Source organism: Rhinolophus sinicus, chromosome 8 (assembly GCF_057876585.1).
Source record: "Rhinolophus sinicus isolate RSI-liver-muscle chromosome 8, RSI-T2T, whole genome shotgun sequence".
Lineage (NCBI taxonomy): Eukaryota > Metazoa > Chordata > Mammalia > Chiroptera > Rhinolophidae > Rhinolophus > Rhinolophus sinicus.
The window spans coordinates 40,356,434-40,482,020 of record NC_142508.1 but is presented as its reverse complement, the minus strand read 5'-3'; the positions used below and the strand labels follow the sequence as shown (position 1 = coordinate 40,482,020).

The 125,587-nt window shown below is 46.3% G+C and overlaps 4 protein-coding genes across 5 annotated transcripts; 1 reads left to right on the top strand and 3 right to left on the bottom strand.

Moving 5' to 3' along the window:
• Positions 1-12,089: 12,089 nt before the first annotated feature.
• On the bottom strand, positions 12,090-36,422 carry NOVA2 (NOVA alternative splicing regulator 2). The gene is made up of 4 exons (XM_074314115.2): positions 35,666-36,422; positions 26,793-26,936; positions 21,536-21,702; positions 12,090-13,526 (listed from the first exon to the last, which is right to left on the bottom strand). The coding sequence occupies exons 1-4, from the start codon at positions 35,940-35,942 to the stop codon at positions 12,444-12,446; spliced, it is 1,671 nt and encodes a 556-aa protein (XP_074170216.1). The 5' UTR covers positions 35,943-36,422; the 3' UTR covers positions 12,090-12,443.
• A 12,792-nt stretch (positions 36,423-49,214) lies between these two features.
• Positions 49,215-71,425, top strand: CCDC61 (coiled-coil domain containing 61). Of its 2 annotated transcripts, none has more exons than XM_019754905.3 (14): positions 49,215-49,303; positions 56,067-56,225; positions 56,442-56,524; positions 59,301-59,458; positions 60,528-60,689; positions 68,192-68,402; positions 68,496-68,578; positions 69,266-69,435; positions 69,544-69,619; positions 69,854-69,999; positions 70,085-70,163; positions 70,328-70,385; positions 70,886-70,964; positions 71,104-71,425. In XM_019754905.3, the coding sequence occupies exons 2-14, from the start codon at positions 56,078-56,080 to the stop codon at positions 71,199-71,201; spliced, it is 1,551 nt and encodes a 516-aa protein (XP_019610464.1). In that variant the 5' UTR covers positions 49,215-49,303; positions 56,067-56,077; the 3' UTR covers positions 71,202-71,425. The 2 variants fall into 2 exon arrangements, with proteins under 2 accessions (XP_019610464.1, XP_019610465.1); XM_019754906.3 differs by lacking the exon at positions 49,215-49,303 and adding an exon at positions 52,793-52,927.
• Positions 71,426-71,945: 520 nt separating this feature from the next.
• PGLYRP1 (peptidoglycan recognition protein 1) lies at positions 71,946-75,849 on the bottom strand. Its single transcript, XM_019754800.3, has 3 exons — positions 75,472-75,849; positions 72,728-72,849; positions 71,946-72,193 (listed from the first exon to the last, which is right to left on the bottom strand). Exons 1-3 carry the CDS (start codon positions 75,750-75,752, stop codon positions 72,015-72,017), a joined length of 582 nt encoding a protein of 193 aa, XP_019610359.2. The 5' UTR covers positions 75,753-75,849; the 3' UTR covers positions 71,946-72,014.
• A 15,118-nt stretch (positions 75,850-90,967) lies between these two features.
• Positions 90,968-93,474, bottom strand: IGFL4 (IGF like family member 4). The gene is made up of 4 exons (XM_019754801.3): positions 93,456-93,474; positions 92,619-92,669; positions 92,250-92,509; positions 90,968-92,087 (listed from the first exon to the last, which is right to left on the bottom strand). The coding sequence occupies exons 1-4, from the start codon at positions 93,472-93,474 to the stop codon at positions 92,001-92,003; spliced, it is 417 nt and encodes a 138-aa protein (XP_019610360.2). The 3' UTR covers positions 90,968-92,000.
• Positions 93,475-125,587: the final 32,113 nt, after the last annotated feature.

Below are 125,587 nucleotides of genomic sequence, written 5' to 3'. Positions count from 1 at the left end.
GTCCTCCTTCTCTCTAGGTCTCTGTCCTTTAGTTTTTGAGTTCTCCCCTCATTCTCTCTGATCATTTCTGTCTCCAAATTTCTCTTTCTTAACCTTTCTCTGTCTTTTCTCTGGACTTTTGATCACGCCCCCTTCGCAGCTCTCCAACCCCAGGGCTAAAGATTGTCAATCCATATTTCTCATCAATTCCAGGGCTGTTAGTCACATTCTCCTCACCCCACAGCTCCATTCTCACCACTGGGAAGGGCCATATGACTAGTGTTTGTGAAAGGAAGATTGGCAGAGACGACCTGTGTCATTTCTGGGCTGACAGAAAAAAGTTAGAAAGGCTTCTCCTTTTCCTTCCCTTTCCTTGTGGTGACGGTGGAGCCAAAATATGGATATGTCTTGCTTTAGACCGACATTGCACTATTATCTTAAGCCACTGAGACGTCAGGGTTTATTTGTTCCAGCAGCTACTGTTATCTTACTAATACCACACCTAACCTACATTCCCTTACAGAAAGCTGACAAGACACCAACACTAAAATTCCTGAACCTTCAACTTACATCCATCTCCAACCTGCATTAGTCCTAACTAAACCAGAACCTTAACCCAATCCACATTCTGCCAAAAGCTGGGTCAACACTTAAAGGTAATCCTACTCTGATCCTCGTCTTAACTCTACCTTTGGCCTAATCTGACTCTGACCTCAGCTATATCCTTATTTCTATCATAAATCCAACTCTGGCTTTGTCCTGAACCCCAACACTGTCCTTAACCCTAAACCTATGTCTTGTTGTTAGCCATGATTCTAATATTGGCCTAATCTATCTCTGATGACTCTGGCCCTTAACTATAAACTGATGATCATGGTATATTCCAATCTTAAACCTTAATCTTGGTCCTGACCAGAGATTCACATTGACCTTGATCCCAGCGATAACCCCAGTCCAATTCTAGAACCAAATCCAGACCCGATGTTAGCCTTAATCCTGGTCTTGACAGTGACTCTAGCTAGAACCAGTCTTAGCCCGATGCTTAATCATTACCTTTATGCTGCATACTTAACCCTAACCCTAACCATGATCATAACCCAAACACCAATGTTAGTTGTCATCTTTACCTGAATTTTAACCCTTTCTTCAACCCTAAATCAAACTCCATTGTTACTGATTGCTACTGATATTTAATCTTAGCCCTAGCCTGATTCTTAATTCCTAATCCTAACTGGAATCAAACTCCAGTCCTAAGAGCTGTGTGTGACTTGACATCATCCCTGACTCTTCTTTTTCTTTCATGCCTCACATCTAGTCTTCCAGCAAATGTTGTCAGTGCTAGCTTCAAATTCTATCAGTGTCCAACCCCATTCTTCTCTACCTCCGTGGCTACCATCTGGCCCAGCCACCATAATCTTCTTCCTGAACTTCTGCAATCACCCTCTCACTGGGCTCGTTTATTCCCCTCTCCTAACCCCATACCCTACAGACTTTCCTTCATCCTCTGCTCAGAACCCTCCCATGGCCTCCATCTCACTAGGAATAAAAGTCAAAATCCTACACTGGCCCCCAAGACCCTGAATACTATAGCCCCCTGTCTCCTCTCTGACTTTATTTCTTCCCAGCCTCCCTTTGTTCACTGTGCTCCAGCCACTCTTCTTTGTTATTCCACACATACTCCAGGCACATCCCACCCCAGGGCCTTTGCACTGGCTGTTCTCTGCCTGGAATGCTCTTTTCCCAGATATCTGCATGCTCACTCCCACCTCTTTGAGGTCTTGACTCACATGTCATGTTTTCAGTAAAGCCTTTCCATTCACCTTATTGAAAATTGTAATTCCCCTCCCTTCCAGTACTATTTCCCTTCTCTGTCTCATTTTTCTTCATGACATGTATTATCATCTAGTATACTGTATAATTTACTTATTTATTTTGTTTAGTGTCTGTTTCCCTCAGTAGAGTGTAAGCTCTCCAGGATAGGGAAATTTGTTCTCTCTTGTTCTTCTGTGTCTCGAGTAGTGCCTGGCACATACTAGATGCTTAATAAGTATTTTTGGAATGACCACGTACTTCCTGAGAACAACACAACTCCATTTCCCTGCAGCCCTACATTCTTTAGGTAAGGGGAAAAACAGTGAATGAGGGGAGGGGGTTGAGGTAGCCCCAGCTTCCAGGAGAGCAGGTTGAGCCGTCAAGTACATCTGTTCAGCAGAGGGCCTGCCTCTGTCCCCAAACCCGTGGCCACTCCAGCTCGGGCTAGGAACTCACCAATCTCGGTTCACATTGCCTACCTTCAGGGACTGGATTTTCCTACCTGTAGGGATAGCAGCTGAGAAATGCTGAAGCCTGGGTCCTCTTCCTAGCTTGTCAGTGGTACCAGGGGCACCCATATCTTTCCTTTCTTACAGCTCTAAGCCTCTGGTTCAGCTGACAGTAGGATGAGGGCCAATATTGACTAGAACTGGGAATAGGGGTGAGGGTGAGACAGGGAGATAAGGGGCTCGGCACTTATCACACAACCAGGAATGAAGAAAGAGGACGGAGAAAGCCATAGAGATGGAAGGACTGAAAACGAGACCGTGAAAACGAGACCATGAAAACAAGGCAAAAAACATAGAGACAGAGACAAACAGAATGAACCTGAGAAACACATGCACATAAAAACAGAGATGGATAGAAAGTGTGTGCAATAGTGGGGATAAAACGGGCCCTCGTAACATCTGTTCCACTTCGCGTCTATTTCACTCTCCTACTGCACTGACTGCAGAAGACGGCAAGCTAAAAACTACATTTCCCAGAATTCCTTGTGGTTGAGGGGTCCAGACAAGGTTTAGGTTTCACCAATCAGATGCCTTCGCGGGAAGCTTGAATTTCTAATCAAGGCAAGTGGGGGAAAGAGGCAGCCACAAGGCCTCCGCCCTGCCACCATAGACCCTAGCAAGCCGGTGTGGTCGTGGAGCCAGCGGCCGGCTTCTGATCGCGCAGGGGAGCAGCAGTTTCTGGGCGGTGGATTTGGGGGTGCCCTGGATGCTCAGCCTAGAGTCTGTGTCTTCTGACAGGCTCTGTGCCTCTCAATAAATCCCTTTCTGCTTTCGCTGGGGGGAGTGGATTCTATTTACTGCCATTGAGGAATAATGAATACACAGACATGGAGAAAGGGATACAGAAGAGGGCACATACAAGGAACGTGATTCAGAGGCACACAGACCCCATCCCCTAGCAGAGAAACGGAGAGACAGAGCCCTGCAGGGCTACCATGGGATGAAATTACAGAAAAAGAAAAAATGATAAAAAAAATATTAAACAATGGAAGGAAAAATATGTGGTGAGACAGACACCCAGAGAAATACTGAAGGTAAACTGAGGCCGAGAGGCAAGGGTGGAGGCCAGAACCAATGACAGGGACCTTCCCAGTGTGCTGGAGTGGCCATGTTGGAAGAAGGACCCTTAAAGTCTAGACTCCAGAAGGCATAGCAGTTGGAGGCAGGATGGAGGGTAAGTCGGAGAGGTCCCTGACTTGCTGTAACCACCAAGACCCAGCCTGCTGTTGGAGCATTCTTCTAGCAGACTGTGTCTTTTCCCCAATGCCAATTCCCAGCGCCAAGCTTCAACAACCCTGAATGAGGAGTGGGGTAATGTCTGGGAATGCATTTGCCATCTCTCTGTCACTTACCCCACAGGCCTTGCAGCCCAAAAAAACCCCACCTGTCACTTGATGGCTGGGGAAGGGGTGAGAACAGTGACTCAACCACTTTTGACGCCTGAGGCAAATTCCTGAGGGTAGTTAGACTGAGGAACTAAGAGGAGTGGAGGGAACAGAGAGGGGCTCCAAGAGAGGGAGACAAAAAGAGTAGGACTTTAGGGACAGAGAGCTAGGGAGAATAAGGCAGAGAGAGGAGGAGACTTGGGCCATGAGCTAGGTATGTCTCATTTAGGATTCCAGATAGTGGACTCTGATGACCTGGCTCCTCTAACAAGTTCTCCGGGCTTTATTGTTGCCCCTCAGATCTTTGTTTTCCTCCATCTTGGGTTGCCAGATAAAACACAGGCTGTCCAGTTAAGTTTAAATTTTGTATAATATTTAAGTATGGCCCCAGTATTACATGGGGCATATTTATACTTAAGTATTATTATTTTTTAAATCAGAAATTCAAATCTCACTGGGTATACTGTATTCTTATTTGCTAAATCTGGCAACCCCATGTCCATCTGTGTCCTTTTTCTGCCTCATTTCGTTTCCTGTTTGTGCTTGTCTTTCCCTCTCTGCCAGTCCACCTCTACCCTCTGTTCTCTCTTAATGACCTCACTCTGATGTGCAATGGCCTCTCAGAGCCCCCCACACCCCCACCTAGGCCCCCTCCTACCTCCTTCCTCCCAGCCCAGCCCTGTCTCTAGGGCCATCTTTCTCCTCCAGGCATCTCTTCTGTCTTCTTTCTTCATCTCTCTTCTCATTGGAGCCACACACCCTTGCAATTCTGCATACCCCCACCCCCACGCCCAAAACCAGAGGAGGAGGTTTTGAGGGAGTTAGGAATCCCCCATTACTCACCTGCATTGTGACCTCATCTCCTTTCCTTTCCATCTCCTGGGCCAGAGTGATCATGAGAGTTTCCCAAAATCACAAAGAATAGAGACTAAACTCCACCCTCCAAGTTCCCAGCTTCCTGGTGGAAAATGCCTTTAATTTTCCTGAAATTGGCCTGGCTTGGCGATATTTCTGAATACTGGGCAATACTTGCGGGTCACAAGCCAGGACCAGAGGTGCCTGCGGTGCAAGGGATGGTAGATTTTTGAGCATCTACTATGTGCTAAGAGTTGGGGATATGGCTCGAGGGCTGTAAACACAAGACCGGTGACATGTCATGGCTGCCATGTCCCCAGGCCTGAGAACATAGTAGGTGCCTGATAAATGTCTATTGAATGAATGAATGAATGAGTGAATGAATGAAAAAAACACACCCCAAGCAGTTTAGGACTCCTCTCCATGTCTGTCTTCTGCTCTTCATCCCCCATCACTACCTCTTACTTTGTCCTAGCCTCAGTCTCCTTTTTCTTCCCGTGCCTCTTGGCTTCTGTCCTCTACATTTATGTTATTTTCAGCAGGAGGGGCCTCTCCAGTGATCACCATGTGCTGAGCATCTCCTGTGTCAGGTACTGAGGGGGGTGATTCGCTTGTGGAATCCTTCTGGAATATTCCAGAAGGTAAGTACAGCTGTGTTGGGTGTTTTCCAGATGTGCAGATTGAGACCCAGAAAGAACCGAGGTGCTCTGGTCACACCAGAACCAGAGCATCTGGCCTTACCCTAAACTTGTCTCTTTTGTCTCCATCTCAAACTCTATCCTTCCTCCTGCTGGCCAAATCACCTGCCAAGCCCCATCTCTGACACCTCCAAATTGGAAGGATATTAGTATTAAACAGTTACCACAGGGGTTGCAAACTCAAATGTGCCCAGGGGCCAGGCATTTACAATGTGCCTGCCATGGATGATGGGCAGGGACTGCCCCACTCATCCAATTGAGGCCAGGTGGCAGGCAGTTGCTACCCAGAGATGTCACATCCGATTTCTCAAGAAGGGCTCCAAAAGCTACATTTTCAGAAGTCTCCCAAAGTTTAAACCCTGGCCCCAAATTCACACAAAACACTGTTTAGGCCAAACGAGATTATGTGTACATCAAACATGCCTGCTGGCCGATGGTTTGCAACCTCTGAATTATTTTTAGTGCCACGTGCCAGGTTCCATGCTAAGGAAGAATTTCCAGATTCTAGTAGAATAGGCAGAGATATTTGGGTCTGTGTTAATTGCTTTATCTCCAGCACCTAGAACAGTGCCTTATCCATAGTAGGTTCTCGCTCTCTCTCTACCCCCCTCTCTGTCTCTGTGTCTCTCTCTATATATGAATAGTGTTTTGAATCATAGTATAAACCATAAAAATAACATTAAAAACATCTCCATTTTACAGATGGGCGGTGCAGAGGGACAAAGCCCCAGGGTTACATAGCAGCACTGGGTTCTGAGCCTGGATCTCACTTGACTCCAACACTTGAACCATAGGCTATCGTGCCTCTACTTGGGGTTGTGCATTGCAATGCTGTGTATGAGGATGTGGGTCTGGAAGTGTCCGTGGGACTGTGGTGCCAGGATGTGCCATGGTGGTGGTGGTGTCCATCCTCCTGATTAAACATTGAGGCCCTGGAAGCTAAACTTGCAGTACGTGCTCACCTCAGACACACTTGCTCTGGGTGCTCACCCAGTCCAGAGAGAACAATCTGCCCCTCCCCTCCTTCCCTCTCCTGGGCCCATCCTCATGGGTCCCCCCACCCTCCTCCCCTAGATGCCCAGAGCCCTGGGGGAAAGAATTTAGGATGAGGGTGGAGGTGTGGGGAGGAAGGAGAGGGAAGGGGATGGGTTAAGAAGGAGTGTGTGATGTCAAGCAAAAAAGACAACATTAGACACAGATGCTGAGATGGCGTTTATCGCGGCAAAAAAAGGTGAAGTCGCCGAGGGAGAAGGGATGGGGAAAGGGGGTGTGGTGGGGGCCGGGGTGGGGGCCATGGAAGCTAATACATGGTGCACTAGGTCACACACGGACACTGGGGGTGGGTGGGTGGGCGTGGCCCAGGCATGGCAATGAGGGGAAGGGGAGAGGAGAGGGCAGTGGGCCCCAGTCAGGAGCTTCTGGAGGTGGTGGGGAGGTGGGCGGCGTCTCTGGTTGCAGAGGATGGAAGGAATCAGTTAGAAGGGGTTGAATGGAGGCACTGGAGGCATGGCCACATGGCAGATGGTCTGGCCCAAGAAATGGAATGTGGGAATGGGGTAGCGGGCAGGGGGCCAGCCCTAGGCTTGGGCTTTTAAGGATTGGGGATGCCCAAGGGACCGTAAAGGTCCTCCAGTCCCCCCCATTTTCCAATGAAGAGAACAAGCCTGGGAGAGGCTAGCTTAAGGTCCTAATAAGGATGTAGCAATCAGTTCTCCAGCCCTACCCCCACCCCATTCTTCTCCTACCCTGTCTGTCCCAAACAGAAAGGGAAAGAGACTCGAACTCTTCTGATGCCACCATTATCGCTCTGAGACTCCTCAGGGAACCTGGAGGAGGAACCCATTTCATAGATGGGACTACTGAGTCATCCTGTCAGACAACACCTTCCCACACCTCCCACCTCCCTGCCAGGGCATCCCTGCACCCCATCCCTCTAGGAGTAATACTGATAATCCTGAAATCCTTCGCATTGGGGGTAGGTGAGGGAACGGGCCTTGGGATTCTTCCAAGTCACACCAGGATGTGGGCCATGCCTCCAGGGGCCTGAGATGCCAACACAAAGAAAAAAAATGACTCCCCACGTCCCCTGGCTCAAACCCAGTACAAAAGTGACTATTTACAATGAAGGGGTGGAGTGGGGGGGGCACAGAAAGGAGTGGGGCCAGAGTGAGCTCCACTTGGGGAAGGCCACGCCCCTGGCCCCACCTTTGAAAGGGACAAAGCCAGACAGCGTTATTTATAAAGGGTCTCTATCCCCAGGGCGGGGAGGACCTTGGGTGAGGGATGGGGGTGGGGCATGGGATGGGGTGCGGGTGGGGAGGCATGGGCAGTGGGAGGTGATGGAGGAAAGGTAGCTACTGCCCCTCGCCTCCCCCCTCCCCCCCCACCGGACACACAGTTTTCCGTGGGATGAACACAGAAAGGGTTAATCAAAAAGTTCGATGAGCGAGTCTGACTGTCGAGTGGGGCGGGCTGGAGCAATGAGGCCGCAGGTCCCGGTGGCCAGTGGTGATGAAGTCACTTAGAAGATGAGAGGTTGGTGGTTTTGGGGGAGGGGGAGGGGGGAAGAGGGGTGGGAAGGGGTATTAGGCGGTCCCCCCCAATTATCTCCGGGAGACAAGAGTATCCTGGACTGGCTGAGAAGGGGTTAAAAACCAGCAGCCTTCACCACCCCCACAGAGACTTTCCCCACCTTTCACCTTTCCACCCAGCAACCCCCAACGCGACTGGCGGAGGGCACAGAGACGGACCTTATACACACCAGAGGCTGCACCACAGAGAGAAGCCCCGTCCACCGTGGCGTCCAGAAAGCTGAAAGCTGACTGCGGTGGAGAGGGATTGCGATAGCAGAGCTGGGTGTTGCGACTCCACGAGAGTCGTAGGCCAGTGTCCCAGGCCCCCAGTGCCCTAACTTGGGCATCGTGATCCCGTTCTCCCCATCGTGACATCCAGTTCAGGCTTTCACGACAGCCGGCCTCGGGGTTTGTTCGGCGGGGCAAGTATGTGGAGAACAGCGAAGGCCTGCCTGGTTTGTCGCGATAGGTGTGCACCCAACCAGCAGTCTGGATGCCCAAATTGCCACCCTCATCACCACTCTTGGTTAACATTTTTTTCTCCGCCGCGCCCCCCTCGGTCTTTCACAACCTCTAGTCCTGGTCTTGAAACAGCAATAATCCAAGCAGGGGAATCCTCGCTTTCCAAACAGTAGGCCACCAATCAAAAACAGAAGGAGGGTCTGGGATGGAGGACTAAGCAGGAGAAACAGATCAAGGGCATATTGAGAGGTTTGGGGGTTAAGGGGAGAAGAAATACCACTTAGAGAAAAGTGATACCCTATTGTTCCAAGTATAGGTCCTCAACTGTCCATAAGTTGACGCTTAACAAATTCCAATTGGGATACATGTGGATGGCCTTCGTCTTTTCATCCCTAATAATTATTGCAGTGAGCCCCCCCTTGCCCATGTAGAGATGGCTGGGACAGGGCAGAAGAAGGTGGCTGGGGCAGGTTGGCTCAGAGCCCCCCCCAGATGGGGGATGAAGGAAGTGAATTTGGCACATTGAACCCCTTCTTCTCATAAGTGCTTTGAGGTCCTCTCCAATCCAGCTGGCACAATCCTTTGGGCAAGCAGAGGAGGGGATGAGCTTGTCTCCCCACCCCCAAATTTCTACAGATTTGCCAGAAGGAGGCAAGTAGGGTTCTCCCGGCTGGTGGAATTTGGGGGATCCAAAAGGTTGGGGTTAGCTGAAGGGGAGGTTTTTTTTTTTAATGTCTTTTTATTTTCTTATAAAGATTCTAAGAAAAACTTGGGTTGGGAGGGGTGAGGAAGGGGGACCCAATTTAGCTAAGTGTCCACAGACTTTTTCAATGCCTCTTAGGGGCCGCCTCAAAGAGAGATGGTCCCGTTTCCTCCCCCCATCCAAGGTTCCCTTTCCCCAGTGCGGCTCAGTTCCAAGGAAGTTTGGCACTTTTTTTTTAATCAATGGGGAAGTAGGGGGGAGGAGTTGAGAGGGGGAAGACAGACACAGACAAAGATAGAGACAGGACAGATGACAATGGGAGCCACGGAGAGAAAGTAGAAAGCCACAGGGAGCCAGAGAGAAAGAGAAAGAAAGGGAAATGCTGGGAGAAAGGACTGGGAGCTGTAGGGCAAATGGGAAGGAACAGGGAGACAATTCAATGCAGCAAACACTTATTAAGCACCTACTGGGTGCTGAAGAGCAGGGTCCATGGAGGCCACTCAGAGTCTCTGAGACCTGACTGGCTAACAGGAAGAGGGAAAAAGAGGCAATGGGTTTTTCAATGATCCCCATCCCTGACCCCCTATCTGCGTCCCTTCTGGACAAACTGCAGCACAAAAGATTGAGGTCAGATTGCAGAAGGGATTTTCAAAGGATGGGGAAGATGGTAGTGAGTTTCCCAGGGTAAAATAGGGAAAGGTGGGTGGTTCTGCACTCACCAGTGTGGTGAGTGAACTAGCTCACTGAGCTAGCAAACTACCTTTCAGATAGCCCTGGCTGGCGGGGCAGGGGGTCCCCGAGACATGTGAATAGGGAAGGGGTTGTCACACAGATACCTCAAGGGAACACTTTTCTGGAGGCCCAGCCTCCAGAGTTGTGTCTGTGTGAAAGGAGTACTGCAGTCCAATGAACAGGTCTACAGAAAGCATCTGACAAGCAGAGGGCAGCTGATGCAAATGATATGCAAATGAACACTTTCAAATCCCACCTCCCCACTCCCAGACCTTACTTTATTAATCCTTGGCTCCTTCCCCTCCTGGTGGGGATCTGGGGAGGGCGCTGTAGGGGGTATATTCCAGCAAGATACTGCAATACCCATGTGTGGGAAGAGATTCTGTGAAATACTGTAAGGTCTTTTGAGAGGTGGAAGAGGGCAGTGGCCCACAGGGCCACCTCCGCCTCCAGCCCCAGGAATCCCCAACTGTAGAAGATATGTACAAAGTTACATCAAGAATTGTTTTGGCACTCAGATCTCCATCTGGGTTCAGGCTGGAGATTAGGGGTGGGCAGGGCAGCAGCGATAGGAGGTGGGGGATGGGGAATTGGGGCCTGCCCTCCTCCCACCCCGGAGATGAAGAGGGCATGGAAAGTTACCCTAGTGCCCAAGCTACAGCCTCCCATCGGGGGGGAAGGGCTGGGGTGGGAAAGTCAGTGCAAGGTACCTTGAAGGCTATTGCTTTCTAGGGATTTTCACATTTTGATTGGGGGGTGGCTCTCTAGTGGAGCAGCAAGGGTCTCCCAGGCTTCAGGAGTGGCAATTGTCTCTGGCTTTTCTTCCCTCTTTTTTTTTTAGAGAGAGAGAGAGATGAGGAGGCCAGATTCCCCCAAAGCCATGAGAAGAGAAGGGTCTGGAAGACCTAGGAGGGGACAAATGGGGGAGAGGTTGGGCATGGGATGCCGCTCCCCCAGAGATGCTGATGATGGAACCAGGGCACTGGGGGCCCTGCTTTGGGTTGGAGGTGGTCTCCAAGGGGGAGGGGGAGATGAATGGGGGTAAAAGCAGGTCTCAGCTATCCTAAGTCCATAGGGTGGTCAGGCCCTGAAATCTCAGCCTGCCAACAAGGTCTTTAAGCTGACCACAGGTGAAATGCTCAAGGAGCCACTCCCAGACCAACTCTCAGGGCTGCCTGGTTTGCCAGACTCCATCAGAACATTCTAGCTCCTCAGAGCCCATAGTGAGAGCACCAAACATTCTGACCCATCAGAAACCACCAGAGTGCTCCAGCTCGCCGGAAACCACAAGCCAATCTAATCCATTAGACCACACAAAGCATTCTGGCCAAGGGACCCTCACTGAACTCGACACTGGGCCACCCTGGCCTGACAGAGCCACGACACATTTGGCTCACCAGACTCAATGAAACAAAGCCACGCAGACACAAGCATGCACACAAAAGGCGGAGGTGGGAATGGGGGTCTTTAACAGTAGTTTTCACTAGCTCCATCTCCCACCCCTCCCTGCCAGGTGAGTTCACAGACTTGGCGTTTTGGATGGAGATGACCCTGACAATATTGGGTCTTTTTCCTTATAGTCTTTCAGATTAGATCCAAGTCCCACCCTTTATTCTCCTAAGAACACCCTTAGGTCAAGACCCACCAAAGAGGGCTATGGGTGGAGAAGGAGGGTCAATAATTGGCCATGGCCCAATACAGGAAGTGCATGCTTCATCTCAACCACATCACAAGAAGTACCCTGGAGACACCATAGGAGGTACACGCCCCCATGACATCACTGAAGTAACCTTCAAAGAAGGCTCATTGAGACATCATAGGAAGGACCTCTCTCTCCTATCATCATAGGAAGTACCTCTGGGGAACTACTTCCTGTGATATCATAAGGAGTGCCGGAAGCACCCCAGAAAGTACTTAACTCAATGACATCACAACAGGGACCTTCATTCCCATTACTTTAGGAAAAGCCATAGGAGATGCCACAGGCAGTTGCTCCAGCCTTTCTCAAGAGTTTTGTTCATGAGACTGGCTCATTTCCACCAGCATCGCACTCCCTCCCCCCACCCCCCCATACAATCTGACAACAAAAGAGTTAAAAGTCCCACCTAGAAGGGGTAACTCCAGTAGGGGCAGAGTAGCTGAGAAAATCTGGGAACTCTGGGGTCCCTGCTCAAAATGCCCCATTTCAGCTCAGACGCCTCTGCTACCTCTACTCCCATCACTTCCCTCCATCTGGAACTGAAGCAGGAGAGGTGGGGTGTTGTTTTGGGGAGGCCCCTCATTCTAGGTGACCCAGAGGCTCCCTCCCCTCCTCCCATATGGAAACAAAAACTTATAAAGGGGAAAAAAAATCCTTACCGGAAAAAAAAAAAGGAGGGAAAGAAAGAGAAAATAACGCTTTGTTTTCTATTAAAATCAACAAAATGCAATATATACAGATATCACACAGACCTGGGCCCTGGGAGAGGAGAGTCAGGCCCAGTCAAGCATAGGGAGGAAGGAAGGAGGGGTCAGTTCAGGGCTGGGGAGGGAGCTTCTGGGCCCCATCCCCAGCCATCACTCAATCCTGCCTATGACTACCAGAAGGGAGGGGGGTGCAGTCAGACCTACCCCAGCCCCAATCCCATGAGGAGCAGGACTACACCGAGCTGAGGTCAAGAGTTTGGGGGGGAGGAGGAGAGGAGGAAGAGGAGAAGGAGGGACAGGGAGAAGGGTGGGAGCACACACCACAGGCCTCATCCCACTTTCTGGGGGTTTGAGGCCCTCACCCCCTGCTCGTAGGTGACCCGCTGGCTGATGAGGTATTGAGCGGCTTGCGTGGCCGCGGGGCTGCCTGTGATGGTGACCCGCCGGTTCCGCGTGCCTGGCAGGAACTCGCCCTTCTTGGAGATCTGGATACGGGCACCTGTCAGCTCCTGGTACTCCACCAACGTCTTGCCCCCCTTGCCCAGGATGGCTCCCACCAGGTTCTCAGGCACCGCAATCTCCACCAGCTCCTTGGCACTCTCGGCTGCCAACTTCTCCGCGGTCAGGAAGCCCCCAGCCGCTCCTGCCGCGGCTGCAGCGGCCACAAGTGGGCCACCTCCTCCACCTGCCCCACCACCCGCCCCGGCCCCAAGGTAGCCGTTGGCGGCTGCGGCCAATGCAAAGGACCCCAGGGCTCCGGGTGGCGGGGGTGGAGGTGGGGCGGCCCCTCCGGCTGGCCCGGCCCCTGCCTCACCCGCGTAGGATGCCAGGAGGTTGGCAGCGGCAGCAGCGGCAGGGTTGGCACCAGCCGCCACGGCGGCCAGGACCCCGGAAGCTGCCGCCGAGTTGAGGCCCAGGCCGAGGGAGTTGGTGTTGTAGCCGTAACTGGCCAGCGTGTTTAGCGCCGTGCTGATGGCCAGCAGGTCGGTGCCCGAGAAAGCAGGCAGGGCGGCAGGAAAGGCGCCCACGCCTGCCAACCCCGCGGGGCCCAGCAGGCCGGAGGCGGCAGCGGCCGAAGCAGCGGCCGCCGCAGGCAACACATCAGCGGGGCTGGCGTACGGCGAGCCGGTGGGGTTGGAGTTGGCCACGGGGCCAGCCACGTTGGCGTAGCTGATGTTCAGGCAGCTGCTGCTCTGGGGGTCTTCCTGTACCTTCTGCACGATGGCGCTCACGGCCTTGTGCACCTGCTCGGGTTCTCCGCTGACTGTCACAACGCGCTCCTGCAGGTTGATGCCCTCTGGCTTCTGGGACAGCTGCACCCAGGCACCTGACTGTTCCATCACGGCTTTCACTGTTGCGCCCCCCTTCCCGATGATCAGGCCTGCCGTGCTGTTGGGGACGATCAGCTTGGCCTGTGGGGGGGGAGGGCGAAAGGGAGGATCTTTAGGGTGGTAATGGGAGCAAGCGGTAACATTACGGTCAATCCCCACCCTTGCTCTCAAGTGTCCCAAATCAGGCCCAGCTTGCCCTCTTGATATGCACCAGTATGGTCCTACTGGTTGTTAAAAATACTGAAATACTTCCATATTGGTTGGTAGAAAACGATCTAGTACTCCAAGTCCCCTCAGTAGCCTCTCAGCCAACCTGTACCATGGCCCTGGGTCCCCTGGGACCTCCCTTCCACCTGGGACCTGAAAAGGCTGAATGGCTGACGCAATGGGGGCCCTCCAGGACTCTGCTCCAAGCTTGCATTGGAGCCCGTGCCCTTCTATATCAATGAAGGCTCCTGAGTTCCAGCCCCAGAAAAGGCACCATTAGTCTCACTTTACAGATGAGCCACTTGAGGCCTAAGAGGTGAAGGGACTTGCCCCAAGGTCACCCTGCCAGTGAAGGAGCTGAAATTCAGCCTCATGGATCTTGCCCCATTGTGCTTCCCACCCTAGGACATGGTGAACGCACTTAACCTTCTTCTTGTTGTTATGGGTCGAATTGTTGGCCCCTCCCCCAATTCATATATTGAAGTCCTAACCTTCTCAGAATATGATGGTATTGGAGATAGGCTCTATAAAGAGGCAATTAAGGTCAAATGAGGTTATTAGGGTGGGTCCTAATCCAATAGGACTGGTGTCCTTATAAGAAGAGATTAGGACACAGACCCCTGCAGAGGGAAGACCAGGTGAAGGCACAGGAAGACGGCCGTCTACAAGCCAAGGAGAGAGACCTCGGAAGAAACCAACCCTTCCAGACACCTTCATCTAGGACTTCTAACCTCCAGAACTGTAAGAAAATGAATTTCTGTTGGTTAAGCCACCTACTTTGTGGTACTTTGTTATGGCAGCCCTAGCGATCTAATACAGTTGTCTTATCTGTAAAATGAAGATCACACAACTTTACATCTGAGAAGGCAGGGAGAAAATTGGTCACTTAAAATGGTGGTCCCTCCTTCTCAGTGGCAGACCAGCCCATCCTTTGCATCCACAAAACTGATGAATGTTAATTCCAGTGGGGATATTTCAAAATTAAACGTCTTCTTTTAAATCTCCAAGAGCATTTCCACACAAAAATTCCTCCTTCTCAATCCTTCCCACATCCCCCCAGACTTGTGTATTCCAGCCCCTAAGCTATCACCGCCGCCTCTCCTCTCCACCCCCAAGCCAGACTCTGAGGGAGTTTGGGAAATTTGTGGGAGCGGTTTTGGTTGTCACAATGATTAGGGGCAAATGTGGGCATTCAGGGAGCAGGGCCACAGATGTTTGCACCCCATCATGTTAGAGTCAGTTCCTCACAATGAAGAACCATCCCAGGTCCTCTATGATTTTTGAATGTCCCCTTGGACATCCGTGTTGGTGAAAAGTCTGTTTATAAATCTCTGATACATATATGATACATATAAATACCAAGTTTTTTTTTTTGCACAGTTTTAAGATCTACTGAAATTTCAAGGAATGCTACTCTCAGTCAGTCAAGGGAAGGTTGTACTTTGTTTTGTTCTGAACTTGACCAAGAGTCTTTCATCCTTTTGGAAAACCATGACATCAGCAGTAATGCCACTTTTATCACTTCAGTCTCCAATAGTACACTCTGTATCACTGAGTTTGTCACTATCTCCCTCACTTAGGCTATATTAGGTGTGGGCAGCTATTTCATTATTTCTTCTACTGTGGTGCTGGCTGAGCATTTACATATTAAAATTCATCTTATTTTATAACAAATCACCTTCCTTTCATTTCTCCTTTGTTTAAAAAACGTCTTATGGGATACAGAAAATGTACATCCGTACAATGGATTTGGCAATCAACTTAAACGGATGAACTTCTGATCCACGCTAGAGCACGGATGAACCTAGAAAACATTATGCTGTGTGAACAAAGCCAGCGCCAAAGACCACATTTTGTATGATTCCATGTATATGAATGTTCGGAACAGGCAAACCTGTAGAGACAGAAAGTAGCTTCGTGGTGGCTTAGTGCTGGGAGGGTGGTGAACTGGGGGTACTGAAGGGTGATAGCTAAGGGGATCCAGATGTCTTCTGGAGGAAATGAAATGTTCAAAAATTGACTGTGGTGATAGATGCACCACTCGGAATAGAATAAAACCATTGAATTGCGCTTTAAACGGGTGAATTCTATGTATGTGAATTGTATCTCAAAACTGTCAAAAATCTTATGGATCTAGATATGTTTTATATCTCTATCTTATAAATAATTTCAGAGAGTACATGGGCCTGGGAAAATATTTCTAGGAGAAAGAGGACATTGACTGACAAGGCTGAGAGCCGCTCGCTGATCGACAGACTCTGCTGCCTGTTGATCTCTGACTTCGACACGTCCGTGCTGTTCCTCCAACGTGCCAAGTTCCCACCAGGCTCAGGGCCTTTGCATCTGCTGCTCCCTCACTTGGAACGCTCTTTCCCAGACAAGGAGGCTCACCCCTCCCTTCATCCAGGTCTTTGCACAATTACACCTTCTTCAGAGAGGTCTTCCCTGACCACCCAACTATCAAAGCCCATTTATGTGCCTGTTTTATGTCCTCAGTGTGGACACCTCCAGAATCATATCCAACTGCTAACCTCACAGCTCTAGTATGATGTTGAATGGACACCTCAAACTTAAGAAGTCCAAAATGGAAGCCATCTTTCTCCTCAAACATGTTTCTGCCACGGTCTTCCTCATTTCAGTACATGGAAAATGCATCCTTCCACTTCTCAGGCCCAAGACTCAGGCGTCTTCTTTTTCCCTCACACTCAACATCCAATCAGCAATGCTGTTGGCTCTTCCTTCGGAAATACATCCTAGACTATTCTAGATCAAGAGACACTAATCAGGGACAACAACCAAATACAATGCATGAACACCGACTGAATCTTGGATAGAAAAATATGTAGTCTATAGATAGAAAAGTTTGGGGCAATTTGAATATAGACTTTTGTTAAATAATAGTATGGCATTAGTATTAATTTTGGTAGGTATGATAATAGTAATATAATAACATAGGAGACTGGCCTTGGTCTTGGGAGATGTATGCTGAAGTATTTAGGGGTGAAGAGTCATGAGGCCTACAACTTATTTTCAAATGGATCAGCAACAAACAAACAAAAAGCAACGTGTGTGTGTGGATATAAAGCAAATGTTAACAATCAGTGAGCCTAAGTGCAGTGTGTAGGGGGTTCATTGTACTATTCTTTGAACATTTTCAAAATAAGAAGTTAGGAAAAAAAAATATACCGGGGGTGCCAAAAAAATGTATACAAGTGGACACTTTGGTCAATATGGCTCAAGCAGTAGTTCGCCGTAATCAGAAGTGTCTGGACGCTGATGGGAACCACTTTGAGCACCTCTTGTAATTGCAGAAGTCAAACGTGACTTGTATTCATCTTCTGTTATCAATATGAACTGAGTATTACAATTTTAATACAGTTTTCCTTTCTTAAAATGTGTATACATTTATTTTAGCACCCTCTGTATATGCACTAATACTCCATTTTCCCTCGTCTCTGCTTGATTTTTCTTCATGGCGCTTTCACTCTCTGACATCCTATACATTTTACTTATTTACTTATTTTCTGTTTCTGATAGATAGAAGATTTACTATCTTCTGTTTCTGTTGAGAGAATTTAAGATGCACAAGGGTAGAGATTTTGTTTGTCCTGTTTACTCCAGGATTCTCAGAGGGATGCCTGGTACACACTCAGCAAAGGGTAGGTGAATGAATGGGTGGATGAAAGAATGAATGACGATATGCCCACAGGACCACGGAGGAATAGGACTGGGTGGAGGCAGCCAGATTTATTTTACCTGGTGGTCTGTATGGCAGGATGCTGTGCATTTGGGTAGCCAAACTCAGCCTTATCTGAGTTTTCTAGATTAACTGGACATTCTGATTTGTCAAATGTAAAGCATCCTAGTTTTTAAATGTTGGCAACCTCTTCAAAATGTCTAAGGACAAAAAGCAAGTGCTTTCATCTCTCTGTGCAAACACATCCCTGAAAAGCTGCCTTGGACTCTAGAGATACCTGCTCAGGTTCAAATCCTGACTCCACCACTGATGCTGAACAAGAGATTTAATTTGAGTCAGTTTTCTCATCTGTAAAATGGGGATATTCATACTTCCTCCAGAGGATTATTATGAGGCCCAACTGAGATTGTACATGAAATGAAGAGCTCAAAATTCAAGCACAGCCACCATTAACCAGAACTGAGTAGGAAGGCTCTTCAGGTGACTCGCAGAGCTTACCACTGCCAGGTTATAACTGGCTACCTCCCCTCAGTCATGTTTCTGTTTGGCTCCCGTGGGCATGTCATCATCCATTCATTCAAACAAGCAACATTGGCTGAGCTCAGACTATATGTCAGTCACAGAGTACCATGTGAGCGTCCAATTAATATGTGCTTATAGTAGGTACTCAAGAAATGGTTGTCATTGTTACCTCATGGGCAGATCTGGATTTAAATCCCACATCTGTTACAATCACTGGAAAATGTCTGGCAGTTTTTTGAAAAGTTAAAGATTTATTCTGTGACCCAGCAATTCCACCTCTAGGTATATACTCAAGAGAACTGAAAACATATGTCCACACATATGTTCTTTAGCAGCATTATTCATAATAGCTAAAAAGTAGAAACAACCCAAATTTCTATCAATTGATGAATAGGCAAAATGTGACATATCCATACAATGAAATATTATTTGGCCATAACAAGGAATGAAGTTTTGATATGTGCTATAATATGGATGAATCTTGAAAACAGTATGCTAAGGGAAAGAAGCCAGACACAAAAGTCCACATAAATATCATTCAATGTATATATAATATCCAGAATAGGCAAATCCATAGACAACAAGAATAATTAGTGGTGGGAAGGGGCCGGGAGGGGGACCAAGGGGAATGGAGAGTGATTGTTAAGGGGTATGGGTCTTCTTTTTGGGGTGGTGAAAATGTTCTGGAATGAGACAGTGGTGATCAATGCATAACTCTGTGAATATACTAAAACCAATGAATTATATATACTTTAACATGGTGAACTTGACAGCATGTGAATTATATCTCAATATAGCTGTTATTTTAAAAAGTCATAAGAAAATAGAAGTCTGACAAGTCAAGGGAATAGAACAGAAGAATGGACAAAATCAGATCTAGGAGCAAAGAGGTATTTAGTATGTGATACAGCATTTCAGAGCAATGGGGGAAGGATGGGACCTTGTCATCCAAGAAACTCTGACCGCCAAGAAATGGTAAAAGCAGGTGCCCTCACCTCTCTGTGCTACACTTTCCTCATCTCCAACATTGACATCTGTACAGCTACTCCATACAGTTACTGGGGATATTCAATGACGAAAGTGACTGTCTAGGGCCTGGCACATGGGAAACCCTCAGAAAACAGTAGCTGCTTTCAGATTGTAGAACCACAGCATCTTCAAGGTATCTGCAGGAGCAGTTTCATCGAATCCTGGAGTCCCAGGATGTTACAACGGTAGAATCTTATAATAATATATGCCTAGAATCTTGGAATCACAGAGCCAAGGAAGTGTAGGAGTTTTAGATCCAGGAAGACCTCAGAGACCATCTGTCCCAGTGATTTGCAAGTGTGGAGATTTTTAAATAATAGTAACAACAGCAGCAGCAGCAGCAGCAGCAACTAACGGTGCTTACCATGTGCTAGGCACTTTTCTAAACTTTCAGATAGTAACTTACTTAATCTTAGCCATAACCCTAACAAGGAAGGTACTATTATCATTACATTTTATAGATTGGAAACAAAGGCACAGTGACGTTCAGTAACACACTCAAGGTCATACAGATAGTGAGTAACAGAGCCAGGATTGCACCCTTGGCCAGAATCTATGTTCAGATTCCCAGGCCTTAGTCCCAGAAATTCTGATTCAGGGCTGGGACCCTGGAATATGCAATGTAAGCTACTAGATAATTCAGATACCAATAAGGGTGGCAAACTAGTGGTCCCCAGGCCATAACCAGCCCAAAGCCACACAGTATTTTAAAAATGGAGCTGACCTTTAAAATTCGGTTGATTTCAAATATTCTGGCTTCTTTTGAAAAATTTGGAAGATATAGCAACACTAAGTCCACATTGAGTAGTGGCTGCCCCCTATAAGGGATGGCATTGTATTTTTATGATGAGGCCCCAGTCCTTAATCCTTTATGTTCCCTTTATGAATCCTGGAGGCATTTCAATGTATAATCCCTTGTTTGGCCCAGCTTCCACACTGTAAAGAAGGGAAACTGAGGCTTATAGAAGGGAAGAAGACCTAGAGTAACACAGCAAGTCCAAGACAAAGAGGGAATAGACCGACCTATCTCCTGACTCAAAAATCCCTTGACAATAACAATAGCTAATATTTTTGAGAACTTTCTATGCATTAGGCATACATGCTAAGTGCTTTTCAAACATCAATGAACATTAACTACCACCCTTAAGCAGGCACCAGATGAATCTCATTTTACAGATGAGAAAATGAAGTATGGAGAAATCAAGTCACTGCTCAAGGTCACACAGGTAAGAAGTATCAAAGTAAGATTCAACTCGACATCTGACTCCAGAGCCTGAGCCTTCAGGCATTATCTCCATAATTCTTTGGAGCCCCCGAGTTTAATAAGGCAGAGGAAAAATCCTGGTTCTTTAACCTTTCGACGCCACTGTCTCCGAGTTCCTGTGGATTAGGGGGTGGGGTGGGAGGCTCAGGCACAGATGGTGCTGACCTCATTTTCTCTGCAACATGTACAAACTCTTGCTGAACTCTAGGCCCCTTGTGGCCCTGACCAAGGCAGCCTCACTGTAAACTGTGGGTAAGCTGTGGCCTGCTGGTGGGAAAGGATTCGGAGGACGCCTGGCAGGGCGCATGGAGCGGAGCCGCTTCAGCACCAAGGACAGCACCCACGCTCCAAGCCCCAGGCCCGCAGTCTTTTTTGGGACGATCCTCTGAGCAGCATTCTTCCAGGGCTTTCCGCCCACCGTTTCCCCACGAGCTTGGGGAACTCAGTCCGTGGTCTCCTTCACCTCAGGGCAACAAGAATTCCCAAGAATTCCAGATTCCTTTCACAGAGGCTCGCTCTCTTGTCTTTGCTTCTAGGCAGACGTTAAGAAACCCTCACAAGTGGCCTGTCCTCCTGTCCCGGGTTTCTCGCCCCTTTGCACGCGTGTAAATGGGAGCCAAGAAGGGGGAGAGAAAACAGGGAGTGTGCGCAGCCAGCCCCGCGTTCCCCTCCCCCTTAACCCCCTATCCTCAGGACCGCTGTCAGGGGCTTTGCAGCAAGCCCACCTGCCCGGTGCGCACCGTGGTCATGGCAACTGGAGAGGCCCTGGAAGCTATTGGTCCGCTCCCTGCTACGCCCCTACGCCACCGCTTCCCTGTAACTGAGGCAACCGAGAGGCTCTGCCCTCCTCCTTCTATCCCTTCTAGAGAGGGCTGTGTAGGAAAGGGACCTGCCCCCTCTCTCGCTAACGATACATTTCTCCAAAATGGTGGCTACTCCCATACAGTAATTAATGGAGCGGGGGAGTATGAGAGGCCATTTCTAAACTCTTCTAGATGTGGAAAGGCTGTCGCTGAGGTCACTTACAGCGAGAACAGGAAGTGGGTGGGAGTCAGGTTGCTCTGAGGGACAATGGGATGAGGTGGAGGGGGAAGAGGATCTAGAGAGTCCTTGGAAAGAGGGATAAGTAGGGGTGTCTCGGACAAATACTCCTAACCTTCACTCTCTCTCTGAATCAGGGTGGTCTGGAGTTCCTCGACTGACTAATAATAATAGTAATAATAACAATAATAACCACTAATACCACGTATTTGATTGATAAATGTTTTATCCACATTATCCCTTTGAACCCCCATAGTAATCCAGTAATGGGAGAAGTGTCTTTTCCTGAACCTCACCAGCTTGCCAGAAACCCATTCTGTCCCCGCTGACCTGCTTGGCTCTGTCGGGGTTCATCGTGGTTTGGGGTTGAAGGATGTTGACCACCTCAGGTTTGGTCATCGCTTGTGGGATTTCTCGAACCTTCTCAGCAATAAAGCTGTGCACAGCATTCAAGGCCTCTGCTGTACCCTGTACCAGGCATACGCGCTCTGTGGTTCCTGTTGAACAAGGAAGAGAGAGGGCACACTCATCAGACAGGAATGGGGACATTCCTGAGAGAGAGGCCCCATTTAATGTAAAGAGAAAACTGAGGTCCAGAGGGGGTCACATGGTAAGCCTGGGCAAGTTGGCATGGGCTCCCAGGCCATGGTGGGTAGCTGGGATCCCTATTTTATAATCTGTATTTCATCACCCTCCCCTAATACAACCCCGGGGGGATGAAGAAGGATGCTTAAGTGCCTCGCGATGCCCACAGCAGCCCTGGGCAGGGGAGACAGGGCTCAGCTGCCTCTTCCCAGTTCTTGCTGGCTCCCGGTTGCTTTGGCAACCATTCACTCACTCCCCCTTCTAGAAGCTGAGAGCTCAGGGCTGCAACGGTTGCCACAGTAACTGGAACCCCCTTATCGGTCTGGCTGGCCGGGTCCTCAGCCCACCCCCAGGGGGACGAAGGACGAGGCCCCGTTGCCATGGCAACCCCTGAAAGCCTGCAGCGAAGGCCTCTGGGCTTTTGGAGAGGATGGGGAAGGGTTGGGGGATGGGGGAGACAGAAGAGAGGCCTGAGTCCTTGCTTGGACCCACCAGATGGAGGGCTGAGGGCTGGGGGAGGGCAGGGGTGTGGACATGGGGTGAGCAGCGTGGGTCAAAGGCAACTCATGGAAGAGTGAGGACTGGGAGACTGGGTGTCTTTGCTGGAGATTCTCCAGATATTGGCTGTGGTTCTGACCTGGGCATCCTTACTATGTGTGTGTATGTATTGGGGGGACAGCGGGGAGAAGAGAAGCTAACTCTGGGTGGTGATGGCATACATGTGTGTGGGAGACTTTGGGTGACACTGTGAGTATACCTGTGAGGCTGTTTGGTTGAGTGGGGTGTGTGTGTGTGTGTGTGCACATGCATGAGTGTGTATACTTGGGCAGAACTGGCCAAACGATCTTTATCTGGGTGTATAAAAGAGTGGGAGAGACAGATACAACAGATTGTATGACATAGTGATTCCAGGAAAGATGTGTGTGTGCGTGTGCTCGTGTGTGAGAAAGACCTGGGTGTTGCTGTGATGCTCAAGGTTCTGTATACTTTTTGTGAGACTGAGCTGAGTGTATGTGAGAGTTTTAGAGAAAGAAACAAAGAATCTCGTGAAGTGACTCTGAGGCTGTACGATGGATGCGTACCACTTTAAGACTGTATGACTGCGTGTGTCTGTGCCTGTGTGTGCACAGCTGTGCAAGGGAGATAACTAGACACCTGTAAGTGTTCAAAAGACTATTTAGATGACAGGTGTGTGGTACGCGTGATCATGTGTGTGTGTACAGGAACAGACAAGACTATGACTGATGTGTGTGAACGTGAGAAAGAAAGAGAACAGGCAGACCCAGGTGTCAGGATGGAGGACTGTTTGGAGGACTGATGTGTATGTGTGTCTGTGTGTATGTATTACAGCCAGACAAAGAAGACTCCACTGCGACCGGTGGGTGTGTGTCAGTGCCTGGGTAGGCTGGCCATGCTTCGTGTTAATAGCGTGTGTGTGTCTCTCCCTGAGTGGGACTCTGTCTGTAGGACCAGTTAGGTGTCTGGTTCTATAAAAAGGCTTGAGTGTGTGCCAGGCTGTGTGCCCGCATGTCTGGGACACGTGGGGTGAGTATCCAGTGGCCTGTGGGCACTCGAGTGCAGTACACTGGTTACTGCTCTGAGCCCTCGTTTGCTACCACTCAGCCTGCCATGCCAGTCTCACCATGTGTCTGGGTGTCACTGTCTGGGGTCGCTTGTATAGTTGATATCCTCCATCTCCTTTGGGCCGCTGTTCCTCTCTCTTAATCCCCCCCACCCCAGAACAATGGCTTGGTCTGAGCCAAGGGTGAGTCAGCGTGCAGGCTGCCTCCGTCTGGGTGTAAATAGGAAAGGGTGTGGGTCAGGGTGGGACCTGGGGCGGGGGGTGGGGGGTAGCCCCAGGGAGAGCCTGGATGAAATGGCCCGCCTCTCCATCTCTGCAAGGCTTCCTTCCAGTTCAGGGAGTCTGTGATCTCCCACTCCCTTGTAGCTCGTAACCTGGGTCCACAGGGATTTTGCGGGGCTCAGTTAAACTCTGAAAGAATATCCAATAATAACAGCTGGTGCTTACATAATACCAAATACCACACACCGTTCTAAGCACTTTATATACATTTGTTCACTTTAATATATAAGGCAGGTAATATTATTATTACTGACTTACTGCTAAGGACACTGAGGCAGAGAAGGTTTGGGGTTTGTCCAAGTTCATTCAGCCAGTAGTGAAAGATCAGGGTTTTGAACCCAGATGTCTCGCTTCCATCTGAACTTTTAACTACTGAGCAACCCTGTGTTACATTCGGGGCACATGGGGTATGTGAGTGTGTGTTGGTATAGAAAGGGAGGCATAAAATGATTGTAGTTTCGCGTTTGTATTTTTGGTCATAAAAAATACGTATGAATTTATTAAGTAGTCACTTAAGATTTTTGCACTTAGGTACATATATGTTATAAATCAATAAAATATTTTTTAAAAGTGTGGGTGTCTGTGTTTTCCTTCTGGGAATGGCGTCCTGAGCTTCAGGCAGATGTTCAAAATCAGAAGCAGCTGAGAATCACAAGGGTGTCTGGGTGAGGGTACAGAAGTTTGTGTGGCCTTGGGCAGGTACCTGCCTCTTTCTGGGTCTCAGTTTCTCCATGTATGACCCAGAAGGATTGAATCTGGGGCTTGGGGGTCTTTCCTTTATGAAGGAGGGGATCCCCTTTGTGTTCTGCTCCTCCCTTGGGGTTAAGAGCTAGGTAGTTTTTTGTTTCGTGTAGTAGACACACAAGTGCAGTGTGTGTGTTATCCGCCTGTGTGTGTGTGTGTGTGTGTGTGTGTGTGTGAACCTACTAGGCTCAGAGGACCCTTCCCATTTCTCCATTGTCATTTCTCACCTGTTCTCTATGTTCCAGCCACACTGAATAAACTATCCCCCTTCCACCCTTTGAACATACTATTTCATCTTCCGGGAGCACCCCTCACCGCCCTTTACCTAGCTCACTCCTACTTACTCTGGGCTTAACCTCCCAAGGCTGAATGGCATACCCATCTGGGCTCCCACCATCCTCTGGGCTTCCCCGTCCTAACCCTGACCACTCTGGGTTGTCACTAGTGTTTGGTCTATGTTCCCTACTGAGATGTGAGATTCGAGAAGACAAGCCTGGGGCGTCTCAGACACTGCTGTGTCCCCATCTCTATCCAGCACAGAGCTGGCATAGAGGAGGTGCTCAGAGAACGTGTGTTGAATGAATGAATGAATGAAAGGGTGTCAGCCAGGAGCAGAGGGAAATGCTCTATTTGTCTCGAGCAGTAGCATCTTATTTCTTGTGTTCCTGTGGGTCCTGGGAGGTCCTAGGGACAGACTAGGATGTAGGGGCCTGTGTCCTGCGTCTGAGTCAGGAGCCAGCACATGCCATATGATCTGGAGCGGGGAGGGGGGCTGGCTGCATGTCTAAGAGCTGGGGAGAGATGCTGACTTATGTTGTTTGTTTGAATTGTGTTTGCCCCAGGAGAGTTAATGACTGTCCCATCCTCTGGGGTTCTCAGCTGCCTGGCTTGTGGGGTGTGCCACTGAGTTGGGAGGGGATGATGTATCTCATGTCACAGAATGTGATCCAGGGGCAAGGAACCAAGTGTCCCCGGATGAATGTCTCAAGAAGAGGTCTTATCCGTACCTTGTGGGATGGAGGGCATGGGGGAAACTGGGCCAGGGTAGAAGAGAAAAGGGGGGTTTGCCTGGTTCCCTGGACTGTTCTCTAAACCTCTTGCCAAAGCTGCTTAGTGAGATGGGAGGTGGGTGGGGTGAAGGGAGCAGAGAGAGAGGGAGAGAGAGAGAGAGAGAGAGAGAGAGAGAGAGAGAGAATATGAATATGAATATATGAATGTGTTCTGACCCTGGGCTCCAGCAGCTCTGGTGTTTGACCTAAAAAAATCCAAGGGGATTAAGGATGAACTAGGACTAGAGCCAGGCCAAAGATGCAATTCAGGGGCCTTCCCTGGATTCCTAGATGTCGCAGCTCAGGCACTGGTCTTGGGAGGGACGATATGGAGAGGTGAGATATTGAGGAGGATTAGAGAGCGCGGAGGGGCCTTGAAAAATGTATGGTTGGGGGGAGGGAGACAGAATTGGAGGAGAGGCAGATAAAAAGGCTGCATTTGAAGAGAGAATAAAACAAGAGGGAGCTGAGGCTTAGGAGAAGGAGAGAAACATAAAGGTAGAAATGGGGAAGCAGAGGCAGAAAGAAATGAAGGGTAACCCCAGCAGAGAATGACCACACTGAGGGGTGCTATTGAATATTGGTTGAATGGGTGATTGAATAGAAAGGGAGGGTTGAAGAGCAAGAGAAGAAAATGAGAGAATATGAAAGGTGGAGGGAAATGAAAATATGGGGAACAAGATGGGAAGACAGAAAGGGAGGAAAAGAGGAGAGGGAAAAGCAGAGACAGACAGACCCAATGAGAGACTACGAGAACAAGAGGTGGGGAATATCCACACAGAACCAGAGAGATGGGAGTGAAGAGAAGGGCAGGAGGAGACAGAGAGGGGCCTATAGGAGTAGAGACTAAGGGAACCAGAGGTGGGCAAGTCAGAGACGGAATAAGAAAGAGGCACGTAAAAATGACCCAGACAGAGAAAAACAGTGAGATTCAGATTGGGCAAGAGAGGGTGACAGAGAAATCCAAAGGGAAATAGTGGGGGGAAAGGAGTGAGTGTGCCGCCCCCACCAAGCCCAGAGAGACACGGCAACACCTGCCTCCTGTCCACCCTCCATCCAGCTCCTCCAACTGACCCAAAGGGGCAGGTGTGTGGGAAGGGGCACATCTGCCAGCACATCATGCAAATGAGCTAATGAATATGCAGCAAGCCCATTGTCTTGCCCTGCCCCCACCTCCATCTGCTGGGGCCTGGTGTGGGGGGGGTGTGGGTGTGGGTGGTGGGGCAGCTCTGGCCCCTCAGGAGGAGGGGAGGTCCCCCACCACTCTCACTGTCCCTGGGGCAGCCCCTCCCCCACATCCAGGGCCCAGGTGGCCTGGGGCAGAGCCCTGGGCAGAGGGGCTTACCCGGATAGAAGTCTTTGGACTTGGAGAGCTTGATGGTGGCTCCTGTCTCCTTCTGGAGCTGCACGATGGTCTGCCCGCCCTTGCCAATGATGGAGCCTGCTGCGTAGCTGGGGATCAGCACCTTCAGGAAGTATTCACCTTCCTCTGCAGGGCACACGGTGGGGGGGGGGGGAGGGGTCAGGGGGGAGGAGTCTTCACCTTTAGAGGATACCCTGAGGGAGGCACCAGCATGGGGTGGGCTAGGAAACCGCTGGGGTCACAGTAACACACAGGAGCAATGGCCATGGGAATAGCAATAAGGAAAATAATGATGCTCATTTCTTCATTCATTCATTCATTCATTCACATTCCACTAATAGTTACCAAGCACTTGCTCCGTGTGAAACAGTCATGAAAAAAGCAGACAAACCTCCCTGATTTCGAGGGCAAAATAAGGCCAAAAGAGTTTTAGCAATTCAGTCAAGAGCTTACACAGCTACATTCTTTTAGAGAGGGGAGACAGACAGTATGGTTTGTGTCAGATGGTGGTAAGTACTAGGAAAACAAAAAAAGGCAGGAAAGGGCATGGGGAGTGGAGGGGCTGCACTGTCAGATTCGGTGGCCAGGAAAGCCCTCCCAGGGAATGCAAGGCGGCCTTCTTTGTTTATCAAACACTCTACAGCACCTAATGTGCTCTAGACTCTTCCAAGTACTTATAAATATGAGTTCATTTAATCGTCACACTGATACAATGGGAGAGGTACTTAAAAATAAACATTCTACAGATGGGAAACAAAGGTGAAGAAATTGCCCCAGTTCTCATAGCTAGTAGGTGGCTGAGATTTGAATCCAACCTGGTTCCAGAGTCCATGCTGTGGAGGAGGGAACAGAACCGTGTGGCTACATGGACAAAGAGCAAGTGCAAAGGCCCTGGGGTGGGACTGTGCCTGGGTTGTTTGAGGGAGAGTGAGGTAACCAGTGTGGCTGGGGCTGAGTGAGAGAGGAGGCGAGGAGAGGAGAAAAGGACCCAGAAGGATGGTGGTAACGGGGGGTGCTGAGGCTTGTGGGCCATGGTGAGGTTTTGGGTTTTTCCTCCAAGGGAGACGGGAGTCACGGAGGGCTCTGAGCAGAGGAGGGATGTGATCTGACTTAGGTTTCAAGAAGATCCCTATCCCTGATACCCAGGAGGGGAGCAGACTAAGAGAAGCAAGGGTGGAAGAGCTGGGAGCCCAGTGAGGCAGTGACTGCAATGGTCCAGGCAGGAGGTGATGGCGGTCTGTCTGGTGGAAGCAGCGAAGGGTGAGGGGAGAGGAGGGCTGGATTCTGGAGATGTTTTCAACGCTCACTATGGACCCAGCACTTTGCTGAGTGTTTTGCAAGCTTGATTTCATCCACTCCTCACAACTTACCGTGAGGTGAGTAGAACGAGATCCCTTTTTACAAAAGAGGAAACTGAGGCACAGAAGGGCTCAGAGAAGGGGAGGCACCAGCCCAAGATCACCAGCCTAAGGGCACGAAGACATTGCTGGGTTGAGATTCGAATGCAATTCTGCTTTATTCTTGGCCCTCCCTTGCTTAACACGCTCTGCTGCTAGTGGCCAAATACCAACGTGCTCAGGACAGTGTCAAAGACCTAGGGATGTCGAGCTGGTGCCGAGGGTGTTGGTGGGGCTTTGGCCATTCTTTGTTATGGACCCATTTTCTTGGTCATGTATGTGTAAAGCACTTAGTTAATGCAGTCTCAAGGCCGGTGCCTAGCCTCTCCTACCTTCTAACCAAACTGTTGCCCCCTAGTCCTTCCAGGGTAAAAATTCTGGAGCCTTCTCAGTATAAGTCCCTTGGTGATTTGTCCCTGCCCACCTTTCCAGCTTCACGTCCTCATCTTCCTCTAAGGACACTAGACACACTTTCCTTTTTGTTCCTTAAACGTTTCCTCCTCTGTCCCACCTCAGGGCCTTTGCATATTCTCTGCCTGGAACTGCTCTCCCCCACTGAATTCCTCTTGTTCTTCAGGACCTCATTCAAATGTCTCTTCTTGGAGGCTTTCCTTGAACTATGAGGAGGGGATGGATCTCCCTGTTTCATGCCTTCAGAGCAATGTATTACAGAAATCAAGTCCATTGTGGGTCGTGTCACTAGAAATCACCCCGTGCCCCAGGGTACTGCCCAGCATGCAATAAACACTGGGGGGTTGGGGGGAGGAGGGGAGGAGCCAGGTCATTCGACTTCCAAAGATTATGGTCTTAAACCAGCCCCCAGTGGTTTTTAACTTTTTCTTTTAAGCAAAGGAAACCTATTTTCAATGTGCTCCCAGGAAATTTCAATATACAGAGCAGATCAAAGAGAAACTGAGCTGGTAAAAGTGGAGGCAGGGCAGGGGGCTGGAAGCCCTGTCCATCACCACCTGGTCCCTTAAGATTGAAGGTTCTAGGTTCCCTGCTGTGTTAAGATGGGGGTTTGGGGGTGAGGGGTTGGATATGGCTGTGCCAGCATGGGGAGGGGGTCCAGAATTAAGGGGTTTCCCTGAGCCCCAGGCAATCCTCTTAAACTTGCCTAATCAGACCATTAAGCCTATTAGGTAATTAGCTCCCCAGGGTACCTTCCCATCAATCATTCTGACCCCCCTGAGTTCACTTTCTTCCCTGGGCTCACAGAGGTGGCCCCTTGCCTACCTCTCCCCTAAACCTATCATGGAGATGGGGCTAGTTCTCAATCTCTGGAAGGTTCACGAAGATGGGGAGCTGTTCTCACTAAAACTGTCCTCTTTCCTTCTTGGACTCCATCCCCCATCTTCTCTCCAGCTACAGCCTCTGCCCCAGCTTCTCTCTTGAAGACAGAAGGTATTCATCTGCTCTGAAGAAAACTGGGGAGGTCCCTACACCCCATTTCCTGTGCCCTCGCTCTCTCACACTTTCCAGGTTTTGTCAGAATTTCCATAGGAAACAGCAGAAACAGCCCTAGACTGAGTGTGAATTTTGTCACTGACAGGCTGTGTGGCCTTTGGCAAGTCACCTTACCTCTCTGGGTCTCAGTTTTCTCATCTGTAAAATGGGGACATGATAGTGTTACCTCAGAGTTATTGTCATTAATTAAATGATAAACTGTAACATACTTAGGATGGTCTTGGGCACATAGAACACTTGAGAATCATTAAATATTGTTGCTATTATTATTATTATTATTACCTACTTCAGGAACACAAGTTCTTATCAGTGTCTGACACATGGTAAGTGCTCTATAAATGTGGAAATGAGCCTCTAAGATTTGGGGTTTTATTGGGAAACAGGAGAAGGACAGCAGACCCCATTTCTTCCATCACCTCCCCCGCCTAGGGGCTGCCCCAGGTTTTCCCCTGCTTCTCGGAGGAGGAATGTTCTCTCACTGGTAGAAGTGAGACCCTGTTCCCATTCTCCTCCCTCAGTATCTCTCTAATACCCTTCTTCCTCATGCCACCTTCTTGAATTTTGCCCTGTTTGTGTCCCACTGTACTATTATTTCCTTGCTTATCTCCCTCTTCCTTCCCTTCCTCTAACAAATCCTTCTCGGGCGCCCACTATGTGCCAGGCCTTGTTTTAGGGAACAAGACAGTCCATTTCCTTTATGTCTACCCACTTTTCAAAAGTCAATGAATCGATTTAAAGAGGACATTAAAAATCATTGCTAATAATCAGAGTTTGGAGGGCTGGTTATTCTTCCCCCCTCAAAGCACATTAATGTAAACATACAATGGTCAAAAACAAGTTTGTCCATGGATCCCCTTAAACCACCTGTGGGTGCTCAGTGGTTCCTGTATCAGACTAGTAGAAATTTGGAGCCTGCTTCTCAGGCCAGTCTCCTAGGGAGAGTGACCAGCTGAGACCTTCTGCTTATAGAAGCTCAGAACTCTAGGCCCTGGGAGTTCCCATTGTTCCACCAGTCCGGTCCTCTTCAGAATCTGCGTGTCCTTCCTGTTTGAGGGCATGTCCCACTGTGTGAGTCCCAATGCCCCTGGGAAGAAGCCAGGCCTCTATTTCCCAGCCTGCCTTGCACCAAGGGAAGACACGTGACCTCAGTTGAACCCAGACCTCACACTTCCCGCCCTCTTTGAACAACCAAGACTCTGCCTGTGAAAAAGTTCTTCCTTCTACTGAAGCAGAATCTAGATGCCAGAACTTCCCACCCACCCACGCTCACTCCTCTTAGCTCTTCCCTTAGAGTCCGGGCAGCTCCCTCTACCATGCCAGGGACTAAAGAATTAAAGATGCCAGCTTCAGCTTTCCTGATTAACCTGTGTCCCTTTGGCTGCAATTCCAAACATTTCTGCTCGGGAAGGGGCTGTCTTTCCTTTTCTAGCCATGATGAGTCTCCGGTCTCCCCCTCCGTTTTGTGGCCACCCTCAGGATGTTTCTGGAGGCTTCCAAAAAGCAATCAGTACTTCCCCACACTCTCCCTAAAGAACATTTACCTACCCAAAAGATCTGGGGTGCTGTGTTAAGAGTGGCACTTTTTTGCTGTCAGAGAGTTGGCCCTGAAAGGTGTCTGTGATCTGGGAACGGGGGGGGGGGGGGGGGGAGGGCTGTCATTAATGACAAAGGTATAGCTGAAGGGGTGTATGTTATAGAGGTATTGTGTTTGGTACAGTTGTTTTCTGGGGGACCAAAGCTGGGGCGCTGTACTCATGGTAGGTGCTCTTGTATGGGGGTTGGGGTGGAAGCGTTGTGTGTCCTATGGAGGTTTGAGGAGTCTGGGGTGTGATGTGGGACTGGTACCAGTGAGGAGGGTGGGACGGCAGGCATGTGGTATCTTTCTGTGAATGATGGTGTTGCCCGTTCGTGTGAGAAATGTAATACAACTGGCGCGTGCCTCTGAAGGGATGAGATGTGGAAAGCTGCGATGCTGTCTTTGCGTTGTGAGGAGTGAGAGAAAGGTGGGTGGGGTATGATCTCCTTGCAGTGATTCACCATTGGCTGGTGAAACAGGACTATGACATTCTTAGTGGCAACAGTAATAATGATGATGATGATGATGATAATAATAATAGCAGGTTATTGAGTGCTTACCATCTGCCAGGTCTTATGCTATGAGATTCACATATGCAATCTCATTTAACCCACACAACAGCCCGAGAGGCAGAGGTAGATCCTACAGTCCCCATTTTTCAGATGAGGAGACTGAGGCTCAGAGCAATAAAATAACTTGTCTAAGGGTCCCACACCAAGCACTTGACAGGGATGAGATGAACCCTGGAAGATCTCATTCTAGGGCTCTTAATCCTGGTAACAGTCTTTGTGTTAAAGAGTGAGGGATCTTGGGAATAAGACCTGGCTTGTGTAAGCTACGTTTGGGGTGTGAGGTGTGTGTGTGTGTGTGTGTGTGTGTGTGTGTGTGTGTGTGTGTGTGTGGAGAGACTGCTGTTTCTGTACGTATATGGTGACAGAGGTGGGAATAGTCAGAAGTACAAGGCCCATTCTAGTGGCACCTGCAGAGTTATCATCTGTACTCAAGGGGACTCTCTTGGTTACTGTCTCCCAGACTGGGGTCATTTATTTCTCCGGTAAGTTCCTGACTAGAGTTTCTATCCAACTCTTCTCCCAAATCCCCCTGTCCTTAGTGCTTCCTCTCCTTCTCAATGGCGTCTGTCTGCCAGTCACAGTGCTCAGAAGCCAGTTTTAACAGCCACCATCTCCTCTATCAGCGCCAGGAAGGGGCGGGAGTGGCAGGCTGGTGCCATGGGCAAGAGCTCAATCTGCTCAGTCTGCCACAATTTGCTGTGACACCCCAGCAAAGTCCCTCACCCCTCTGAGCCTGTTTCCTCACTGTAGTGTCTACCCCGCAGTGGAGCCAGCCTCCCGAGTTCAAATCACGGCTCTGCCTTTTATTAGCTGACTGACCTGGGGCAAGTTACTTAACCTCTCTGTGCCTCAGTTTGCCATCTGCAAGGTGGATAACAACAGAATTGTAAGGATTCTTCCCTTGTCACACACACACCGCCTCTGATGTCACTGTTGCACACCTCCATGTGTCACACCCAGCCACAGCCTCTCTGGAGTTACACCCACACCCTTTTCTTGTCACATACCGTCACCATGCCAAGTGTTTTCCATAATACTTCTTGGCGCACTATAGACCATAAACATTAGCCATTATTATAATTTATTGTTATTATTATTATTACCTTATCATAGAGCGTTGGAAGAATTAAATGAAATAACTGCATGTAAGACATCAAGCAATTGTAATGGTAGCTATAACTGTTATTATCATTGTGGTTATTGTTATTTCCCCATTTTGCAGATGGTAACACTGAGGCTCAGAAAAGGGGTGAGGTTGACTCAGCATCCCACGGTCATGAAAGTATTACCAGAAGGAGCCCTCATTTTTGAGATATAAGTCCCAAACCCCTGCCGAGCCCTGCCCCTGAGTGTTTCTGTAAATGGAGTACTGTCCCTTTGCATCTCTGGGCCTCAGTTTATCCATGGGTCAACAGGAGGGGAGGTGGCAGAGATTGGAGGAGAGGGTCCCTAAGGGCTCATCTTAATATCCCCCCTATTGAGGGCGGCAGGAGGCACAGTGGTTAAGCACATGAGCTCTAGAATCAGGCGCCCACGATTGAATAGATATAGATGCCAGCTCCACCACACATGATCTGTGTGACTTTGGGCAAGTAGCTGCATTTCCCTGAGCCTCAGTTTTCTTCATCTGAAAAAGCAGCTCAAATCATCTCCCGGGAGGGATGTATTGGGAAATTAACCCATATCTCAGAGCCTGACTCGGAGTAGGTGCCAAGTACTTGGACCTGACTGTTCTTGGCCGGCACCACTTTTGTTAGGCTGTGATCTGATTGATCTGATTTTCAGTATCTCAGCCCCTTTCAGGGAAGGATGGGACCCCCCCCAGCGGGGGAGGGGCTGGACTGCCACGCTGGGCTCAGGGACCACCTGGGTCCCAGACTCTCTCCAGGACTGGGAATAGCAGTGGAGCAGGAAGGAGGAAAGGAAGTCGGTGGGGCCATATTCGTGTGTGTGCTGGGGGTGGGGGAGCAGGAAGAAGGACAGGAAACTCACTCCCAACCCCTCCCCCAACTTCCCTTTCCTCCAATTTCTGCTGGACACCTTCAGAGGCAGCCAGGGGGGTCCCCAATTCCTGTCCCACCTGGACAGGGGTGAGGGGGCGCTGGGATTTGTGTTCATCTGAAGGGAGGAGTTGGGAGGTCCCCACCCCAGCCAGTACAGTGCCGGACAGTGCGGGAAGGGTGCACTCTGCCTGAGGCCATCCTGCTCCCATCCGGAGGAAAAGGCCAGAGGAAGCGGAGATTTTGGCCAAGGTGACCGCAGGGAGGGGCTCGTCTGCTCTGGGGTCTCCCTCCTTCCAGGGAGCTAATGGGCTGGGCTCTGAGGACCCTGACAAAACCTACCTCCTCTCTGAGTCCCCACTGCTGAGCCATACACCTAGCGTTCCCAGCTTGTCTTTCATTCTCTGTTACACATCCCTCCTCAGGTCACACACACAGTGAGGGTCTCTCTAGTCTCACACACACACACCTCTGTGGTGTCAAACATTCAGCTACCACACACACACACACACACACACACACACACACACACTTGTCATACACACACAGAATCATCCCCACCTTGCTGGTGTCACACAGTCAACCATTTCACAGACACCTCTCCCCTTGTTACACATGTACACACACTTGGGTATCATATACACACCCTTTCCCTTTTCATACCCTTTGGGTGTCATATGCACATATTCCCTGTTCGCTGTCACACACCCTCGTGCGTTTCACCCACAGAGCCCCAGCTTCTCCCTCATCATACACCCACCTTCCCTTGTTACACACACCCCCCCTCTGATGTCACTGTTGCACACCTCCATGTGTCACACCCAACCACAGCCTCTCTGGAGTCACACCCACACCCTTTCCTTGTCACATACCCTCACCAGCTTTTCCTGGTCCCACCCAATCCCAGATATGCCTGTGTCACACACACTAAACCGCTTTCCCCTGATCCACACAGCCAGCCTCTCACAGCTCATACCCAGAGCCGGCCCATTCAGTGTCCCCCACACACCCTCTTACTCATGTGTCACACTCCGCCACAGCTGCTTTTGGGATGACATGCACACACTTTCCCTTGTTACACATACCCTTCAAGGGTCTCCAACATGGAGCTCAGCCCCTTTCATGTCACCCTGTCTGTTACACTCACACTCTCTTTCCTGTCATATCCATAATCCCTAATGTCACACATCCAGGCCTTACAGGGCCCACACGCACACACGAACGAACACACACACACACACACACACACACACACACACACACACACCTGTCCCAGCCATACATTCTCCTACCTAGCTTTACAACCCACCCTTTTCTCCATCTCACCCAACACACCCACCCAGCTTGTCCCCACGCACAACCCTGCCCATGGCCCACACATGCTTCCCTCCGGGACAACCCTTGCTCAGGACATCCCTAGGGAGAGAGGCTGGAAAGCTCCGGGGCCACAGGCCTCCTCTACACCTTCCCTTCCCCCGCGCCAGGACAAGCCAGCCAAGGAACACCCCTGCCCCGAAAGGGTCACATCACACACCCCTCAAGGACACAGACACCATCTAAGAGGGACCCACGCCCCCCTTCTTTACGGGGGGGCCCCCCCCAAGGACACTTACCACCCCCTCCCCCAAAACCTTCTCATGGCAGACAAAGCTGTCAGCCCCGGGCCGCGGCCAGAAGGGGAGGGGGCCCGGACCCTCCCCAACTCTCCTCACGGTTCCCAGGTCTAGGGAGGGGCGCCCTTCCCCTCCCTAGAGCCCTTGCACCTGCCAGTAGGGGGGAGAGGAGGATGGAGAAAGGCGAGGCCCCTGCCCGCTCCGCCACTCCGAGCGCAGCCCTTTCTCACCTCCCGTGTTGCTGCGCTTGGTGCAGACCACCTCGGGGGGCGTTTCGAGGGGCCTCTTGCGGGAATCCGGGGCCTCGGGCTCCATGGGGGGGGCCTGGGGCGGCGGCTGCTGCTGCTGCGGCGGCTGCGGCGGCGGCGGCGGAGGCTGCTGTGGCGGCGGCGACGGCTGCTGGGGAGGCTGGGGTTGCGGCGGCGGCGGCGGCGGGGGCGGCGGCGGCTGCGGGGCCGCGGAGGCCGTGAAGAGGCCGTGCACCGCGCCGGCGGCCATCATCCTCATGGTCGGGGGGGGGCGGGGGCCGGGGGAGAGGGAGGAGGAGGGAAGGGGATGTGGGAGGGGGAGGGGGCGGCGGCGGAGGGATGGGGGAGGGGGAACCCCGGAGAGGGAAGGAGGGAGGGAGCTGCTTCTGGGGGGCTGACAGAAGCTGGAGAGCGGATGTGAGCAGGATGGGAGGACCAAGGGGTTCTCGGATAGGGCCCCGAGAGAACTGAGGGGTGGGGTCTCTCTCAAGATCAGGGAGCCGGGGACTGGCCGCGCCACTGGGGGGACGGGACTCCCTTCTTTGCTACCAGGGGCAGAGGGCCGAGCCCCCCAGACCCTGCTCGGGGCGGGGGGCCGGAGGAGCGGGGCCGGAGGTGGGAGGCGGAGGCGGCCGCTAGTGGGGACGCGGGGGGCGGTAGGCGCGGGCGGCAGCGGCGGCAGGACTGACGGTGGCTGCTGGCCGGAGCATCTTCCCGGAGGCTCCCACAGCGGCCTGGCCCCGCCCACCAGCGCAAGGTCACGCCCATGCCGGTCAGGGCCACGCCCCTCGGGTCCTCCATTGGTCTGCCCTCGAAGCCTAGATCACACCCCTATGGGTTAACAACGCCCCTTCCCGCAGCTGCAAGAGGGACCCGACTCCCCTAGGACCTTGGGCTCATCCACACCTTCCCCATCCCTTACCTATAATGAACGTTTATTGAGCACTTACTATGTGCCAGGTCCAGTTCTAAGTAAGTGCTTTACAAAGCTTACCACATTTAATCCCCAGAGCAACAAACTCCATGAGGAGCTCTTATTCGCATTTTACAGACAAGGAAACTGAGCACCAGTGACTTCACATCACTTGGTCGAGATAAGAAATCCCATGTCACATATCTGTCATCCCTGAGAACTGGGAAGTTTTCCCTCAAATCTTGCATCCATCCCTTGAAGAATCAACATAGGATTACTGCAAGGGCTCAGACTGATTCAATGAACACTTGAGTTAAAGCATGTAGCTCTGAGCCTAGCACTCCAATCAACAGCACTTATGAACCACCTACTAAGTGCCAGGCACTGTCACAAACGTTGGGACACAACAGGGAACAAAACAGTCTTGGCCGTTGTAAAGTATTACTATTCATGTCATTAAGAAAACCTTATTTTAAGATGACAAAGTAGAGGCACAGGAGTGTGGAGTGTGGCTTGTCTAAGGGCACACAGGTAGACAGAGGGAAAACTGGGATTTGAATGCAGGACAAACTTAATTTCAGAGCCCGAAGTCATCATTGCTTATATTCAATGTTCTCTGATACATGAATTTTCTTCCCCCTGGATTCCTGGTCTCCAAGGATTCTTTCCTTCCTAGGTCAGCCAGAGGCAAGATTAGGCTCAGAGGAGGCCTGGATGGGGGTGATTGTGGCAGCTGGGGGGCCCCTCCCTCTGCTCCATCCCATTGCTGTTTCTCCCTTGCCATGCTCTCAGGTCCCCAGGATGGGGAGGATAGCAGATGGCCTGGGGTGGATGGGGTGGCTGCCCATCTGTCCCCTCCCCCCCATTGTCCCCAGAGCCAAGGGGGAGGGTAGGGGGTTGTGGTCCACTGCAGTCTGGGTCCTCCCCCTTCATCTTCCTGGAGTGAGCTGAGGAGCAGGTTGCCATGGAGACGGGGAAGAGGCTACAGGGATGCAGGGAGATACTGGGGTCAGGCCGAGATCCACACCTTAGACCCTTTGAGTCACATATACTCACACCATACAGGTACATATCCCAACACCAATGGAGTTGGGTGTGAAGTCCCCCCCAGTCACACAGGCCCTCCTGCAGACACACAGGTACACATTCAACAGTTTTGCACAGGCATACTCTGATGTATGAAGACGACTCACGGGGGATAGGCGCGCGCACACACACACACACACACACACACATACACACACACACACACCCACCCATAATGCATAATGCACATTCAGTCATGTGGACCCAAAGCCACATCACAGGCTCTAATACACAAATAGACACATGCACCTCTAACATCAGAGTATGTCCCAGGTGCACATATTCAGAGCCAAAACAACTCCACGCTTGGCCATGCACAATCTGAGAAGTTGCAAGTACATGATCCCAGTCACAAGACAAACACCTATGTTACATAAGGCATACATGTTACTGACATGTGATATATAGACTGACGAACAAACTCAATAGTGTCTTCCACACAAATTGAGTAATCACACACACTTAGATACGTGGCCCGCAGAGTCTAATGCAAGCAACACACGAGACCTTACAGACCATTCAGCAACATGCACAACAGGCATGGAGTACCGTGTGATGCTCAGCCCCCACCCCCAAGTCATGCCTGCAGCCCCAGCTCCAAACACCCCGCCAAACCCTCCCGTTTGGACACACACAACAGCATGGTTGGTCACGCACTCACACTCACACACAAACACAAACCTCCTCCTAGATATTTTTAAACCCAGGCTAGTTCTGCTACTATGGCAACCGCCCCAAGCCCATTGCCATAGCAACCCAACGTCAGCTTTCCAAGCACCAAATCCTGGGGGATTGCAGGGCCCCAATCAGAGGCCAGCAGAGGGGACTGCTGCCCCCTCTGCCATCATCTGTGCCACCCCAGCACTCCCACCCTACAGCCACCCAAGATTGAGCAGGGTCTGGATCCAGGGATGCAAGACCATCAGACTGAGCTGCGGCAAGGGCAGCCTCTATGTGCTTTTTCCTCCTGCCCATCAGAGCTTTATGGAGGGGCTCATGGGATAAAGGTCAGCCTGCATCTGGACACGCACAAGCCTGGGTTCAAATCCTGCCTCTGTCATTTACATGCTGTGTGACTTGGGCATGTCCTCACCCTCTCTGAGTCTTATGTTCCTTAATTTGGAAAATGTTTCCACTGTTGCTGTTGAAACTAACATTCCAAAGGACTATTGCAACTCGGGGTGAAAAGCCCAGGCAGACCTGCATTCAAATTCTGACCCTCCCACTTTCTAGCTGTATGAACTCAGGAAAGGGCCTCCCCCTCTCTGTGCAAAGTTGGGGGGCAAATAGTAGCCCAATTACACAGGGTTGCTGGGAATCTTCCCAGCAGAGGGGTGTGGCCACTGACCTAAGAACTTGGCATGTATTCCAACTTATTTAAGTCTTGAGCATGGCCTTAAGGTAGGCATTATTATTATTGCTGTTTTGCAGAAAAGGTAAGTGAGGCTCAGAGAAGTTGCCTGGGATCGCACAGCTACAGAGTTTTGAAGCATGGGATTTGAACCCAGGCAGTCAAAGACATGTCCTTAACCATTTCTCTTTCCTGCCTCTCAAAGAGTGAAGTTTGGAGAAGGGTGATAGAATGGTGGATTCTTGGAAATGCTTTCTGGTCTCAGTTTTCTAGCCAGCAAAATGGGGGTTCAAACAGTCCTACTGGCTGCGGTGTTGGAGGATCTATGCACCTGGGGGCTCCGAGGACAGGATGGCATACCCAAGTACTCTGTGTAGGTGGGGGGCAGATTGGGAGGGGCAGGGCAGGCAGGCAAGTGGGTAGGTGAAGGAGGGAGGTTGGCTGGGGCTCAAGTCCTGCTTTTTTCTTTCCCAGCCCAGTGACCTCAGGCAAGAGCTTTGTCTAGTCTGAGCCTCAGTCTTACCATCTGTCAATTGGGAATCATAATGGTGTTTAGGGGGGTGGCGAGGAGTCCAAGAATAAAAGCAGGTAAAACCACTTGGCATGGGTCGCAGTAAAGAATTGATATTAATATCATCTATCTGGTCTGTACATGGGATTTAGGAGCAGGACTGGGTCGTGCAGGGTTTTGCAATTTTTTTTTTGACCCATAGTAAGAAATATACTGAATCATGATTCAATGCATTTTACGCTGAAACAAAAATTTCATGAAGTCATACTTCACCTATACCTTAGTCTATCCTATGTCTACACTATAAGCACAGATGCTGATCTGTTCTATTCTACTGAAAAAATGCTGGTTGATTTTCACAGTCTACTAACGAGTGATAACCAACAGTGTGAAAAATCCTGGTATGGTGGCTACAAGGTGGAATCCCAGAGTCGCTGGGAGACTTGAAGCGGGGGAGTGACATGGGTACCAGAGGGGTGATGGAGGGGAAGGGGCCAGATGGGGACTGGGATGCAGCCGGAACAGACTCCAGAAAGAGAGAGCTTCTTTGCCTGGACCCCAGCAGGGGCAGGGGAGATGGAGAGATGTGATGGGAAGCCAATGCAAAGCAGTTAGCACAGTGTATCACATGCAATGCATAGTGATTATGAATAGAAGCCCTGAAGACAGCGCCTCACTCATCCAACAAAAATATTCATTGAGCACTTATTATAAAGTAGTGAACAAAATAGACACAAATTCCTGACCTCATGGCTTACATTCTAGAGACAGACAATTAACAAGCAAAGAAGTAAAACATACAGTATGTTAGATGATAAGTGCCACAGAGAAAAACACATCCGGGGAGGGGAGGAGGGCTCATCGAGGGTGAGGGTGGGGGAGGGGCTGCAGTTTTAAATAGAGTGGACAGGGAAGGCCTCATTGAGGAGGTGACATTTGAGAAGAAGACCTGAAGGAGGTGAGGGAGTGGGCCACGTGGATCTGTGGGGGAAGAGTGGTCTAGTCAGGCAGAAGGAAGATCAGGTGCAAAGGCCCTGAGGCAGGAGCATACCTGGCACACTGGAGGAAGGAGGAGGAACCCAGGGAAGCAGGGGAGTGGGAGGGATGGGGCCAGAGAGTTAGGCAGGGAGCTGACTGTCTGCTGCCTTCAGGGTCACAGTAAAGCCTTCGCTTTGACTCTGAGTGTGATGGGACCATAGGAGAATTTTGAGGAAGGATGTGAGTTGATTTAGGTTTTATCACAAGAGCCGTCTGGCTGTGTGTGAAGAACCCTACATCAGGGGCATGGGGGTAGAAGGAACCCTGTGAGGAGGTGATCATAACCATCCAGGTGAGAGGTACTGGTGGCGGGATCCAGGTCACAGATAGCAGTGTGGGTGGGGAGACATCACTGGAGTCCTGGTTTTCCCATGTGACGTTGGGCAAATCATGTCACCAGTCCTGAGTCTCAGTTTCCCCATTTACAAATGGGGGCGATAATAAAACACCCACCTTTCAGAACTCCTATCTGGTTGCAGCGCGACAGAGCTGAGGTAGAGCACTTGGCACAGAATGTGTGCTGCCATTGTCGCAGATACTATGCCCCCTGGCTCCCAGACCAGGGACATTCTGTGTGCTGTCCAGTTGGGGATGGGCTTCGAGGAGACAACGAAGACTGGAGTTTTGACTTTTCACAATGATTGTGTGTTTATCTGATCCTGGGGATATTTGAGGCAGAGAATCTAGGAGCGAAAATCCACGAGAGGGGCTGCCGGTTAGCTCAGTTAGTTAGAGTGTGGTGCTAATAACACCAAGGTTGCCGGTCCCATCCCCACATGGGCCACTGTGAGCTGAGACCTCCTTAAAAAAAAAAAAAAAAAAGAAAAGAAAAGAAAAAGAAAATCCAAGCTGAGAGGGTCTTTAGGGGTTTTTGTTCCTAACAGTCTCTTTGTAGCATGGGGAAATGGAGGTCCTGAATGGTTTTATCAGGCCCAGGAGTGCACAGTGAGGTGGTGGCTGAGCCAGGGCTAGAATCCATCCATCCTGTCTTGGTCTCTCAGGCCAGTGTTCCCAGTCCTGGCTGCCTCCTAGGTGATTGTGGCATCTGACCGCATCCCCTCCCCCCAGCCTCAACCTCTTCCTATGACTTCCTACTGCCTCTGGGATAAATTCCAAACTCTCCCAGTTGCTCAGGCCAAAAACCTTGCATTCGCCCTTGACATCCCCGCTTTCCCTTACACCCACACCCAATCCATCAGCAAACCTTTTTTGCTGCACCTTTAGATTCCACACCTGACCCTATCTGTGCCGCCTCTATCAACACCGCCAAGGTCCAGGCCCCCTGCAGCTCCCCCCACTCTCACAGAAGCCGCTTTCCTGAGCTCTGGGCTTCCACCCTTGCCCATCCTTTCAATAGCCAGTCATTCTTTAAAAAAAAAAACCAACAAGTCAGATCATACACTGTGTTGTATGCAAGAGAAATTTTAAAAAATGGGATTTCTGTAAGAACATTGAGGAGCAGTGTAGATTTCTTGCATCTCTCCACAGGGTGTGGCTTTACAAATATTATGGGTAGGAAAACCAAGGCATGGGGAAGTGAAGCCACTTGTACCAGAGCTGGGACTTGAACCCTGGCAATCTGGCTATAGAAGCTACCGCCTGAACCATGTTGCCACCCTGACTTTCTCTCACTTGTCCCTTTAGTCTCAGCCAAATTTCTCCAAGATATGTGCTCTCATACCAACTGCCCCCCTCCCGGGGAATCTGGATGCTTCTTTAGCTTAGAATCGCAGTGCACAGGCTTAAACTGACACTATGCGATCATCTTTGGTTGAATTTTATTTTAGTAGTTTCCCTCCCTTCATCTGCTCCCTCCCAAAGGCACCCACTCCAGGCTGCTGAATTTTCGGCCTCTAGTCCTGTTCTTTCATTAAAAGCCACGTGTATCCTTAAAGTTAGTTTTGTTGTATGTATCTTTTAAATCTGCAAAAATGCCATTGAGCTACAAACCGATCTTTCTTTCATTGTGCTTTCTGAGAGCTCTCGGTGTGGCTATGCTTATTTCTAGCTCCTGCTGAGTGAGTCTGAAGAGGACTCTGGAGAGGCTGCCTGAGTTTGAGTCCCAGGCTGGCTGCTCACTAGCTGGATGACCTGGGGCAAGTTACTTAACCTCACCGGGCTCCAGTGTAAAATGAGGGCTATTACACCATGGTACCTTTCTCATCGGCTCGTTGCAAGCTGGCATCTTAAAACATTTAGTCCAAGCATTTAGTAAGCATTGACGTGAAGCTTCTCCTTCTTTTATATTGTTGTGTGATCTTCTAGCATATATTTTACACTCCACTTCTCCAGCCCTAATAATGAACATGAAATTCCTTCCAGCTCTTTGCTACCTACTCATTCTCATACATACCTCATCTACAGGCCTGTTGGGGAGTGGGGAAATAGGGTAGTCAGCCATGCTCATATTTAATTTCTCAAAGTATTGCCAGATTGCTCTCCAGAAAGGATGCTCTCAGTTATACTCCTACCATCAGTGCCAATGACCCGTTCTTCCATATACTTCTCTAGAACTTGGTGTTCTTAGATTGTCTAATTTTGGCCAATCTAATGGATGTGGAAGTATTGCTTTATGTACTCTCTTATGTAGATCAGTTTAGCTTCTCTGGGCTTTTTTAGTCTTCATCTCCACCCAGAATTACTAAAAACGAACACATGCATCTCTCTCTCTCTCTCTCTGTAAGGCTTTGAATACTAACACTTTAATATTTTAGTCCCTGTCACAGTAAACAAGGGATCATAATAGTACCTCCTTCCTATATTGTTAAGCGGATTCAATGAGATGACAATGGCCATTGCTTATTGAATGTTTACTGCATGGCAGGCACTGTGCTAAGCACTTTACATGTAATCATTCATGTATTCCTCACAAAAATACTAGGAGGCACATGCTGCTGTTATCATCCCCATTTTACAGATGAGAAAACTGACACATGGAGAAATAAGAAGCAGAGCTGGGATTCGAACCCTGGCAGATATGCTCATTAACCACTTCATTGCCCCTCAATGAGATGATACAGGAAGAACACCTATGGCTTAAGGAATCCTCTGTATTATCACAGCTCTAATAATCAGACAGGATAATCCGGAGGGGCTTGGGGAATTTGCTGATTACCTAAGAAAATTTGATAATGGGCTTAGATTTTGGGACATGTTACAGGCATAATAACAATAGTATCTCACATTTTAAGAAATCATGTGTGTGAAACGTGGAAGGCACTCACCTGGGCCTCTGTGTTCCCATCTGTAAAGAGATAAGGTTGGACGATACCCTAATCCCTATCTTTTTCACAGTTTCCCAAATCAAAGCACTTATAAACGATTACAGTTGCCCTCCTTTCCAGCACTCACTGCATACCAGGTCTTGCTCCCAGCTTTTATGTGAATGAGATCGGTGGGCAATTCTCACCCAATTCTCCACCTACTTTGTACCTGCACCCATTGAATGTGGCTGAACACACACTACAGTCAGACTGGACTCACTGTAATTTCATGATCACTCGCCTGCAGCGGGGGATGTCTGGAAGCCCTACTCGTATCCATTCACTCTCCCACGCTCTTGAAAGACTTCACATCTCCTCCTTCCTTCACCTTTACCACCTCCTTCCCGTCCTCACTCTCACCTCTGACCCTGCACCTGCCCCACGGAGAAAAGAGAAGCCATCAGAAGAGAAATTCAGGTTCCCAGGACATCTACCTGCTACCTGCCCCTGAAACCCCGCTTTTCTGCCTTGTCTCCTGTCAACGACAGAAACACTGCTGGCCAAGGTAACTTCTTCATGTGTGCGCTACACCTCATCCTTTCTCGCCGACCCAGGGACATACTCGTAAGTCACACTGTTCTATCCCTCCCTCCTGCATCATCAATTCTCCTCTCTCTGCTCTATCATTCTCATTGGTGTGAAAACACGCTCTGACACAAACATGGTTTATTACCTGGTCTGGCTCCAGCTCCAGTGTTCTGCTGCCTTTTACAAGAAAACCCTTTAAAAAAGTGATCCCTACTACGTCTCCACTTCCTTTCCTCCAAGCCTTCTCGAATCACTCCAATTGGGATTTGGCTGCACCGCTTGGCCAAATCAACTCTTGAGGTTACCAGTGACCTCCATGTGTTCAATCCGATAGTTCAGTGACCCGCCCTCCGGTGACTTGAGCCTTCACACTGACAGTCACACCCTCTTCCTAGATTTTTCTTCTCTTGGCTTCCAAGACACCCCACTCTCATGATTTCTTTCCTTTCTCAGTAGCTGCTCTTTCTCAGTCTCCTCTGTTGTTTCTTCCTCATTTTTTTTTAAATACTGGAGGGTCTTGGGGCTCAGTCCTTGGTCCTATTCGTTTTCCTCTTTTTACCCACTCCTTTGGTGATGGGCTCCCAAATTTATATCTCTCTCTATGTTGGACCTCACCCCTGAATTCAGACTCATATATTCACCTATCCTTTCAACACTTCCACTAGGAAGTCTGTTAGGCACCTCAACATGTCCAAAACTAAACTCATGATCCCCATTCTCCTCTGTCCCCCCCATCAAATCTCAAGAAATGGAAACTTCATCTCGGCAGCTTCTCGATCAAAAACCTTGCAATCATTTTTGACTCTTCTGTTTCCCTTCCTCCCAACACTCAATGCATCAGCAAATTCTGTCAGTTCTACCTTCAGAATATATGCAGATTCTAACCACCACCCCCACTGCTACCACCCTCGTAAGAGCCACCATCATCTCTCATTTGAATTATTTTTTAATCTTTTGCTTAAAATTTTTTGAGATGAAAGTCACAGCATATAAAATTAACCATTTTAAAGGGCACAAGTCAGAGGCATTTAGAATGTCCACAATGTTGTGAAAGCATCATCTCTATTTAGTTCCAAAACATTTTCATCATCCCCAAAGGAGACCCCACACCCATTAAACAGTGACTTCCCTTTCTGACCCCCACCCCCCCAGTCTCTGGCACCACTAATCTGTTTTCTGTCTCTATGGATTTGCCTACTCTGAACATTTCATATGAATGGAATCATACACTATGTGACCTTTTGTGTCTGGTTTCTTTTGCTCAGCGTAACATTTTCAAGGTTCATCTATATTGTAATATGTGTCAGGACTCCACTCCTTTCCATGGCTGAATAGTATTCCATTCAATGAATAGACCACATTTTATCCATTTGTCTGTTGATAGACATTTGGGTTGTTGCCACCTTTTGGCTCTTCTGAATGGTGCTGCTATGACTATTCATGTACAAGTATTTGTTTAAATATCGGTTTTTAATTCTCTTAGGTGTATACTAAAGAGTGGAATTGCTGGATCATTTGGTAATTCTATGTTTAAGTTTTTGAGGAACCGTGAAGACGTTTTCCACATATCATAGCATTCTATCTCATTTGAATTATTTTAACAGCCTATTCTTAACACAGCCACCAGCAGGACCATTTAAGACATGAGTAAGAAGGGATTAAGAAGTACAAATTGCCAGTTATAAAATAGTCACGGGGATGTAAAGTACAACATAGGGAATATAGTCAATAATATTGTAATAACTACGTACGGTGCCAGGTGGGTACTAGACTAATAGGGGGTGATCACTTCATAAATCATATAAATGTCTAACCACTATGCTGTACACCTGAAACTAATATAATATTGAACGTCAACTGTAATTGAAAAATTTTTTGAAAGGGGGGAAAAAGGTGAAGGGGAATAAGAGGTTCAAATTTCCAGTTATAAAATAAGTGTCATGGGGATGTAATGACTATAGGGAATATAGTCAATAATATTATAATAATGTTGTACGGTGTCAGGTGATTACTTATCATATTGATCACTCCTTTAGGTACATAAATGTTGAATAACTATGATGTACACCTGAAACTAATGTAATATCGTATATTAGCTATATTGTAACAAACATTAAAAAATATTTTTATCATTCTTTTGATATGTATTTTTTCTTTTTTGAAGGAGAACACAGTTTACAGTGATCCATGTGCGGATCAAACCAGCAACCTTGGTGTTATTAGCACAATGCTCTAACCAACTGAGCTAAGCGGGCACCCCCAATAAGCATTTTTTAAAGAGAAAAAATAAAAAATAAAATAAAAATTTAATATTTGTAAAAAAAAAAAAAGACCAAAAGGAAAGAGAGAGAGAGAAAGAGAGAGAGAGAGAGAGAGAGAGAGAGAGAGAGGAGTAAAATTATGTCCCTGCTGTCCTCTGCCTTCAGTTGGGTCCCATCTCACTCAGAGCAAAACCCAAAGACCTCACAATGGCTTACAAGACCCTACATGACTTAGCTTCCAGCTTCCTCCCAGATATCTTCTACCACATTCCCACTCACTCAGTATTGACCTCCTCACTGTTCTGTAAGAGCACCAGCACCCTCTCAGGGCCTTTGCACTGACTATTTTCTTTTCTGGGAATGTTCTACCCCTCTACCCACAAGGCTGGATCCTTCACTTACTTCAGGGCTCTGCTCTAAGTCAGCTTTTCTGAGACACCTTCTCTGACCATCCTGTTCCTTTTATTCTGTTTTATTTTCTCCGTAACACTTATCACCACCTGACATTTATTTATTTGTATTTTAGGGTTTGTCTCCCTTTCACCAGGTCATGAGCTTTTTCTGTTTGTTCATTGATATACTTACCCTCAGCATCCAGAAAAGTTCCTGGAACATAACAGGTGCTCAATAAATGCTTGATGAATAAATGAATTGAAATCCATTTACAGATGGAGAGTGAAGCTCACAGAAGAAGCATGACTGGTGGGAGGTCCCCAGCTGGAAAGAGGAAGCCTTGGGTTCTAATTCAGGTCTCTCTGACTGCAAAGCCCAAGTTTTTAGCTGGACTATTTTGTGAACTTTACATCTGGACCTCATAACAACCCTAAATGTTAGTCTTTTAGCAATATTCAATTTACGAGTGGGAAAACTCATACCCTGAAAGTGAAGGGGGCCCCACAATCAGTTGATGGCAATGTTAAGACTGGCTATTATGCCTTAGGGCAGGATTTCTGGTACTAGCCTTTGGCACATAGTAGTCACTCAATAAATGCATGACTGGTGTTCAGGGTAGGTTTATAGTAAAGCTCATATAGTCAGCTTCAAGGGCCCCTGATTTGCATATGCCCTTCCAAGGCTCTAGCAATGTGTTCCTATGGTCTGATGTTTTTGCAAAAGGAGGATATTTAAAATGCAATTGGTTACTACCACTGTGTTTTCCCAGTTCTGCTTCCCCCTGCTGCACTTCTCTTTACCATGGGTGGTGCTGAAGTACTGTCAGGCATTTATGGGACATAGCTCAGGGGAAGGTGAGTTGAGGATACATTTAGGTTGGGTTTTGTGGGATATTTTGATGGGGTTCATACACAATTTCAGGTATACTGAATTTACCTACCTAGTTATCCTGGTGTAGGAACGGCTTCCAGGAAGGCTCCTATTACGCAAGGTGCTAACTCATTAGGTGTAAGGCCATAGTCTATTGTGGCATGAATGTGTCCTCTAGTGGCCCACTCCAGAAGCACCTGTGCAAGGGAGTTGAGTCAAGAATTAAAAGGACTGAGCTAGAAGCTAGTCTGTGGAAACATTTCCAGAACATATAGCTAACGTGAGTTAAACTTTATGCAAGTTTTCACAAATATCTAAAAAACCTAGATGGCATCATCAATACTAACTTGTGAAGCTGAAACTTTTTCTAAATTCTAATGACTAAAATAAGTTCCATTAAGCATGCTAGAGGAAGGATAATTTACTTTTGTTTTCTCTCTGGAGATAAGGATATTATGAAATAAGTACATTCAGCCAAAAAAGTAGGAAACATCACAGAGGTGTGTCAGGCAGTAAATTAATAAAAACATTACGTTATCATCTTTTGGGATTTTGCAATATTTGCGGTGTTTGTCAGCTCTTTTAAATACGTACTTTGTTATTATTTCATATTCGAAGTAAATTTTCATGTTCATACTCAATTTTGTGTTTGTGATTTTTGTATTCATTTTCTTAAAGAACACTCCTCTCCCCTACACCCTCACCGAATTCCAAGAGCTGAATCCGTCCTGTTGATATCTCATTGGCTCAAAAGAGGAATCGTTCTCAACCTGTGTGGTCCGAGCCAGTGGAAGTGCTTCTTGAGCCTGTTTCTTTAGTGGCAAAATGGGGATCACAATAGCGCCTACATTGCAGGGTTGTTGTTACCTTTCAATAAACCAACGCCTGCAAAGCGTTCAGTGCAGTCTTCGAACGCAAAGAGGATTGATAAATTTCAACCATTCTTTATGCTAAGAAAACGTCCGCAGCTTTGAGACCTGCGGCCAAGATCTTCCAGTGCGCATGCGCGTCCGGCTCCCCCTCCCCCTCGCCTTTCCTCCCTGTGGGCGCGGCCTAATCTGCCGAGGGTTGGTGGGCGGAGTCAACGGGCTACTTCCGGGATTTCCTCCCCTCTCCAAGAATCAACGCTCTTTGTATGATTGGCAGTAATGATTAGCCACTAGTGATTGGAGAGGAGACTGATGACCCGACCCATTTCGGAACCTCTCTTCCGAGTAGCCCAATTGCCAGCTTTGGAGGGCGGGTTCTTCTCTGGGGCGGGACAGGGCGACGGGCGTCTGTTTTGACTAATAGAAACTTGAATGTGAGTAAGCACGAGCCAATCAGGAGCGAGAAAGCCGGATCCGGGGGCGGGGCTGGAGCTTCGGCAGTTGAACCGCTCGCGAGGTGGGGTGGCGGTGGAGAAGGTGAGAGGAGGCGAGAGCGGCGAGTGCGCGGGCCGGAGTGGCGATCCTGGGGGGAGGGGGTGCTCTGGGGGAATGTGGGCTGCGGCGGGCGGCTCAGCCGGCAGTGTGGGAATTGGGAGGGAGGTGCCCTTTAACGCGATGGGTGCTTTAATGAGGGGTTGTGAGGTAGAGGGCAGTATATGAGTCGGCGGGTGTTTCTCAGGAGGGACTTTAATGGGGAAAGTATGTAAAGCAGGAGACAGTAGATGGTAAAATATAGAAATGCTCTTGTAATACATCCTTGCGATTTAATGGGAGGTTTTAAGGCAGAGGGTTATTATAGCGCAGTATGGAGGGGCGGAGGTCCGTGACATGAGTTATAAGCTTTGATTTGGTGGAGGGCATATGAAAAAACAGTATTGAGGAGAGAGGGAATGGGGCCTCCAGGGATGAGGGTGTGCTTTACTGAGGCGTGAAGGCGTAGTGTTTACTGAGGGCTTACTATATGCTGGGCACCTATCAAGTGTATTATGTGAATTAACTCTTAAACTTCCTAACAACCCTACTGGTGGTTAAAAGTGTGGGCTCTGGAGTTGGGTTGCTTGTATTTGAACCCTGGCTTTACCACTGGCCCTACCATTGAACATCAAGGTTACTTGGGTGAGTTGTTTAACCCATTGTGCCTTATCTTCATTATCAGTAAAATGACCTCATCTTCTCTGACTACCACTCACCCAGTGGCCTCACCCAGTCTGTTGGCTTCATATGGTCTTTACATAGAGATATTTCCAGTTTAGATCCCTCCCCTGAACCCCAGAGTCATATAGTCAATGGCCAACTCTTCTCTACTTGGAAGTCCAACTGATACCCAGACCTTAAAATCTTGCCCCAACCCAAACCTGTGGTTCTCCCCTTCAACCTCCAAAGTCAGTTGATGGAAGTCCATTCTTCCAGGTACTCAGGGCAAAAACCTTGGAATTTTCTTTCACTTCTCCTTTTTCTCTTACCCACATATGTTCCATCAGTCAGCAAATTTCATCAGTTCTACCTTCAAAACATGCAGAATCCAGCTGTGTCTCACCACCTCCCTTGCTACCACTCTGGTCCAAGCCATCACCTGCTCTTACGTTGTTGCAGTGGCCGCCTCATTGGGCTACCTGTCTCTGCCCTTGACCCCATAGTCAGGGAGATTTTATTAAAACAAAAGTCAGATCATATTGCTCCCCTGTTCAGACCCGTGGCTCCCACCTCAAGCAGTAGAAATCCTTTCCAAGCCCACAAGTTTTCACCAGATCCAGCTCCCGCTCCTTCCTGTCTGGCTTCCTGCCACTCCCCTAGCTCACCCTGCTTTGGCCACCCTGGCCTTTTCATCGTCCCTTGAATATAGCAAATACATTCTTACCTGAGGAATGTACATGCTGTCCCCTCTGTCTGGATCACATTCCCTCCAGATGTTTAGATGGCTTTTCCCTCACCTCCTTCAGGTCTGTGTTCAAATGTCAGCTCCACAGAGAGGCCCTCGCTGACCACCAAGATGAAATAGCTCCTGTCACTCTGGCCCTTCACCACCTGGTTTTATTTTTTTCATAACATTTACTACCTGACATATATATTAGTGTTTGTTTGTATCCATTGGGCTTCTTAGACCACCTTCCCACTACAGTGTTGGCTCCATGTGAATATAGAACTTAGTACCTAGAAACACATAGGTGCTTAAAAAGTGTTACTTGTACTATGCCACCATTATCACCATTTCTGGGGGGCCTCCCTGTGGGATAGAGCAGGGATGTTGAGCTGAGAGGGTCTTGGGTGGGGTGGTGGGGTCCAAATGGTGTAGTAAACCGGGCAGATTGTGGTGGCCAAGGGCTGAAGATCTCAACTCGTTTGTACTGGGAAGCTTATAGGAGGTGCATATTCCTGGGCCCACTTCTAGAGATTCTGCCTCTGCAGGTTTGGGACCATGCCCAGTGTCCTGCACTTTTATCAAGCTCCTGAGGGGATGCTGAAGGTCTGTGGCCCTTATTGCGCAAAACAGGCTGGTTCAGAGCTCTCATCATTAAACTCCTCCTCTGTGGCCTGCCCTCTGCCTGGCAGTGTGGGGACACTGTGCTGACCGAGACAGCCCCTCATCCAGCCTGGGAATCAGGGAGGGCTTCCTGCAGGAGGGGAGCTGAGACCTGAAGGATGACTAGTAGTGAGCTGAGGGGAGAAGACCTTGGCTGTATCTCCAGTGCTGATGATACAAGAATGATCAAAATGGCTTTACCCTTATGGGTTTCTGATCTGTCAGCTAATCATCAACTAGTTACACAGGCACTGTTTGAAGCACCTTATACATATTTAAACAAATCCCCACAACAATCCTATGAGGTAGCAGCTCTTATTGTCCCTTTTATTGATTGGGAAAGGCCTGGAGAAGGTAAGTGCCTTGCCCAGGGCCACATTGTGGGGGAGTGGTGGAGCCGGGATGTGAACCCAGGAGTCCCCAGCTTGCAGTGTATGCCATGCCTAAGACGGGAGGCCACTTTTAGATTAGTGCTGGGAGGGAAAGGAGCAGAGAGTTATGAGAGGAAATGGAAGGTGGTCAGGGAAGGGCAACTGGGTAATGAGTATGGGGATGAACATTCCAGCCCCTCACTCTGGGGTCCTGGGCAAACCACAGTTACATCCTTTAGAAAATGGGAGACAGTTATAATACCTATCAGAGAGCAGAATTAAGGGTGAGTCCCTGGTAGATAGGTGTGCGTGGTCCTTATCTAAGGCAAAAACCTTTTGGGGGACAGTGGGAGAGGAGGGGTCTCGATACTTCAGGGGGTAGTGTTGGGCTCCACTGTGCGCTATGGAGGTCTGGATTGTGGGGTGTTCTAAAGGGCCCTTGGGTCTATACATTCCAGGCGGACAATGTGGAAAGCTTTGGTGTGAATTCTGGGGGAGTGCCGAGTAAGGGGCGGGGGGGGGGGGGGGGGGGGATTCTATCCAGCTCAAATTCACCCACAAGGTGGGGAGGTGAGGCTCAGAATGGGGGCGAGTAGTGGTCACTATGGCCAGGCTGTGTGTGTGTGTGTGTGTGTGTGTGTGTGTGTGTATGTGAGGTGGGTGGCAGGCTGCAGGGGGGTGGGTCTGCGAGAGTGCGGAAAACACCATCAGGAGTGGAGGCTGCCAGGGGTGAGGATTTACCCATGTCCGGTATGGAAGATGGTGACGTGGATTTGTCTTTGGGGAGCCCAGGGTGTAGGATTCTCAGCTCCCTCCCTAGGGTGAGAGCTGTGAAATCTGAAATATCCGGGGAGTGTAATTTGGGAGGAGGAGTCAGGGGCGATGATGTAACACGGAATGGAGAGAGGGTCACCTTAGTGAAAGAAGAGAGGGCTGGGGGCAGGGAAGTTGTGTGTATGAGTGCGCGAGCGCAGAAGCCATGATGTCATGAGGCCCGAGAAATGGGGTCAGGATTGTGGGCCAGAGTGGGGCGCTGGGGTGTTCACACAGCGCGCAAGTTTGAAGTGCTGACGGCGCAGGTTGGCGAGGGCGGGGCCTCAAAGGCAAGGCTGGAATGCGGGGTCAAAAGCCTAGGCGCAGAAGAGGAGCTAGAGACCCTTGGACTGGAATGAAACCAGTGACCAGGATGGGCCATTGGTTTCAGGGCAGGTAGAAGGACAGGGTCGGTGTGGCGGTGGGGAAGGGAGGGAGGGGCTGGGGGATGGGGAATCCTTGAATGGGGGGAGGTGGTGGGGTGATGGAGGGCTCTCCGAAGGGGAGAGAGGTGGAAAATGTGTGTGTGTGGGAGAGGGGGTTGCATAGAATTTGGGAGGAAACCACCAGGTGAAACATGGAAAAGATGGAATGTAGGCTGAAACTGGGGTGTGAGTGGAGTAGAACCTTGGGGAATATGCAGGAAGAATCCAGGCCGAATAACTGGGGGAGGCTCGGGGGAGCAAAATTCAGGTAATATATGGGGGAACCCCAGGAGGAAATGGGGGCTGGTGCCCTCCTCCCTCCCCGCAATCTGGGAGAGCAGAATGGAAATAAGAGGTTTATGGAGGGGAGGGGAGGAGAGGACTGGTTTCTGAGCGTGGCAGGAGGGGGCGGGATTGGAATATGGAGGGAGGGAAATTCTGCAGAGGGGAGGGGAAGGGAAGCCCACAGTCTCAAGGCCGTCAGGGGAATGAGTTATCGGGAGCTGGGGTATGGAAGGGAGGGTCCAGCTGGCAGAGGTGTGAGCTTTGTTCCCTTAGCAATTGTTGAACACTCGACATGCCTAGAAGAGGGGGCGGGGGGAGTGGAGCGGGCGAAGTTTGTGAAGGTGAGGGAGGCTGGTGTGTGTAATGGGGAGCGTTGGATTCGGGAGAATATTCAGGGGCTTAATATCTGGGGATTGAGGTGGAGGCAGTTGGATGCGGAAAGGACCTGTTATCTAGTGAAGGGCTGCTATCCTCGGCGTGAGAACGGGGGGGGGGGGGGGGTTTATGTGGGGAAATGGGGAAGGAGGGCAGGGTCGTGTAGGCAGTGGGGATAGGGTGAGGTGGGCACCCTTCCTCGTCTTTCTCCTCCTGGGAGTTGGGTACCACGAGTCGGGTGGTGAATGGGGCAGTGAAGCTGCGCAGCTACTCCACGTGTACCGCCGCTGCCTCCAACGCCTTGGTAACCAGGACGGCACGTCTGCTGATTGGCTTGCGGAGTTTGAGGGCGGGTTAGAGGGCGGGGTGTAGGGCGCGGTGGGGCAGGTTTAACGCTGCCTGGCGCCTGCATTGGGGACCAAGGGATAAGGGATATGTTGAAATGTGTGGCTGTACGGACCCTCTGAACCTTCAGAGAATGAAAGCACAATTGCGAGAGAGTGAGTTTTCCAGGGAATGAGGGCTCCAGATTTCATTAGCCCTTCCAAAGCACCAGAGACCCCTCACCCAAATAAGGTCAAGAGCTTGGGTCCAGAGACAGGTGCCTGTCAGGCTTGTGGGGCTCAGGCCGTTGTCCTTGGGCCTTTGAGAACAGTGAATCTGTGGGTGATCCTGGGGGTGGTGTTCTGGGAGCCCCTGAAATTACTTGTGAAAGGCTATGTGCCTATTCATTTATCTGGGGAGGTTTCAGAGATCTCGTTAGACTCTCAAAGGCTCAAGGACTCTAAAAAGGTTAGAAACCACTGACCTAGAGTTTCAGGGTTCATCTTTTCCTCTCACGGTATTTTCCAATATCAGACTTTAGGAAGGACTTCCTCGGGAAAGTGAGGACTAAAGGAGGCAATGGGGAGAGAAGGAGACCAGGCATTGCAGGCGTCCCCATGATCTGGGTTAAAGGCAGCCCTGGGTGGCTCTGTCTTTGGAGCAGCTGTGGAATCAGGGGAGCTGAGCCTCAGTTTTCCTGTCTACACTGGGAAGGGAATGGTCTTACCTTGTCTCTGTAGTCCCTGTCAAGCTCAGAAACAACAAAGCAATAATAACAATGATAATGGTGATGCTAGTATGTATTGAGTGTGTGTCAGTCATGGTTCAATTTCTCCAAGGATTTTAACATGATTAATCCTTACACCAATCCAAGGAGATCTATATTGTTACCCTCCTCTGGGCTTACAGAGGCCTGCATGAACGTCATCTAGCACATTATATCTCTGTCCTCGTCACTTACCCCTCCTTCCCTCACGCTGCCCCCCTCCCTGCTGTTCTTAGAATAAACTAGAACAGCTCACCTTGGGGCCTTTACCTGGAAACTCTTCCCCAGGTATTCACCTGTCTCCCTCCCAACCACCCTCCCTCCAGGCCTCTGTTCAGAGGGGCCTTCCCTGGCCACCCTAGCCAAAAGAGCACCCCCCCAACCCCGAGCACCCCTTTTCTCACTACTTGATATTTTTATACCTCTGACTGTTGCCACCTGCTCGAGGGTAGGGCATCATCTGGTTTCTCATCAGATCCCTAACACCCAGAGTGGCATGTGCTTTGAAGGTAAAGAATCTGGCTCCAAGAGAGGTTACGTAACTTGCCCATGTCTGTACACAAGTGAGCCTGGCTGTGAACCCAGGCAGCCTGGCGCTTCCATTCTGAACCAGCCTCTGGAATCCAGGCTGAGGGTGGAGGCCTGACCCTCTCCTCCAGCTCCTCATAGAACTAACAGTGAGAAGTAGCTGTGTTGGCTAAGAGAAGATACTTATGCTTACAACAGACTAATAAAATGAATTATTAATTCAACATAAATGCTGTAAGTGTATCATTGCTAATATATGGCACAGGCTGTTCTCTCAACATGGACCACTTTCCCTAGATAACCACACGGCTGGTTCCCTGACCTCCTTTGGTTCTCTGCTCAAATGCCAGCTCCTCAGAGAGGCCTGCCCTGACCCTCTATTTATAAAGTCTCTGCCCCACCTGACCTCAGTACTCTCTGTCCTCCTTTCCAGCTGGATTTTTCTCTACAAATATTTGCTGAATGAATAATCGTAAATATATAATGAGTATAAGGATTAATAAATTAATAATCAAGAGTATTAATCATGATTCCCTTCTTGGAAATCATATATTCTATTAGCCAGCATGTGTTGGACATAGTAGTGTGCAGGACACAGTTTTAAGTGCTTTTATGCCTATTGTCCAATTTAATCCTCACAACAACTCTATGAAGTTGATGCCATTATTATACCCATTTTCCAGATGAGGAAACCAAGGCACAGAGAGGCAAAGTCTGTTTCCTCAGGTGCCACAGCTGGTAAATTGTGGAGCCAGGACATGAATTGTGACTTTCCAGCTCTTGAGCCTGGGCTCTCAGCCCTTCTGGGTCTCTGTCTCATCCCCCTTTCCAGTGACACCGGCCATGGACCAGCCAGCTGGCCTGCAGGTGGACTATGTCTTCCGGGGCGTGGAGCATGCCGTGCGGGTAGTGGTGTCTGGGCAGGTGCTAGAGCTGGAGGTGGAGGACCGGATGACAGCCGACCAGTGGCGGGGCGAGTTCGATGCCAGCTGTGAGTGTGCCTGCCTGGGTGGGCTCGCCTATCCTTCTTGGGGTCACTTCTAGAAGATGAGGCCAACCAGCATCCTGCCTCTTCTACCTGATGAGAAGCTCCAAGTTGGGGAGGGCTCATCTATACTGGAGTCAGGGAACGTCAAAAAGCTTGGATGCATTGCCCTTGGATGGGGCAAGTGGTCAGACCTCAGAAAGGACTTTTCTCCCCTTCCAGTCATCGAAGATTTGACTCACAAGACAGGGAACTTCAAACAGTTCAACATCTTCTGTAACATGCTGGAGTCAGCCCTCACCCAGGTAGGGACCGGGGTGGGGGCTGGGCGAGGTTTCTTTCCCTGGATTCCTGGAGGGTAGATGCCCAGCTGATGTATGCAAGACCCTGTACCTTCTCTTTCATTGCAGGGACAGGGCCATCTTTTTCTTTCTTCTTTCCCCAATGTAAATAGCTTGTTCTGATTCTAATGAATTATTCTCATGTAGAAAATTCAGGTCACAGAGAAATGTAAAGAAGAAAGGAAAAATCACTCCATTCCTAAGACTCATTCCCTGGTAATGTTTTGATGAAAATCACTCCGATCACTTCTCCATTTCTCTATTCATTCGTGAATGTGTGTGCACGCGTTTACAGATTTATAGTTGATATATTCCCCAAGGTATTTTGTAACCTACTTTTAAAAGATTCAACAATATTTCATAAAAATTTTGTTACCTTAGTGAATATAGCCAATCATTCATTTCATTGCACTATTCTTGGCACTGGGGACACAGCCATGAACAAAAGAGACAAAATTCCTGTCTTCATAAAGCTGACTTTCTAGAGGGAGAGACAGACAATTGAAAAAATATGTAATGTCAAGTAGGTAAAAGTATTGATAGAAAAGAAAAAGCAGGTTGGAACTTAGCGTGACAGGGATGCTAGTTAGACATTTTAAAATTATGAACTACATTATTTCTCTGATTACAGACAAAATACGCACTCGTGTAATTAAGACAACAGTAATGTGTGACTTAGAAAGTGAGAGGCCTTAAGAATCACCTTTTTGTGTCCCACCCCAGACTGTTAACATTTTAGTACTACAGGCATGATAAACAGCATAATAGCCCAGAATAGCATGCATTCTGTATTCAGACAGCCACTGGCTGGGAGCCTGGGCCAGTTACTTCCCCTCCCTGCCTTAGTTTCCCTATCTGTAATGTGTGGATGTCAGCAGTCCCCATTTCAGTTTTGTGAAGATTAGCTAAGTTACATGTAAAAAGGTTAAATAATGCCTGGCTCATAGGAAGTGCTCTAGAAGTATTATTAGAGGTATTATTATTATTATTATTATTATTATTATTGTTATTATCTTTTTGAGTTTGTCATCCTTGTTAGTAGTTGTTTAGAATTCCATCGTACCCATTCATCATGATTTATATAACCCATTGTTCTCAAACTTTTTGGCTTCAAGATCTTTTTATACTCTTAAAAAATTATTGAGGACACCAAAGAGCTTTTATTTATGCAGGATTTATCAGTATTTGTTTGCCATGTTAGGAATTAAAACTGAGAAAAGTTTAAAGATACCTATGAATTCATTTAAAAATAACAATAATAAATCTGTTATATGTTAACCTCAACATTTTTATGAAAAAAAGTATTTTCCAAAACAAAATAAATTAGGAAGAAACATAGCATTGTTTTACATTTTTGCCAGTCTCTTTAATGTCTGGCTTCATAGAAAACTGCTGGATTTTCATATGTGCTTATGCATTCAGTCTGTTGTGATATGTTTTGGTTGAAGTATATGCAGAAAAAATCTGCCTTACGTAGATACATAGTTGGAAAGGGGGCCCTTTAATAGCTTTTTCAGATAATTGTGCATATCCTTTGCTAACACTAAAACGGGACAGGTGGTAGTTTCTTAAAGGTTGGTTGTAATGTGGAATCTGAAACCATATAATGAACTTTTTGTGTTCTGTTGCACTAAAATCTGGTGTATCTTGTACTTTGCCTGAATCTTTTACCTATTTTGTAACACCATGTATTGGTCATTTGGAAATATTGATTCAGTAAGTTGTGCAGCTCTTCCAAATGTTGACACATTTCATTATACAATATCAGGAAGTCACATTTGTTAATGTCCTCAGCGATCTCACCAGGAGTCTTTCAACATCGAGAGGCTATCAAGCACACGGTAGCAGATACAAGTTCTCCAAAATTTCAGTTTTCACTTTGACATTTGAATTTTATCATTGGTAACAATTACTGTTAGCTGTTTAGCTTGATGTGACAGGATCACTCTGTTCATTTTTGAGAAAAAGCCCTGCCAGACAACCAAGTCTGAAAAACTCTAGTTTTGTCTGTCTGTCAGTCACTCTTTCAAGTAAAAGTAGCGTTCCATGAAAAGGTGGCTGACTTAGCTCTACACTCAATTGCACAAATGCTTTTCCTGAAACAACTGTCGCCCCTTGGTGTACAGCAGGATGCCAGTTCCCCTTTTGTCACACAGAGTAGTACAAAACTGTGTAGTCAAGGGTTGAGATTCAGTAAAATTAATAATTTTCATAGCGTCATCCAGAACATTCCTACGTTTCATTTTCTGTTTTCTGTTTCTATTTATTTGTTTATTTCTTCCTCCTGGCCCCCCGTGAGACTGCATGGCAATGAGAATGCAATGACTGCTAGTAGATTTGATGCCACTGGCTGAATTTCTGCCGATGGGCACCAGCGTATTTGCCTACCATTACTTTTGCACCATTAGTGCAAATGTCAACACAGCAGAAATGGCAGATGACATCTTAGTATTATTATACAAATTGTTTTGAAAGGGTCTCAGGGTCCTCCAGGAGTTTGCATACAACACAATCCTAAGCTGCCCCCAATGGTTGAGCAATTAGGTTCTTTCTAGTTTCTCCCTCTGATGAGGTCCTTGTGCCAGCACCTTGGACAGGGCCATCTTGCTCATCACCTCCATGCAGGAAGGCCCAGCTAGGCCAGAGAAGGGGTCAGGGTGTGGCCCAGGCGTGTGGGTTGTGTCCTCAGGGGATGGCCATGTTGGGTCTTGTGGCAGCTCCTCCTATCCTCTCCCAACAGAGCAGTGAGTCGGTCACCCTTGACCTGCTGACCTACACAGACCTGGAGTCCCTGCGGAATCGCAAGATGGGGGGCCGCCCAGGCCCTTTGGCCTCGAGGTCGGCCCAGCTGAACTCCAAGCGCTACCTGATTCTCATCTACTCTGTGGAGTTTGACAGGTGGGACAAGGGGCTGATTCTAGGCCCACGCTGATGGGCAGGTGGGAGAGGATGTGGCTGGACCTCAGGAACCCCAGGTACCCAGGGCAAGGTGGGATGTTGCTTAAACCTTGCCTTTGGAATCTTCAGTGTTGAGGTTTGTATCATTTAGTATTGTGTTTGGCTACAAGTAGCAGAATAGCCATTACCAGTGCCTTAAAAAAGCAATAATTACTTAACAAGATGTCTGGGTGGGTGGTGGCAACTCAACAGTTTCATTAGGGACTGAGGCGCCTTCTGGTTTTTTTGTTTGTTTGGTTTTTTCTTTTGTCATCCTTAATGTGTTGGCTTTTTCGCTTCACACTATCTCTTCATGGTCGCAAAATGGCTGCTGGACCTCCAGACATTGAATATGTATCAAAGCAAGAGGAAGAGGAAGGATGTGCTTGCTAATTGCACTTAATGTTTTTATCAGGAAAACTGAAATGTTCCCAGAAGATTTGCAACAGATTTCCTAATAAGCCAGAAACGGTCCCATGACCTTTCCCATAATATTTGGCCAGAAATGGTCATATGCAAGGGATGCTGGGAAAATGACTATCTGGCTGTCTAGTCTTTATAGTGGAAAGCAGCAAGGGAGAAGGGAGTTGGGAATAGCTGTTAGGTAGCTGGGGACGGTGTCTGTTCCCTTTGTTAATAGCTTCTGGACTTTCTAGTGGGAAGTTACCAATCTTGTATGAATAGCCGCTGGTGGGGCAGTTAATCAAGGTGCCCTACCTTTCTCTAGCTAAGGGGGCACCCAGGTCAGGACACCTGGAATCTCCCACTATGGAGTCTTAATTAGGATTGAGCTTGGTTGCAAGTGACAAGACCCAGTAACTCCACAACTGCTGTATAAGAGGGTCTTCGGGGCCGCTGACTGGTGCAAGGGACATGGGGGCAGGGCGGGGGCTTGCAGCTGCGTTGAGAAGAAAGCCCCTAGGAACGTGAGGTTTTTGCAATTGTGTGTTTTCCTACCCTGAGGCTCTCAGGGTCTGTAAGTGCTCTGGGGGATTCTGGGCCTCTGAGATGCATCTGTTTTAATCTTCAGGATTCACTACCCGCTGCCCCTCCCGTACCAGGGCAAGCCGGACCCCGTGGTCCTTCAGGGCATCATTCGCTCACTGAAGGAGGAACTGGGCCACCTTCGAGCGCTGGACCACCAGGACCCTCGGGACACCCGGGATTCTGAGATCTGGCGCCTGCGGGAGCAGTGAGTCTGGGAGTGGGGGGCAGTTGGGGCCGGGAGGGCACATCCCATCATGCACTGCGGGGCCAAATGCTCAGTACTGTTGGGAGGGCAGTGGTCCCTCATTCACCAAATATTTATTCTGAGCCCCTCCTCTGTGCCCACCTTGTGCTAGGGTCACAGTGGTGACCCAGACAATCCTGGCCCTGCCCTCCTGGGACTCCCAGTCCAGAGAGGGAGACAGATTTGTCTACAGAGAGTGAAGACTTAGAGTGAGCAGGGTTGGGGAGCCCAGAAGGGGGACCTGCCCTGCCTGGTAAGAGGGGGTATTCCAGGGAAAGTGAACAATATGTGTAAAGACAGGGTGGGAGGTAGAGCCACATGCGGCGCCTCTTTTGTGCTGGCTCCTCCCTGCCCCTCATGTAAGTGGCCGGCCAAGGGGGCAGATAGACGCTGATCACATAACCACCCGAGGATATCACTGCAAACGGAGATGGGGTTAGTCAGGAGAGAGCCTGTGCTATGGGAGGCTGTACAGCAAGCTGATGGGGTTGGGAAGTAGGTGAGGACGTGTTCTAGGCAGAGGGAGCAGCATGTGCAAAGGCCTTGTGTTAGGTGAGGATGTAGTGAGAACAAGGGGCCTGAGAGCGTGAAATGAAGAAAGCAAAGGCTTTTAGCATATTGAGTGCCTGCTGTGTGCTGTGGGCTGTGGGGGAGCTGAACTGGGGACGCAGTGTCCACCTGGCGGATGCCCCACTCATTGGGGAGGGTAATCATGTTTTAATAGCAGCAGCAGCAGCAGCAGTAGTAGTAGTAATAATAATAATAATAATAGTAGTAGCTAATGTTGAGCATTTAACCTTGTGCCAGGACTCTGCTCAGTGCTTTATGATTTTAATTCCTTTAATCCTTACAAAGTAGGCATTGCTATCGTCCCCATTTTAAAAGAGGAAACTGAGGCCCAGAGAACTTAGAGAAATTGCCCCAGATCACACAGTGAGTAATATGGCCAGTCTAGACTGTGAATCCATACAGCTAGCTCCAAGCCCCCTTTGGTTCCCCAGCCATTGTGCACTGTTGGCAGCTGCTAGCCCAGAACTGAGCTCTCAGTGCTGACAGGAAGGACCAGCTCTCTCTCCGCTTCCAGGAGTGGGAGTTCATGGGGCTGGAGAACCCTGTGGGTCTTCCTGGAGGAGGTTGGCTGTGCAGTGCTGGAAGCAAGAAAGCATTGCCTTGAGTACATCCTCGGGATGTACCCTCAGGCCTGGTAGGTGCGCGCATGTGTGTTTCTCAGGATGGCCACTAGGTGGCGTCCTCTGCTCTGAGATCCCATAGCCAGATCGTGGCTTCGCATTTTCCTCCTCCCAATTTGGAGTTAGGGAGTTTGGGAAGACTCCAAGGTTGATTCGTTCATTCATCCAACACTTAAGGAGTTCATACTGTGTGCCAGGCCCACTGCCCGGCACTGGGTAATATTTATTGAGCCCTTACTCAGTGTCAGAAATGGTCTAAGCACTCTTCCTCGACTCCCACAACCTTTGGGTAGGTGTTATCATTGTCCCACTTTACCTGCATGTGAAGTGAAACTGCCCAAGGTCACCCAGCTTGTAATAAGTGGAGCAAAGTTGGATCCAGGAAACCTGGCCAAAGAGCCCGGGTTCCTATACAGTGGCCAGATATCTGGCGACTCTGTCCTCATGGGGTGGGAATCCAGACAGAAAGCAGATAATCACACGGATAAACGCCAACTAGGAAGCCAGAAGGAAATGTACAAAGATTGCAGAGAACAAAGGGACAGACCTAGCCTGGCTGGGGGCGGGCAGGCTTCCCTGGGACGGAGGCGATGTTTGAAGGATGAGTGGGGTCATTCCTGCCAGGAGAGAGAGAGAGGGTTCCAGGAGGAGAAAGCTGCATTTTCAAAGAGTAGCTTGGCTGTGGAGCAGCGAGGGGAAGGGAGGTGAGAGGAGAGGAGGGGAGGGCGGACTTCAGCTGGAAGGGGCTCAGTGGGAAACGCCTCGGAGAGCTTGGGGAGCCACAGATTTACAAAAAAAAAAACTTTTATTAGGGAAAATTCCAAGCACACACAAAAGTAGACAGTAGTATAATGTGAGTGGACTTGTGCCCAGTTTCAACGGTTATCTACGTTTTGCCCATCTTGTTTGATTTATGCTCCCCTCCCCTGAGAAGCAAATCCCAGACATCGTTTCTCTTCCGTAAACACTTCAGTATGTATCTTTAACACAGAAGGGCGTTTAAAACACAAACAGAAGCACTGTTATCACATACAACAAAATTAACAAAAATTCCCTAATGTGTGTATATGTTAACAGTTCTCTGATTATCTCACAAATGTCTTTTGTAATTGACTTGTGTGAATCCGAATACAGCCACACATTGCAATTTGTTGATGTGATTCATTTTTTTAAAAAACGTCATTCTTTTTTTTTTTTTTTTTAATTGGGGAATATTGGGCAACAGTGTGTTTCTCCAGGGCCCATCAGCTCCGAGTCGTTGTCCTTCAATCTAGTTGTGGAGGGCGCAGCTCAACTCCAAGTCCAGTCGCCATTTTCAATCTTTAGTTGCCTGGGGCGCAGCCCACCATCCCATGGTGGAATTGAACCAGCAACCTTGTTGTTCAGAGCTCGCGCTCTAACAAACTGAGCCATCCGGCCGCCCCTCTGGAAGCTCAGCAGCAGCTCATTGTCTTCAATCTAGTTGAGAAGGGTGCAGCTCACCAGCCCATGTGGGAATCGAACTGGCAACCTTGTTGTTCAGAGCTTGCGCTCTAACCCACTGAGCCATCTGGCCGCCCCTGTTGTGATTCTTAAATCTCTCTCTCTTTTTAAATTAAATTTCTTTTAATTTATTACAGTTCCCCCCTTTTTTCATGCTACTTATTTGTATAAGAGAAGCCAGGTTTTTTCTCCTGTGGAGTTTCCCACAGTCTGGATTTTGTTGATTTTATCTCCATGGTTAATGTATTACTGTTTTCCATATTTCTGGATAAGTGGTTATTTACTTATAGGTTAATCAGATTCAGGTTTTGGACAAGACCCATTCCTCAGTGGTGCTCTGTACTTGCCTCCTATTGGGGAGCTGGGACTGACCAAGGTCGGATGTTGAGAGTTGGATCCCTCTCTTATAAAGTTCCCATAGCCCAGCATCTCTTGCTAGTTCTCATTTGCATTTCCCTAATTACCAGATGATGAGGTTGATCATTTTTTCATGTTTAGTAGCCACTTGCATTTCCTATTTTGTGAATTGCCTATTCACCTATGATGTCTATTTTTCTTCTGGTTGTCTATTTCTTACTGATTTCCAGGAGTTCTTAGTTTCTAGTCTGGATATGAGCTCCTTGTTAATTTCGTGTGTTTCAGAAATTCTCTTCCTCTCCTTCCCCTGGCCTTTTCACTCTCTTAATAGTGTCTCTTTTATTTTTTCAAATTTATTTATTTGTTTTTTAATTAGTTTCAGGTGCACAAGACAAAGCAAAACTTAGACGTTTATCATTTATATCCCTCACACTGTGTGAACCCCCCTCCCCCCATTAATAGTGTCTCTTGATAAACAGAGATTCTTCATTTTCATGTAGACTAATTTATACATTTTTTTCTTTGAAGTTAGTAATTTTATGTCCTGTCTTAAAATCTTTTTCTCCTAGTGTCATGATGACATTCTCCTATATCATCATCTATAATTCTTTGTGTTTTGCTTTTCACATCTGCAATCCACCTGGAATTGATTTTTGGTGAGGTCGAAGTCCTGTCATATTTCTTCCATGTGTCTAGTCAGTCAATCATCCCAATGCCATTTATTGAGAAGAGTGTCCTTTCCCTACTGTTCAGCTATTGTCAACTTTATCACAAATCATGTTTATACATAAGTGAGGTACTGTGCTCTGTAGTCCTTTGGTTTGTCTATCCTGGTGCCTGCACTATACTTTTAATTCCTGTAGCTTTATAATTAGTCTGATATTGGGTAGAGCAAGTCCTTTCACTTTTGTTTTTTCTTTTCAAGATTTTTAAATTTATTTTGGCAATTTGCATTTCCATATAAATTTCAGAATCAGTAGGTTTTTCAGTACAAGCTTGTTGGAATTTTTATTGGTATTGAATCTATAGAACAATTTAGGGAGAGCTGAAATCTTTATAAATACTATAGTGAGTATTCCAGTCTATAAACAGAGTTTGTTCCTACATTTATTTAGGTCTTATTTAATGTCTCAGTAATGTTCCACCACACTTTTTGTTAGATTTTTTTTTTCATCTTTGGGTAATTTTGTTAATGGTTTCTTTAAATATAAATCATATTGATTTTTGTATAATTTATAATATATAATATAATATTTATATTATATATAAATATATTACCAATATGTAATACTGATATATTGATTTTGAATCTAGAAATTTTAGCTTTCTTATGATTTTTAATAATTTATCTATAGATTCTTTTTGATTTTCAGTGTTTATAATCCTCGGCAAATGACTGTTCTGTTAATTGCTTCTCAATCTTGATCTTTCATTTCTTTTTCTTGCCTTATTGGCTAAGACCTCCAGTACAATGTTGAGAAGAAGTAGAGATAGGTGGCATTCTTCTCTTATTCGTGATTGCAAAGGATAAAGTCAGTGTTTTGCAAAAAATGTAGGTATCTGTATGTTTTTCATATCCATAATTGATTTTAATTTTTAGGCAAGGTGAGAACAACTGAGTTAATATATAGTTTTAGCAGCTATTGATGATCGGTGGCTAGATAGATGTTTTTCATTATGCGTTGGTAAAGGGTAATAATCTAATTCCATAATTCTTTCTGCTTTTGTTAGCTAGAATTCTTCAGTAAGGAAAGAATTCTCTTATCAACTATTTGGTTTCCCTGAGGTACATTTCCTATGGGAAAGGCATGACTAATGCTTGTTTTTTTTCCCCTTTATTTAACTTCTGTTAGAATAATGAGTTGGTTTCCTTACACCCTCCATGGAGATCAATGAGGTTTGTTTAGTTTTTACTATCATTATGCACTCACGAATGTAAACTTAGTTGATGTTATGTTGGTTTCCTATGACTGCTGTGATAAATTACCACAAACTTTGTGATTTAAAACAACAGAAATTTATTTTCCTCCAGTTCTAGGGCCAGAAGTCTGAAATCACTTTCACTGGGCTGAGATCAAGGTATCAGCTGGGCAGCGCTCCCTCCAGAGGCTCTAGGGGAGAATCTGTTTCTTGCCTCTTCTAGTTTCTGGTGGCTGCCATCATTCTTTGCTTGTGCCCACATCACTCCAACCTTTGCCACTGTAGTCATGTTGCCTCCTTGTTTTCTGTGTCTCATCTCCCTCAGCCTCTCTTTTATAAGGATACTTGTGATTATATTTAGGGCCCACTTTGATAATCTCATCTCAAAGTCCTCGATTTAATCAGCTCTATAAAGTTTTTCCCCCCCATATAACATTCACAGGTTCACATGAATATCTTTTGGGAGGCTATTATTCAGTCTCCCACAGATGTGTTTTAGTCCATTATTCATTGCGCGTATTCTTTTTGATTCTCATTGTCTTATCTTTGGCCAGTAGGAACACCTTCATGTTGGCTCCTATGTCCTTTAGAAATTATTCCAGTAATCTTGGATGACTTCCTTGTTTTCTGGCATGTCAAGATGTCTCAGAATTTCTTGTGCCATTCCAGCCCCAGGACTGGTATAAGTAATTTCCCAAGGAGCGCTGGTTTCTTTTAGTGGGAAATTGTAGTTAGAGACCACAGTCTGGTCATTAGGGGTGCTCATGGCCATTGGGTTGACACCGCTTCTAGGCCTTTTTAGTGGAAAGAGACAGAAAGTAGATACATTTTTTAGAAAGAGAAAAATGATGTCTGTGCTTATCAAACCTTTTTGATTTGTATGTCTTTTCTCATGCTGAAAAATCTTAGTTTCTAGCAATAGTAACAATTATTTATTTGCTTTATCCTAATAATACCAATATACTGTATTTTGCCATTTATAATGTGCACTTTTATGCTCAAATTTGTGAGGGAAAAATAAGGATGTGCATTATACCTGGGTAGTACTAATTCCGTATCTATATACTTGTAAATGTTTTGAATTCTTTTATTTATGCTTATGAGTTAAAAGTGTAACTCTAGAAATCAAAGTGATATCTGTATGTAAAATAATACCCTGGAATACGGTAATTGTTTTTGTTGAACTTTTGACAAACTTTCAGTGAAAGTGATTTTGGCCAACAATTCAGCGAAATGTATTGTTGTCCACAGAGTAAGTGACTTTGACTTGATAAGATAGGTGATGACGATTTTATTACCACAGGGTGAACAGTGCGACATTTCTCTTCGTACACGTTAGGCGGGAGCTAGCAATTTAGCTGATTATTTTTACAAAAATTATTGGAAAATCCCTTGGAAAATTAAAAACAAAAGATTTTTTTCCCCTGAAAATTTGGGCCATAAACGTGTGTGCGCATTATACTCTGGAGTGCATTATACATGGCAAAATATGGTAATTACTAATATTGAGAGTACTGAATGAAGTTTAAGATTTATTTGCAGTACTTTTTGCCCTACTTGCTAAAATAAAGTTTTTTGTTTTTTGTATTGTTACTTGACATAATTCTCCTCCAGTATGCCACTAACTTTGATATACAGTGATATCTGTTTGAGCTACTTTCTTTTAAAAGTTTTAGGGATTGCTTTTGTTAAAATTTATTTATGTAGAATATTTCCATAGTTCCAAAGTCAAGACTAAAAAGGAGGGTACATTCAGAGGGGTCCACCTTGTATCCTGGTTGCCACCTTTGTTCCTCCATCATAGGTAACCTACTTTTTAAAGTTTTTGGTTTATCCTTATATAGTTTGAAATATGAACATATTTATAATTCCCCTTTTTTTCTTTTACCTAAAGAGACACACTAAACATTTCTGCACTGTTTTAAAACTTATATCCTGGCTATCACTTGGTGAAAGGATATAGAGATCTTCTTCCTTTTTATTGTTGTGTAGTACTCAGTTTAGTGGATGCATCACTGAAATTCAACTAGTTCCCTGTTGATGTACCTTTTGGTTATTTCTACTCTTTTGCTTTATAAATAGTGGTGCAACTAATAGCCTTGTGTATACATCTTTTTCTCAAGGGTTTTGAACAGTAGTGACCTGATGGGATTTGCATTTGAAAGAGTCCTCCTGTGAATGGGAGGCAGTGAGACCTGCCTGGGGCCATGACCTCAGGGCTAGGCTTTGAGGGTATAGAGGACAGATCAATGATATATGTTGGAATTAGAACTCACATGGCTGGTGGCTGTGTCTGCTCTGTGGGATGGATGGGGGAGATGTGGCCATGTTCCTCGTCATATAGGGGAGGTGGAGGAGAGATTATGGGACCATAAAGGGCAGGCGGGAGTGGTGGGTTCCCCCTTCGTGGGGGAGGTGAAATGGTGTGTAACTACCCGGTGAAGGAGCGGGTATGATGGGACCGTGCACCCATGCTCCCCCTCGCTCTCTTCCCTATCTCCCCTCTCCGCCCAGGGTGTCGCGCCTGGCGTCTGAGAAGCACGATCTGGAGGCCCAGCTGGGCCGATCGCGCGAGGAGGCGCTGGCTGGGCGGGCGGCGCGCCAGGAGGTTGAGGCGCTGCGTGGGCTAGTGCGCGGCCTGGAGCTGGAGCTTCGGCAAGAGCGCGGCCTGGGGCACCGCGGGGCCCGCCGCCGCAGCCAGGACTGCCGCCGCCTGGCAAAGGAGGTGAGGGGGCGCGGCGGCTGGCAGGGGCGGTCGGCCCAGCGCGGATCTCGGTCTCAGTCTCTGGATCTCTGCACCCCTGTCGCCCCTCGGCAGCTGGAGGAGGTGAAGGCATCGGAGCGGAGCCTGCGCGCCCGGCTGAAGACGCTGAACAGCGAGCTAGCCGCGTACAAGAGGGGGTGAGGGGTGTGGCTCGGGGTGGGCGGGGCCTCGGAGCTGCGGCTGGGTTTGCAGGTGGACTTGGGGTCGGATAGGAGGGGCCTGGAGGTGAGTGGGAGGGGCCTGAGTGATGGGGTGGGGTCGGAGCAGGATGGAGAAGATGGGTGGAGTCTGAGAGTGGGCAGAGATGGGTAGGAGGGGCCTAATGGACAGCATGCGAGATACTAGGAGGGCTCGGATAGTTGGAAACAGTGGGCGGGATCTGTGGAGAGATGGTCCGGGCTTGAGGCGGCATTCCGGAGGTTGGGTCTGGACATTGGGACTGAGGAAAGGGGCGAGTCCTTACGGTCTAGTTGGCGTGGCCCAGCAGGTGGGGATCTGGGTGATGTCTGCTGGCTTTTATTGGAGTGGGTAGTGGAAAATTGGGGAGGGCTTCCAAGAAACTTGGAGACTTCGGAAGAAGTGTCCCGTGAAGGGGGTGTGTTGGGAAGTGACAAACTTTTTTTGGGGGAAAGTTTTGTGGGACTCCAAGAGGGGCGAAGCCTGGCAGAAGGTATCTGTGAGGGTCGTGTGTGAGGGTGTGAGTGTCTAGAAATTGATGGGGGAGATGGACCTGAAAGTTCGGAGATGGTGCAGTCCGGGGAAGAGCCTTGGGATAGGACTTGTCCTAGCCGGCGGGAAACTGACAATGGGTCCTGTGCTCCCAGGAGACGGACTCCGCCGGTGGTGCCGCCCCCGGCCCGGGAGGACCGGGCTTTGTCATCCCGGGAGCGCTCCACGTCGCGTGGCCGCGGTGCTGCCCGCTCCTCATCCCGGGAGAGTGGGCGTGGGGGCCGAGGTCGAGGCCGCCCTGCCCGCCCCTCGCCCTCGCCCACAGGTTTGTGCTGGCCCTGCCCTGCCGGTGGGAGACTTGGAACGGACTAGAACGGTGGAGGCGTGATCCTCTGACCCCAGCCTCTTCCCACACCCCCCTACCTTGTCCTAGGTGGTCGCGTGCCCCGTTTCGACCCCACAGCCTTTGTGAAAGCCAAGGAGAAGAAGCAAAGAGAGATCAAGATGAAGTTAGCGCCCATTTTCTCCTCACCTGCCCACATCCCTGCCCCTTTACCTGGCCCTCTGATTTGTGTCTTCATCTATCCTTGTCTCCCATTTGTCTCCATCACCTGTCACCTGCTTCATCTTTCCCCTCCACCCTCCGGCGGGTTACCCGCCCTGGTTGTAACCCACAGGGCGCAGCGACTCCCTTCCCGCAATAATTGGGCGCACAGGCAGGTTTCTCCCGTCCCGTTCCCCAGGCAGCAGCAGCAGCAGCGGAATCGATTGGGCAGCGGAGGAAGCGGGGATGGCCCGTCCATCTCCTGGGCTCGCCAGACTCGGCGTCCCGCTGCCGTGACCGGCCGAGGGGATGCGGCTAATCGCTCCCGAAACCGCAGCTCCTCTGGTAACGCGTTGGAGCGCGCGGGCCAGCCGGCGGGCTGGGCGGGACCGGCGAGTGCTGGAGTCTCACCGTCTCCTCCTCCCTCTAGTGGACAGTTTCCGCAGCCGCTGCTCATCAGCCAGCTCCTGCAGCGAGTTCGAGGATTTCTCTGAATCCCTCCCTAGAGGGTAAAACTTGGTTGGGGGAAAGGACCGCCACTAAACGGGTGTCTGGGGGAAATTGGAAACAGTATTTTGCAGGGAAATTGAGTGACGGAGGCTTGAAACCACGGAGGAGGTTGAGGTGGGAGGTGCCAAAGACTCCTCCCATTCCTTGATTCCTTTCTCCTCAGCGTTCACCGCCACCGCGGGAAGCCTCCCAGCCCCACAAGCTGGAGTGGGTCGAACACGGTGAGTGTCTTTTCTGAGGCCTTGGAGGAGGCAGGGGCAGCATGAAACCACCAGAAGCGGCTGGCCCCATCTGCCTAATTCCATTCTGGGGATCAGGTTGCAGAGGTGGCTCTGAAATGCCTCTGGACTCAGTGTTTTGACACCACTGCATTGGGAGGGAGAATGGGGGTGGGGTGGGGGCAGAGGACACTGGTTAAGAGCACCTGCTTTGGCTTCACATTTCCAGGTCTTAAAACCTGGCTCCTCCTCCTCCTACCACCTGTGTGTCTTCAAGAGTTACTCTGCCTCTCTGTACCTCAGTTTCTTTATCCACAGTTAAATAAGGATGGTAATAGTATTAACCTCAGAGGGTTTTGGTGAAAACACAAAGTTATTTTATGTAAGTGCTTAATAGGTGTCAGCCTTATTTTTTCTGAGGTCCTTAGGTTCAGAGTTTCTGTTGGGATTTGGGGGGGCAGGAGTAGAGGGACGCTGCCTGACCCCTTTCATGCCTCCCCCAGCTGCAGAAGCTCACTCCTGTGGAACATGGCCGCCATCAGAGACGCTTGGCTAATTCGGGGGGCTGGGTCCCCATCAAAGGTGAGCCTGGGACTCCACATCTCTCCCTCACCTGCCTCAAAGCCCTCTGGGGTGGTACTGAAGGCAGCATATTGAGCCCCGGAGCTCCCTGTGGCTTCAGGCCCCTCACAGCCCCCCACACCCATGCCTGCTCTCACAGAGTACAGCTCCGACCACCAGGAGGCCAACATGGCTGAAATAGACGCCCGTTTGAAGGCCTTGCAGGAATACATGAACCGACTGGACACGCGGTCGTGACCTTGGAGAGGGAAGCACTGTCCCTCCATCCCCTGCCCACTGCTGGATTCTGGGGTGGGGGTCGGGTGGGGCCTGTGCCCTTCTAGCTTTGCCCAGGCCCCATCCCTCGTGGTGCTCTTGGGGTCTCAGGTGTATGAGGCCCTGAGCTCTCCCACTGCCCCAGGCAGTGCATTCTGGGAGGGAGGGTCTGTGCATTTTGTAAATAAACATATTTGCCCTTGGGATCCCTCAGCTTATGACTGAAGGGTGGGGGTGGAGGGGGGATAATTGGGAGGGGAGTGTAATTGGGACCTGTGTGCATCTCTGTGCATGTCTGTGACTGGGGAGCAGATTGGCATTCAGGCTTAGGAAAAATTCCCACGCTCTAAAGCAATGAAAGGGGTGGGGCGCTGCAGGGTGATAGTGAGCAGCCTGTCCCCAGAGGGGTCCGAGTAGTGTTTCTGCACAGGATGTCTCTGGCTGTGTGGTGGAGAGGGGTGTCTTGTAGCATGGTTCACTGCCTGGAAGGATCCCCTAGCTGCTGTTTGTGACGTCTGGGCCGGCTTGGTGCTGATTCCTGCGTTCTGACCTGAGACCTCTGGGTTCTGAGCTGTGATGTTGCTTCCGAGCTGGGATCTCTGGGGTCTTGGTTCAGGGTCAGGGCCTCTGGGTTCTGAGCATCAGCCAGGACTGAGTGCTGCCATGTGTGGGGGATGGTCCTTGTGGGAGGGAGGGTGGGAAGGGAGGTTTGTGGTGGGACAAGAGCACAGTTTGAGCTGCACCTTTATTCGGGGGGCAGTGGGTTTCTGACTGGGGGTGGAGCTAGACAGGGCCTCACTCGTGGTAGTCTGGCCAGGTCCGGATGATTTCGTACAGCTGGTCGCCTGGAGAGAGCGTCTTCTGCACATCCCGATGTCCTTTGACCTCGTAGTTAGGGCTCAGGGCTCCTTGAGCCACACCACAAGCCAGCAGACTCTTAGCTGCCCGGAGGGCCCGGGGCGGGGGCGACCGCTCTGGTGGGGGGCAGAGGCAGGAGTTGAGCTGGGGCTTCCTCGAGGGCAGAGGTAGTGATTCCAGTTATGTACTCCCAGCTGGGCCGCTAGGGCCCAGAACCTGGTCTGCCACTCCCTAGAGTGATTTCATCTCTCTATGCCTCAGTTTCCTCATCTGTGAAGGCAGAGAATAATGGCACCTGCCCCAGGGCTATAGCACCATGAAATGAGTTACTTTATGTAAAGCCCACCAAATGGTGCCTGGCACAGCAAGTGACGGCTGTCAGGATTATTGCTTATTCTCTCTCTTGGGGCCTACCCACAGCAATGCTATTATCAAGCATCAGAACTTTTATAGAGATTAACTAAGCCTCATCCGAACCATGTGGTTGAAAATGGTTATTATCCAAAAGAGGAATTGAGGCTAAGCAAAGCAGAGTCACTTGCCCAAGGTCAGTGCTTGGAAGTGGCAGTCTCTCTCCATGACTACACACTGTTCTGCACCATCCCCCGGGGCCCATGTCCGCTCCCTATTCTGACTGGCTGGACACTCACCCATGTAGTTGCCCATGAAAGTGATGCCGATGGACATGGGGTTCCAGAAGCGACCCGTGTGGTCACCCTTGAAGTTCCAGCCCCGGCCCTCATACACGAGCCCGTCTTCTCCAATCAGGAAGCTGCGTGGGGTTGGGGGGGAGGTGAGGGAGGTTGATGAGTACGCGAGGGCTTCCTGGAAGAGGACTCCCTCCTCCACTTACCCCTGCCCTGTTCCTGCCACATATGCAGTTTATCCCACACCCTCCTTATCCCCTATTCCTCAATGACAATGGCCCCTGCTATGCCATGCACTGCTCTCTATGTGCACTTTTTTCATCTCGCAGCAACCCATGAGTCACTACTGCCCCCATTCTGTAGATAATCAGAAAGGTGGAGACACCTGCCTACAGTTACACAGCCAGTCAGGGGCTGAGCCAGGATTTTCACCCAGGTCCCAGTGACTCCCACCCCCAGGATCTGATTCCTTGCTCTCTTCTGCCCCTCTGGAGGATTTTTTGAGCTCTTGATTTGCTGAGTCCTCACATGCAGTCCTCTGAGGCAGATACTGTTGTCATTCCCACTTTAAGCCGAGAAAGCAGAGACTTAAAAAAGAGACATGATTTGCCCAAGGTCATGCCCTAGAGGCCCCTGCCTCAGAACTGTCCATCTAGAGGCTGTTCTGCTCCCACCTCAGCCTGTTTCCTGTTGCCTGCTGGGGTCCACTTGGGCGACAGGATCAGGGACTTAAGGGCTGGGGCTACAACCAGACGGGGACCCTGGAACCCTAGCATCTGCCTCTCAGGTTTCCAATCCTGGCAGCACGTCTGTATTGAGTGAGTCTGACTTGGCATGTTTGAATTAACTAGAAGATCAGCATCTTTGGAGAAGCAGTATCTGCCACCTCCGCCCTCTGACTCGAGGGTCACCAATGATTCACAGCATGTTAGAACTTCCAAATATCGGGTCCTGCGTCTGCCACTTAGGAAACCAGACTCTCAGAATGTGGCTCGGAAGACACTAGAAATACCATCGTGTCGCTGGCTCCCAGGGCTGGGCCGGTTCTGGCCCTGCTGTGTCCCCAGCACCTGGCACAGGAGATTGAGATTGGTGCTCCTGTGTGTTAAGTGGATACATCTAAGTTAAACCTCAACCACTGCCAGGTGGGTGCAGTTAGGAGCCCCGTTTGATGGCGAAGAAATTGAGGGCCTGAGAGAGAACATGATATGACAAGGAAGGAGGATTCAGAGTGTTTATCAGACCCTGACTCCTAAAATCTGCGAAATAGATTTGAGTCTGCTTTTCTGAAAGGCAGTTTAGTTCAGAGACTGTGGAGCCTCTGATTTTCATTACTTCATGGGAACACTTGGAATTAGAACAAAACCTTGGAAACAAAACCTTGACTTTGGAACCTGTGAATTGTAAGATCTTGAGCCGGAAGAGCTGGGGATACGCTTGGAGGCTTTTAGAATTCTCTGGAGTGAGGTCCCTAGATTTCCCAGCCTCATCCCAGCCTGACTGAACCCCTCTAAAGGTGGGACCTGGGAACCTGCATTTCCAGTAAGGTGACTGGTGCTTACCGAGACCTGAGAACCTATAGGGGTCAAGCATTCTCTTGTGCTGGATCCCAGCCTGTTAACCCGGAAAGGGAGCTGGTGGGTCTGGGCCCCAGAGGCAGGTTTAATCAGTTCCCACCGGATTTCTGCCCTCAAGTCCTAGAGTCCGTCTCCCTATGGCCGCTACGGGGAGCTTCTTACACCTAACTAAGCAGGCTCACATCCCTCCCTTGGCTCCTGCCTTCCCCAGTGGAACCAGAGACTGCAGGTGGCCCACAAGGCCCTGTGCCAACCGGCTCCCACACCGTCCTCATTGCACATCACTCCTCCCAGCTGACTCCAGCCACCCTGACCTCTGGCCTTCCTGCATGACCAGCTCACTCGGTTCCATACCCTTTATCCCTGTGGTACCCCTAGCTTACTGCACTCCCTCAGCTCCCCCATCCCAGAGCCACCTCAGAGCCACCATAACAGGAAGATGGTCCCTCAACCTGCCCTTCAAAAGGAGCCCATGCGGGTCTGGTTTCGGCTTCTGAGGTCGCCCTCAATCACTCTTTTTTTCCCATCATTTCTGTCACCATCTAAAGTCATCGTGACGACTTTGTTTCTCTCTGCTGGTCTTTAAGTCCAGTCAGGCTAGATTCCCACTGTTCATGGCTGTGCCCCCATCCCAGCATTCGGCACCCTGCCTGGAACATAGGAGGTGCCTCATGGCGATAGTCTGGATTTGGGGGCTCTGACTACACGCAGGCGGTGGCCTAAGTGCTTTGTGTGTATGGGTTTGATGACCAGGTGGACCACAGTCCCGCTGACTTTGCAGAGGAGGAAGCCGAGAGAGGGTGACTGCCTGCCCTGGGTCTCCAGCAACCATAAGCAGAGCTGGGACTCGCTATCTGCCTCCTAGAAAACGCACCAGACTAGGAAGGGACTCCAGCATAGATGACACGTTCATGTGTTGGCCAAGTCTGTCCCTCCCCCCAGGGAGCAGAAGTTGGACTTCAGTCCTTTCCCCATCTTTGCGCTGCCTGCACAGCCCAGCCCTATGTGGTGACCTTGGGGAGAAACCAAGACACCGTGAGGCTGAGGAGGCAGCGCAGGGTGTCAGCCAGGCAGCTCTAGGCCCTGGTCCTGGTCCCTGCTGACTCCCAGGCCGGTACACCCTCCCACCTCCAGGCCTGGCTGCAGCCGCTGCCTGCCTTGCGCACTTACTTGTAGCCCACGTCGCAGAAGCCCAGCGTCCGCGAGTGGTAGTGCTGCACGTTCTGGGCCTGCTGTATGCACAAGGCTGGGGTGTCGCAGGAGCTACCTGCCGTGTGTGACACCACCACATAGCGCACGGGCAAGTCCAGTTTCTGGGAGCACTCGGACGCCAGGGCCTTCCACTCTCTCCGGGGCACGATGGGGCCGCAGCAGGACTGGTCTTGTTGCGCTTCTTCCAGTCCAAGGTGAACGAGGAAGGCCCAGGCGAGCAGCACGCAGAATCGGGACATGGCGGGCAGGGCACACAAGGATGGCTCGGAGCGCGGGCTGCCTGGGCTGCCTTTATATGCTGGGACCTAACACCGGGGAAAGCCTTGCTCCACACCCCTGCGGGACTTCCCTAGCAGGTTACATCGGACCTTAGACTCTGCTTCCTTTTCTGGTGAGGCTGAAACAGGATGCCATGTGGTTCGGTCTGAGGGAGGTGGGGTGGGGTGAGCCCATGACAAAGTCAAGGGGCCCCTCACCCGGCTGAGAGTGGGGTTGGGGAGAGGCGCACAGGCCCACTTTGCCCTGTGGTTTCTGGAAGACTTGGGGCCTGCATTGTGTCTCTTTTCAGTGGGGCATTGAACAACTCACCAGGAACATAACACCAGAGGGAGGTGGGGGGCTCTTCTTCCTTCTTCCCACAGGTACTGAAGTAACAAAGACTGCCATTTTTAAAACACTTCTCCCAGGCCCAAGCCTGATGTAATTTAGCCCTTTCAGCAAATCCAAGTGGTGAGTATTGAGAAACCCATTTCACAGTTGAGTAAACTGAGGCTGGGAAAGGGGACGTTATGTGGCTGAGACACGGGGCATAGTAAAGCCTGGTGTCCCAGAGCTGAGATTCAGAGCCAGGCTGCCTGCGTTTGAATTCTGGCCACATTCCAGTGTGTCAGCTCGGGCAAGTGCCCTAAACTTCCTGTGCCTCAGTTTCCCCCACTTGCAAAATGGAGATGATAATTGGTAACATGGCCAATGTGGGATTAAATGGATTGCCAGGGTTGAGCCCTTAGAAGATGCCAGGCTCATAGTGCCGCATAAGCAGCACTGGGACTCAAACTCAAATCTGGCCTTGGTAGTAAGCAACGTGCTTCATGTGGGGGCCAGTAGCAGCTCCATTCTGCACGGGAGGGAATCTGAGATCCAGAGAAGAACAGCCATTTGCCCAGCGCCACTCAGTGGTTTGCGATCACCTGTTGGCACAGAAGGCTTTCCTGGGGCCTCGGCCCTGCCCAGCCCCCCTCTCCCACTCCCTTCTAGAGAACTGTGATGAAATCAGGCACACTGCTTGGTTTGCTCTTCCTCCTTCCTGCTACTTTAGTGGGTTTTTAAACTGTTACAAAAGAAACATAGGCGCTGTAACAAGTTGAATTGATACAAAATGTTAATCACATGTGTCCCACTCCCTCCAGTCCCACCCACCTGAGGTTACCAGTGTGGTATGTTTTCTTCCACATATTTTCCTTGCTTGTGTAGATCGTGCTTATACCCATGATATCATCGCATGGCGCGCCAGGCATCTCTAAGCACTTTTCGTGAGTTAGCTCAGCACACGCTCCCAACAGATTTGTGAGATAGTTGTTATTAACCCTCTTTTATAGTCAAGGAAACTGACACTTGGAGGGGTTATCACTTACAGGGAGAAGATGGTGACACTGGAGTTTAGCCACAGGCTTCCTAGTGCCAGAGATTAAGTTCTAAACCATATATTCTATTTCCTATAAACATTATATAAGGATGTATAAAAAAATAAAAACCATGCATATCACTTTGCCTTTTGTCACCTAATATTTCATGTGCATTTCTCTAGGTCAATAGATCCAATTTATTTTTCATAATAGTTGCATAACATTTCATGATATAATTTTACCATTTTGACATAATCTTTTCTTTTTTGAAGCTTTCCAGTTCTTTCCTTTCAGTGCTGCACAAAACATCATGCATACAGCCCTACACACTGAAGCATTTATACATTTATAAATACAGACTCTAGGTCAAAGACTATTTAATAGATACTACTAGATTGTTTTCCCCAGAAGAGTGTTAACAATTCATGTTTCCACCAATAATGTATTGAGCCCCCAATCGCCCCAGAAGTGCATGTATGGGTGTAAAGTGATGTTTCTTTGTAGCTTTAATTGGTATTTTTATGACCATTGAGGGGATTGAGTATTTTTCGAAGTTTGCTACACATCTGGATTTGGCATCTGAATTTGTCTTCTGTCAATTGCCTGTTTATTTCCATTGCCTGTTTTAAAAGTAAATTGATGTTTACCATTTTGTTATCAATTTGCAAAATGAAGAAAATAATCCCATAACTAGGATTGTTGAGTTGTTGGGGATGTACATTTTGGGTTTCAGTTCTTTTTAAAAAGCATTAAAGAATAACATATGTGTAGAAAATTGCATTGTGGGAGTCCAACTGGCAACCCTGTGGTTGAGAGGACGCGATCCAACCAACTGAGCCATCCAGGAGCTCAGCGGCAGCTCAGCGGCAGCTCAGCGGCAGCTCAGCGGCAGCTCAGCGGCAGCTCAGCGGCAGCTCAGCGGCAGCTCAGCGGCAGCTCAGCGGCAGCTCAGCGGCAGCTCAGCGGCAGCTCAGCGGCAGCTCAGCGGCAGCTCAGCGGCAGCTCAGCGGCAGCTCAGCGGCAGCTCAGCGGCAGCTCAGCGGCAGCTCAGCTCAAGGTGCCATGTTCAATTTTAGTTGCAGGGGGTGCTGCCCACTGTCCCTTGCGAGACTCGAGGAATTGAACTGGCAACCTTGTGGTTGAGAGCCCACAGGACCATGTGGGAATCGAACCAGCAGCCTTGCCTTCGGAGTTAGGAGCATGGAGCTCTGGAGTTAGGAGCATGGAGCTCTAACCGCCTGAGCCACCGGGCTGGCCCCTATAAATTCACTTTTTATAGAGTTTATAGAATAGAATTTATAAAATCAATAGAATTAAAAGAGTGGAGAGTTCTATTAGTTTTCACACCATGAATACATCGTGTATCCAGCACCCAGATCAGGAAAGAGAGTTACATTTAAAATTTTAACAGATATTGCCAAATACCATTCCGAAGAGTTTAGTATTCCCCCCCCCCCCCCAGCAATGTGATCAATTTTAAAATGCTTTACCAATCCAAGTGATGATGTCTCATTGTTTTATTTGCATTTTCTTGAACATCAGGGAGGTGATCATCTTTTCAGTTATTTATGACGGTTTGCATCCATCTTCTGTGAACTATCTGTTCATCTCTTAATCATTTCCCTGTTGGGTTGATGTATATGGGGGATATTAACCCTGTCTCTTTAACGTGCAGCAAACCTTTTCCTCCAGTCTGTTAAAAAAATCTATTTTTTTTCTTTTATAGTTTCTGTTTCTTATATTGCCTTAAGAAAATATTTATACTTTTTCTATTTTAAAAAATACTGTGTTTTACTTTTAGACCTTTACCTTGGCTAGAATTTATAATTGCATATGGTGTGAGGTAGGGGTCTAATTTTGTTTCCAAATGAGTAGCTATTTGTCCTAGCACCATTTATGAAATAGTTAGACCTGGTTTTAAATTTCAGCCCCTCCTCTTATTAGCTGGAGGACCTTGGGCAATTAGGCAGCATTTGACATAGCTGACCATTTCCTTCTTGAAATACTCACTTCCCTTAGCTTCTGTGTCATAAGACTGTCTTGATTTTCCTTCTGCTTCTTTTGTTCTCCCTTTCAGACTCATTCTTCCCTCCCTGTTATACTATACTTTTTCTGCCAGGTGATCTTATCCAGGTAATGGCTTCAGCCACCACTGAAATACAGATGACTTCCAGATCTTTACGTCCAGCCCAGAGCTCTCAATTGAATTTTGGATCTCTGTGTCCACCTGCCTACTTGATATCTCCACTTGGATGTCCCACAGGCACTTCAAATGCGAGATTCCCCAAATGGCTCATGATTTGCGCCTCCAAAATCAGGCCTCTTCCAGGAGTCCCCGTCTAAGGGAGTGACATGATCATCTAGTTACAAAAGTCATATATCTGAGCATCATCCTTGACCAACTGCTGTTCTCTCCCCTCTTGTTTCCTGCTCCCAAAACGATGCCCAGCATATAGCAGGTGCTCAATAAATACCAAATGATTGAATAAATATCCAATATACCCCGAAGTCATGTTGCTGTTACCTCCTAAATGTCCCATGAATTGGCCACCCCTTTCTATTTCCACTCCATACTGGTCCAGTCACCATCTCCTCGAACCTACTGGTTGCTCCCACATCCTCAGTGACTTCCCACCATGCACCCTGACCCCTATGAGTCCAAACCTCAGATCCAATTAGGTTTTGCCTGAAGGTCATTCTCAAAAGTGAGTCCTATTTTTCTGATGCATCTCATGACTCTTCAGATGAGTCCCAAGCTCCTCACCATGGCCACCAGCACAGGCTGCCTCCATCCCAGCCTCACTTCGCTCACTCTGAGACCATCTTCTGGCGTTCCCCAGCCAACCAGTCCTTGCTCCCCTTGAGGATGCTTTGACTACCCTGCCCCTTAGGGCACTGTGTATACACTGCATACATTTTAAATAGAGGAACCTTAAGAAATTCAGGAACTTTGTACCGTAGCTTTAAGATTACAAATCAGGCCCCAGAGGATATTATACTAAGTGAAATAAGTCAGACTGAGAAAGACAAATACCCTATGATCTCACTTACATGTGGAATCTAAAGGACAGAATAAACAAACAAACCAGAAATGGACGCATAGACACAGAGAACAAACTGATGGTTGCTACTAGATGGGAGGGGGGTTGGTGAATGGGTGAGAAAAGTGAAGATATTAGGAAGCCAAAATTGGTAGTCACGGGGATGTGAAGTGCAGTATGGTGAATATAATAAAAAGTGCAAAACTGTGTAGGGTGTCAGATGGGTGCTGGACTTGATGGAGGGATCACTTAATAAGTTGTATGGATGCCTGGCCACTGCGCTGTACACCTGAAACTAATATAAAATAGTACTGAATGGATGTGAAGTACAGCATAGGGAATATAGTCAATGGTATTATAATAGCTATGTACGATGTCAGATGGGCAGTAGACTTGGTGGGGTTATCACTTTGTGAGGGTTGTAAGTGTCTAATCATTATGTTGCTTTGTACACCTGAAAATAAGGAAAAAAATTTTTTTAAGTAAAAAAAAAATATTACAAATCATTCAATTAGCCTTTTATAAATATTTGCACATCAGATTCCTTAATGGTACTGAGAATATAGTCATTAGCCAGGTGGGTTCGTCGAGACTTCCCTTGTTAGAATGTTACGTATTCTGTGTCTTGCCAGCCTAAAACTGACACATGCCCTTACGAACATTTACTGAAACATCAATGGGCAATTGTTCTATGGCCTTTAATCTTGGGACTGTATTACTTGTGTACTTTTATGATAAGAAATTAGATTTACTCCCTGTGTGTTTTAGGAACATTTAAAAATATTTAACTCATCAACTGCCTTTCTTTGATCTTGTTATGATTCATTCAGCCAGTATAAAAACTCCCCAGATTCTCTTGCAGTTAGCAAAAAACATTTGTTTTCTTTGTTGTATCAACAATGAAAGAAGTTAAATTAAATGGTGATTATAGCAAGGACAAGTTTAAAACACAATGCAGAATTTTCATTTTCCCCTTGATGTTCCTGAGGCTAGAATGCTCACCCCCCTCACTTGCCCCATTACAATCGTCACTTACTATTCCTTCGGTGTCACCTCTTCAGAGATGACAAATCTATCTGTTTTGTCCACATCATTTCCTTTCCTTTGTGTTTATCACCACTGTCGTTATTACCTGTGTAATTCTTTGACTAATTTCTGTCCTATTATACAGTGAGTTCTGTAAGTAGGGTCCTGATGTAATTTTTTATCCAAAGCATGACACTTGAGAGTGAAAGAGGGAGCAATTAATTATGTTGGGTCAATAGGTGTACATGGACTGTCTCAAATAGTCCAGGATGTATAATTGCCCTGTTTAAAGATAAAGAAGGAAAAAAAAAGATAAAGAAGGAAAAAAAAAGCTAAAGAAGGGGTTATCAATTTTTCCCTCTTGCTCACCATTATATTCCCAGCCCCTAGCACACAGTTGGTGATAACTCCATGTGACTATCACATATTAAGCCCCTCTCAGACCTTCCATCTGTGAAGTGGACTTAATGACAGCCCCTCTATGCGTGTTTCCACACAAGAGTACAGATGGAGACCTATATACCCTATTGTTAAATATTTAAAAGTTATAATCAAGCTAACAGCTGCTAAATAAAATGTAATTTACCCTCCTTACAAAAACACGTTCAAAAAGACAAAGTAGAAAGATATGTGCATAGCAACAGTCCATACCAAATGACGGTGGATAGGGCAAATTCAAAACTGATTTCCTTTTCTGCGGGAGACTGTGGTTCACTCCGGGGAGTTGGGGTGGGAGCAGGAGAGGGGCAGCCTTCTCCCACATTTGTTGAATCAGTCCCTCTTTGAGTAATTTGGGAAACTCACATGATAGATACCCATTTTTCATTCCTCTTTATTGGGGGAGGGGACTGCTCTCTGTTTGCTCCTGCCCCCATTCTCATCCAGGATGTCCTACAAGTGTCACCTCCCTTACCTGGGCTAACTCAGGTGACCTGTGTCCACAAGGTGCTCACAGTCCACCATCCTGCAGGCAATGTCCTGTTAAGTTCCTCAGAGGAACCAGAGGCTGAAAAACTCTGTTGGGACTTAGAATTCTCAGACACCATAGCATCCTGCCCAGGAACATGGAGGCTTCTGGACAGCAGGCTCCTGGCTTCCAACTCGCAGCACCCCCTCTTCTAAATTATCTTCTGTCCCACCATGGGGCCTCCTGTGCACCCCCCTCACTTGCCCCAGCTCTGTCCACAGCCCCAGAGAGAGTTGCCCCTCGGGTTTAGAGGTTCGCATCTGACCCCCTTGCATCACTGACTCAGGGAAGAGGCCCATGCAGACTCTGGAGGAGGCTAGGGGCTGCCTGTTTAGGGAATTCTGGGGTCTCGAAGTCCCAGAGCATGTCCAGAGCGAGTACCCATCTTGCTCCTGGGATCCCTTGTCCTGTGGGGAGAGACTCAGGCCTGAGTCTAAGAGCAGTATTGATGCTAATCCCATTCTACATAATATATTGAGCGCCTACTGTGTGCCCCATCTACCCACTGTAGGTTCTGGGGATTTAGCTGTGAACAAACAGAAATTCCTGCACCCACATTCTAGTGGGGGAAGACAGGCAGTAAATAAAGAAACTAATACTTGTTATAAACAGATATACTATATTTCATGTAGGTGACGCGATTAGAGTGCTGCCTGGCAGGTGACAGGTGGCCAGGGAACATCAGCTCTGACCTCTGGGAAAGGATGTCTTCCCTCTGCGGTTGCCTCCTTCCGCCGCCAGGGGGCGAGCGGTGGTTTGTTCCTAATAGTGCTACGTAGAAATCCGAGTATGAAGAATGGCCAGGAGTGACTGAATTTTATGCAGGAGGGATCGATCGGGGGAGAAAAGGCATGGAGAAGAGGCTGAGTAATGTTGTGGAACTATAAGAAGGCTGATGCTGCTGGGAAGTAAAGGACCAGGGCATGTGGGGAGCCAGGTCCGCAGAATTGCTAGGATTTGTCTGGCACACTGAGGGTGTGGATTTCACGCTGCGGGCACTGGGGAGCCACAGAAGAGTATACAAGGATGGGAGAGACGTGAGCCTCTTTGCATTTTTGAGAGATTGTTCTGGCGAGCTGAGAGGGAGATAGACACTCTTGGAAGGCACATATAACCATGGAAGCTTCTAGAAATTAGTTTTCAACCATGAGGGAAGCCACAGTTAGTGTGGTCAACGTTCCAGAAGCAGAGAGGGTGCAGAAGGAAACCAAGTCTGTGATAATATCCCCGATCCCCTGGAGGCGGCCTCCCCTAAGACCAGCCCTCTTTCCCCAATGCTTCTGCCCTTTGACACTCGGGTTGCTTTTTACTATTTTCTTCTTTCAACCTCCTAATTGGTTAGGACGGTTGTATTTACTGTATTTTTGAAACATTGTGTAATATAATGGTTGTGTAAAATGTCCCCCCTCGCCCCGCAAAGATATTCATGTCCTAATCTCTGGAACCTGTGAATGTTACTTTTTTTGGCAAAACAACAGCAACAACATCATCCCCCAAAAGGTCTTTGCAGATGTGATGAAGTTAAGGATGTCGAGATGGGGAGATTATCCTGGATTATGCAGGTGGACCCTTAGCACAACCATACATATCCTTATAAGAGGAATGTTTGACTACAGACAGAAGAGAAGGTGATGTGAAAATGGAGGCAGAGATTGGCGTGATGCAGCCACAAGCCAAAGATACCAGCATCCACCAGAAGACGGAAGAGGCTTGGGACGAATTCTCCCCTAGAGACGTCAGAGGGAGTGTGGACTTCTGGCCTCCAGAACTGAGAGAGAATACACCTCTGTTGTTTTAAGCCACTTAGTTTGTGGTAATTAAGCTAAGTACTGCAAGCTTAAGACTAAGAATGTCAGGCTGGGTTAAAAAAAAGTAAGTCCAACTACATGTTATTTACAAGGGACATAATTTAAATATATACCGTTTATATATGGTGTGAGATAAGAGTCCAACTTCGTGCTTTTGCATGTGGCTATCCAATTTTCCCACCACCATTTGTTGATGAGACCTATTCTTTTCCTTTGAATGATTTTGGTACCCTTATCAAAAATCAATTGGCCTTAGGGGTGGTTAGAGCGCAATGCTCGTAACACCAGGGTTGCCGGTTCGATCCCCCAACATGGGCCACTGTGAGCTGTGCCCTCCACAATTAGATTGAAACAATTACTTGACTTGGAGCTGATGGGCCCTGGAAAAATACACTTAAAATAAATAAAAGTTAAAAAAAGATCAGTTGGCCATAGATGCATAGGTTTATTTCTCAAATCTGTCCCATTGATCTCTATGTCTATCCTTACGCCAGAACCATGCTGTTTTGATTACTGTAGCTTTGTAATAAGTTTTGAAATCAAGATGTGTGAATCTTCCAACTTTGTTCTTGTTTTTAAAGATTGTTTTGTCTATTTGGGGTATCTTGGAATTCCATATGAATTTTAGGATTAGCTTGTCCATTTCTGCAAATGGCTGTTGGTATTTGAACAGGGATTGTATTGAATCTGTAGGTCATGTTGGGGAATATCATCATCTTAACAATATTGTCTTCCAATCTAGGAACACAGCTTTAATTTATTAAAGCTATAGTGTGGGAGATGTCTGAGTTTCTCTCAGCTACAGACCTGGCAAGGTTTTGATTTATGACTTTTTCAGTGCTGTTGTCTCCTACTTTGGTGAGCTTTGGACATCTACTGTAATAGTTACTCTCCTATAGAGCTTATTACTGCTTTTGGATACTCCTTACTGATGTTATTTGTGTATTTAGCCAAGTGATTTTTGATCAATAGTAAACATGCTGGGATCTTTTAAACTTGTAAGTATGTGTACTCCTTTGACATGACATTGTTATCAATGTATATAGTTTAGTTTTAACTATCTTTACTTTCTGACATTAACATATTCTATTAATTGCCTTTGTCTTTTGCTATTACATATTGCTAAATAAATTAATTAGCTCCACTCTAGCCTGTGTCCCTCCTCCTTCTTTTCCCCGCTCGTCATTACACTGGGTCATAAGGTAGTTCTATTTTTTAATTTTTTGAGAAACCTCCATACTGTTTTCTGTAGTAGCTGCACCATTTGCAATCCCATCAACAGTGCACCCATATGTTTACTGCAGCAGTATTCACAATAGCCAAGATATGAAAACAACTGAAATGCCCATCGATAGATGACTGGATAAAGAAACTGTAGTACATTTAAACAATGGAGTATTACTCTGCCATAAAAAGAATGAAATCTTACTATTTACAACAACATGGATGGACCAAGAGGGTATTATGCTAAGTGAAATAAGTCAGACTGAGAAAGACAAATGCCATATGATCTCACTTATATGTGGAATCTAAAGAACAGAATAAATGAGCAAACAAAACAGAAATAGGTGCAGAGATACAGAGAACAAACTGATGTCTGCTAGATGGGAAGGGGGTTGGGAGATGCGTGAGAAAGTGAAGGGATAAGGAAGTACAAATTGGTCGTCACAGAATAGTCATGGGGACGTGAAATACAATATGGGGAATATAGTCAGTAATGTTGTAAAACTGTATGGTGTCAGATGGACACTAGACTTATAGAGGGGATCATTTCACAAATTATATAAATGTCTAACCACTGTGCTGTGCACCTGAAACCAACACAAAATAATAATGAATGTCAAATATACATATGGAATATAGTCAATGGTGTTGTAATAGCTATGTGTGGTGTCAGGTGAGTAGTAGGCTTTTTGGGGTTATCAATTTGTGAGGTGTATAAATGTCTAATCAGTATGTTGTTTTGTACACCTGAAACTAATAATAATAAAAAATAAAATGTCTAAAAGGAAAGATGTCACATGAATAAATTTTTTGGTTATATTAGGTAAAAGTCTGACACCGTAGTGGTGAAAGGGGGCCTTCCCCTTGGTCTTCTCTAACAGCATCCCTGAGGGGGAGTCAGGGTTTCTCCTTATGTGTAGGTGAGGGTAAAAGTCTGGGTTCCCCACTTGGCCTCTGCTGGCGGTGGGGTCACAGTTTTTTGGTGATATTTGCCTGGAGTAGAGCAGTTAGTGTCTAAAAGTATATGTCTTTCTAGGCTGCCCCTTTCCTCGTTCTTTGGCTAGAGAGTGGGGAGTCTCTGTTGGTCTACTCTTGTTGGTGTTTCTGATGTGCTGTCTTCTTCAGTTGCATCTCTGAGATATATCATGATGTTAAAAGAAAGCCCAGGGAATTCATCACCATGTAATGCCTTCTGGAGAGAACTTTCAGAGTCTTCTTATGTTTGTTTCATATACAATGTCCAGGTGTTTTAGCTTTACCTAGAAAGAATAGGAAAAAGTGTGTCTGCTACATTTTTCCTGAAGCAAAAGTTCCCCTATGTTTTATAAGTAATAAAATAATTTAAAAGAAAAACACCTTATTTTAGTGCTTTTAATAGAACTTTTTCATGCATTTTAAACTAGGGGCCCCACAGTTTCATTTCACACTGGTCCCTGCAAATTATGCAGATGGCCCTGCACTCTGACCTCCATCCCCACACATTTTGGCAAAATGGTTCTTAGAATATAAAGTCCCTTGATCATGGAGGGAATTTTATTTTCCTGGACCCAAGAGCTTGAGGTCCTTACCACTTCAGAGTGAGCGCCTTGAAAAGCTGTGCATGTCATGTGAGCCCTGTGCCCAGTGAGGGTGTGGGGAGGGCTGGGTCTCTGCCCATCCTGGGCTTCGGCAACATCGACCCCGAAAAGGGAGCAGCATTTACAGCACGCTGTGCCGTTTGCTTAGTGGGGCAGAAATTCACTGCTGTGGAAAACTTAGGAGCCCACATTTCCCTAAGTATCAATCGATTGAGGCAGCCGTGCTGATTGTGTGTGGTTGACCTGCCCGCTGTAGGCGGGAAGCAGAAGTTAATGGGAAAGCTCCAGGTAACTTACCTTTTTCAGGCAGATCTAGGATAGGTTTTTCTAGTGGAACCTGAATCGAAGATGTAGATGATTCTGTGAATATACCACTCTCCCCATCAAAATTCCCCTTGAGAAGCTAATATCTTATTACCCAGTAATCAAACTAGGCACATTTAAATCTATCTATCTATCTATCTATCTATCTATCTATCTATCTATCTATCTATCATCTATCTACTTATACTAGAATACTGGTTTATTATAAAAGGATATAACTCAGAAACACCTGAATGGAAGAGATGCACAGGGGAAGGTATGAGGGAAGAGGACCTTCCATGCTGTCTGCAGGCACACCATTCTCCCCACATCTCTACGGGTTTGACTAGGTGCTTTCATATGGCACCAACAGAGTAGGGATGCCAGAAAAGAAAATGATAGTCATCGCCACTTAATGATGGGGATACAATCTGTGTTGTTAGGCGATTCTGTCATTGTGAGAACATCACAGAAACCTAGATGGTCTAGCCTACTACACACGTAGGCTACATGGTATGGCCCATTGCTCCTAGGCTACAAGCCTGTATAGCATGTAACTGTACAAAACAACATGAGATTGAATCAGCACAGAAGAAAATACTGCAATTAAGAGATGTAGTAACCATGACACCTATGAGGCTCCTGCCCATGTAATATGGCACACTGTTTTACAACAAGCTTTATTTTTACCATGTTTCCCCGAAAATAAGACCTAACCAGAAACTAAACCCTAGCATGATTTTTTTAAGACATCCCCTGAAAATAAGCCCCAATGCTTCTGTTGGAGCAAAACTTAATATAAAACCCAGTCTTATTTTTGGGGAAACATGGTATAAGTAGAAAGATTAAATACACTCTAAAATAATAACTGAAAACTATTATAGTAAATACATAAATCAGTAACATAGTCGTTAATTATCATTATCAGGTATTCTGTACTGTACATAATTGTATGTGCTGTACTTTTATATGACTGGCAGCAAAGTAGATTTACACCAACATCACCACAAACGTGTGAGTAATGCGTTGTGTGACAATGATGAGGCGACAGGAAATTTCTAGCTCCATTTTAATCTTGTGGGACCACCATCATATAATCAGTTTGTCATTGACTGAAATATCCTTATGCAGCACATGACTAATTTCATTTCAGCAAACTTATCTAGAATTTTTTTTTTTAATTTATTGGAGAATATTGGGGGACAGTGTGTTTCTCCAGGACCCATCAGTTCCAAGTAGTTGTCCAATCTAGTTGTGGAGGGCGCAGCTCAGCTCCAAGTCCAGTTGCCATTTTCAATCTTTAGTTGCAGGGGGCGCAGCCCACCATCTCATGCTGGGAATTGAACCAGCAAGCAACCATGCTGTTGAGAGCTTGCGCTCTAAACAACTGAGCCATCCAGCCGCCCCTATAGTTTTTCAGCTTAAAAATAAAACCCTAGAAATAAGTCAGTACAATTTCAGCACGTAAATGTTATCTGTTTTCAGTTTATAGGAATTTTAAGGGCTAAGAAGTGGTATGTATCGAGAAAGAGGCAGTACAGCTAGTCTTGGTGATGGTTTGTGTGTATGTGTTTCAGCTTTTGTATACGAATATACGTATGCATATTTTTATTTATCACCAATTAGGCAACACTGAGGTCACGATACAAGTAACTAAAAATTATCTACACAGAGCTTTTCTGGAATGCACTCTTGTATAAAGCAAAGTGAATATACCTTTTTTTTTTAAATTAAAGTTTATTGGGGTGACAATTGTTAGTAAAGTTACATAGATTTCAGGTGTACAATTCTGTAATACATCATCTATATATCACATTGGATGTTCATCACTGTGGGGACAGAGTCCCAGAGAGCAGTTTCCAGGCTCTCGGCCTCACGTGGGGGTGGGGGGGGTGCTGGCTTGGGTGGTGGTTGGCCGTTGGCTGTAGACGTTGGCCAATTGGCTGCTGATGTAACTGCTGTGACTACGTTGGTTGGTTGGTTGGTTGGTTGGCAGAGAAGCAAATGGCGGGCTGCACATCGTGTGGAGCCTGCTTCCTGTGTCTCCAACCCAGCAGCCATCGAGAATATAGTGGTATGACTCCCCTATCTATGGCTCCGTGGGTGTTCCTTTTTGGCCTCACCATGTCCTGCGTTCTTATGTGGGGAGCAGGAGCTGAGACCCTGCATGACACATGGTGCAGCGAGCAGGGTTTGGTGTCTGCCGAAACACTCCGTAAAGTAATAGAGTAGTTTATGCGTATGAAAGCTCAGCTTCAGAAGGCCCATGAGGAGCTGCGCTGGGAACAGGAGGTGTGGTCTGTCTGGGAGACTCGAGCCTCCAGATGGCACCCCACTCTTTTTGCCATAGAAAGCATCACCTTCATTTTGGTGATCTGCTGCTGCTGTAGGCTCCGAGGGTTGCAGACATCTTACACTGAGGCCTCCACCCAATTGGATACCTGGCACAGCGAGCAGGATTCTGGCCAGGTAGGAATGGCGTCTGACTCGGGACAGGAGGACATGTGGCCCCCACACAGTGTGTGGTACCCAGCAGCCACTGTTCTCAGGAGTTCGGCCCCTGAGGAGGGGTGGGAATAGCCCACCCCTGTGGCTGGAATAGCCCAGGTGCAGGACCAGGTGTCCCGGTTGGAGGCATTGGAAGATCGAGTCCACCTGTTAGAGGAGGGGCCCCACAGTGGAGATTCTGAGGCAGAGGTGGGCAACGAGAGTGGAGACAATGTAGCTCCCAACCCCCATGCCCAGCCCATCTTGAAGAAAAAGGTAAAAGCATGAGCAATCTTTGGGCCCCGGGAGCATTGCTGCCGGTAACCCAGCTGTGACTGAGTTCACGACCTACACCCCTTACACTCCCACTGAGTTGCAGGAGCTGGGGAGGCGGTGCAGACAGAGCCCTGGAGAGCCGAGGGAGCTGAGACCCTGCATGACAATCATCCAGAGTCAATTCTCCTTCCATCACCATATATTTGATCCCCTTTAACCTCATCTTCCAATCCTCTCCCCCCTTACCCTCTGGTAACCACTAAACTATTGTCTGTGTCATGAGTTTTTGTTTCTTCATTTGTCTTGTTCTTTTGTTGTATTCAGTTTTATATACTACATATCAGTGAAATCATATGGTTCTCTCCTTTTTCTGTCTGACTTATTTTGCTTAGCATTATAATCTCAAGATCCATCATGTTGTCACAAATGGTCCTATTTCATCTTTTCTTATGGTAGAATAGTGTGAATAAACTTTTTATAAAAAATTAAATGTATTGGGGTGACAATGGCTAGTAAAAAAATTATATAGCTTTCAAGCGTACAATTCTAAAATACATCATCTATATATCACATTGTGTGCTCACCACCCAGAGTCAATTCTCCTTCCATCACCATATATTTGACCCCTTTTACCCTCTTCTATGATCTCCTCTCCTGCCTTACCCTCAGGTAACCAGTAAATGGTTATCTATGTCTAGGAGTTTTTGTTTATTTATTTTATTTTTTTCTTTTTGGCTTAAACCAATACAAATTTATTAGAGTTCTCTTTTTTTGTGTGTGGTATGTCATTTCTACTACCTCTCTGACATAGCCTACAGGCATTACTTTAATAGATAAACTTTTAAATTTCTTTTGGAGCAAGAAGGACTCTAATATGTGTGTGTGTGTGTATATATATATATATATATATATATATATATATATACACACATATATATACATATATATGTATATATATTAAAAAATATTTCCTCCACCAAGTCTTTCAATTCTTACCATGTTTCTCTGAAAATAAGACCTAGCCAGACCATCAGCTCTAATGCATCTTTTGGAGCAAAAATTAATATGAGACCCGGTCTTATTTTATTTTATTTTTATTTATTTATTTTTAATGATTAGGTGATGATTTTTTTGTTGTTGTTTGTTTTTAAAGATTTTATTGGGGAAGGGGAACAGGACTTTATTGGGGAACAGTGTGTACTTCTGGGACTTATTTCCAAGTCAAGTTGTTGTCCTTTCAGTCTTAGTTGTGGGGGGCGCAGCTCAGCTCAAGTACCAGTTGCCATTGCTAGTTGCAAGGGGCGCTGCCCACCATCCTTTGTGGGAGTCAAACCGGCAACCTTGTGGTTGAGAGGACGTATTCCAACCAACTGAGCCATCTGGGAGCTCACCAGCAGCTCAGCTCAAGGTGCCGCGTTCAATCTTAGTTGCAGGGGGCGGAGCCCACCATCCCTTGCAGGACTCGAGGAATCTAATTGGCAACCTTGTGGTTGAGAGCCCACTGGCCCATGTGGGAATCGAACTGGCAGCCTTCGGAGTTAGGAGCACAGAGCTCCAACTGCCTGAGCCACTGGGCCGGCCCAACCCGGTCTTATTTTAATATAAGACTCAGTCTTATTTTCGGGGAAACATGGTATCTGTAAAATTCCACAATTAATGTGGAATCTCCCTATTATGACTGGGATACACACATATGTACAAAAATAATTTGGGGTCTAGAGAAAGGAAAGAAATATAATTAAATTGACTACCACTTTTTCTGGTCCATGTTGGACCATCTAAATTAACTGATAAGTATACCACTATTTTTAAGTAGCACTTAAATACAATGAAGTATTTAAAGATATGTAAAAATAGTTACCAAATGTAAAAAGAAAAAAAAGAGTGTGGGAGATGGGGATTAACTACAGATTTCATGGAAGCCAGAGTGGGGATTTCCACAATATCTTTCTTCTGTTTGATATTTTAAAAAGATTATTCCAATTTACAAACTAAACTAAAGAGGGCAAAGTAGAAGTAGGGAGATCAGCTAGGTGACTGCTGAGGTACAGATGGTGATGGTAGCTTGGGCTAGGATGATGGTCTTCAAAATGGAAGAAACAGTGATATTTATGGTTATTAAAAATCTTTGTCGCAGAACTACTGACCAGCAAATATCAGAATCTTGAGTGTCCTGTGTCTGTGCTCCTCAGGATGGTCCAGAAATACTCAGTTCTGATAGAGGGCTTGTTGGGGAGGTACTCCTGCAGAGAGAGAGAGAGATAGAGGAGGACAGAGTACATGTTCTTTCAGAGATGGGGTGACGGGGACCTCAGCAGAGACTGCATGTCAGGGTGCAACACAGACAACCAAAGTCCATCCCCTGCTCCCCCCTCTCCCAGCCTGGACTAGAATTGCACACTTACCTGGGCACAGATCCTGGTGAGGGGGGCAGATGAGCAGTTGGACTTCGTGCCTGGGACCTTAAACCTCACAACAGCCCGATTCTGAGAGCCCAAGGACTCAAGGCAGCAGTGCTGGAAGCAGGGCCAGAAGGTGCAGTAGGGGCCACAGAGGCGGGTCTGGTTCAGGGGCAGGATGGTCCCCTCATCACAGCACTGCTCCAAGGGGTTGTAGATCTGGTCCCCACACATGGGTGCTGGCTGGCATAGCAAGAGTCCAGTGTCTGGAAGAGCCATGACAGAATGGGCTCCAAGGACCAGTCTGAGATCCTTGGGAGCTCCGACTCCCATCCACGGTGCCACCCCTTCCATCCTCCCTTCACCTGTTCTCACCTGTGACTCCTTCTAAGCGTGAGCCCATGATTTCAAAAATGAAGATAGCAGCTAAGAAACAGAAGGAGAATGAGAATGATGCTGTAGAGTAGCCTTCTGGTCACTATCACTGGCCCCAAGATGATGTCCACGAGCTTCCTTCATTGTTGGTAACAATTAGAGATTTGAGTAGATTTTGAGACTGACTCTGGGTGGAAGGAGAGCTCTGGAAAGAGCTAAGATTCTGGGCTGGCCTGGTGGCTCAGGCGGTTGGAGCTCTGTGCTCCTAGTGCCGAAGACTGCCGGTTTGATTCCCACATGGGCCAGTGGGTTACTGGTTCAACTCCTCGACTCCTGCAAGAGATGGTGGGCTCTGCCCCCTGCAACTAAGATTGAACACGGCACCCTGAGCTGAGCTGCTGCTGAGCTCCTGAATGGCTCAGTTGGTTGGAGAGCATCCTCTCAACCACAAGGTTGCTGGTTCGACTTCCGAAAGGGATGGTGGGCTGTGCCCTCTGCAACTAGCAACAGCAACTGGACCTGGAGCTGAGCTGTGCCCTCCACAACTAAGACTGAAAGGACAACTTGACTTGGAAAAAAACCTGGAAGTACACACTGTTCCCCAATGAAGTCCTGTTCCCCTTCCCCAATAAAATCTTAAAAAAAGAAAAGAAAGAAAGAACTAAGATTTTGCAAAATTGCAGGTTGGGAGAGAGATTTGTACATAATTAGAGATAACATGGGTGATACATGGCGGGAAGTGAAGAATTGAATAGGAAAGAATTAAGTCTGAGGTTCAGAGATACATTAGGGGTGTGATAACACTTAGGCTGGACTTGGGGCTGGAGCCCCCCTTACCAAAGATTCTGGGCCCCATGGTTCTTCATTACCCAGCAGAGCAGCAGAAGAGCTGGGTGTGGGACCTTATACTGAGACTTATATAGACTCACACGTTACAACAGAAGCTCAGTGCTGCTGAAAGGGAGGAGCATGAGGGATAATAGTTAAATGTAAGGGAAAAAACCACATCAACTAATTTAGCAAAATGTTCCCGAACCAGTTCCAACTGGCTGCCACCTTCCCAGATATCTCAAAACCTTAGTAAATACTATGTTGGAACTTTTCAGTTGAGACATGTTTTTCTTTGGACGCTTTCTAGCAAGGGGAAACCCAATGGAAACAATTTCTTGGCACATTTCCCCCCAAACACTGGTTTTCTTGGCACGTTCCCCACTAAGCACTGACGTTTTTTAGATTTCCTATACTTGTCCACCCTGGAAGTTTCCAGGGCTCTCTCTATGCCCCCATGCAATCCACCTCCAGACCTGCACTGGTTATAATTCTTCAGAGTTATTTACAGGAAATTGTGAAGTTGTGGCGTGATCTAGAAGATCAGGCTTCAGAAACTCTGCCAGGGAGAACGAGAAAGGAATAGATTGATGTAGGGTAGACGTCTGGGATTCATAAAATAGATTGAATGGCAGCTCCCTGTAGAGTGCCTTGTCCAAAAAAAGGCGCCATCCATATTTCTTACTATTATTTGATTGTCTCCACTACTGTCATTGTGACGAGATAATGAATAGGGTATTATTAGATGTGTCCCTCTGTTCTCTGCTGGCTTCCTCCCTATGTCACAGTGAAAATATTGGGAAGGTGAAAGAGAGTTCAGGCAAAGACTTTGAGACCTTGTAAAAGCTCATAGTTAGTGGGAGGGACTCCTTTCTCTTCTCTTTAAGTGTATGTGCCATAGCTCAGTATGGAGGGTCAACGCATGCATGTGTATTAGCCCTCCTCTCTTAAATTGGCAGGTGTGTGTTTGTGTGGATTAGTATTTGTGTCTGCAGGTTTCTATAATGTCTCCTCCTGCCCATGAACCCTAACAGGAGTCCCGTGTGTGGAGAGCCACAACCTATTTACACAGAACAGCTGCTGGGAAAACAGCTGGAAGAAGCACATTCCTATTTCCTAAATTAATTAGTTTTGCTTCATTCATAATTCTTAACCTACAAGCAAGGAATTCCTGACTGAAATAGAAACCCCAGATAAACAGTACAACTGACTAGGAAGCAAAATTTTAAAGGTTATTACTACAAGAATTAATCTTTATATAATTAAATTACCTACATAGAAAATCCTATGGAACCTATTGTCAATAAAGGAGAAGGCTGATATCTTGGTGAGTAAAAAAGCACTAAGCTCTTTTCAGATTTAGACAGTTCAAAATGGAGGATAGGACACCTTGTTTGGGGTTGTAATGACGAGCGGGAAAGGGAGGAGGAGGAACACAGGCTAGAATGGGGCTAATGAATTTATTTATTTAGCAATATCTAATCAATGTATTTAGCAATATACAATAGCAAAAGACAAAGGCAATTTATAGAATGTGCTAATGCCAGAAAGTAAATGTGGTTAAGACTAAACCATACACATTGAGACCAATGTCACATCAAAGGAGTACACATACTTATAAGTTTAAGAGATCTCAGCATATGCTTACTATTGATCAAAAATCACTTCGCTAAATACACAAATAACATCAATAAGGAGCATCCAAAAGCAGCAATAAGCTCTATAGGATAGTAACTATTACAGTAGATGTCAAAAGCTCACCAAATTGGGGGAGAACAACACTGGAAAAGTAAAAAATCTAAACCTTGCCAGGTATGTAGCTGAGAGAAACTCAGGTGTCTCCCACACCTCTGCTGGCTAGTTCCCAAGAATGCTGCTGCTGTTGGCATTGTTATTGTTGTTGTTAGAAGTCAGAGCATCTTCTGATGTGTAAGCTGCAAGCTGCACACAAGTTTTCTAGATGCTCACAAGTTCTCAAGAAGGCTAACCGTGGGGAACAACACTGGAGGGGCCGGGAACCATTCGGCCCTCATCAGGTTCGCGGCTGGAAGTCAGGACATCCCCTGGTGTTGTAAGCTGCACGTTGCTGGAAGTCTTCAAAATGTTAGAATGATGAGAAATCACCAATGACAAATGACCAAATGATGAAATAATAATTATTAATGGTGCCAACTGAGGTCTGTCTTATATATTTTCTCAGATGTACCTTAGAGCCAAGTTTCCTGTTCCTTCCTCACCCTCCGGGAATGGCCAGTTCGCGGAGGGTCGGGCAGTTACTGACATGAATGCTGCCCATCCGGCCAAAGGGCCAATTCATCGGATAAGCAATATCTACTGTTCTTGCTTGGGACCATCAGCCCAAGGTCTTCCAAAGCCTGGCAACGTGCCTGTCACGTCGTCCTGATATAACTTAGCTACTTCTTCACTTCATCTGCTGATGTGGGCGAAACAGACAGAACAAAGAGGGAATTCTCTCAACCCCTGATCAAGAATTTCTTTAACCCTAAGCTAACCATCACCTCACAACACGGACAGAACAACAAACATCATCTCATATCTCCTGCTCGACAGAATGAGACCAAAGGGGGAATTTACTCAACCCCTGATCACAGCACAGAAATCACCTCACACACAGGAACAGATAAAAGCTAATAGAGAAAAGCTCACATCAACTAATGAAGGCAAGTTTTCTTCAACATCTTCCCCCCGGGGCTAGACAAGCCATGCTGCAGCTGAGCAGCTTTAAAGCTGGCGTGGGGGGAGGTGGGAAGCCTCGTGCCTCTTCATCCCTGGGAGACGGCAAGGAGCACGTTCTTAGGACGGCATCCCTGCAAGACAGATAAGCAGTGAGAACAACATGGCGGTTCTTCATCAGCCTCCCGTGCTCTCCTGGCCCAGAGGATAAGCGTGTTCCACCACGACTGACGTTCGCTGCACTTAATTCTTGCTGTGTGTCCCATGTAGAGACGTGAAAGTACCAGGGAACTTGAAGCATCTCCTTAAACCTATCAAACATAAAAAATAAAAATAGCTCCTGGAACTAATCATTGACTTTGGAAAGACTGTAGGATGCAAACGCAACATGCAAACAATCAAGTGTTTCTATACACTGGCTTTAACAATTAGAAATTGAAATTTAAAAGAAGAATCCCATTTACCCCCCCTGCCCCCATTGAAATACTTAGGGATGAGTCAATAAAACATATACAGGACGTACATGCAGGAAACTACAATTAATGGATGAAAGAAATCAAGGAAGAAATAAATAAATAAGGAGACTTATTTACATGGTGACTTAAATTGCGGTATAAATATAGTTAAGGTGTCATTTTTCCCTAAATTGATCTACAGATTTAACATAATTGCCATCAAGATCTCAGAAGTAATTTTTGGAGATTCAGACAAGCTAATTCTAAAATTTTTATAGAAAAGCAAAGCATATTAAAATAGCCAAAACAATTTTCAGAAAAAAAAAAAGGTTGGGGGACCCACGCTACCCAATTTAAAGAATTACCATAAAGCCACAGAAATCAAGACAGTGTAGTATTGGCAAATGGATAGACAGACAGATCAGTAGAATGGAATATAGGCTAGAAATAGACCCACACAAATATGCACAAAGATGCCAAGGGAATTAGAGAATTAGAGTCTTTTCGATAAATGGAAGTAGAAGAATTAGGCATTCATGTATTGGGGGGGTAAAAATCTATAACTATACCTCACATTTTATATTAATACAACATTTAACTCCAAATGGATCCAAACGTAAAATCAAAAACTACAAGTCTTCTAGAAGAAAATCATGGAGAAATATTAGTGGCCTGGAAACATGACATCAGAAACACAATCCATAATGGAAAATATTGATAAATTGCACTTGTCAAAATTTAAAACATTTTGGGGAAAATATTTGCACATCACCTATCTGCCATAGGACTTGTATCCTGAATACGCAAGACTATGAAAAGTAGGTATCAGGATGTACAAGGACATGAAAAGCTCTCAAAAGTAAACAGTAAGAACACAAAGAATGAGCACAGACGGGGAAAGGTGAGCAGCACTTTGCAGAGGATTACAGATGGCAGATGAGCACACGAAAGATGCTCAAGCTCGTTAGCCATCAGGGAACTGCAAGTTAAGACCACAATGAAATGCCTCCTCCCATCTATCAGAATGGTTAAAATTAACAAAATATTGACAATACTAAGTGCTGACAAGGATGCCGAGACACCGGACCTCTCACACGTTAGTGCTGGAAATGCAAAATGGTCCAGCACTCAGGAAAACAGTTCAGCAGTTTCTTATAAAATTAAAGATTCACTTATCGTTGACTCAGCACTCACACTCCTGGGCACTTATCCCAGGGAAACAAAAACTGATGTTCCCACAACAAATTTACATGAATAGTCATCACAGTTTTATTTGTAATAGCCTCAAACTGGAAACAACCCAAATATCCATCAATAGATGAATTGCTAGAGAAGTTGTGAAATATCCGTACGATGGAACACTCCCCAGCAATTCAAGGAAGGAAATACTGATAACATCCAACAGCTTGGATCACAAAGGCATTTTCCCTGGTGAAAGAAGCTAGTCTCAAAAGATTATGTGTGGAGTAATTCCATTTATGTAACATTCTGGGAAAGGAGAAACTATAAAGATGGAGAATAGACTGTGGTTGCCAGGGCTTAAGTGAAGATATGGGGGGTGGAGTGACCACAAAGGGACTTCATGAGGGTGTTTGTTTATTTGTTTGTTTTTGGGGGGTGAAGGAACTGTTCTGAGGAGAAACGATATCTATAGAGTCTGACAACCAGAAGGGCTTTGTACACGTGGACTATTGTTACTCCCTGTAGTCGTCACTTTTACCTTCCATCTAGAAACCTCAAATAACCAGTCCATCTATGAATTTAAATGAATTTCTCTCCGATTTTGCAGGGTACTGGTTTTCCTCATTATGTAAATTTATACTATGAATATATTTGATAGACACACTTGACATTATTGAGCCAAAAGAGATAAAGTGAATCAAACTGTTGTCATGTACAAGCGTGTGAGAGTTTTGAGTTGGGCAGGAGTCCGGGTGGGAGGGTGATGAGTCCTGTCAGCTGTTCCTCTGACTGGATTCCGTCTTGGGCTTGTCTGTACATGTGGCGCATTCTGTGTCACCTTCCCTGCACTTCCCTGAGTGGTTAACCCTGCAAGCATCCCAGGGGTGCATCTGTTGTACCTGTTGGCACCATTGCACACTCGGATCCAATTTAGAAAATGTCTGTAGTAAGTTTAATGCATTTAATTATATATATATATATATATATATTTATTTACATTACAATATAGGTTTCTTTGTGAAAGGAAAAAGCAATGTGCTCCCACTATCACACATTGTTGTTCTTACTTTCGGAGCCCATGGTCCATATAGAGCTAAATGTTGACTTCTAAGTACAGTAGTTGTTTTCAATGCTTCATATCATGTGGCAATTCTTGATGGACTGTTAGACTTTCAGAGAGTATATTTGATCATATTTGGGGCGAGTACTTAAAGTTCTTAATTAAGCTAATAGAACAGAATTGAATTAATGAAAATGAATCATTATTTTTGCAATTAAAACAATAGAATTCAAGTTCCTGTGTTCTGAAACATTTCTATCCAACGTGTTTTCAGAAATGGACTCAATTTGAATCATAAGGATATACGTGGAGTCCCGTTGCCATGGTATCCACAAATGTGTTTGCTTTATAGGGTATTTATAAGACCCAACATGGGGAGCTGTTAATTCACTGTGTTTGAAGAGGACACTAAAGATATGAGAAGTTAAGTCATTTGACAAAATCCCACAGCTTGTAAAGGGTGGAGTCGGACTCCTAAAATCCTGGAAGAGAATTCTGAGCACCTACTATTTAAAAACTGTAAAGGTGCTAGAGCTAAAAACTGGTAACAGCGTTGGACTCTGAGGGACATAAATGGATATGAAGGTCAAAGAAAGGGACAGAGACTTTTATTTTTAATTTAAAAAAAGTGTGCTGGAAGTTTTACCCTATATATGCGTTCTTTTGAAAATGTAAAAAGAACCCAGGTTGGGCCAATAACCAGGATAATAAGCACCCGACATAACAAGCACAATGACAGAGGTAAGCAGGAGGGATATGGGGACACGTAGAATGGGCCCTTATTTTTTATTTCATTTTTTTAGTTTCAGGTGTGCAACGTAATGATTAGACGTTTACACCCCTCACAAAGTGAGAACCCCAACACGTCTACTACCCACCTGACACCGCACGTAGCTGTTACAATACCATTGACTGTATTCCCTCTGCTGTGCTCTACATCCCGTGGGTCCTTATTCTTTATCACTGGGTGAAACAGGACCCAGGATGGGAAGGTGGGGAGGCGGAGCTGCCTGAGCTGAGCCCTGAAGAAGAAGTGAGAGTTTTTCAGATGAAGGGCCGGAGGAGGCCTGGAAGCAGAGGCCTGCAGGAGTCACAGCTTGGAAGCCTGTTTGGGGAATGGCAGGGGGGACTCTGTTGGGGTGGATGATGGAGGCCGGTGGTGCTGTAGGAGGAGGTGGGGCGGGGAAGCAGGGCAGATCATGACGGACCTGGCTGGACATGCTGGGGAGTTTGGGTTTCATCCTGGAGGCAGTGGGGCGTCACCCAATGATTTTAAGCCATCACATTCCTGTGACACTGAGGTGTTGCCCTCACACTCAGGACTGTCACAGTCATCACTGCAGCCAGGCAGTAATGTCCCTGGATCGCGCAGCTGCTCCCTAGTATTATCTTGGTTATTTACTTGTTTCTTTGTTATGACATTGTTTGTTGGTGTTGGTGACGGTTTCCACGGGTCTCTTGCATTTTTGCATGTCTTGCAGTTAGGCAGTGAGTGTTTTTTTCTTCCAGATTCTTTTCAAGGATGTTAGTGCAGCGAACGGCCTTGCAAGATGGAGGGAGTCTCTCTCCAGAGCACAGGATAGATTTGTTTAGTGTCCTGTGTAATAGTGACATGATCTCCCTTCAGGACAAAGGCCAGGCAGGCTTATGGCCCATTACGAAAAATTCAGATTTCCTAACTTTGGGGTTTGTTCTGTTATGCAACCCACTGTTTGCTGGCGTCACCTGATCCCTTCCCTCGCCCTTGGGAATTGGGGCTCAGGGGACAGGTGCAAATGCTGATACTCTGGTTACTCTCTATTGCTGTGAGGAGGAAACTGTCCTTTGTTTCTGACCCAGAAGACTCGTGTCTTCTGAGAGAAACCATGAAACTGGTAGGATCCAGTCCCTTCCCAGTTCTTGATGGTTTATTTATGTATATTTTTATTTATGCCGTGTCATGTTTCCAAAAGTACTCCTACATGCACTGTACTGCTATTTGCTGCCACAGGTAAAGAAAGACAAACTTATATAAAAGCGATTTTGCCTTATTAATAAATTTTACACTGACTACCCTTGAACAACTTTGTTGAGATATAATCAATACACCATAAGTTTTACAGGTTTAAAGTGCGTGATTCACTTTTTTGCAATGGGTTTGCTGCACACAGTTGTAGTGAAAACCACCTTTAAATCTAACCCAAAACGGAAAAGGAAAAGACACCCACCAACATTGTTGTCATTGGACACGTGGATTCCGGCGAGTCTACCACTACTGGGCATCTGATCTACAAATGTGGTGGGATCGACAAAAGGACCATCGAAACATTTGAGAAGGAGGCTGCTGAGATGGGAAAGGGCTCCTTCAAGTCTGCCTGGGTCTTGGATACACTGAAAACTGACCGTGAATGTGGGATCACCATTGATGTCTCCATGTGGAAATTCGAGAACAGCAAGTACTATGTGACCATCATGGATGCCCCAGGACACAGAGACTTTATCAAAATCATGACCGTGCTATCCTGATTGTTGCTGCTGGTGCTGGTGAGTGGGACGCAGGTGTCTCCAGGAACGGGCAGACCCGTGAGTCTGCCCTTCTCGCTTACACACGGGGTGTGAAACAACTAATTGTTGGTGTTAACAAAATGGATTCCACTGAGCTGCCTTACAGCCAGAAGAGATACGAGGAAACTGTTAAGGAAGTCAGCATTTACATTAAGAAAATTTGCTACACCCCTGACATAGTAGCATTTGTGTCAATTTCTGGTTGGAATGGGACAACATGCTGGAGCCAAGTGCCTTGGTTCAAGGGATGGAAGGTCACCCATAAGGATGGCAGTGCCAGTGGAACGGTGCTGCTTGAAGCCCTGGATTGCATCCTGTAACTAACTTGTCCAACTGTCAAGCCTTTGTTTCTGACCCTCCAGGATGACTACAAAATTGGTGGAATTGGTACTGTCCATGTGGGCCGAGTGGAGACTGGTGTTCTCCAGCCCGGCATGGTGGCCACTTTTTCTCCAGTCAACCTTACAACTGAAGTAAAGTCTGTTGAAATGGGCCATGAAGCTTTGAGTGGGGCTCTTCCTGGGGACAATGTGGGCTTCAATGTCAAGAATGTGTCTGTTAAGTGACATCATAGGAATGGTGGCAGTGAGGTGGTCTTGAGTTCTCCTCCAGAACTTACCACAAATTGAACTTCTATAACTCATCAAATAACTCTCTCCTCATCACGCAGAACAGCTAAGAGACTCTTATGAGGATTACTTGAAGGTGGGAAAACTGAGCAAGCAGGGAAGAGGGAAGGGAGCAGAATGGAGACATGGCCCGCATCTGCAGCTGTGGAGACGCAGGGGGTCCCAGGACAGAACAGAGACCACAAGAGCCAGGAGGTGGGCTCTTTCCCTGCTTCCCACAGCTGACCTCTCCTGCCGAGAGAGCAGCATATCCAGCCTTTGAGGCAGTAACCTCAGCTGAGACCTCCAGCTGGGCCCTAGGTCAGACAAAGGAGGTAGATACCATACCTGGGCCCCTCCCCCCACTCTCCCAATCCTACCCCCACCCTTCCAGAGACTCAAGCTGACCCCTGAACTGAGAAGTAGTGTCAGATTACAGAGGAGAACTAGCACTCAGGATCTGGGAAGACCCGGCTTGCAGCTCTGACCAGGGAAGAGACTGGGAAGAGTGTGACATGGCTGGGCTGGGAGACAGAAGACTCCTCCATCCCTATTCCCCACCCTTTCTGGCCTGCCTAGGGTGGGGCAATGGGGCAATTACAACTGCTGAGATACTCCCAGGGATCAGCAGTAGGTGGCAGACTCAGCTCTGGGCTTTCAGCAGCTCAGAAATCTCCCACCCGCCACACACACACACACACACACACACACACACACACACACACGGAAGAAGTGCCCTAAGACTCAGGAGACCTGGGCACAGGGCTGGCTGTGCTACTCTAAGTGTGCACATGTGCAGGCAAGAGCATAAACTGCACTGAGTTTGTAAAAACTACCATCCAGCCCCATAGCCCCGCTCATCTAGAACTGTAGTCCCAGGGTCACTCTGGGTTCCAGGTGACCGGCTCTGCCTACACAAGACGCAGAGGACTCTTTGGTACAGCAGAGGACAACCTGGAGATTACTTGATGGGCTTAAGCCAAGACTGGCGCTGCTTTTTTTGTTTTTGTATTTTTGATATTTTTGCCTGAGTTGAGTGTGGTTTATCGGTTGGTTTTACATGTGAGTGTATTTGGCTTTTTCTTTGTTGTTGTTGTTGTGCTTGGTGATTTGTGTTGTTCTGAAATTGCCCTACACCAGGGCCCAGCTCAAGAGGCACAAGATTGAACACAATCAGAGTCCAATTCCAGACTAAACCAGAGTATTACTGGGTCTGACTTACAAGTGACACACCCAGAGGGAATTCTCTACAGGCATAAGAGCCCATAGGGGCCAAGTCTCATTTGAGCAGTCAACCCTCATACAGCAGATCATCCACTGTGGGCAGAGCCAAGTCTCACAACCAGTTAGCCTAGGAGTCAATCCCACCTATGACAAGTCAAAAGCAATTAAAGATAAACTTTAACAGGACAATATACACAACACAAGGGTCATCTTTGGAGCACACACACAGGAGAATAGGGAAGTGGTACAAGTCAAATATAAAGGACACATACTACATAAGATCACCCAGCAAAAACCAAGAAACCTAGGTGATCTAACTAATACATTGAAGCAAACACAGAGAGTCAGCCAGGATGGGGAAACAGAGAAACATGTCCCAAATAAAAGAAGAGAAGAAACCTACAGAACTGGAACCAAATGAAAAGAGGTAACCAACCTACCAGAGACAGAGTTCAGAACACTGATGATAAGACTGTTTAAGGAGCTTAGTGACAACGTAAAGAAGGACAGAGAAATCATAATGAACAACCAGTTAGAAATAAAGAATACAATAACTGAAATAAAGAACACACTTGAAGGAATTACCAGCAGGTTAGATGAGGCAGAGGATCGAATCAGCGACTTAGAAGACAAGTTAGCAGAGATCACCCAGATGGAACAACAAAAAGAAAAAAAGAATAAAAAACAATGAAGCTGGTTTAAGAGACCACTGGGATAACACCAGATGCAAAAACATGCGCATCATAGGAATACTAGAAGATGAAGAGAGGGAGCAAGGGATCGAGAACATATTTGAAGTAATAATGTCTGAAAACTTCCCTAACCTGGTGAAGAAAACTGACATACAAGCCCAGGAAGTGCAGAGAGTTACAACCAGGATAAACCCAAACAGGTCCACACCAAGATACATTATAGTTAAAATGGCAAAGGTTAAAGACAAAGAGAGAATCCTAAAAGCAGCAAGAGAAAGATAGCAGGTTACATACAAGGGAACTCCCATAAGACTATCAAATGACTTTTCTGCAGAAACATTACAGGCCAGGAGGGAGTGGCAGGAGGTACTCAAAGTGATGAAAAACAAAGGCCTACAACCTACATTGCTTTATCCAGCAAGGCTATCATTTAAAATTGACGGAGAGATAAAGAGCTTCCCAGAAAAGAATAAGCTAAAGGAATTTATTACCACCAAGCCAGCATTGCAGGAAATATTAAAAGGGCTTCTGTAAACCAAAGAAAGATGAAAACAACTAACTACAAATAAAAAAATGGCAATAACTATGTTCCTATCAATAATCACTTTAAATGTAAATGGATTAAATGCTCCAATCAAAAGACATAGGGTGTCTGAGTGGATAAGAAAGCAAGACCCTTGTATGTTGTATACAAGAGACTCACCCCAGATCAAAAGACACACACAGGCTGAAAGTGAAGTGTTGGGGTAAGATATTTCATGCAAATGGAAATGAGAAAAAAGCTGGAGTTGCAGTACTTATACCTGACAAAATAGACTTTAAAATGAAGAACATATAAAAAGACAAAGATGACCACTATATAATAATAAAAGGATTGATTCGACAAGAAAACATAACCCTAGGAAACATCTATGCACCGACATAGGAGCACCTAAATATATAACACAGATATTGACCGACATAAAGACAGAGATCAACAGTAACACTATCATAGTAGGGGACTTCAACACACCTCTGACAACAAGGGACAGGTCTTCCAGACAGAAAATCAATATGGAAACAATGGCTTTAAATGACACATTGGACCAGTTGGATTTAATCGATATTTTCAGAGCATTTCACACCAAAGCTGCAGAATACACATTCTTCTCAAGCGCACATGGAACATTTTCCAAGATAGATCACATGTTAGGCCACAAAACAGGTCTTGATAAATAAGAAAACTGAAATTATACCAATAGTCTTCTCTGACCACAGTGCTATGAAATTAGAAATTAACTACAGGAAAAAAGCTGGAAGACACACCAATTCATGGAGGCTGAATAACATGTTACTAAATAATGAATGGGTCAACCATGAGGTCAAGGAAGAAATCAAAGGCTATCTCGAGACAAACAAAAATGAAAACACGATGATCCAAAATCTAAGGGATGTAGCAAAAGCAGTTCTAAGAGGGAAATTAATAGCAATGAAGGCCTACCTAAAGAAACAAGAAAAATCACTAATCAGCAGTTTATCTTCACACTTATGGGATCTGGAAAAAGAACAGCAAAATAAGCCCAAAGGGAGTACAAGGAAGGAGATAATAAAGATCAGAGTGGAAATAAATGAAATAAAGACCAGAAAAATAGTACAAAAGATCAATGAATCCAAGAGTTGGTTTTTGGAGAAGATAAACAAAATCGACAAACCTTTATCCAGACTCATAAAAAGAAGAAAAAGAGAGGGAGGACCCAAATTTATAAAATCAGAAATGAAAGAGAAGTGACAACAAACATCACAGAAATACAAAAAAAATTAAGAAATTACTGTGAGCAACTATATGCCAACAAATTAGACAATCTGGAAGAAATGGACAATTTTCTAGAAACATACAACCTTCCAAGGCTAACTCAAGAAGAAACAGAAAACCTGAATAGACTGATTACCACCAGGGAAATTGAATCAGTAATCCACAAGCTCCCAACAAACAAAAGCCCTGGACCAGATGGCTTTACATGTGAATTTTACAAAACATTCAAAAAAGAATGATCACCTATTCTCCTCAAGCTATTCCAAAAAATTCAGAAGGAGGTAAGGCTCCCAAGCACTTTTGATGAGTCCACTGTCACCCTCATCCCAAAATCAGACAAAGACATTACAAAAGAAGAAAACCACAGGCCAATATCCCTAATGAACATAGATGCAAAAATCCTCAACAAAATATTAGTGAACAGAATTCAGCAATACATTAAAAAGATCATACACCATGATCAAGTGGGATTCATTCCTGGTATGCAAGAGTCATTCAACATCCGCAAATCAATTAATGTGATACACCACATTAACAAAATGAAAAATAAAAATCACATGATCATATCAATAGATGCAGAAAAGGCATTTGACAAAATCCAGCAGCCATTTATGATAAAAACTCTTAAGAACATGGAAATAGAGGGACCACATCTCAACATAATAAAGTCCATATATGATAAACCCCCAGCTAACATCATACTCAATGGGGAAAAGCTAAAACCATTCCACTTAAGATCAGGAACAAGGCAAGGTTGCCCACTTTTTCCACTTCTATTCAACATAGTCCTGGAAGTTCTAGCTACAGCAATCAGACAAGAAATAAAAGGCATCCAAATTGGTAAGGAGGAAGTAAAATTGTCATTATATGCAGATGACATGATACTGTATAGAGAGAAGCCTAAAGACTCCACCAAGAAACTATTAGAACTGATAAATGAATTTAGTAAAATAGCAGGATACAAAATTAATATTCAGAAATCAGTTGCATTTGTATATACCAATAATAAAATATCAGAAGGAGAAATTAAGAACACAATCCCATTTACAATTGCTTCAAAGACTATAAAATACCTAGGAATAAATTTAACCAAAGGAAGAAAATATCTGTACTCAGAAAATTATAAGACACTGAAGAGAGAAATTAAAGGAGATACAAATAGATGAAAATACACACCATGCTCATGGATAGGAAGAATTAATATAGTTAAAATGTCCATACTGCCTAAGGCAATATACAGATTCAATGCAATTCCTATCAAACTACCAAGGATATTTTTCACAGAAATAGAACATATAATCCTAAAATTTTTATGGATCCATAAAAGGCCCCAGGTAGCCTTGGCAATCTTGAAAAATAAGAACAAAGTGGGAGGTATAATGATACATGACATCAAATTATACTACAAGGCTACAGTGATCAAAACAGCATGGTACTGGCATAAAAACAGACACATACATCAATGGAACAGAATAGAGAGTCAAGAAATAAATCCATGCCTATATGGTCATTTAATCTACAACAATGGAAGCAAGAATTTATGGTGGGGTAAAGACAGTCTACTCAATAAACTGTGCTGGGAAACCTGGACAGACACATGCAAAAAAAGAAGCTGGACCACCTCCTTATAGCATATAGAAGAATAAATTCAAAATGAATTAAGGACTTAAATGTAAGCTCTGAAACCATAGAACTCCTAGAAGAAAATATAGGAAGAAACTTTACAGACATTACCTGGAGTAAGATTTTTACTGATATAGCCCCTCGGGCAAGGGAAGTAAGAGAAAAAATAAACATGTGTGATTACATCAAACTAAAAAGTTTTTTCACAGCAAAGGAAACCATCAATAAAACAAAAAGGGATCCTACTGAATGGGAGAACATATTTGCCAATGATATAGCTAATAAAGGGTTAATATCCAACATTTATAAAAAACTCACTCAACTCCAAAAAAAAACCAAACAACCCAATTAAAAAATGGACGGGGGTGGAGTGGGGGGGTGGCGCGGCCCGGTGGCTCAGGCGATTAGAGCTCCATGCTTCTGACTCTGAAGGCTGCTGGTTCGATTCCCACATGGGTCAGTGGGCTCTCAACCACAAGGTTGTCCTTTCAATTCCTCGAGTCCCCCAAGGGATGGTGGGCAGCACTCCCTGCAACTAAGATTGAACACAGCATCTTGAGCTGAGCTGCCGCTGAGCTCCCGAATAGCTCAGTTGGTTGGAGTGAGTCCTCTCAGCCACAAAGTTTGCTGGTTTGACTCCCACAAGGGATGGTGGGCTGCGCCCCCTGCAACTAGCAACAGCAACTGGATCTGGAGCTGAGCTGCGCCCTCCACAACGAAGACTGAAAGGACAACAACTTGACTTGGAAAAAAGTCCTGGAAGTATACACTGTTCCCCAATAAAGTGCTGTTCCCCTTCCCCCCCCCAAAAAAAAAATGGACAGAGGACATGCAGAGACATTTTTCTAAAGAGGACATACAGATGGCAAACAGACATATGAAAATATGCTCAACTTCACTAACCATTAGAGAAATGCAAATAAAAACCACAATGAAATACCACCTCACACCAGTCAAAATGGCTATCATCAATAAATCAACAAACAACAAGTGCTGGCGAGGATCTAGAGAAAAGAGAACCCTCGTGCACTGTTGGTGGGATTATAGATTGGTGCAGCCACTATGGAAAACAGTAGGGAGGTATCTCAAAAAACTGGAAATGGAACTACTTTATGACCCAGCAATTCCACTCCTAGGTGTCTATCCAGAGAAATCCAAAACTCTAATTCAAAAAGTTTATGTATCCCGATATTTATTGCAACATTTTACACAATAGCCAAGACATGGAAACAACCAAAATGTCCATCAGTAGATGAATAGATTAAGAAACGGTGGTACATTTATGCAATGGAATATTACTCAGCAATAAAGAAGAATGAAATCTTACCATTTGCAACAGTATGGATGGACCTAGAGAACATTATGTTAAGTGAAATAAGTCAGACAGAGAAAGACAAATACCATATGATCTCACTTATATGTGGAATCTAAAGAAAATAATAAATGAATGAACTAATCAGAAACAGTCTCAGAGACGTAGAGGAAAAACTAAGGGTTGCTAGATGGGGGGGTGGGGATAAGGGAGGAATGTGAGGGGATTAGAAACCACAATGGATAACCACAAGATTGCCACGGGGATACGAAAGTCAGTTTGAGGAATGTAATCAATAATGTTGTGAAGATTTTGTAGGGTGTCAGATGGACACGTGTCCCATTAGGGAGATCACCTCAGGGATGATGTAGATGCCTGATCACTGTGCTGTACACCTGAAGCTGAAACTGGACAATAATGAATGTCAACTACAAGTTTATATATATATATATATATAGAAGTGGAGTACAACAGTAGGAATAGAGACAGTGGAAATGTAATGACTGTATGCGATGTCAGAGGGGTAGTAGATGAGGGGCGGGGGTTATCACTGTGTGAGGGATATAAATGATAAATGTCTATTACATTGTTTTGTGCACCTGAAACTAATTAAAAAAAAGAAGAAGAACGTGTCTGTCAAAGATGTTCGTCGCGGCAGTGTGGCTGGTGACAGCAGAAATGACCCACCGATGGAAGCAGCTGGCTTCACGGCTCAGGTGGTTATCCTGAACCATCCAGGCCAAATCAGTGCTGGATACGCATCTGTGCTCGGATGTCACACAGCTCACGTTGCTTGCAAATTTGCCGAGCTGAAGGAGAAGATTGATCATCGTTCAGGGAAAAAGCTAGAAGATGGCACCAAGTTTTTGAAAGTTGGTGATGCTGCCATCATTGAACGGTTCCTGGCAAGCCCATGTGCACTGAGAGCTTTTCTGACTACCCTCCTCTGGGCCGTTTTGCTGTTCGTGACATGACACAGACAGTTGCTGTGAGTGTCATCAAAGCAGTGGACAAGAAGGCAGCTGGAGGGGCAGCTGGTTGCTCAGTGGTTAGAGTGCAGTACTTATAACACCAGGGTCGCTGGTTCAATTCCCACATGCACCAATGAGAAACAATGGGTTGAGTTTGGAGCTGAGCCATTGGTGGGCGGCCAATCAGCTCAGTGGTTAGAGCACAGTGTTCATAACACCAAGGTCACCAGTTCGATTCCCACATGGGCCAGTGAGCTGAGCTGCACCCGCCACAACTAGATTGAAAAACAATCACTTGACTTGGAGCTGAGCTGCATCCCACAACTAGATTGAAAACAATGACTTGACATGGAGCTGATGGGTCCTGGAAAGACCCCGTTCCCCAATATTCCCCAATACAAAAAAAAAAAAAAAAAGAAGGCAGCGGGAGATGGCAAGGTCACCGCGTCTGCCCAGAGAGCTCAGAAGGCTAAAGGAATATTATCCCCAATACCTGCCACCCCCGTCTTGATCAGTGGTGGAAGAACGGTCTCAGAACTGTTTGTCTCAATTGGCCATTTAAATTTAATAGTAAAAGGCTGGTTAATGATTACAATGCTTCGTAAAACCTTCAGAAGGAAAGAAGAATGTTTTGTGGATCATTTTATGTGTGTGTGTGCCAGTTTTTAAGTTATTAGTTTTTAAAATCAGTACTTTTAATGGAAACAACTTGACCAAAAATCTGTCACAGAATTTTAGGACCCATTAAAACAAAGTTTAATGAGAAACCTGTGTGTTCTTTTGGTCAACACTGTAACTTCCTATAGTGCTACTTAGGTAAGAGACTTAGAGTTGCCCATAATTTCTGTTGTTACATCTGCTGAAACTTTAGAATATGATAATTTGAGGTTAAAGTTTTTTCCTGGGTGGGAACTTTGGGTTTTTTCACCTTGTCATTTAAGGGTAGGAATCATCTATTACATAGTAAAAAACTATGGGAGGGGTCTGTTGGTGCAGCACTTCATAAGTTAGGACAGATAAGCAAAGAGTAACTTTGTTGATATGTAAGATAGTTTACAAAGGCCAAATTCTGTAGTATTAGAGTCCACATATTGCATATAAAAGTTTGTATAGTTACATCAATATTGAGTAAATTTGTTTGTATGTCAAATTTTAGTTTTCCAGTTACTGGAATGTGATTCTCACATTTACAAACACGGAGGTAGTTCAAAGGACCTAAAATGAGGCTTAAGGAATATTGAGCACTGTCTTGCTAAGGTTAATTGTATCTAGAATCTAGGAAAAATGATACTGGAAGTTGAAAAGAAAGTGTATGATTCAGTTATTTTTTATTATATTATATTATATTATATTATATTATATTATATTATATTATATTATATTATATTATATTATAATTTATTTTGCTGACTACATTTTAAGATTTTCCATTTTGTTTCAAAAGGGCATCATCAGAGATTTCCCAGGAACTTGTTCTGGGTGGAGATAATTCCCACATGTTGATGAGAAAAGGTCCAGGTGATGTTTCCACACACAGTGGGTTGCATTATAGGAGAAGAACCACAAAGTTGGGAAATCTGAATCTTTATTGCGTTAATTTTACTGACTCAGTCAATGAGAGACTCTTTGCATTTTCATTTGAAGGTATCTAGACTAGCACTGTCCTCTAGAACTTTCTGCAATGGTAGACGAGCTGGTAAGTAGGGTGTCATGAGAGGTCTCTGGTCCTGCTCCCCACTTAAGAACGCAGGATATGGTGAGGCCAGAAAGGAACACCCACGGAGCCATAAGTAGGGGAGTCATTCCACTACAGAGTCGCTGGCAACTGGGTTGGAGACAGGAAGCAGGAGCCACACGATGCGCAATCCACCGTCCGCTTCTCTGCCAACCAACCAACCTCTTGCTAACTGCAATCCGAATATCCTGGACACAGCCAGGCTCTCTGGGCACAGCCAGGGTGTGGGGACAGAGCCCCAGGAAGCAGTTTCCAGGCTCTCGGCCTCACATAGAAAGGTGCTGGTTCAGGTAGTAAATGGCCATCAACTGTGATTGGATGGCCATCAGCTGTGGCTAGTTGGCCGTCAGCTGTAACCAGTGAGCCATTGGCTACTAATATAACTGCTGTGGCTACGCTAGCAGGAAAATGGGGGCTAGCAAGAAGATGGTGTCTGGGCTGGCAAGTGCAGATTGCAGTTAGGACAGTGGGTTGCGGACAGTGTGGACCCAGCCTCCAGTGAGACTATAGTGCTGCCAGCAAGAATATACTAGTATGACTCCCCTACTTATGGCTCCGTGGGTGTTCCTTTTTGGCCTCACCATATCCTGCGTTCTTATGAGGGGAGCAGGAGCAGAGACCCCACAGGCCGCCCCGCATGACTCTCCGCACGACAAACGGCGCAGCTAGCAGGGTCTCCCGCATGACACAGGGTTTCTCAGGGCACCACCAGTCCTTCTGGGCACAGCCAGACTTCCTGGGCTTCAATCTGCCATGCTAACTACCACGACAGTTATATTAGTGGCCAATGACTCACTGGTTATAGCTGACGGCCAATTAGCCACAGCTGATGGCCATCCAATCACAGTTGATGGCCATTTACTATCTGAGCCAGCACCTTTCCACGTGAGGCCGAGAGCCTGGAAACTGCACTCCTGGCTCTGTCCCCACATGAGCTCTTTATCTGCACTGTACAATATGGGAGCAACCAGCCACACGTGGCTACTGAACACTTGAAATGCAGTCAGTGAAACTGAGGCATTTTATTCATTTTATTTAATTTTAATTAATTTAAATAGCCAGTGTGTCCAGTGCCTGCAGTATTAGACAGCATAGCCCCATAAAATGACAAAGCTGCTGCTTTAGGAGAGAATCTCAGGCTTCTTGACCAGGCCCCAAGGTCCTCCAAGATCTGCTCACCTGGAAAACAGTTCTGAGCTACGGCTGAAGTCGGCAGGTCCTGGGAGAGCTCTGGGTTCCAGGGACTCATTTGGTTCCAATCTCTTGCGCTCTTCCAAGGTGTATTTTTTCTAAACTTCAGCTGCACCTGTCCCAGGTGATCCAAGCAGTGAGGTGCCCTGGATCAGACCTCACGACCCCAAAGGCCTCACTAGGTTCCTTCTCCTAAGGGGTGACGACGACCATCACAGACCCGACAGATGGGGCGAGTCCATCCTACAGCTGTAACTTGTCCCATTACATCCAACTCCCCCTGCAGTGCATGATTGTCATACTATTGTAAAGCCTTTAAATAGCCCCCAACATTGCAGGGGATTTTTGTGCTACTCATTTTTTTAAATATGGGTATTTAAAATAAAGCATGATTTTGAAAACTCTTTTTGCCTTGCTTTATTTTTCAATATGTAGCTTCCTTAGAAGACAGAAAAGAGGCAAACACTTCTGGGCTCTGTGAAGTAAATCATATTGCAATACAGTAATGAGCCTGGATCTCCTCACCTGTAGAATATGCAGTGACTATGCTTCTTACAGTTGAGACTTCCTTCTGTGTGCCATGTTTTGACCTGATTAATAGTCTGGGAAGTAGTTTTAGTATCAGTTAGGAGCCCTGCCAATGGGACCAAGCTTTGGGCAAACTGTCAAGTAGTGCCTGGGACGGTGTTTTCCTGGAATGTAAATTGTGCACCATGGAGATGATGGTGAGATATGTACTTTACACAACTTGGAAAGCACAGTGGTGTTCAGCCAGTTTACTCTGATGAGCATAGAGCCACCACCTACTGCTCAAGGGCCCTCCGAGTGATCTGTAATTTCCCACTTACTTGAGAGGATAACCACTGCTAGTGCTGGGGAGAATGATAAATAATAAATATATGAGAAGCAAGGTTCCACCCTCCATTAAGGAAATTCTACCTGCAGTATTGTCATCAAAGCCTATGGGAGTCTTTGGTGCTCAATAATGTCTGTGAAACACACATCGGCAAATCTGAGTGAAGATACAGATGGTAGACACATCACGGGAGCACCCAGGTAGGGCAGGGCAAGGGGAGAAGTGCCATCTTATTTATCAGATTGTGGTTTCCAAAGGTGAACACAATATTTACAATCTCACGTTCTCGTCTGCAGTGTCACATTGCCACTCCCCCATCAACAGAAGGCGTCTAGTTCCCTTCCCTTTGGTTCTGCATCAGCCTTAATGACCACTTTCCTGAAAATGTGGCAGAAGTGGTACTGTGTGACTTCCCAGGTTAGGTCCATCTTTCTCCCTTGGAACATGCCCTCTGGATGCTGCCTCTTGAGATGCTCCCACTCAGACCCCCACCAGTTGTTAAGTACCCAAGGCACATGGAGAGGCCATGTCTAAGGCCCAGCTGGACCGAGTATTTGAGTCGTCTCATCCCAGGTGCCAGATGTCTGCACAGTGAGCCTCCAGATGATTCCCTCTCCAGCCATGGAGTCACCCAGGCTTCACGTCTTCCCAGCTGAGGCCCAGAGGTAATGGAGCAGAGACACACCATTTCCACTGTGCCCTGTCCAAATCCTGACCCACAGAATCCGTGAAAATAATAAAAAGGTTGTTTTTGCCACTATATTTGTGGTGGTTTCTCCTGAAGCTACATATCACTATAACAAAAATTGGTATATGGCCACGAGGAGCTGCTAAAATAAAGAGACATGAACCGTTTTCAATTTCTTGGGATACCTCCATACTGATTTCCACAGTGACTGCACCAATCTGCAATCCCACCAACAGTGCACAAGGTTTCCCTTTTTTCCCACATCTTCGCCAGCACTTGATTTATTGATGATAGCCATTCTGACCAAAGTGAAGTGGTATCTCATTGTGGTTTTTATTTGCATTTTTCTAATGATGAGTGAGGTTGAACATTTTTTCATATGTCTGTTGACCATCTGTATGTCCTCTTTAGTGAAATGTCTCTGCATGTCCTCTGTCCATTATTTAATTGGGTTGTTTGGTTTTTTTGGTGTTGTGTTGAATGAGTATTTTATAAATTTTGGATATTAACCCCTTATCAGATGTATCATTGGCAAATATCTTCTACCTTATGACCCAGCAATTCCACTCTTAGGTACAAGGTGTGACAATTAAGTTCACGTACTCATCCTAGAAAAAGTGCTACATACCTCATTGCTGAATATCACTACGGTCACCTTCCAAGTACTCCCCTTGGGAAGCTATGCACCAGCACCAGTGCCTAGTCCACCCTTCAGGGAAATTTTGGAACTCTTTTTCTGGAATGGCCATCAGGGCTGTCATTGTATTACCTTTGATGTCCTGAATGTCATCAAAATGTCTTCCTTTCAATATTTCCTTTATCTTCGGGTAAAGGAAGAAGTCATTGTGGGCCAGGTCAGGTGAGTATGGAGGGTGTTCCAATACAGTTATTTGTTTACTGGCTAAAAACTCCCTCACAGACAGTGCTGTGTGAGCTGGTGCCTTGTCATGATGTAAGAGTCATGAATTGGTGAAAAGTTCAGGTCATTTTCATCTAACTTTTTCATGCAGCATTTTCAGCACTTCCAAATAGTAAACTTGGTTAACTGTTTGTCCAGTTGGTACAAATTCATAATGAATAATCCCTCTGATATCAAAATAGGTTAACAACATTGTTCTGACTCTTGATATAGACTGATGGAAATTTTTTGGTCATGGAGAATTGGCTGACTTCCATTGTGCGCTTTGATGCTTTGTTTCAGGGTTGCATTGGTACACCCATGTTTCATCACCAGTGATAACATGGCCCAAAACATTGTCTTGCCTCTCCAAAAGGTCCTGGCAAACTTCGACTCTCCTTTGCTTTTGTTATTGGTGAGCTCCTTTGGGACCATTTTTTCACACATCTTCCCCATGCCAAGATTTTCAGTTAAGATTTTCCTGTTTCTCTGTCAATGTTACTTGGTCTGCTGTGCTTCTCACTGTCAGCTGACGATTTTGATGCACAATTCTATGAATTTTTGCAATGTTTTCTTCAGTTCTGCTCGTTACTGGCCACCTTGACCTCTCTTTGTCAGTGATGCGTTCTCTCCCCGCAGAAAAATGTTTAATCCCTTTGTACACTGCCATTTTCTTCATGGCATTATCCCCATAAACTTGGACTAACATGTCCCTGATTTCATTTCCACTCTTTCCAAGTTTAACAAGAAATTGAGTGTTTGTTCACTGCTCTAATTCAAGCTCAGGCATTCTCACGACAGCACACAAAAACACATAATAGCAATAATGAACTCCACTCAGTAAGACACCGCCACAAATCAACACAAATACAGCTGTGAGACACTGATATACCAAGGTTATGAAACTTTATCGAGCTGTTTGTACAGGGCTGCCAATGTAAGCTCATGGTGGCAAGTTCGCGAATTTAATTGTCAGAGGTCATATCTCAGAGAAATCCAAAATGCTAATTCAAAAACATATATGCACCCCTATGTTTATTGCAGTGCTATACCCAATAGTCAAGACATGGAAATAACTGAAATGCCCATCAGTAGACAACTAGATTAAGAAACTGTGGTACATTTATACAATGGAGTATTAGTCAGCCATAAAGAAGAATGAAATCTTACCATTTACAATGATATGGAACTAGAGAACATTATGCTAAGTGAAATAAATCAGATGGAGAAAGACAAATACCATATGATCTGACTTATATGTGGAATCTGAGGAACAGAATAAATGAGCAAACTAAACAGAAATAGTCTCAGTGATATAGAGAAAAAAACTGGTGGTTGCTAAATGTGAGGGGGAATCGGGGGAAGGTAAAGGGAGTAGGAAGTACAAATTAGTAGCCACAGTATCGCCACAGGGTATGAAAGACAGTTTGGGAGGATATAATCAACAGTGTTGTAAAGATTTTGTAGGGTGTCAGATGGGCTCATGTCTTATTGGGAGACCAATTCATGGACAGTGTAGATGCCTGACCACTGTGCTGTACAACTGAAGCTGAAGCTGAATAACATTGTATGTGAACTATAATTTAATATTTTATATATATAGTCACAGGATGTGGAGTACAGCATATGGAATAGAATGAATTGAATTGGAACAGCTATATACGATTTCAGAGGGGTAGTAGATTGGTAGTACGTTGGGTTATCACTTTTGAGGAGTGTAAATGTCTAACTATTACATAGTTTTGTACCCCAGAAACTAATTAAAAAAAAAGAGAGAGACATAAACCATATGGTATTGGCTTGGGACTGGGTGGTGGGCAGACACTGGAAAATCCTACCAGAGACAGTTCATGAAAGCTAGAAGGGTCTCAATATGACTCCTGGTACAAGCTGGGAGGACAGTGGGAAATTATAATGGAAGCTGAGAAAAAGTAAATCATATAGTAGCAGAAAGTTTGGCAGCACTGATTCCCAAGGGAACAATTAAAATAGTAAATATACCTAACAAACTGGTAGACTTGAGTTAACACTATTTCTAGACAGATTATTGAATGTACCAGCTAGGTTTCTTTAGCCACTGTCGACTAAAATATAATATTGAGTAGGTGTTTCATCACCAAAGCTTTATTCAGGAAAAAGAAAGGTTGCAACCCAGTGCATGCAGAGATGGCAAGTCACTATGGCCTGCATTTCAAGATGGAGGGGTATTTATAGAAGAGAAAAGGAAGTTAGAACCGTAGACCTTTATTGTAAACAGAGTTCTTCCTGTAGGGTTCTCACGATTCGGAAGAGCTAGAGAACTTCCTTAAGCTCTTCTTCCTCCCATAAACCCTCCAGACTGCTTATGTTTGCTTAAAGTTCTAGTTTGTCTTTATCACCACATATGATAAGAGTAAGGATATGAGATAGATAGATAGAGAGAGAGAGAGAGAAAAAATGTCCAGTTTTCAAGCAAATTTTAGGGGATGTATCTAGAACTACCAGGACTTACTGGGTTGAAAAATAAAACTGCCTCTCCAAATGGCAAGATTCTCAAATTAAAAACCAGATTCTTAGCAAACATCAAATTCAGGGTGAGGCTGTTATGTTCTCTTTAAGCCCTCAGAAATATCCAAGGTTATGCCACATAAAGCCCTCAGCAAAACAGAATGTCCTCTAGACATGAACAGACATTTTTCTAAAGAGGACATACAGATGGCAAACAGACATATGAAAAAATGCTCAACTTCACTAATCATTAGAGAAATACAAATCAAAACCACAATAAGATACCACCTCACCCCAGTCAAAATGGCTATCATCAATAAATCAACAAAAAACAAGTGCTGGCAAGGATGTGGAGAAAAGGGAACTGTGCACTGTTGGTGGTATTGCAGATTGGTGCAGCCACTATGGATAACAGCATGGAGGTATCTCAAAAATCTGAAAATGCAACTACCTTATGACCCAGCAATTCCACTTCTAGGTATCTATCCGGAGAAATCCAGAACTCTAATTTAAAAAAATGTATGCACCCCTATTTTTATTGTAGCACTATACAGAATAGCCAAGAGATGGAAACAACCAAAATGTCCATTGGTAGAAGACTGGATTAAGAAACTGTGGTACATTTATACAATAGAGTATTATGCAGCCATAAAGAAGAATGAAATCTTACCATTTGCAACAACATGGATGGACCTAGAGAACATTATGCTACGTGAAATAAGTCAGACAGAGAAAGACAAATACCATATGATCTCACTTATATGTGGAATCTAAAGAAAAGAATAAATGAATGAACTAATCAGAAACAGTCTCAGAGACGTAGAGGAAAAACTAAGGGTTGCTAGATGGGAGGGGGGTGTGGATAAGGGGGAAGGTGAGGGGATTAGAAAGCACAATCGGTAACCACAAGATTGCCACGGGGATACGAAATTCAATTTGGGGAATGTAATCAATAATGTTGTAAAGATTTTGTAGGGCATCTGATGGACACTTGTCTCATTAGGGAGACCACCTCAGAGATGATATAGATGCCTGATCACTGCACTGTACAACTGAAGCTGAACGATAATGAATGTCAACTACTAATATATATATATATATATATATATATATATATATATATATATATATATATATATATATATATATATATTTACAAGAAGTGGAGTACAGCATTAGGAATAGAGGAGACAGTGGAAATGTAATGACTGTATGCCATGTTGGAGGGGTATTAGATGGGGGAGGGGGCTTATCACTGTGTGTGGGATATAAATGATAAATGTCTAACTATTACATTGTTTTGTACACCTGAAACTAATTAAAAAAACAACAAACAGAAAAAACAGTAGAACAGAAAAAATTAAAAAATAAAGTTCTTAAAATGTTATAAAAAAACACACGCTCTTCCCCTACAAAACGCACACACACACATACACACACAAAAACAGAATGTCCTCTAAGTATCTTGAGGTCATACCTCCTAGACCCTGCCAAATATACTTAAGGGCATTTAAGAATTTTAAGATAATTGTACCATAAAGGGGGCTCCAGGTACAGAGAAGAGCCTCTATCAAAGAGACATGCAATGTGGTTTTTGTTGAAAGGAGTGAGCTCCCACCCATAAAATTTATAGAATATCCACATTTTTTTAAAAGGGTAGTTGTACTAACTGAACACTGCCAGGTTGGACTAAAAGTGACAGAGAAGTGAAAAATGAAAAGATACCTATAGACCACCAAAATCGTATGGGTACCATATCCGCTAGAGTTCTGCAGAGAAACAGAACCAATGTGACACCTCCCTCCTCTCTCTCTCTCTCTCTCTCTCTCTCTCTCTCTCTCTCTCTCTCTCTCTCTCTCTTCCTCTTACACACACACACACACACACACACACACACACACACACACACACACACCATCAATGTGCCCTGGCCAGCTGTGTCCTCTACTCACCCCATATGTATGCAGGGATCACCTTGAGCTTTGTATCTGATGCCATGTTTTGGAGACATGGGTGAGGGTGGACACCAGCAGTTTGGGGACGACTGCAGTACCATGAAAGATTCCATCACGGATACCAGAAGGTAGGAGTCAGGAGTCACAGGCAGTGGGAAGTTTCTACTCAGGTCTGGAAAGCCTGTTGAGGCAAGTTCTGCCCTTGACGCTGGATTGTTTTAGATCCAACACAGCCACAGAAACCGGCTGATGGTAATTTTTCACCTTGCTGTTCCTCCAGCATGTTCTCTGCATCAGACTCCCTGTTGGACCAGGATCTGGTGGGACCCAAGTTTCTGAGCCCTTTGACCTGACCACCCAGTTTTGCTCACACAGATTCTTCCTCTTAGGCTTCAGAGCCCCCCAAGGCTGTTACCGTTTTCTCTCCTGGAAAATGAAGTACAACTACATAAGTTCTGGAATATACGAAGATCTTGAAAGGACTTGGACCACATGACCAAATGCACTTCTGAACATGAGAACTTCTATCTATGCAGTAAGAACTTATACAGTAAGAACGATTCATTACAAATGTTGAAAAATCAGTCTCAAAAACACTAAAAACCTTGAGACTTCGGTATGGAAAATAAGAAGGAAACTTTCTTTTATCACTTTCCTGGTTTTTTTGGTGGGGGTGGGGTGAGGTAGTAGACTCAGGCTTAGGAATCTAGAGGGGACAAGAGAGGCACAAATTTTGGAGTAAAAACTTAACCACATCACCCGCCCCAGGGCTGAGGGAAGAAGAACACAACAAAGCAGAGCTGTGGCCTGTAACTGGGTCTGGACTGGGGTTGCACGTGAAAGGAAGTTGAAACACTGTGTATCAGGAATTACCAACTGATACAAGTTGACCCCCCACAAATCAGGCATGCTCAAAGACTCCTGCGTGTTTCTTTTCAGTGTGCTGGAAAGAGCCAGGGCTGGGAGTTCTGAGTTGTATGGGGTGATTGAGCATCTGCTAAATTATTTAAATTTATTGGCATCATCACAGATGCCCCACAACTACCACTAAAGCCTCCCTTGTCCCCTCTGAAAATGACATTTAGGACACACACACACACACACACTCTCATACACACACACTCACACTCACTCACACACACACTCACACACACACTCACACACACTCACTCACACACTCACACACACCCCAATCTCTCTGTCCTCGGTTATGTCATGAACTATTGATCACTGCCTCATCCTTCAGGTGTCAGTTCAAAAACCACTTCCTCAGAAGCACTCACTCTCTCCCCAGATTATGTCAAGTCTCCTTTTTATCAACTCCCTTTGGGTTCCTTTACTTTCCTACATGCGCTTTAAAAAAACAGGGTATTTCTCTATTTTCCCTTCACTGTCTGTCTCCTGTGCTGGACTGCGTCATACGTGTCTTGTTTATAGACGTGCCCTCTGCACCCACCCAGCGCCCTGCACGGAGCAGATGCTCGCTGTCTACTGACGGCAACATCGGTAGCCATACTGAGGAAGTAGGTGGAGGTGAACCCAATACAATTTGATGAGAAAGGGTCAGGATGACCAAATACACAGGAATAAATATAACACAAGTGTGCAAGATTTTCACACTGAGAACTTCAACACATTGCTGAAATAAATTAAAGACTAGCGAAATAAATTCATATCTCTTCCATGCTCATGGACTGGATGACTCAATATTACTAAGATGTAAATTCTCCCCAACTGATGTAGTGACCCATTGCAATCAGAATCAAACACCCAAGGGAGCATTTGAGATCTTGCTTCTCGGCATATGTCATCAGTTTGGTTCAAATAAAGTCATATATAACATCTATGAGGTCTGACAATTAAGTTTGCGAACTCATTCTAGAAAAAGTACTACATACCTCGCTGCTGAATATCACTACCATCACCTTCGAAATATGTACTCCCCTTGGGAAGCTATGCACCAACACCAGTGCCTAGTCCACCCTTCAAAGCAATTTTGGAACTTGTTTTCTGGAATGGCCATCAGAGCTGTCATCGTATTACCCTTGATGTCCTGAATGTCATCAAAATGTCTTCCTTTCAATATTTTCTTTATCTTGGGGTAAAGATAGAAGTCATTGGGGGCCAGATCAGGTGAGTAGGGAGGGTGTTCCAATACAGTGATTTGTTTACTGGCTAAAAACTCCCTCACAGACAGTGCCATGTGAGCTGGTGCATTGTCGTGATGCAAGAGCCACGAATTATTGGCGAAAAGTTCAGGTCAATTTCGTCTAACTTTTTCATGCAGACTTTTCAGCACTTCCAAATAGTTAACTTGGTTAACTGTTTGTCCAGTTGGTACAAATTCAAAAGAATAATCCCTCTGATATCAAAAAAGTTTAGCAACATCGTTTTGACTCTTTATTTGGAACTTTTTTGGATATGAAGACTTGGCTGACTTCCATTGTGCACTTTGATACTTTGTTTCAGGGCCGTATTGGTACACCCATGTTTCATCACCAGTGATAACATGGCCCAAAACATCATCTTGCTTCTCCAAAAGGTCTTGGCAAACTTTGACTCTCCTTTGCTTTTGTTTATTGGTGAGCTCCTTTGGGACCATTTTTGCCAAGATTTCTCATGCCAAGATTTTCAGTTAAGATTTTCCTAACTGTTTCTCTATTGATGTTTACTTGGTCTGCTATGCTTCTCACAGTCACCTGATGATTTTGATGCACAATTTGACAAATTTTTGCTCTATTTCCTTCAGTTCTGCTTGTTACTGGCCGCCCTGACTTCTCTTCATCAGTGATACATTCTCTACCCTCAGAAAAATGTTTAATCCCTTTGTACACTGCTGTTTTCTTCATGGCATTATCCCCACAAACTTGGACTAACATGTCCCTGATTTCATTTCCACTCTTGCCAAGTTTAACAAGAAATTTAGTGTTTGTTCATTGCTCTAATTCAAGTTCAGACATTCTTGCGATGGCACGCAAAAACTATAATGAACCCCACTCAGCAAGACACTGCCACACATGGACACAAGCACAGCTGTGAGACACTGATATACCAAAGTTATGAAAATTTGTGAGTTGTTTGTACAGTCCTGCCAAGGTAAGCGCACGGTGGCAAGTTTCGCGAACTTAATTGTCGGACCGTGTGTGTGTATGTGTGTGTGTGTATGTGTGTGTGTGTGTGTGTGTGTGTGTGTATCAAACATCCAACAGGTTTTCTTTATTTTTGCTGCAAATGTACATGCTGGATCTTGTCAAAAGACCTAGAATAACCGAAATAATTTTTATTGAGAATAAAGATTATGTACAAGACAAGGGTGTCCAAACTGCTGCCCGCGGGCCAACTGTGGCCCATGATCTATTGTTAATTGGCCCGCAGCAAATTCCAAAAATATATTTAGTTTACTTAAATAAACCAGGTGAGGCAATGCGTACTTCACCTCAAGTGAGTGGCCCGGCTATTTGTGTATTTTACCGCATATGGCCCTTGGTGAAAAACGTTGAAAAAAGTTTGGACACCCCTGGTATAAGACAACAGTAATAAAACAATGTGATATTGGTTTAAGGACAAATAATCAATAGGACAAGATAGAGAGCCCAGAAAGACTCATACACACATGGTCACCTAGTTTTCAAAAAGCGCACCACTGCAATTAGAGGAATAATAGTCTATCAATATGTAGTGCCAAGTTATTGAAAATCCATGTGGAAAAAATGAACTATCTCATGCCAAATACAGAAACAAATTTAAAATGGATTCTAGAGCTAATATAAACAGTAAGACAATAAATCTTCCAGAAGAAACCACAAGATTTGGAATTAAACACAGATTCCTTTAAAAGGACACAGAAAGCACTAACCTGTGAGAAATAACTAATCAATTGATAATTTGTATTTTATGAAAATTAAGAACTTCTGTTCATCAAATCAACATTAAGAATGTGAAAAGGCAAGACACAAAGTGGGTTAGAGAGGAGGCAAAGTGAGATAGAGACAGAAATACCACATCCAAAATATAGAACCAATAAAAATAGACCAACGATCAATTTTTTTTTAAATTAAATTTATTGGGGTGACAATTGTTAGTAAAATTACATAGATTTCAGGTGTACAATTCTGTATTACATCATCTATAAATCCCATTGTGTGTTCATCACCCAGAGTCAGTTCTCCTTCCATCACCATATATTCGATCCCCCTTACCCTCATCTCCCACCCCCCACCCCCCGCCCCCGTTACCCTCTGGCAACCACTAAACTATTGTCTGTGTCTATGAGTTTCTGTTTCTCATTTGTTTGTCTTGTTCTTTGGTTGTTTTTGGTTTATATACCACATATCAGTGAAATCACATGGTTCTCTGCTTTTTCTGTCTGACTTGTTTCGCTCAGCATTACTCTCTCAAGATCCATCCATGTTGTCACAAATGTTCCTATATCATCTTTTCTTACCGCCGAATAGTATTCCATTGTGTATATATACCACAACTTCTTTATCCATTCATCTATCGAAGGACATTTTGGTTGTTTCCATGTCTTGGCCACCATAAACAAAGCTGCAATGAACATTGGAGCACACGTGTCTTTATCTCTAAATGTTTTCAGATTGTTTGGGTAGATACCCAGAAGAGGGATTGCTGGGTCATATGGCAATTCTATTCGTAATTCTTTGAGAAACCTCCACACTGCCTTCCATAACGGCTGTACCAGTCTGCATTCCCACCAACAGTGTATGAGGGTTCCTTTTTCTCCACAGCCTCTCCAACATTTGTTATTATTTGTCTTGTTGATGATCGCCATTCTGACTGGGGTGAGGTGATATCTCATTGTGGTTTTGATTTGCATTTCTCTGATGATTAGTGATGTTGAGCATTTTTTCATATGTCTATTTGACATTTGTATGTCCTCTTTGGAGAAATGTCTCTTCAAGTCCTCTGCCCATTTTTCAATTGGGTTGTTTGTTTTTTTGGTGTTGAGTTGCATGAGTTCCTTGTATATTCTGGATACTAGCCCCTTATCGGAGGCACTGTTTGCAAAAATCTTCTCCCATTCAGTTGGTGGCCTCTTTATTTTGTCAATGGTTTCTTTTGCTGTGCAGAAGCTTTTAAGTTTCATATAGTCCCATTTGTTTATTTTAGCTTTTACTTCCATTGCCTTTGGAGTCAAGTTCATAAAATGCTCTTTGAACCCAAGGTCCATAAGTTTAGTACCTATGTTTTCTTCTATGCAGTTTATTGTGTCAGGTCTTATGCTTAAGTCTTTGATCCATTTTGAATTAACTTTGGTACATGGTGACAAATAGCAGTCCAGTTTCATTCTTTTGCACGTGGCTATCCAATTCTCCCAGCACCATTTATTGAAGAGGCTGTCTTTCCTTCATTGTATGTTTTTAGCTTCTTTGTCAAAAATTATCTGTCCATATTTATGTGGTTTTATTTCTGGGTTCTCAATTCTATTCCATTGGTCTATGTGTCTGTTTTTCTGCCAATACCATGCTGGTTTGATTATTGTGGCCCTGTAGTACAAGCCAAAGTCAGGAAGTGTGATATCTCCATTATTGTTCTTTTTCCTTAAGATTGCTTTGGCTATTCGGGGTCTTTTGTGGTTCCAAACAAATCTGATGATTTTTTGTTCTATTTCTTTAACATATGCCATTGGGATTTTGATGGGGATTGCATTGAATCTGTATATTGCTTTGGGTAATATGGCCATTTTAACTATGTTGATTCTTCCAATCCATGAGCACGGAATGTCTTTCCATTTCTTTGTGTCTTCTTCAATTTCTTTCAAAAATGTCTTATAGTTTTCAGCATATAGGTCTTTCACATCCTTGGTTAAGTTTATTCCTAGGTATTTTATTCTTTTTGCTGCAATTGCAAAAGGAATTGTTTTTTGTATTTCTTTTTCTGAGATTTCATTGTTAGTATATAGGAAGGCAATGGACTTTTGTGCATTGATTTTGTAGCCAGCAACTTTACTGTACTCGTTGATTGTTTGTAATAGCTTTTTGGTGGAGTCTTTAGGGTTTTCTATATATAGCATCATGTCATCTGCAAAGAGTGATAATTTAACTTCTTCATTCCCAATTTGGATGCCTTTTATTTCTTTCTCTTGCCTAATTGCTCTGGCAAGGACTTCCAACACGATGTTGAAAAGCAGGGGTGATAGGGGACATCCCTGTC

What these genes read in the sequence shown, in the direction of transcription:
- NOVA2 (XM_074314115.2), bottom strand. Translation starts at nt 35,942, where the DNA reads ATGAGGATGATGGCCGCCGGCGCGGTGCACGGCCTCTTCACGGCCTCC. An exon ending in GTCCAAAGACTTCTATCCGG is followed by an intron (nt 21,703 to 26,792) that starts GTAAGCCCCTCT and finishes CTTGTTCAACAG; the next exon opens with GAACCACAGAGCGCGTATGC. An exon ending in ACCCCGACAGAGCCAAGCAG is followed by an intron (nt 13,527 to 21,535) that starts GTCAGCGGGGAC and finishes CCCCCCCCACAG; the next exon opens with GCCAAGCTGATCGTCCCCAA.
- CCDC61 (XM_019754905.3), top strand. Translation starts at nt 56,078, where the DNA reads ATGGACCAGCCAGCTGGCCTGCAGGTGGACTATGTCTTCCGGGGCGTG. An exon ending in GCTGGAGTGGGTCGAACACG is followed by an intron (nt 70,386 to 70,885) that starts GTGAGTGTCTTT and finishes TGCCTCCCCCAG; the next exon opens with CTGCAGAAGCTCACTCCTGT. An exon ending in GGGCTGGGTCCCCATCAAAG is followed by an intron (nt 70,965 to 71,103) that starts GTGAGCCTGGGA and finishes CTGCTCTCACAG; the next exon opens with AGTACAGCTCCGACCACCAG.
- PGLYRP1 (XM_019754800.3), bottom strand. Translation starts at nt 75,752, where the DNA reads ATGTCCCGATTCTGCGTGCTGCTCGCCTGGGCCTTCCTCGTTCACCTT. An exon ending in TTCTGCGACGTGGGCTACAA is followed by an intron (nt 72,850 to 75,471) that starts GTAAGTGCGCAA and finishes AACCCCACGCAG; the next exon opens with CTTCCTGATTGGAGAAGACG. An exon ending in TTTCATGGGCAACTACATGG is followed by an intron (nt 72,194 to 72,727) that starts GTGAGTGTCCAG and finishes GCCCCCCACCAG; the next exon opens with AGCGGTCGCCCCCGCCCCGG.
- IGFL4 (XM_019754801.3), bottom strand. An exon ending in ACGCTTAGAAGGAGTCACAG is followed by an intron (nt 92,510 to 92,618) that starts GTGAGAACAGGT and finishes TGGCTCTTCCAG; the next exon opens with ACACTGGACTCTTGCTATGC. An exon ending in TCACCAGGATCTGTGCCCAG is followed by an intron (nt 92,088 to 92,249) that starts GTAAGTGTGCAA and finishes CTCTCTCTGCAG; the next exon opens with GAGTACCTCCCCAACAAGCC.